Raw genomic sequence first — 121,896 nt, 5'->3', positions numbered from 1 at the left:
TTAGCTCTGGTTAGTACTTGGACGGGGGAAGTGCAGGGTTGTGACACAAGAGGCAGGCAATGGCAAACCACTTCCATTTGTCTCTTGCCTTGAAAATCCTACGGGGTGGCCTGACATCCCGTTTGACTCACTGGCACTTCCCACCAAGGCTGGGACAGCCTGTCCTTCCTCTAGGACCGTGGTGGCGAACCTTTGGCACTCCAGATGTTATGGACTACAATTCCCATCAGCCCCTGCCAGCATGGTCAATTGGCCATGCTGGCAGGGGTTGATAAGAATTGTAGTCCATAACATCTGGAGTGCCAAAGGCTCGCCACCACTGCTCTAGGATGCATGTCTCGATCAGGGCTCAGGAACGTGTCTGCTGTCCGCACGCCCAGTGCCTCCAATGGACAGTCCAGAGATCTTATAAGAACATGCTGTCCAGTTGCAACTGACCCATAACAATGTCAGGACTACGGGTGTTTGAAATAAGAGATCAACGGAGGGGGTTTGCCATGGTAGCCTTCTGCGTAGCAACCCCAAACATTTTTGGTGCTCTTGGTGGCTGACCCTGCTTAGCTCTCAAGCTCTGATGAGCTCGGGCGAAGCTAGGCTGCTGGACAGAGGCGAAGTGCTCATGGGAACATGTGGGGTCACATGTCCCCAGGCGCATGCCAGCTGGTCATGTGGGGGGGCAGAGAATCTCACCCCACCCCCCTCGGCCCCACCCCACCAGGCTGCTCCTTCTGTTGGCAGAGCCTCTGCCGGCTGAAGGAGCAGCCTGGTGGGGCAGGGTCGAGGGGCACCCAGCAGCGGCCCAGCCAGGTAAGTGGGGAACTGGGGAGGGGGGCGGCATCCGGAGCAGACCTTATGCCTCCTCCCAGTTTATGACTGTTTCCCTACATATGTGCTTAAAATCAAACACAATGTCAGAAACAGCTCCAGTTACACACAGGTGCAAGGAACACATGGATATGCGTTTTCTGGAAAAGTTCACTGACCCCATCGAAAGCGTTCACCACTTTCACTTGACGGGTTCCACTTTGCTCAGGAAGGAGAGGTAGATTTTGAACAGAAGTGTGATCCTCTTTAAAGCACAGCTGAAATCCTGTGTTTTGTTAAAAAAAATATGTGCATTGAGACTCTAGCTTTTGGTCAAGGTGATAAAAACCCCCACAATCCTACCTTCAGTAGATTTTTATGGGTTGCAATGTTTTCATCGTCACCACACTTAAGTTTCCCTGATTTAGAAATAAATAATTTTTTAGCCATGCCATGTGCGCGCACCATTTCTTGGCAGTGTTTCCTGTGCTCCAATAGGCATCCTATTGATCTGCCATTTTAAAAAAAAGTTTAACCAATTTAAATGCCACCAAGACACACAGCAGTGATTTAAGGTTGTACATAATACAGACGACACTGAGATGGAAAAAAACACAATAGTAACAAGACCATGTGACTGTTTTCTACACATGTTAGATGCAGATGGCCTTAAAAAGTTCTAAGTACATTTTAAAAAAGATTACTTCCTGTGGCTGCTTCACACACAAATGCTTTTCTTTACTGGCAGGTAACCTTCCATGCCGTGCCAGAATTTGGGAAGAGTGGAGCAAAGCGTGTCTACTTTGCGGCAAGGGGGTGAGTTTTGAAGGTTAGGAGCCACCTGGTGTTGGATCTAGCAAATGCATCCCTGAAGAGGATCTTTCTGATCCTCCTCTTAACAGATGCAAGTATAAAAACCAGAAGGTCGGGCTCATTTCCATTTCATCCAGAGTCAAAGACTCTATGACTTTGAAAACCCTATTAATGATGACGTGATGGGTAACTGAGGTCCGGCTAAAGCACGCTTGTGGGATTCCTGCAGTATAGTCTGGCTGCAGAGATAACTGAACGCCCCTGCACTAACCACTGGCAAGAGACTTCCAAGACATCCTATTCAAAACACTGGGAGGTCTGGCTGGGGGGGGGGGATTTGCTCCCCTCGCCACTTTGTGCCATAATCATGACAAATGGTGTCTTCTTTCAAATCGAAAACAAAAAGGTATACAGCTGCACAAAGTCCACAGCCCAGTGGTAAGCTTTGTGTCATTTTCCTTATCGTGTTCTGCATTGCACATGTCACGTCAGGGGTGTGCTACAGAAGACCTGAAATTCTATATGGAGGAGCCAAAGGGTATGGGAAACCTTGGCCGAACAGCACGCACCTAAACACAGGCAGCCTAATAAAGTTATTTTGTACTGAATATTAATAAAATTGTATTTTTACAACACTTGAAAATAGTGGTCTGCTGCTCGCCAGTGAACCCTGTGCTTTTGCTCTCATTGACAAGAACAATGAAAACAAGTTTATTTCTCTGTGAGCAGTTGGGTAGAACTTGGGCTGATTCTGCATGGGCCAAAAACAGCGGTGTGAAAACGGTAGTATAAACCCTTTTACACGGTTTTAAACTCTTTTACACCATTTCCACACTGTTTTCACACTGCTGTTTTTGGCCCATGCGGAATCAGCCATAGCCTCCATGCTTCTTTTAAAAATATTCTAAAAATAAAAATATTTTTGAAGGAAAGCTGAAAATCCAGGGTGGGGATATGGAATATCCTTGAGGGACTAGGTGCTCCGTACATTTCAATTTTGGCTCGGAGCAAGTGTCTTTTGACAGCAAACAGGCAACTTGTGGTTATGACACTCACGTGCACAGCCAGGTGGTGCATACTTATGTTAAGAGATCCATGGACACCCAGCAGAGACTCCCCCTATTACATGGCTATTGTAAGAACGTCCCTGAGACTGCTTGAGGGGAAGGGAGACCATTGGTCCATCTAGCCTTGTACTGTGCACTGTGACTGGAAGCAGATCTCTAGGCTATGGATCCTTCCTACTAAAGTCCAAAAGGTCCCCCTCAAATGCTACTTATGGGGGACAGGAGATACCCCCAGGAACAGCATGAGGGTGGACTTGGATGCTTGCAATAGGAAGGGGAATCAACTACAATTGTGCCCCACTCTTCTATCTGCAGGAATTCTCACCTTGATCCTCGATGTTGCCTTATACCTGTGGTGGCGAACCTTTGGCACTCCAGATGTTATGGACTACAATTCTCATCAGCCCCTGCCAGCATGGCCAATTGACCATGCTGGCAGGGGCTGATGGGAATTGTAGTCCACAACATATGGAGTGCTAAAGGTTCGCCACCACTGCCTTTTACCAATTCAGACCACTGGTCCATCCAGCTCAGCTTTACTGACTGTGCTTGAGACCCTGGAGAGCTGCTGTTTGTCAGAGGAAGATTGTCCTCAGAACCAATTAGAGATCCTTCAACTGCAGATGCCAAGAACTGAACTCAGGACTCCTGGCATTTAAAGCCCACCAAGACACGTCCTGCCACCCACATGTTGCCTTCAGCCTCAAGACGTTGCCTGCGTGCACCACCAAATGGCTTCCCAAAGCATTAGGATGGGTACTGTGAGAAACGGGACTGGACCAGATTGGACTTGATGGACCTTTGGTCTGACCTAGCAGGTTGGTTCTTATTTTCCAATGGAGTCAACTGAATACAAACCCTTCTACCTACACGTACAACAATAACAGAATTCCTCAATACTGAAATGTACATTCCCTTAACACATTAAATGCTGCAATTAGCTTGATAAAAAAGAATCCCCCCTTTAAAAAGCAGAAGGGATACAGACTGATGTTCAAGAAATTCTTATTTAGAACTGGCTGTTGTGGGTTTTCCGGGCTGTGGGGCCATGGTCTGGTAGATCTTGTTCCTGTCGTTTCGCCTGCATCTGTGGCTGGCATCTTCAGAGGTGTATCACAGAGAGAAGTCTGTTACACTCTGTGTCCAGTGTATAATACTCCAGTGACATAGTGTGTAACAGACTTCTCTCTGTGATACACCTCTGAAGATGCCAGGCTGATTCTGCATGGGCCAAAGACAGCAGTGTGAAAACAGTGTGAAAACGGCATAAACCCTTTTACACCATTTTCACACCGTTTTCACACCACTATTTTTGGCCCATGCGGAATCCGCCCCAGCCACAGATGCAGGCGAAATGACAGGAACAAGATCTACCAGACCACGGCCACACAGCCAGTTGAACCCGGCCATGAAAGCCTTCGGGAATCTTATTTAGAAGTTCGTAAAAAAAAAAAAGAGGGAGTTCACTAAGATTAAAAATGTCTTGATTGCTCACAACAGCGGCAGGCAATTTTAAAGAAAGAAATTTTAGATGGTGATTAAAAAATAGACTGTTGTGCTGGGAGAAAAGTGTCACAAAGTTTCAACACAAGTGTAGCTCCTTGTGAGCAGGAGCTTCACCATTCATTTCAATGTCAAAGTCTGTCTGGGAGGCCGGAAAGAGATCAATACTCCCAAATGCTGAAACGAATGCACAGCTCTTGCTCAGTAGATCAACAATAATTTTTTTTTAAAATCACACTGCAGATTCTTGGTTTTGTTTCCCCAACTCTATCAGGCCAAAGAAGAAATTACGATAATCCTCTCCTATGTATCCCATACCACGTCCACAATTGTGCCAGCTAATCTTGTAGCCTGGTAGAGTCTCTTTGGAAAAGTCAAACACAGCAACCAGGTCAAAACCTGGTTCACATAGATAGCTAATTTTTTTTTAAAAAAAAAGGCTTTTGTGCAAAAAACGGTTTTGGTGGTTGCTAGGGTATGCTACAGCAACATTCATGAGCGTCTGCTCTTCAAAGCCCGTTTCCAAGGCCTCCCCCACCCCCAACTTCAATAGCTTGTTCTCAGTTTCTTTTCTTGTGATCCATTCAAATGGAAAGCTGTTAAATCTGCAGTTTGAACTGATAGGTGCTCGTTTTCCATTGGTCGACGTCTGCATTCAGCATCGTGCGCTCGGTGAAAGTGACGTGGCCTTCGCCATCAATGAGAATGACTGTATTTGTTCTGAAAACAAAAAAAAACCAGAAAAAAATAGCTGTGTTTTCATCTATTTAAACTTCGGGTTCGTTTTCTAAGCTTTATGTTCTTGGAGTAGAAGTTTTTAAAAACTTTCACCCTACGCTGCACACAGAAAAATAAATCAGGGGGAAAAATTCACAGCATTACGGTCAAGGACAAAGAAGATGCAATACCTATTCTGCAGAACTCAGACTTTTCTGACTTTACTTCACCGCTGAAATGATTGATTCAAGAACTACACAATACATCTGGGTCATGAATAATATTGAAAAGAGAGAAACAAGACTAAGGAGAGAGGTTTATAAAATTATGCACGGGATTGAAGAACATGGATAGCACAAATCGTTTCTTTCATAATCAAAGAACTCAGGCGCACGTGATGAAATTGATAGGCTATATTCAGAGCGCATAAAGGGAACCGACATCTCAATGCCAGTGCTGGAAGGCAACGCAATGAGAAGTCCTTGGCCTCTGTTTTCTGTTTGTTGGCCCTTCGAGACAACTTGTTTGGCTGATGCATGAAGAAGAAGAAGAAGAAGAGGAGGAGGAGGAGGAGGAGGAGTAGTTTGGATTTATATCCCCCCTTTCTCTCCTGTAGGAGACTCAAAGGGGCTTACAATCTCCTTGCCCTTCTCCCCTCACAACAAACACCCTGTGAGGTAGGTGGGGCTGAGAGAGCTCCGAGAAGCTGTGACTAGCCCAAGGTCACCCAGCTGGCGTGTGTGGGAGTGCACAAGCTGATTAATCTGAATTCCCCAGATAAGCCTCCACAGCTCAGGCGGCAGAGTGGAGAATCAAACCCGGTTCCTCCAGATTAGAATGCACCTGCTCTTAAACGCTGCACCACTGCTGCAGAATGCTGCAACACAGTGGTGTACCTGAAGCAAATGGCACCCAGGACAAGTTCTGAAATTGCGCCCTCCCCCCAAATTGCACCCCCGTGGAGGGGCAGAGTGAAAGGGTGCCCTAGCCTACCTCTCCAGCAGGCAGTAAACAGGGAACGGTGGGTAGCCCTGTTACAACTCTGTCTCAGTAAAAAATGAGTACAGCCAGTTGAGGTAAAGTGGTTGCAAAAATTGTGTGCTTCTGCATTAGAATATAGCCTTGAACGAATATGAGAATTATCATTCACTCTGGGTTGAGCAAAAAACAGAAGCAGTGTTTACTGTGCACAAAAACCTCCTAGAGCCTTTGTTTTACCTGGTTCCATAATTCGGGCAACGGACACAGATAGCCGCGTACTTGTCCAGCATGGGGAGGACGTAGTCTTTTCCTTGATCCTCAATGCCAGGGTCCGGCAACTGTCTGGATAGGACAGCAATTAAATTAAAGATGATTAAACAGGAGTCCAATGGGAGCTGAATACTGTGTTTATTCTAGCATGTGAACTCACTTCATTAGAGGCAAATCAAAGGGAGGACAGTTAAACAAACCCCTGTGGTACATTAAAGACTAAAACTTAGTGGCACTAGACTTTTGTTTAATTTTGCTGCAGAGAATAGAGGAGTCATGTTTTGGGTCCCTGCAATACTGGCTTTCCATACAACACACACAGGTGCATCTTTCTAGAGAACATTCCCAGAACAGATCTATCTTTCTAGAGAACATTTAAAGAGGTTGAAATAATAACCCAGGCACGTCACAGGGAGTTTCAGCATAGCATCACCCGACTCTCAGTTTGATTAGAATATTTATATCCCAGCCTGTCACGGAGTCCATACGGCAGGTAACCAATATTCTTGAAACCAAACACCAGAACTAACCCTGAATGAAAACAACAGGTCCAGCAGAAAGCACCACCAAAAGATAACAGCGGATCTACAGAAACGAATGGACCACAGAGTAAATGGAGCTTCCCAAAAGTTCTCAGAAGTGCCATTGACTGCCTCTGAAACACATGGATGGATGGATGGATGGATGGATGGATGGATGGATGGATGGATGGATGGATGGATGGATGGATGGATGGATGGATGGATGGATGGATGGATGGATGGAGGCGGTTCCTCAGTCATGGTGCCCTGGACAACCAAGAACCCATCCTGCTCACCATCCACCAGTTCTCTAATTAAGGCAACCTAGCAAGCTTTCATAACAGAGAGGGGATTTGAACCAGGGTCTACCAGATCCTCATCTTGACCATCGCATTATACTGGTTCTATTTTACCAGAAGATTTCACCCATGTCTTTCCTGGGAATGTAACTGGGGCCTCAAGAATCAGCCTTTGATGCAGCCCGCATACCACAAGGTACTTTGAATAATGTTTACACCAAGGCAGAGCATTTTGCATGTATAAATGCACAGGAATCATTAATAATCTAATTCCATGAAGGCTAAGTGGGATGGCAGAAATCGGTCCTTCGATTGAACTTCAAGGTGTTATGAGCTCTGTCAATCCACCTATTTCTCTCTTTGGCCACTGATATGTGTTCTTGCAAGTCTGAATTTCTGCTTTAGGCCAACAAACTGAAAATATTTTTTTTTTAAAAATCAATCCAAACAGTCTATTTCTTGAAGACAATGAGCTGAGTCGCATCTGAATCCTAGTTTACAGTCCACTCGCTCGGCGCTTTCCGCCTCCCGTCATATATTAAGAGTTGAAATCCAATTATCAACAAAAGACCCCAGTAAATCACAGAGATGCCACTTCTGCAAGATGATACATATCTAAGTAAAAAGATATGGAAGGGAGCTGAATATGGCTTTCATAGGACATCTTTTTTGTGCTGTTTTTTTTTTGTTTAAAAAATCTCTTTCTAATGAAAAGGAATGTATAAGGAAAGTTATCAAAACAAATGGTTATGATGCATCTCTGGCTTTATTAATACAGGAATGCAAAGAACAGGGTTTGTGCAGCCAGGGAATAAAATGGCTTCTGAGAATATAGAAACTGGCCAGCCCTGGGAAGGGCTTGTGCTCCTACACAACAAAGGCCCTTTCCTCATGGGTCAGTTAAACCAGAATAACACTGGTAAAAAACCCGGGGTGGCCGGGAGGGATACTTTGCACGGATCCCGTTGCTAATGTGGATCTGCTCCAGGTCCCCCCCCCCCCCGCAAAAAACCTGGGTTATTCAAGAATTGCAATTTTTGAGATTCTTTTGTTTGAATGCGCCTTGCAGCTAGTTTGATGGAGGAAAATGTCATGGTAGGAGGGAAGAATTTAAAAGGGGGCTGGGCTCCTTTATCCCGGCTGCAACCCAGTATATATTTGCTGTGCGGAATGGGCCAAAGACTGAGTCTGAATTACAGGGTATATTGGGGAATATGTTAGTGGATCTCTCCAACCTCTGGCTAATTTGCCCTCAAAAATCAGACGCGGGTAGAATAGGAGAAACTACACAAGGACAGGGCTGTGATGCTGGGGAAGTCCTGCCCCCACCTTTTAAACTCTTTTCTCCTACCATGACATTTTCCTCCATCAAACTAGCTGCACACCGGTAGGCTGCTTTTACTGCTGGTAAGATAGGGGAGGTAGGTACAATACAGCTACCTGTCATCAAAGCTAAAAACAGCCACAAGGAGGATACAACTGGGGAAACTACTCATTTTATGAGCGTATATGTGATAAATATCTCGCAAGCATTTTGACAGACTTTAAAGGGACAGATGAGGACAAAGTTAATTATCTTCTGGCGGATGTGTTCCCAATAGTCATGCTAAAAGCGGCCACTTTCCTCTTTTTATCAGTATTGAAAAAGAAGAAAACGGTCCCAATGACTCCGAACAAAGCCAAATTATAGCCCTTTGGTGTTCAAATACATCAGGCTATATCGATTGTATTGCTTTCCGTATTTCGTGTTGGATATTGTACCTTGTGCTTTTACATTCCCCATTGATACGCCGATACAGGCAACTGGTAATGAGATATGCTTATTGTATTACACAATATTTAGCAGAAACAAACGGGTGTCACAAAGGGCAAGCTTTAGCCATAATTCTTTTAAAATAGTTTCGGCTTTATTCTGGACAATTTTAATTTAGACGATTTTATTATTTGTATATAGTTTATTTGCAGGTATGCTATATATCCTTTGTCTTACATGTTGACTGTGACAGTCTATGGCTAATGCAATAAATATTACTGCTACTACAACTGAGGAAACAATGAAGGCAGGTGCAGCAGATGGAAGGTGTTAAAAGTCCCCCAGTGCCAGCAGTGCTCCAACACCGCAGCTGCCAATGTGGCATAGTGGTTAAGAGCAGGTGAACTCTAGTCTGGGGAACGGAGTGATTCTCCCCTCCTCCACATGAGCGGCTGACTCTTATCTGGTGAATTAGATTTGTTCCTCCTCTCCTATATTCCTGCTGGGTGACCTTGGGCTTGCCACAGGTCTTTGAAACTCTCTCAACCCCACCAGCCTCACAAGCTGTCTCTTGTGAAGAGAGGAAGGGAAAGGAGTTTGTAAGCCCCTTTGAGTCTCCTTACACGAGAGTCAGGTGGGGTATAGACTGAAACTCTTCTTCTGCTGCTTTATAAAGATCCATGATATATTGGGGGAGCCAATCAGAGTCCTCACTGGCTCAACCCAAACTTTGCATCCAACTGTGGTATGTGCTAACCCTTGTTTAGAGTCCAAACCGTGGTGTGAACTTTCAAGCCTCCCACTGACAAGCCGTGTTTTGAAGCTTGCATGTCAGCTTTGCTTTCTGTCCTCCTGGCAGGGGATGATGGGAACTGTAGTCCATAACATCTGGAGGGTCACGAGTTTGACACCTGTGGTTTAAACTATAAATATTCACAATTTCTTTTTAGAAATTAAAAGAAAATATTTTTTTAAAAAACTGATTATCTGGTACGAAGAAAGGGCCAAAAGATTTTGCGTGATTTCCAGATCATGGGGGTGCTGCGCCCCTAACCCCAGCGATTTCAAAGGGATAACTGTATTTTAAATACACAAAGAGATCTCAGTAGCATCCTAATAAGTCTAGACTGAAAGAACTGAAGCATCCCTCCCCCCCCACCCTCCCCAATACCTTGGTCTCTTTGGCTGACATTACGCTCTCAAACATCACAGACTCCTAATAAAATGCAAGTTTTGAAAACAACTGACAGATTGCCAAAAAGACTAGACACTCAAGAAAGATATGAGAGTGGTTTTTTTACGGGTCTTGGTTGTTCATCATTTTAATGAGTTCTTGCACCAGGTCTTCCTTGGCGAGGTCTTGACTGCGCTTGACAACATCTGCGAAGAGCTGTTTTCCAAACTGAAGCTTCTTCCATGGAGTATCCAGCAGAGAGTTGCTCAAGCCATAAACCCCTGGAAGAGGGGGAAAACATAAATTTTAAGAGCTGTTTATAACCAACACTTGGCTGAAGAGACTGCAGACCCACGGGGAAGGACAATGTTAGGGTTGCCAGGTGGAGGGCAAAATTCAAGAATGTCGCAATGACTCAGGGGGCAGAGTATGAGCTGGCTGAACCTGGTGAATAGTTGCTGTATGATATTTGGGTTTGTCCTGACCTGGATGGCCCTAGGCTAGCCCGATCTCATCAAATCTTGGGAACTAAGCAGGGTTGGCCTTGGTTAGTATTTGGAGGAGGAGGAGGAGGAGGAGGAGGAGGAGGAGGAGGAGGAGGAGGAGGAAGAAGAAGCAGAAGACGACGAAGAAGAAGAAGAAGAAGAAGAAGAAGAAGAAGAAGAAAAAGAAGAAGAAAAAGAAGAAGAAGAAGAAAAAGAAGAAGAAGAAGAAGAGGAGGAGGAGGAGGAGGAGGAGGAGGAGGAGGAGTTTGGATTTATATCCCCCTTTCTCTCCTGCAGGAGACTCAAAGGGGCTGACCATCTCCCTGCCCTTCCCCCCTCACAACAAACACCCTGTGAGGTGGGTGGGGCTGAGATAGCTCAGAAGAGCTGTGACTAGCTTAAGGTCACCCAGCTGGCGTGTGTGGGAGTGGATGGGGAGTGGATGGGGATTGCCATAGATGGCACTGGTAGTTTCTGCTTTCTTTCCTTAACTCTATTTCCACTAGTATTGTTACTCGCAGAGACAGGCAATGGCAAACCACCTCTGTTTGTTTCTTACCTGTTTATCACTTGACTACAGGGTCATCATAAGTCACTTGACTACACATGACGCTACATTTGGGTTGGCTCTGGACAATTTGGGCCGGGGGAGGGGGGGGACCAGAAGCAATTGTTATCTGGGGATCAAGAGTGGCTTCTAGCATTTCTGTTCTTTTCAGTCTGCCTTACAGATCATTGTAGGGCACCCCACTTAAACAAACAAACGAACAAACAAACAAACAAACAAACAATTAAACACGAAAAACGTGTATTCACTAACTCTGCTCCATTTGCTTTCAGTGAATTATAACCAATTCAGATAAGGAACAAGATGGTTTAGGAAAGTACACAAGCTAGCTTTTAACAGAAATCGCATTATTGGCAGAAGTGCAGCTCTTTTGAGTATACATGACATATTACAAGGGGGAAAAAAACCCTAGAGTAATAAACACACACACCAGAATAATACACACACACACACCAGCCCAAACAAGAAGTAGTGTCATCCTATGAAGAGTTACATCCTTCTAAGCCCATTTATTTTCACTGACTATAAAACAGGACAACTCTTTTTGGATGGGGCTGCCAGTTTCTGATTTCTTTTCTTAGCTCTATTTCAGTATAGTTACTTGCCCTGCTTCGTTGGGAAAACAGTGGCTTAAAAAGTCAAGTCAGTATGCAATAAACAAAATAAACATTTTTCTTTGACCCAGACTTTTGGAAAGATAGTAGTAGGATCCACACCGGGTCCTGAGGGCTCCCACCAATGTGTTTGTTGGCACCAATCCATTTCTACTGCCAAACACCTCTTTCCCAAAGCAAAGAACCAGCTAGCTAGCTTCCCTGCAACTTACAGGAGTAGGAGGTGTTTCAGAAAATCCCAGGAGACATCATTGCTTGGTCTGCAAGAGGATGTCCTTATGATTGCCGGACCTCAGCTCCTGTCTGGGTTTGTTGTGGGGCGTCGGGGGAGAATAGACCTTTCATCTACACATTTTGTGAATTTCCACATTTTCCTGTTCTCTTGTCTAAAGCATTTTAACGTTGCCTGTCCACCCAATCAGGGTTCACAAGGTGGTGAACATAAGAACATAAAAACACTGACACAATGAAAAATACGGTTTAAATTAAGAACCGATAGACAAACAAACAAGCTGCCTCTTAAGGAAGCTACGCTGAGAATGTTAAAGAAGCCTATCGCCATTGGCCTCACCTTTGCATCTGTAAAATGGAACCCCATGGGATACAGCACATTGGTGTGAAAGAGGGTAAAACACCACTCTACCCATGCAAGAAAAGGGTACGATGACTGAACTAGTGAAAACTGGCAAAGCGCCCAACTGATTAATTGCAACATCTGACTACATCGTTAATTGTAAAGCAAGAAGTCATCTTAGAATCATAGAATCATAGAGTTGGAAGAGACCCCAAGGGCCATCAAGTCCAACCCACTGCCATGCAGGAAACACACAATCAAAGCACTCCTGACAGATGGCCATCCAGCCTCTCTTTAAAAACCTCCAAAGAAGGACACTCCACCACACTCTGAGGTAGTGCATTCCACTGTCAAACAGCCCTTACTATCAATAAGGTTTTCCTGGGGTTTAGGTGGAATCTCTTTTTCTTCACCTTGACTTTACTCTTCTCTCGCTGATTTCAGCAGAAGCTCTCCCTTACTGTTTATTTTGCATGACAAAAGCAAGGAAATGCACAGTGCTAGCATACGGGTATGTGTTATCACCTGCAATTGGAGGGTGGGGTGGGATAGAGACGAGGAGGGGAGAAAAAGAGGAGGGGGCTAGAGCAGGGGTGTCAAACTAATTTGTTATGAAGACCGGATATGACATAAATGTGACTTAGTCCCAGAATGGCACTGGGGGTGTGTGTGCCTGGACTGGTGAGCCCACAGTGGGGTGGGGAGGCTATCCCGAGAAGGTTTTTTAGGCCCACAAGCCAGTTGAGGCAGCCTCCCCCCCCCACTGCCCATCTGGTCCCTGGGCCACATGTTTGACACCCCTGGGCTACATCTTTCAACAGCAACCCAGTGATTGCTCCAAGATACAATTCCACCCTAATCTGCAGGCATCTCTTGGTGCAGACCACATGCTCGAGATTACTTTACAGACCAATAACCATCTGTTTGCATTAGAAAATCAGGCGTTCGGCTATTAAATTTCCCCGAGAATCATCCACAGACATGTTTGTTTTTACCAATTAGTTAAAAGACGATTTTCTTTTCGAAAAAAACTGTCAAAGGATAAATATTTAAAAGGGGTTAGAAGACAGCTGCTGCTTTGCAATGAGAAAAGGAGAAGAAAAGGCAACCCCTCTGTAGACCACCGCCTCTCGTACTGCTGACGATCCAACAAATGGACTCCTCAACCATTTTCCCCTTCCAAGTACCTCAACTTTGCTATGGGACCTTATGTAAGTCAAGAAAAACCGCAGATCAAAAACTTCCCGAGAGTAGCTACTGTGTTTCCCCTAAAATAAGACAGTGTCTTATATTAATTTTTTGCTACCAAAGATGCGCTATGTCTTATTTTCAGGGGATGTCTTATTTTTCTGTGTTCTGTTCGTCGGGCATGCTTCCAAACAAAAACTTTGCGACATCTTACTTTCGGGGGATGCCTTATATTTCGCACTTCAGCAAAACCTCTACTACGTCTTATTTTCAGGGGATGTCTTATATTCGGGGAAACAGGGTAGTAGCCTGCTCACGGGGAGAAAAGACAATGCACAAATGACTTTCACAGAGAAACTGAAAATGTATAAACTGACTCCAGCGGCTCCTTCCTGTGATATTGTACCTGCATGGCTGCATGGAGAAGCCCCAAGGGGATTTTTCACATAACACCATCGAGTTGGAAGATCATGCATGCATCCTCTTTCCCTGTGATATGCAAGACTGGACCAGTACTCAGTCTAGACCAGGGGTAGGGAACCTGCGGCTCTCCAGATGTTCAGGAACTACAATTCCCATCAGCCCCTACCAGCATGGCCAATTGGCCAATTGGCCATGCTGACAGAGGCTGATGGGAATTGTAGTTCCTGAACATCTGGAGAGCCGCAGGTTCCCTACCCCTGGTCTAGACCCATCTCTGAGCACTTGCATTGAATGGAGCAAGAAGCCAGCTTAGGGTCAATTTACTCTCCTGTTGCCTCCGAATACCAATGTATGAAATGGGCTTATATGTGTTCAGACCCCTGGTCCATCTGGAAATACTTAGGTCATTAAGCTGTGCAATTCACTGCCTGTGGACAACGGCAAAAAGAATGAATGGCTTTACAAGGGCATGGGACACATTCATGGAGAAGACGCCTATCAGTGGCTACTATCCAAAAGGAAGCTCTGTATTCAGAGGTAATGAACCTTTGGGGCCCCTTCCGCACATGCAGAATAATGCACTTTCAATCCACTTTCACAAGTGTTTGCAAGTGGAGTTTGCTATTCCACACAGTAAAATCCAGCTGCAAAGTGCATTGAAAGTGAATTGAAAATGCATTTTTCTGCAGGTGAGGAAGGGGCCTTAGTGCCACTTGCAAAAGGCAACATCAGGAGAAGGCCCTGGTCTCTACTGCCTCTCCCCTCGAACTGTTGGCCACTGTGTGAGACAGGATGCTGGACTAGATGGGCCAACAGTCTGATCAAGCAGGACCCTTCTTATGTCCTTCTCTGATGTGCTGCTACTGGCAACAGCCCTCCAAGGTCTCAAGATTATTCCTGCTACCTGAGATCCTTTCACCGAAGATGTCAGGGACTGAACCCAAGACCATTTTTGCATGCAAAGTAGACACTCTCCGGTCAAGCAACTGCCCTTGCTCAAGATCTTTTCAACCATCTCCACCGGATGATTCCAAAGGAACAAAGTTAGAGAGATTGTTCTGTTGTTCCTTTGGGAGTCTCCCAAAGGACCAAGGGTGATAAGAATAATATGCAGGCAAGGGGGACAGCCTTATTTGTATTTAAGAAGAATCTACACCCTGGCCTCTTGTGAGGGGCAGGCAGCAGGATATATGGCCTTACCCTTTGCTACATCTCACAGAAGTGCTAGAAAAGCAGGGGTTGGATGGGAAACCAACCAAGAAATAACCTATAGAGGGAAGGCAATGGAAGAAAACCATCTCTGCTTCTCTACTTCCAGTGAAAGTCTCCCTGCCGGTAGAAGTTGCTGTAGGTTGGCTGCAACCATGGATGGCATTTACTGAGGCCTGGGCCTTTTGCTTCAGAAAGCTTTGAGGTGTCTACAACAATGGAACACATGAAAACCCAAATTCAAATCAAGATATTAAGCAGCAGTAAGAGGCATCATACACACACACACGCACATATACACACAAGCACACAACCAGCCACAGAATTCTCAACCTACTTAGAAAGACCTTTACTGAAAGATAGTGGGTTTCAGTGACATCGGCCATTGATACATGAGTGGTCTGCTTCACTTTGAGCAAACAGTTCCTTTGGGTTTAATTTTGTGTTATGAACACATTCCCCTTGGTGCTCACCACACTGTCAGATCAGAGAATCACTGTGGTTTCCAACACCTCTTTAAGTGTGACTTTTTCACTCCCTTTCAGAGGCGAAGCTTAAGAGATCCACCATGCATTCTCTAGGTGTCTCTCCTAGGTTTCCTTGCTGCCTTTCCCCGCCCAGACCATAGTCATTCCTCCTACTCTTTAGGCTACCATTTCAGGAGGATCTGAACAGCTCTTTTTTTTTTATGGAACGGTGAAGGAATATGACTGGAGCTGTGAACCCACAAGGCTGGTCTAGTGAAGTAATGGTAGACCAGAAGTGGCAACAACAACAACTGAAGGTAGCAGACAACCTCCCCAAATGGAGGTTGCATGGAAACAACAAGGAAATGGGTGAAATGGTGGCTTGATTTGGCTAGGGACATGTTACGAGAGGGTTACCTGGGTAAACAAAAAAAATGGGAGAACCTCACTGCAAAGCAAAGACATAGAATCAAATGAGGGATAGGTAAGCTTAAATGGACATCACATTCTGCCCTACTGTGGAACTTCACGTCTATCATCAAATCAAAGCTGGGCTTCTGAAAACAACACAGAGGCAGGCATATACATAGTGGCCTTTATCTTTGAACCCTATCCATCACACTTGTTCATTCTCATCCTGTTTGGACCCAGTAACTGTATTAGGTACAGCGTTCAGCACCTGACAAGCTGGGTTTCCCTACCAATAACACCTCGCTAGGCAGAAACGTGTCTGCTCATTTCCTACAGCACAACAGGGGAACCGACACGGTGCTTCGGTGTCACAAGAAGCTTTTAAAACGGCTAGCACTAAACAGCAGCACGATGCCCAGACAATTCATGTCACTGCAGAGTCATCACACTGGTCAAGACCTAGTTCTATAACACAGCGAGCAAAGAAGAAGAAGAAGAGTTTAGATTTATATCCCCCCTTTCTCTCCTGTAAGGAGACTCAAAGGGGCTTACAATCTTCTTTCCCTTTCCCCCACAACAAACACCCCGTGAGGTGTGGGACTGAGAGAGCTCTGAAGAACTGGGACTAGACCAAAGGTCACCCAGCTGGCATGTGTTGGAGTGCACAAGCTAATCTGGTTCACCAGATAAACCCCCACAGCTCAAGTGGCAGATCAGGGAATTAAACCCAGTTCTCCCAGATTAGAGTGCACCTGCTCTTAACCACTACACCATGCTGGCTCTCCAGAGAGATGCAACTGGACCGACTGCATTCCTTCAGGAGACCTTAAAGACTGCAGCATAACTGTGTGTGTTAAAAGCGTGCTGCTAAATGGTACAATCAATTGCACCCCATCCTTCTTTCACAGGCGCGGATAAAGGCACATTTGCTCAAACAGGCTTTCAGTAATGGCAAGGGCTTAACTTGCACTGGCTGATGGCAGGACTCTCTCCCAGCAGTGCCCTACATCCTGGCCGTAATCCAAATCCAAACAAGCAGGAGCTGAAAATATAATGATCTCCTACCAAGATCCCTCCAAGAGCAGCTACTCCTCTTCCTGCAAGAGCCTCAGATTTTGCAGAGAATCCACACCGGGCTGGATGCAGAGAGATCAGGGTCAGCTTGCTGGATCCTCTGCATGGTGGATTCTTTTGTGATCATTCTGAGGCCAAGGGGTGGTTAGCTGCTGCACGCCTTTCAGGGAAGTCACCGGAATTAAAGGCGTATTGCTGAAACAAAGCCACTCTGGACAGAGCTACACAGTTTCTCCGTTTTTTAATTAAGGGTATTCTGAAAGATTTGTATGAGAAAAGGACAGACAGGGCTCCTGTCCCGTCAGGAGTCTGGGATTTGTTGTTTAAAAAACCCTATGAAAGTGATGGCAAACCTTTTCGGTGACCGAAAGGCCCAAAATTGCAACCTAAAACCCACTTATTTATTGCAAGTGCCATTTACGCATGACAATTCTAACCTGAACAACCCCCCCCTGAGGGGCATAGCTGGCCTGTCAGCCTCCAGCAGAGTCCAACATGTGCCACTCTGCATCTCTCTAGCATCTCTGCTGCCTCTGCCCCCCCGCTCCACCCCCCGGGCAGCAGCCACCTGGAGCACAGGCATCAGGCCCGCCAGCCATCACCCCCTCACATTGATGTCCACAGAGAGGGCTCTGAGTGCCACCTCTGGCACCTGTGCCATAGGTTCACCACCATTGCCGAGGGAGGTCCTCTCATCAAGACCTAGAGTTAGAAGGAGTCCTCTATAAGCCATCTAGTTCTAACTCCCCACCTCTAACAGCTTTTCTGAAAATCAATGCCTACGCTGCTTCTGTCTAGAAAATACATGATGTGGTAATCATGGGTACAAACTCTCATGCTTCAGATGTTCTCATGGACAACAATTCCCACATCAGCCCCTGCTGGTACTGCAAGCACGGGCACCCTCTAGCCTGTAGATCACCTGAGGAGGGACCTGCATGGAGGCTACTTTCTGAGAACAGGAACCCCAGAAAGCTCTCCCTGCAAGGCACATGGGGATCACAGCAGTGTTTGCCAAGAACTCTTACATGAAACTGGTGGTGCCTTTTAATGACCCCCAAATGACAGCCTAATGCTGCTGAGCTGTGACAATACAGCATAGCCTGGATACCTCTGGAAACATTTGCTTCCTAATTGCGCTGTACTAAAAACAGGGCTGCTGATATTTCACACTTTAAAAAAGAGTGGCCCTGTGCTAGAAGAGCGGGGAAACTCGCCAAGATGGTGGAGTCTGCTGGGTCCTTTCCTGGCTTTAAGAATCACCCACAGTCTTTCATGCTGAGAGGCGGGTCTCCAGCATTTCCCCTAGAACTCTACTTTTGACTTGATGCCATGGGATATCTTAAAAGTATTTGCTGCAGCTTGCATATTCGCATAGAAGAATCAGAATCAACTGTGGCGACAATTAATTTTGAAAGTGCCTAGCTGCTGATATGGTGCCCCCTCACTGCTCTTTGCCTTGGTGCTGTTACATCAGGGTCCCCTCATATTGAGGGGCCCGCCGCCCCCTCTTGGGAGTAGGCTTCTGCCTGGGGTTTTCTGGATGCCTCTTGTTTATTTATTAACCACAACCGGCTGTTTTTATGTATGAGTTTTAGGTTGTTTTATTGATGATTATGGGATGGAGCTTATATGTATTTGTATTTTGGGCATGACGACTGCTCACATGCTTGATGTTTGAATTAGAAGTTGTTCATCACTGAGCCCCTTGCTGGGGATCGGAAGCGTATAAATGAACGACAGAATTACCAAAACAATGAGTGAATACATGAATGAATGAATCAATGAACCAATGAACAACAGCTAAGCTTCCCATCCTCGACTCATCTACCTTTACTATCAAGATTAATATTTCATTTATGAAGAAGCATAAGAGAGTTGATTTATATCCCCTTTCTCCTCCTCCTCCCTCTATGTTCCGCAGCAGCCTGTCCCCTTTCCCTTCCCACCTCACAACAGACATCCTGTGAGGTAGGTGGGGCTGAGAGAGCTCAGAAGAACTGTGACTAGCTAGCCCAAGGTCACCCAGCTGGCATGTGTTGGAGTGTACAGGCTAATCTGAATTCCCCAGATAAGCCACCACAGCTCAGGTAGCAGAGCGGGGAATCAAATCCAGTTCCTCCAGATTACAGTACACTTGCTCTTAACCACTACTGCTCAGTTATTATTAATTCTGTGCTTGTACATGGGCATCTCTCTATATATATGTGTCACTCACTCCGTTATCTGTTAAATCTGAGTAACATCCAGTGGACTTGGGAGGCTGAATAATCTACTCTAACACAGTGTGTGCACAGAAAAAAAGCTACAAAAATTATCAATAAGTAGCAACCGGTACTAAATTCTTCAAACATCTGGTTCATGTCCAAGTTAACGAGCCTGGTCCATTCAGGAGAAGATAAAAAAGGCTCTTTGGGCCTAACTGCTAAACAGTCTGAAAAAGCAACATATGTGGCAAAACAAATGAAGGTGACCTGGGCCAAATCCACCACGAGCTACTGGTTTTCTCACCACAGTTTTATCGCACGCCTGTGGATCAATATGGCCTGATAGCTCACGTGGGTGCTGCAGACAAGTAGGTCATTAGAACAAGAGTCTCAGAGTGCAACACATGATACTGCCCAGTACCGTAGCCTCGGTTCTCCCATGCAGGGGAATGAGGTGGCAGAGATCCAAGAAGGAAGGATGTCCTGCAACACTCCAGGCTGCAAGTGGAAATTCACATTTAGGAGCCTAGGCTGGCTTACAAGCTCCTTCCTCTCCCCACAACAGACACCTTGTGAGGCAGGTGCAGCTGAGGCCGCTCAAGACGTGGTCTGTTTATGGCTTCCGGGAACGGTAAAACGCCGTTCCCAGGGAGCCATTCGCATAGGCGGCGCTGCTGCTAAGCAGCAGCGTTGACCTAGCGTCGCTCCCTCTCCCCCAGGGCGGCGTCAAGCCGCCCTGAAAAACAACCCTTTAAAGGGTTGTTTTTCTCAACAGCGCAGGTTCCTCGCTGCGCTAACAGCGCAATCAGCCGGGAACACGCTTGTTTCCCTTCCATTCGGACATTGTTGGAATGAGCCTGACGCTGGGTTCCGACCCCTGGAGGTCGGAGGGCAGCGTGGGCGGGGCTTCGACGGCCAGCAGGCCGACGACGGGGACAAGGTGAGTGGGACAGGGAGGGGGGAAGAGGCGGCTCCATGCGGAGCTGCCTGCCATCTGCCAGCCTCTCCAGAGGCCGTCCGCATGCTTGCATGCGAACGGCCTCCGCCTCCACGCCGGTAGAATTCTTGCCGGCGTGGAGGCGCCTGGGGGGCCGTGCAGAAACGGCCTGAGAGAGTTCTGAAGAACTGTGACTGGCCCAAGGTCACCCAGCAGGAATGTAGGAGTGCGGAAACACATCTGGTTCCCCAGATAAGCCTCAGCCACTCAGGTGGAGGAGTGGGGAATCAAACCCAGTTCTCCAGATTAGAATCCACCTGCTCTTAGCCACTACGCCACACTGGTACTAACTATAATAACATTTGTGAATGGACAAACGATAAAGAAGCTTGCCAGGACATTCAGTCTGCTCAAAATTCAAATATTTTGAGATGGTATTCCCACTTTAAGCCGGTTCAAAAATTCTCATTATATTTTATTTAAGCTTAAGGAGACATCTCTAAGAAGAGAACGTACAAGCACCCAATTCCACACAATGCCCTGGGCTTACATTCAGGGCAGATTAAGTAAAATCTTTCCTGATCTTCATTTCTGCCCGTGTGATTTTAACCAGGTAGAAGACCTGGCCCATTATTTTTTCTATCATCCACTATATGACAGTATTTGATCTAGATGGAGCCAAGTTATTCCGGGGGTTTTGGAGTCAGATGAGGACTGCATCTGTTTTCTGTTGGCGGATGTAAACCCAGTGATTACACACAGGGTTGCCTCTTTTATGTGTTTATCAATGAAATTAGGAGAAAGGTTTGTGCTTGCCAATGCTTAAAAATAGATCTGTCAGTGCAGTTTTGTCTATGGAATTGATTATTGTATATTTTTATTTTACAAATATCTCTTTTATTGATACGGTTTTATGACATGTTATTAAGGCCGGTGGTTATAACACTTAATAAATATTTACTTTTACATCTGAATCTGCAGTCTGAAGTGAGGTAGTTCAATTTATTGTCGAAGGCTTTCACGGCCGGACTCAGCTGGTTGTGGTGGGCTTTCTGGACTGTGTGGCCATGGTCTGGTAGATCTTGTTCTGGCATCTTCAGAGGTGTATCACAGAGAGAGGTGTGTTACACACTGCGTCCAGTGAGAAAGGTTCACCTGCAACACAATGCAGTCAACCACACCTTTGCATAGTAAGTTCCACCCAAACGCTTACTGATTGGTTCCCCACCCTGGGAAATGGACAACATGTACCCCACTAAACATTCCCTTCTCACTAGACACAGTGTGTAACACACACCTCTATGTGATACACCTCTGAAGGTGCCAGCCCCAGATGCAGGCGAAACGTTAGGAACAAGATCTACCAGACCACAGCCACACAGCCCAGAAAGCCTACAACAACCAGTTGAGGTAGTTCAGTCTACCACCTCCTTTCCCCTTTCATGTGTGAACTGGGTCCTTCTGACTCCTGATAGCTCTCCAGGTCTCAGGCAAAGGCCCAGCCCAACCCAAACCATTTCAGTTGGAAATTCAGGTCCTTCTGCGTGGAAAGCTTATGCTCTGCTACTGAGCTCTGGCTTCACCCCTACCAAATTTTAACGAAGCCCACTAAATGTGTGGCCAAATATGTGCTAATCAATAGACCGCTGCACAAAACGCCTTTTAACAGGCCTCTCCAGGTGTTTTCTCTCTCAAGGCAAAGCACACAACGCACGCACACACACAAACAAAGACACCTTATCGCTTTAAAAACAAACCGGAATACCCACAGTTTTTCTGATATAACCCACCGGGATTTAGGAAGACGGGATCTGGGCTTCCTTTGTTTCCGTAATAGTAAATTACATCTCCCTTGATGGTGCTAAAAGATAAAAATAGAAAGAGAGTTTCTCCTTGCAACGCGGCAACTCAGATCTTTGATTAAGTTCTAATTTCATGCAACCTTCAACACAGCAAGACATTTTTTGCAGTTCAGAGATCAGCCAATTACTTAGCTTCCTTCACTGAAAAAAAAATCAGATTAAAACACTCACGCTAAAGTCGCTGCTTAAACGGCTGCTTTGAAAAAGGGGACACAGAGAGAAGCCATATGGAAAAGCATTCTTATCGGTCCAATGTCAACTACAAAATATATTAGATAATGTAGCTTGTTAGCAATGCACATGCTTGAAACAGACTTGTAATTATCCAGGATATGTTGGATTCCCACCCACTGCCCATTGATTTATTCCTCCAGTCGTTCCCGATGTTGGATGAGCACCAGCAAGAGCTACAAAGGGCATCTGATACACAGCAGTCAGCGTAGCGCTCTTTGTTGACCCCTCTCCATCCCGCTGGCACTGCAGAGTCAAGGATGCTGCATTAACGGTTTCACATGCGTCCCTTTTGGCATCAAGCCCCATGGTATATGTTATGGCGCAATTACAGAAAGCACGCTGCACTAATAGCTGCCTCAAAAATTAACAGATTTATCATTACGTGTGATAACACTGAAATTCAACAGCACCTAAACCCGCTGTCACCATAAAGGAAAGTTACCGCGCACTATATTGTGAAAGCAATACTCATACAATAAGTCCTATATCACGTCTAAATGACATAACATATATAGTTACGTATAAATAAGCGTGCACAACCAGAGGCGAAGCTACCAGGGGATTGGGGGGGGGGGCGCTTTGCACCAGGCGCACACCTGGGGAGGCGGAAAATCGCCTCCACACACCCCTGCGGCGCCCCCCCCTTATTCTAGTGAAACAGTGCAGGCTGGAGAAGTGGCCTGTTTCCTTCAGGCTGAAAATGGCCTTGTGAGAACTACACTTCCCAGGAGACCTTGCAAGCCCCAGGGTCTCATGGGAAGTATAGTTTCCACCAGGCCGTTTTCAGCCTCAAGGGAACAGGCTGCTTTTCCAGGTTGAACTAAAGTAAGGAGGGACAGGGCGCCATGGAGTGGGGGGTGGAAAACATAGAGTGCGCACCAGGCACACTCTGGCCCAGCTACGTCTCTGTGCACAACAGTTTATGAAAGTCCCAACTTGTTGAGGAACTAGATAACTCCAATGTACTGGAAATCCCAGGCAACTGAAGCACGAGAGGACTTCAATATACTGTGATCAATATCTTCTCAAAACCGAATAAGCCACATGGGATCAGGATACCATCTGATGGTCATTAAAACCCATGATTATGTATTGGCTAATTGAATATGTGTACTGAGGAGATGGTTCACTGATGAAGAGAGTGTTCAAAAATGCTTGCTAATGCGTGAGGTCTTTTGAAGTATTTCTATTTCCTCCAGCCATCTGATGTGTGGTCCAGTGGACAATCTCAACTCAAGACGTTGTTCTCGTTCTGGACACGGCACCAATAGGGAGCATGGTCAGCAAGGAAGGAGGCCAAGTAATAAGATCTCTACATAGACAAGGACTACAAAAAGTAGCACATTTGTATAATGAAAGAGGAGATTTAATAACGTTTCCACATCTTATGGAGAAAGAAGGTACAGAGAACTGGTTAGTACTAAGAGGAATTTGGGAAAAGATAAAAGTCTCCAGGATAGAAGGAGATTGTATAATGAAAAATTGTATAAAAACATATGATGAAAGGAAAGGAAAAATGTTAGGAGTTTTATATAAATACATGATAGAAGATCAAGAATTCTTATAGGTAAGTAAGCAGTAATGGAAAAATGGCAACAAGATGGAGTAAAAGAAGACATAGATTCTATAAAACAAATAATAGACAATATAAATAAGATAAAAAATAGAGAAATATGCAGAGTTGGAGAAGACACTAATATTAAAATGGTATATGGGAACACCTAAACTTGGCATATATGATAAATGAACTCAGACCGAAATGTTGGCATTGTGGGGATAAAAATGCAATTTACACCCACATGTGGTTAGAATGTCCAGAGGTAAAACACCTGTGGGAAAATGTTACAATGTATATGGGAAAATATGTGAATGTAGAAATAAAGATAAATATAGATCTATTATTTATAGGCATACTGGATTATACAACAATAGAACAAAGAAAGAGAATGCTATTTAAACTTATGATCAGAACGGCCCATGCAGTAATAGCATTAGGGTGGAAGGACAAAAGAATCTGGACAATACAGAAATGGTTGGAATATATATGGAAACAAATTGAATAATACAATACAATACAAATACAATTAGAAATTTTTGACATAATGTCAAGAAACCAAATATGGCAAGAAAAGCAAAAAGATATGAAGTGGATCTGGATTGAATTCAAAGACTGGTTAAACGAAATTGGAATCTCAGAAGAAAACTGGAAAAGAAGATTAGAAACAATGGACCTGCTGCTGCACATTTAAAGAAGAAAAGAAGAAGGGGGGAGGGGGGGAAAGGGGGTAAAAGGATATGGAGGATGAAACATAAAGATGTATAATAGAAATCTGTAACAATCCAAAATATCAATAAACTTTAAAAAAAAATATGTTGTTCTCGAGCCAGGGTATCCACCCCAAGTCTGGATGGTTTTTTTCAAAGAAGGTTGTTTACCACCAGAGGAGCAAAATTTTGCTGATCTTGACAGTGTTAATACAGTCCACCATCGTCTTGAGTTCACCCATAATTTATTGGGGACTATCGCTTTAAGCACGGTACGAGGTGGCTTAACTTTCCGTTTCTGAGCAAAACTCTCAAGTTGTAATAGGGGCAGCTACGCCATCACTTCCAGCATGAATGGAAGGAAGCTGATTGCATGGGAAGATCCACCCGTGTAGTTCTTTCCCAAGTCATATCGCTGGTCGCAGAGTCAAGGCAACCAGCTCAGCTTCTTGACGACATAACCAGAAGCAGGATGGGGGGCTGGCGCCATTGCTGCTAAGACATAGCTCCAGTTCTTAAGGAAGGAACCACTTGAAGACCAAAGAAGCTGGTACGTTTATGTCATTCGGTTCTCTGTCCAGGCACGGGGCATTTCAAATAAATCCAGCAGCACGTCAACACAAGCGCAATGGGAAGAAAACTGGATGTGGCATCAATTCTGCGGACAGGCCTTTTTGAGGCAGGAAGGAGGGGGGGGAATGCAAACTGCCATTCGATGGTTCACTCTCAACATCCTTCAATTCCTTTCTGCCAACAAGGAAAAGCAATTCCTCAAACTGCTCTCTGTATATCGGGCTGGATGCTTGCATGAGCTCATATCAAGCAATATTTCATTCAAGTGGTTCACTTATTATTTACTGTGGGGAGGGGGAGGCATTTTTGTGGCTACCGACAAACAAAGTACATCTGCGGCCCAGATTTTAATTATACACAAATCTTCAAAGTATGGCACAGACGTCTTGCCTTGTCGATAGGGTTCTTGCCCCCACCCCACTCGTCTTCGGGAGAAACGGCAACTTGCAACAGAATTTAATGCTGCTCCCGAACGCTAATGGCATGAAGCTTTTTACATAGTAGACGAACAACCATTTCCAATGTTTCAGTTTTGTCGGGAGAATGGAGGAGACGCACCAATAGCTTGACGCAAACAAAAGCGAGCCAGATAAAATCTCATTAAGCGAAATGTAATGCATTCGGAGTTAAGCTGGCGGTGCATAAATTGGCATCTGGTACGTCAGCCTTAACAAGCAAAATTGTTCTTTATTTGGCTATTTATAATCTCTTCTATACATAGTAGCTAGGATGCAAGCTGGGATTTATGCTCTTCCCTTTCCAAGGCATTCTGACTCTCCTAAAAAAACAAAAACGGTGCCCGCCTGGAAAATTATGCACAGCACAAACACCAGGGAGAGAGATTCTAACCCAAACAGAACCCAAGCTCCGAGGCCCCTTCCGCACATGCAAAATAATGCACTTTCAATCCACTTTCACAACTGTTTGCAAGTGGATTGTGCTGTTCTGCACAGTAAAATCCAGCTGCAAAGTGCACTGAAAGTGGACTGAAAGTGGACTGAATTATTCTGCATGCGCGGAAGAGGCCTGAGATTATTCAGTTATTTAAAACATTGGTAAGCCTTCCTTTCTCCCAGAAGCTGGGACCCAAGGCAGTAACAAGGACAAAAAACATCAGCGCAGGTTTTTTAAAAAGCAATAAAACAAAGGTAAGAAAGATTGCAACAGTCAAAGCGCAACTAATGCCACTCTCTTGATTGACCAAAGCTCCAAAAGAATCTAAACACTGTCTAAGCTTTTAGATCTTATCCAACATTAAAAACTCCCCAAAGCCCCCGAGCTCAGTTTTGTGGCCACTTCAAAATGCCATCAGAATAGAGGTCCTCCCCTTTCTCTATAAACCCTTCATATAAAACTAGAAGTAAAGCCCACTGTCGAGTAAGAAATACACCAGGCCTAGATAGGGCTGGGAATGAGGGCAGTTAGGGGCTGGGAGGGCTTGCTGAGGGTAGGGAGGGCAACGGGGCTTTTGAAGGCCCAGAGAAGTGGCAGCAAGGCGCCACTGCGCCGGGGAAGGGATAGAATGTCTGAGGACGAACCCTCCACCAATAAGGGAGAAGGAGAGTCCTGCTCCCTTATTGGTGGAGGGTTCGTCATTGGACATTCCATCCCTTAGTGCTTTACTATTGGTAAGATGGGCAAATACTGAAAAAGCCTGGAATGGGCAGCAGCCTTTCACACCTCAACAGGTGTTCACATGAAGATGCCTTGTACCAAAGCAGACCACTGGGCCATCAAGGTTCGTATTGCTCACTCAGACTGACAGTGGCTCTCCAGGGTCTGGGGCAGCATTCTTTCTCATCACCTACAGCCTGATCCCTTTTTAACTGGAGATTTCCAGTACTGAACCTGGGACCACTGAACCTCCAAGGACTTTAAATGCGAGCAGCAACACTCTGAGATCGATACAAAAACAGGAAGATGATCACTTCAGTCATTGTAAAATAAGAGTAAGATGCTCCCTACGGTGACCCCTGATAATACAAGTGCTGCCACATTCTGTACCTGATGTATTTCCCAAACAGTCTTAAGGGCAGCCCTAAGTAAAGCACACTGCAGTAGTTGAGCATCGAGGTTATTAAAGCAAGATCAGATCAGCAGTCTCTAAATAAGAGGAAACTTTTGGGCTAAAGGCAATGGAAAAATGCATTATGAGCCCCCATAATTACTTGCTTTCCTCATTATAGACCAGGATCTAATAAACCCCCTTAGCTCTCCTGTGTCAGCATACTGTTTTTTAGACACTTTTTTAGGCAGAAGCATCCACAGACTTATATAGAAAAAGGTGGGTGATATCCACATACTGGCAACATCTAACTCCAATGCTTCAGATGACCTCATGAAGAGGCCTTACACAGATCTTAAATAGCATAGGGGAGAGCACCAAATAAAGAAGACCACACTGCTGAATCCTCATTCCCTGTAACAACCTTCAAACCACTTCAAAGCTACACCTCCAGTTCCCACACTGCATTCCAAACATCCCAACTGCAGTGAGTGATCAACGGGGTCAAAGACACAGAGAGGCCAAGGGGAACTAGTAGTGAGGCATACCCTTTGTCCTCCTGTAAACAGAGACTGCACGCCAGAGTGACCGAGGTCATCTCTGCCGCAAAACTTGGCTGGAAGCCAGTGTGAAAAAGATCAAAGGCACATGCATGGCCCAGGTATTGATGGAGCCACTCAGCCATGATCCAGTCAAGGAAATTACCCAAGAATGGAGGACTTTAGACAGGCCTATCATTAGCCAAGACTTGACTATCCGGGGGAGATTTTTTTTAGCAAGTGGGTTAATTGCTGACTCCTTCAAAGTTTAGAGAAAACTCCTCAACCAAGGAGGTACTTCACAATTTTCAGAAGCGAAACGTGCACCACTTCCTTGCAGGATTTCAATAACTGCAAGGGCAGAAGTCCAAACAACAGGTCATGGCTTTCACAGCACCCAGAACCATCAACATCAATCAGACACAATTCATATAATTAAGACCAGATGGTGCTCTAGACACTCCTATAGTGCAACCCTTTGATAAACTGGCATGGCAAACAGTGCAGATATGGAGTAATTTGGGGCGAGGGGGTGGGGAAGAGCAAGCAAAATCAACACAGCTAGGAGCCAAACATCTTTACTTCTGTGACTCTGCTTTAGGGGGGGTCACTGATAGTTGAATCACACTAAACAATTGAGTGGGATGTGAATTAGAAGATAGGATTGTAGTTTAGAGGTATATTTTCTTTGCAGCCATCACCAGCCTTTCCAAATGAGGCCTTTAGCAAAATTCGTGAGATTCAGCCTATGATTTTTGCAATGACACTCCAGATATCTTCCCAATTTATTTAGTTTCCCACAGTTCCAGGGACAACAGCTGGGTCCTCTTAGAAGGGGACATACGCACACTGGGAGGGATGACCCGGTCAACAGCTTGCCAGACCTAATTTTCCTGGCCCCTACTACAGTTTCAAAACCTAAAATTCCGGGGGACAGACCATTCTAACCATCCTCCCTAGTAGTCACCCTCAACTAGGCCTTAAAAGGGATGATGGTCTGATGCCAAATCTCCAGCCCCTCTAGCAGTCAACCAGAAACCTGCTCACTCCCAAAAAATTTAATCTAGTGTGAGTCCAAAACAACATAGGACACACCCACCGAAGCCATAAAGTTCGGAGCCTGGCGGCGGCAGCAGCGGCAGCAGCAGCAGCAGCAGCAGCAGCAGCAACAGCTGCAGGAGGAGGAGGAGGAGGAGGAGGAGGAGGAGGAGTTTGGATTTATACCCCAACTTTCTCTCCTGTAAGGAGACTCAAGGTGGCTTACAAGCTCCTTTCCTTTCCTCTCCCCACAACAGACACCTTGTGAGGTAGGCGGGGATGAGAGTTCCAAAGCACTGTGACTAGCCCAAGATTACCCAGCAGGAAGGTAGGAATGCAGAAACACTTCTGGTTCACCAGATAAGTCTCTGTCACTCAGGTGGAGGAGTGGGGAATCAAACCCGGTTCTCCAGATTAGAATCCACCTGCTTCTAACCATGTGGCCTCCAACAGGATTGTCATCCTTAAAGTCTGCACCACCAGGCTGGAGACCGCCTCTGATAACTTGGGTCTGTTCAGATGCGAACTACGGCTTGCTGTGAACTGGGATGACAAGGGAAGGGCTGGAGCGTACAAGGAGAGAAGACACAGCAGCAAATGCAAGCCTGAGGCTCAGTTGCAGCAACCAGCCTGTGATCTGACACAGCCCTCTTGCAATTATTTCCCTGACACATTGCGCTCTACAACCTGGGTGACTGAGCAAAGAGATTCTGCAGGCTGCTTTTACATTTCTGTTGCCTGCTAACAACTTTGTGTCTCTGACCCCCATCACATTTTCTTGAAAGAAAATTTTCGCTGCTCTTGCTCTTTCCCTCACCCAGAAACTTTACATTCGTTTCCTCGGTTTTTACTTCTAGTCTATACAGCAATAAAAAAAAAAAGTACAGCAAGCTCTTTGAATGAGGAACAATTGTTCAGCCTGTTTTCAAAAGAGAATACCACTGGGAGGAGCAGTGCTGGTAAAGGGGGAAATAACATTGGAAAAACCCAGAACCTATACAATGCATTTGCTTCTTATCCTATGATGCAACTTGGAAGACTGTGCAAAAACAGGACAGAAAGTTTCCAAAGGCAGTTGACAGAATCCATGCAAATGTTTTAAAGGCTTCGCAGTAGCACAGACTCTCTTCACACCACTATTTTAAAATCTGCCTTTATGGGTTCTAATAGCCATGAACTTAGATGGTTTTTAAAGATAACGTTTTTATTAGACCAATGGAAGTAAGTATGATGATTTAAATATGTTAATTTGCACATGAGCTGGAGCAGAAGCGCAGGATGGTTTAGAAGGAGCAGGAGTTTGGATTTATACCCCACCTTTCTCTCCAGTAAGGAGACTCAAGATGGCTTACAAGCTCCTTTCCCTTCCTCTCCCCACAATAGATACTTTGTGAGGTAGGCGGAGCTGAGAGAGTTCTGGAGAACTGTGGTTAGTTCAAGGTCACCCAGCAGGAACGTAGGAGTGCAGAAACACATCTGGTTCACCAGATAAGCCTCCACCACTCAAGTGGAGGAGTGTTGAATCAAACCCGGTTCTCCACATTAGAATCCACCTGCTCTTAACCACTATACTACACTGGCTCTCAGAAGCTGCCATCAATTCATTCAAGCTATATAGTGCTACAAAGAAGGGATCTAACCACTGATTGTTATGTTATGCCAAGGTTTGGAATGGCATCTATGGTAGTTTCTCTTCTTGAAATATGGGATACAAAATCACTCTGACAAACACCGCTTTCTTTTGCTTTACAGTGGTGGTAGAACATGATGTGTATAACAAAACAAGGAATGTGGGCGATTTGGGTTTGAAACAGGGTCCAGAGCTGTGAAAATCCTTCTTTGGCTTTACCCAGTCTTTCTGTACCACAGAAATGCCCCAGCATCAGGACCTATGGTGGGATTCAAACCCAAACCCCCTACCAGTTTGAACTGGTACCTTTCAACCTGCTCTGAGAGCACCTGACTGGGATCTCGCATGTGACACAAGGAGCCAATCAAAAGCCTGAGGCCCTAAAAAGCATGGGCTCATATGTTTCCTGCTAAATCTTGACAACATGGCAGCAAGGTAAGAGCTAGACTGAACTTGGCTCTCCCACTTCCTTCATTTGCTTATACCAGCCTGGCTTCCTGGAACTTCACTTTCCAAATGGCGCCTCTTTCCTCTGGGCTTTTCTCTGGAATCCTGACCTTCACCTTGATTTTAAACCTTCCTCTGACCCTCTCCACTCCAGACTGCTCACACAGAACTGCAACTCTTGGTTTGTCCTTGGATGAAAGGAGAAGGAAAAGGGATATAAATTGGGTCCCATGTTGCAGGTGGATGCAGAGTCTGAAAAGGCTACAGACCATCAACAGTCCACACCACGTCGCCAACTTCTGCACCAAAGCCAGCAGCCGGACTAACATAGCAGGGGAGCAACAAACAGGTCTTTTTAAAAAGGAAACGGAGCAGCACACAGCAGCTACGTACTTGCCCACTGACATGCCACAAGCTGTGTCAACATCAAGGCCCGTTGCATCTTTAATGCAAAGCCAGTGTGCAGCACATATAAGTCAACTGGGCACAAGATGTAAACAAGAGCTTAAGAAGAGGAGTCCTGCTGGATCAGACTGAGGAGAGGCCAACCAGTTCCTCTAGAGGTCTAAAAACCAGGCATTGAAGCCAAGGCCTTCCCCTGATGCCGGCTGGTGCTGATATTCAGAAATTTGGAGGTTCCTTTTAATCACCATGGTTAGTAGCTACCAATAGACCTACCCTCCATGAGTTACGAGGCAGATATATTTAAAAAACAAGGGGGTGGGGGGCAGGTTTTCAAAGAAGAATTAGATTTATATCCTCCCTTTCTCTCCTGTAAGGATTCTCAGAGGGGCTTACAAACTCCTTTCCCTTCCCCCCTCACAACAAACACCCTGTGAGGTAGGTGGGGCTGACAGAGCTCCAAAGAACTGTGACTAGCCCAAGGTCACCCAGCTGGCATGTGTTGGAGTGCACAAGCTAATCTGGCTCACCAGAGAAGCCTCCACAGATCAAGTGGCAGAGTGGGGAATCAAGCCTGGTTCTCCAGATTAGAGTGCACTTGCTCCTAACCACTATACCATGCTAGCTCTCATAGAATAGCGTATGTAGCTATACATTTTTGATTGGGTGATTTCCCTCTGGCTTCCTGCCACAGGGAATCTTTTCCCATGTTGTTTTGTCTGCCATGAAAGCCCTGTTCACTGCAAAGGATTCTGGAGCACACTGTAGGGTTCACTCAGTTTCCCCGAAAGGATCAGCTGGGATTAACTTGTTCAAAATATGTGCATCCTAGAACGACCTGACAGATCCCTGTGGCTGCTTACTGCAATGGAAGTGTGCCAATAAACGACAAGTTCGGAATGAAGCTTGCCAACACCACTGCAGGTTTCAGGTTAATTCAGACATCGCCCCAGTCTGTGCTTAAGGAGATTTCCTTACGATTTGATGCAGTGTCCAGATAGACAAAACATGACATGTGGTCAAACAACCCAGAGTTTAAATCATGATGTCTCGTAGCAGGCTCACAAACAAATGACTTTTGCTTAATGTGGTATGATAGGATGCATTAATGGATGAATTACACTTGCAACTATCCCTCTGGAGGCCCCTGAACCGTAGAAATGGGAACACGGGAGAAGCCAAAAAATAAAAAAAAATGGACAGGCAGTTCTGTACCATGGTTTGCTGGTTTGTTTTCAAGTTCATACCGTGGTTAAGTGCCACATGAAGGAGCCCTGTGCTCATGTCTCTAATGCCTACAGTTACTTAGCAACTTCACTTTTAGCATGGACCAAAGTTTGTGGTTATATCCAGACCAGCAAGCTGATTTGTGCTCCCCTTCCAAGCCAGAGTTGAAAACTTGGTTGGGAAAAGAAGCGCAAGACTGGTTCAGATAGACTGGTTCGGGTAGAATGGTGAGAAGGAGGAAGTGCAAAAGCATGGGGCTTGTTCGTGTCATGCCAAATCCTACTGTGGCATTAGGCCTGAACCATGCCTAGCTAGCACAAACTAGAGTTGGCATAAGAAGAAGAGCTTGGATTTATACCCCACTTTTCTCTCCTACAAGGAGTCTCAAGACAGCTTACAAACTCCTGTCCCCACAACAGACACCTTGTGAGGTAAGTGGAGCAGAGAGTTGGAAAAGAACTGTGATGGGCCCAAGGACACCCAGCAGGCTTCATCTGTAGATGCAGGGAAACAAATCCAGTTCACCAGATGAGAGTCCACTGATCAAGTGCAGGAGCAGGGAATCAAACACAGTTCTCCAGAGTACAGTTCACTGCTTTTAATTACTCACCATGCCGACTCTCTGACATGAGCCAGAGAAGGCACCCCAAGAAGCTGAGGACACCTAAAGTTGTTGGGCACGTAGTCTGAGAACTGCTGCCTTAGGACCTAACTGAACAGGTGATATCTCATGGCTATTTTTCCAAAAACTCACTTCCTTCCACGGAGGCCGGCCTTGCCACTCGGATGACTCAACCCATCGGAGTTTGCACCTGCTGCTTCTGGCTTTTTTCCTCCACTGTCAGCAATTAGGCGGGCGCTACCTCTGTGAGCACATAAAAGAATTTGAAAAGATGGTTGCCAACTGCATCGAGGACAGAAAACATGTTTATCTGAATTGCCATTTGCAGGGGGAAAGCAAGGCGACTGACACGCCTGTCTCAATAACATTTTTGGAAGTTGTACTGCCATCCTTCCTCTTGGCTGGAACCAGGCTGGGTTTCTTTGCTCGCTATATTTCACCCTGGGTTCAGATGCCCGAGTTGGGATTCAGAGATCTGAATCAGTCCCCAAAGGACTCCTAAAACTATGCTCTGCAGTCAGAAGGCAACCAGATAGGAGGCTGGCCCTGCTTTCCCTTGAGCTGAGCACACCCAGTGAAATTTTGAAACCAAGGATGGAGCACCAGTACCTTTACTCATTTTTTTTAAAAGCACATCAGTGATAACGAGGAGGAACCAGTAGAAAATGCCACATTCCCACGTTTCCACACCAGGAGGGTTCCTCAGCCTAAAACCATGAACTCTTGCCTGTGAAATTCTTCTCCATTTCTGCACCTCAACAGAAACATAACCTTTACCTGTTGAATTTATCTTTGCCCTGCCACTAAGGCACAGCAGTCCTGAGAGCATCTGAACTGGTAAAGCAAACAGGCCAGCTCCACATGTGAAAGGACCTTTTGGAACGAACTCATTCTAATATCGCGTATTTCCCTTCCCAATTATTTGACGGAGCTTCTAATTTAAACTGCTGTAGTTTTAAAGTTTTAGTCTTGAATTACTGTATGGGATATTTTTTCTTGCTATTATTAGCTGCCTCAAGCAGTTCTTGTGAAGCAGAACAGTAGCATATACATTAACTACAAATAAAAGAATCAGACAAATATCCAGAAGCACGGATGTTTTTCTACAGTATGCAAGACTGCACACAGCTACATGAAAATGAATGTATCTTACAGGTTGGCATTTTACAATCGAGTTCAAGGTATCCCTGCTGGAAAATAGAATCACTAGCTTTGGCGCTGTGTGAAACCATGCTGGCTTAAGAAATTCAAGCAAAGGTGTGTTGGGTTGTTAAATACCCTGCAGTTCCTTTCCCGTGGAATAGATCCCAAGGATGCTTGAATAGCACCATCTCTCTGTTTACAAGCAGCTTTACCAACAACATCGCATGTGGAATGTGCCCGCAATCAGTCAAAGCTTGTCATTTTAAGCAACAGGCAAGGCGACAAACAAGACAAACCAACAGCTGTATCAGAAATGAAGGATTTGTCATCTCTCAAAATTATTTTGCAGCCTTGCCAGGAAAAGGCACGCTTCTGATTTATCTGATTTATCACTTTATTTCCAATCAAGGGAGCTCCGTCAGATTTAATACATTCTGCAAAGAAACAAGGAGATTTATTATGCAACTCCTATTAGTCAGGTTATTGTGTTCCCTCCCAGGTATTTGTCTCCCCAAACTAAGACGTTACAACAGTTCCTTACAAAGCAATAAAAGCTGGAAGTTAAAGAAGAAGCAAAATGCGGCAAGCAAGAATGCATGCCTCACGCCTGTCCCTGAGGCGAGCCAATTGATTGTTCTGCTCAATGCAAAGGCAGAGTCACTCGTACTATTCCACAATTCCTTGGGGAGAATAGGTTTGCACCGTCTCTATTTCCTGCTTTCAGCAAGGTATTTTGGGGGGATTTTTAAAAAAGGCAAATCTCTTAATGCAGATCATGGAAAGAACCGTACATAGTTTGAAGCAGCCAAGCCACAACGGGCCTTCCTATAACTCACTGGGTGTTTGCAGCAGCAGAGGAGCACATGGGTCCACGACGCTTACCGCATTCAGGACTAGAAAAATGAAATTTTAGTTCATTCTGAAGACCTGCAAAAGGGCACCTCTTTTTGATGCTGTCAGGATATTCAGAAAAAGGAATAGCCAAGGGTCCCAAAGCAATTGAGCCACAAATTACTGAAATAATAGGTTGCCCAAGACCAAGGGCATATCTGCCAGAGGGACACAGGGGGAAGTTAATTGACCCCCTGGGTGCCATCTGTTAGATCACGCGGAGGCCACAAAATCGCCCCCACCTCTCCCACACAGAGACGCTGCCATCTGGGCTGGGAGCCTACCGCAGGCCTGCTGGGCGCCCTTTGACCCAGGCCCACCAGGCTGCCCGGGACTGCCACTGCCCTCCTGGGCCAGCTAGAGGAGTAGCCTGGCAGGGCTGGGTCTGGCGGGGCTGGGCTGAGGGGCGCCTGGTGGGCCCGCAGCAGGCTCCCAGCCCTGCTGCAGCCGGTGGAGGAGGGCACGGCGAGCCTGGGCAGCCTGGTGGGGGCAGGAGCCTGCCACGGGCCCACCAGGCACCCCTCGGCTTGGCCCTGCCAGGTTGCCCAGGACCACTGCCACCCTCCTCCACCAACTGAGGTAAGTGGGGCGCGAGGGTGGGGGCAGCACCTGAAGGAGGTGTTGCCCCAGGTGCCATTTTCTCCCGGTATACCTCTGCCTGAGACCATGGGGTGCGTGTGTGTGTGTGTGTGTGTGTTTCCACAGGATCATTTGAAATAAAAAAAGAAAACCGCAGTCCTGCAGCAAGACATGTAAAACATCCGCAATCATGTGGAAAGACACATAGAACACCCCAAGCGTGGAGTAAATCCTAAGATAAACACATGTCCTTAAAGACACATTTGGACAAGGAAATGCAGCTCTGGGAATAAGGTCCTCCAGTGCTGCTGCCGTCTCTCCCTCTAGCCATTTTCCAGAGAAGTCAGAAAGGCAAGGTCTCCCCATCTGCTTGGCAGCTATTCTATTCCCACCTGAGAAGGTTGAGCAGGCTGCAGGTGGCTGACTGAGCTCGGCCAGCTTCCAGAAAAAGGCAGAAGGCCCTGACCTCCGCGACTGCTTAACAGCCAGCTGGCCCACCAGAGACCATTAAAGCAGAGAAGAGTTAAAACTGATGTTAATGAATTCTTCTTTTCTCCTCAGCCGCTCGGAAAGCATTTCTGAGAAGTGACTAGCAGATGTGTTAAAAAACAAAACAGAACCCACCCTATAAAGTGAAACCGTGTAGGGTTTTAATGGGGAGGGGAAGAGGGTTAACGCCCAAAGTCTGACCCAGAGCCAGCTGCAACGGCATTGCTGTAGAAGACCACCTCATGCCGGCTGAGGAGACGCCAGTAACACCCTTTACCGTCAGCCTTTTCGTGTGAAAATACTAAAAGCTACTTGGGGGCCCTGCTGAGAAAGTCATGCAGTAATAAGATTCCTAGAAGTTCTACAAAAATTTTTTTGATGTGGACGACATCTGAAGGGCATGACTGCTAATTCAGGACATCTGTATCTTATTTTCTCTACATTCCGCACGTTCCCCAAAGTGCATTTTCCATTGAACACATACCTCAAACTATAAAGCTGCTTTGGGGCCTCTGACAGGCCTGTGGTTTCCGACCAGGGAACCTTTCATGGTTCAAAGTACTGTGTGTGGGAGGGGGGACTGCTCAGGAGAGACAGAGAAACGTTCCTCAAAATGGCGTGGGTAGGATCGCTTCCTTCCAAAAATACTGCTGCCTTCTTCAAAAATAATTAACACACACACACCCAAATCAATTCACGGGTTGGCTCATCACAATTTCTGCATTTTAATGTCCAGGGCAGTGATTCTCAACCAGGGTTCTGTGGTACCCTGGGGTACCATGAGCACGTCCCAGGGGTACCATGACAATGCTACCGCCTGCCGCCCCCCCCCCACTGGAATCAAATGGATTTTGAAGGGGGGGGGGGTTGGAAGCTTCATGGGCTCCCTTTAAACAACACTGAAAAACAGCATTGTTTTATTTGCCTAAATTCGGTGTGGATTGGGGGGGGGGTAGATTTAAACGGAGCTCTCCCTTTAAATCCACCCAATCCATGTCAAATTTAGGCAAACAAACAACGCGGCTGTCAATGCTGCTTTCCCTCCCCTCCCCCTGCTTGCCACTCCCCCCCCCACCTACAGGCCAAAAACGGGAAAAAACCTAAAAAATGCAAAAAAAAAATCAAATGAACCTCAGGGGTACCCTGAGATATGAAGAGTGAGGTCAAGGGTACCACGATGTCGAAAAGGTTGGGAAACACTGGTCCAGGGAGTACCTTGCTCAGAAATGGGGAATGGGCAGCGGGAATATTGCCACAACAAGGGAATGGACATTCACAATAGAGGAAACTCGCAAGAGCTAGTGCTGGGTCTTGCAAACTAAGGGATTCCTCTATGCCACTAACCACAGGTTTGCGGGGAGAAAGGAGGCAGGTGGAGAATGGCGGCTGAGAGCTGGATATTCTAGTCATTGAAATTTTAACTTTAAAGAAAAGCAGTATTTAGAAGAAGAGAAGAACAGTTTGGATTTATACCTCACCTTTCTCTCCTGTAAGGAGACTCAAGGTGGCCTACAAGCTCCTTTCCCTTCCTCACCCCCCAACAGACACCTTGTGAGGCAGGAAGGGTTGAGAGAGTCACCCAGCAGGAAGGTCACCCAGCAGGAATGTAGGAGTGTGGAAACACATCTGGTTCCCCAGATAAGCCTCTGCCACTCAGGTGGAGGAGTGGGGAATCAAACCCGGTTCTCCAGATTAGAATCCACCTGCTCTTAACCACTACACCACGCTGGCTCTTAGTAGCTCTGTATACAAAGATGAAGAAAAACACTGCTAGCATTTCGCCCAACGTTCAGTAAGTAACCCCCCCCCCCCCCCACACACACACACACTCAAGCAAATGACTGTAAAAATACTGGGAAGGCATAAACCCCGGAACCTATGCATCAAGGCTGAAATGTGGTTTGAGCAGACTTTCATCAATGGTGCAAGACGGGCTCAGCTATGTGAACTGTACCAAGAAAGTGCTGCCCACTTCTGAACAGAGCCTTCCAATCCCTCAGCCCCACCACACTGCACTCCAGCATAGCTTTTATCATCATTGCGGAGAGACCAAGGGCAAATTAGCAAATCACAAGATGCCCTCCGGCAGTTATGATTCCACAGGGGTTTGAAGATCATCACTCTAGCAGGAGACACACGGAAATGTTCTAAATGAAAGCTTCTGCTTGACCTACCACGGCCTGCAGGAGAATTCTAATGGCCCGGCGTTCCTCTGCAGAGAAAGAAATTCTACCTTCAGCTTTGAACTCTTGCATCTGATGGGCCCACTGCCAAGGATCAGCTACTTTGTGCCCCACAGATGGAGAAGGGAAAGCATAAGGCAGAGCTGCTGGAGAGGTGGACTCCACAGCCATTCAAAGAACTGACAGAAAGCCCGGAAGGTGTGGCTGCAGGAGAGAGAGGGGATCTTGGCTTATGTTCACTGGTCTTGTTTGTTAAAGAGCATCTCAAGGACTGCTGTATTGTAGAGCAGTAGAGCATCTGAAAATGAGAAAGCAGGTGGTGTCCAAGCATACCTATCATAGAATCCTAGACTTGGAAGAGACTCCAAGGGCCATCAAGTCCAGCCCCCTGCTATGCAAGAACACATAATCAAAGCACTCCTGACAGATGCCCATCCAGCCTCTCTTTAAAAACCTCCAAAGGAGACTCCACCACACTCCGAGGTAGTGCATTCTACAGTTGAACGCCCCTTAATGTCAGGAAGTTTTTCCTGATGTTCAGGTGGAATCTCTTTTCCTTCACCTTGAACTCATCACTCCTGGTTCTAGTCTCCAGAGCAGCAGAAAACAAGCTTGGTCCCTCACCAACATGACATCCCTTCAAATATCTAAACAGACGGTCATTGCATCACTCACTGCAACGAAGTTCAAAGTTTGCATTAACATTTTGGGAAGACACAGGGGCACCACCAATTCACGTTTCTACTTGTGTGTGCCAACAGACATGGAGTTGAGAAGAAATGATGAGACGTGTTTCAGTGTGCCCTGTCCAGTGTGCGTTTTTGGTTCCATTAAAACGCCTCTTTTTTCAGTTCAGCATATCTGAACACAACCCCCCTAGTGAGGTGTAGTGGACTTTAATCCGGAGAACAGGGTTTGATTTCCCACTCCTCCACATGGATGGTGGACTCTTATCTGGTGAACTGGATTTGCTTCCCTACACTCCCACACATGAAGCCTGCTGGATGACCTTGGGCTAATCTCAGTTCTGTGGAACTCTCTCAGCCCCACCTACCTCAAGGGGTCTGTTGCGGGGAGAGGAAGGAAAAGGAGTTTCTAAGCCTCCTTAAGTCTCCTTACAGGAGAGAAAGGTGGGGTATAAATCCAAACTCTTATTTTTAATACCACTGCGAAAAGAAACAACACACACCACACCAGAAACCTCAGTGATTCCTGAGTGTGCTTATTTTCAAGATGGGAGTTTGTTGTTGTTCCTCTCCTGATTTAAGAGACTGGCCTGCATCAGCGGTGTCTTGTAGCATTTCTTGGATCTTTTATTATTAATACAACACACGTCAGCACAACCAGAACTGACGTTATTTGTGGGAATTTTGATTATCTCCCAATTTGTGGGATTTCTCTTTGGGGGCATACCTGCTTTTTATTTGACTGCTTGTGCTGTTTCAACATAAAACACTGTGATGATCAACCACTCGGTGTTGACACAGCTGCTGACCACAGTGATTCTGCCTACTGGAAGTCACTCAGCTTCAGTACCTGTTGGATCTGCACATATCTATGCAGGGTTGGATTCAGCCATCTCTTTCACCCATTCTCACTAAAGACCCCTCTTTACTACATCTTCTGTCCCGCATGTGTTCCTTACAGGAGAGAAAGGTGGGATATAAATCCAAACTCTTCTTCTTCTTCTGTCCTGCCCCCAAACAAACATTTTAATTAATGAGGGTATATATGAAGAAAACTGGCTTTAGGCCTTTGTTGGGTGGGTGATGTTCATTTTGCACAAGGAATACAAAACCATCCCAGTTATCTCTCCTGCAAAAGAGGCCCTAAATGACAAAGAGACAGAGGAGATGTTACTGCTATTTCAAACAAAATAACCTCCCCTCCCAATTCCAAATGCACTTTGTCTCGAACTTTCTGAATGTTCTCGGAACAGAAGTTGCAAGAACTTCTGACACACTTCATCAAATTGTTGGAAATGGAGGCAGGTGATAAATGCCCAAGGGCACTTTCCAGATACTGTCAAAATGCCTACAGTATATGAAATATACAGTATATAAAGCATACAGTACATTAAGTACTGTACAGCACCAGTTTCTACAAATATGCACAGAGTCACAAAGAAGTGGGAAGCGCAGACTTGACTCTGAGGGTTAAGGTAAGCCAGGTGGTTTCTGATAGATCTGCCCACCGCTTTCTGAGGAGCTTCTGATCTCTGTAATAACAATAAAGGAGAAGGGGCAAAAATACTTGGCAGGCCTCCACATCCTGCAATGGACATCAGGTGTAAATTAGGAACGGGTTTGATGAAATTCAGCATTCTGCTGGAAACCTACCTAGACAATCAAGCAACACCTTTGAGACCAACAAGATTTTCGGCGTGCAGCTGTCCCTTCCACATCATGAGGACTAGGGGCAAAAAACCTGCCACCATCTGGAAAACCGTGTAAACTTGAGACGCAAAGATCACTGCTAGATATCATGGGAGAGATTGCTGTAAACATGCTTCAAATTAAAGTTCTTTAATTTTAAGGGGGGAAATGGTGTAGCTGTTTGTTTATTTTATTCAACAGTTATGCCATTGAAATCCCCATTTATAGTACTTTCTCATAGAATAGAATCATAAAGTTGGAAGAGACCACAAGGGCCATCAAGTCCAACTCCCTGTCCTGCAGGAATAGACACAAATGTCCGGGGGGGGGGGGGATTATATTTAGTGATTGAGACTTTGCGGAGTTCTTCCAGAGCTACACAGATATTTATCTTATCCCCAAACAGCCCCCATCAACAAAATATGATCAACTGAGTCAGTACTATAGGTACACTGATGAGTCCTTAAAGGGTACATCATGTTCCATGTGCAATAGCTGGCCACTGTTACATGCATCTGAACAATGAGTAATTTAGCTGACTCTATGATTTCTCAAAAATCAAGAACTTTATTCAATTTTTGAGCCAGCAGATGCCCCAGAGACACTAATTGATTGATGTTTCATTCTGGAGAGTTTCTCTCCAATCCAGACTGCAATCTTATTCCTGGGTTCATTAGTATTCTACCCAGAACTGCAGAGCTCATAAGCATCCTCTGGTCCCGCCCTCTCCCCATGCCACATTCTGAGTTAACTAGCTAACTATTTGGTTAACTCAAAAGGCCTGTGAAGTTCTGAAGAACCTTATGAAATGGCACACAGAGTGCTTGACTTCAGATCCCCCGCTCCCCTGGATCACTGACGGCTCCCCCTCAAATTCTTTTGATGTGTTATCTTGCCTTTGCAGGTAGCAACCTTCTTGACTTTATCATCATTATAGCAGATGCTGTTTTCATTGCTTTCTTTTTCAAGCTCTCTCCGTTTGCCTGACCCAGTGGCCAAAGTGAGCAGAATTCAGCCATTAGGCGTCTAATAACTCTGACATGGTGCTGTGCTTTCTTCCTGCCTGGTTTCTCCGTATTTCCTTTAACGATCCTTTCTCTCTTACCCGCTTCTATGTAGTATACACCTTGGCTTGACCATGGCCACTGAAAAGTTGCCTCCTTTCTCATTAGCAGCTTCCTACCTTAATTTCCGGCCCACTACGCTCCAGCAAACCTAACATTTCTCAGTTAATTCCCGACTGCAGCTTTCCTGCAACTACTCTGCCACTCACCATTTCCCACTTAAAAAATTTTTTTGGTACTTTTAATTTTTTTATAACATAATTTTTTATTATATTTGTAACAAAAAACAAATTCATCATCTTTATACATTTTTACATTTGCTACTTATTCTCCATTCCTACTTTCTCAGCATCTTCCAGATTTCACAAAACTGATCCTGCCACTGAAAACTTTTAATTCTAACTATATTGACAACTTGCTTTTCCTTCACAGAAGATATACGGCAGGAATTTTGACAGTTTTGTTCCCTGAGCAGCTGGAATGTTTGTGAACATTCTGTGCCATTATATCAGATTGTTAGAAGCTTCATTACGGCAAGCAAAACAATACATCGTAGGGCATGATTTCTTTCCCAGTGATGGATTACAGAAGAACATGAGATGACTTCTGTACTGTCTCTACAGGTAGCCACCAAACTCTCCCGCACAAAAGTTCTTTCTATCGAAGCTGAGCCTCGCCAACTGCAGCAGAGAAGAAGGCGAGTTGCAATTACAGCCCTTTCAAAGCCTACCTCGGTGCCTGCGCTCGCCACGATATCAAGCAGCTCTGGCACTGAGAAATATTTCAAGTAAAGACCCAGCTTGCAAAGCAAAGAAAGGAAGATGTGCTTGTCGAGCTCTGTGCGATGACCCAGCAAGACAAGAGACAGCTTCTGACTGACGGCTGCAGACAGTCAAAATTGAACTGGGTCATGGCAGCCATTTCATGGGGAGAAGAAACCCGTTGGCTTCTCGACTGCACAGCTGGATTGCCAACAAGTGGCAAGCGATTCAACTTCACATCTGAAAGCATCTGTGGGTGCACTCTGCATGCATCAGAACGATGGGAATTCGCAGTGGGCTCTCACAGTTCTGCGAGGCTTTTCTGCTGCAGAGCCCTTGGAGTGAACCGCTGGCACTGAACTCTCATCCCTGAAAAATTAACTTCTGTGAAATGCATCAGAGAAACTGGTCCAAACCTACTGTCAAGTATTTGAAGGGGGTGGGGTCATATAGAGGATGGTGCGGAGTTGTTTTCTGTTGCTTAGAAGATCAGATCCGAGCCGAGGAGTTGAAATCAAATCAAAAAGAGTTTTTGGCTAAACTGGGGGTGGCCAGCCTATGGTGCTCCAGATGTTCATGGACTACAATTCCCACCAGGTCCTGCCAGCATAGCCAACTGGTCATGCTGGCAGGGACTTATGGGAATTGTAGTCCATGAACATCTGAAACACCATAGGCTGGTCGCCCCTGGGCTAAACATTAGGAAGAACTTCCTGACAGAGCGGTTCCTCAGTAGAACCTTCCTCGGGGCTCTCCTCCTTTGGAGGCTCTGAAGCAGATGCTTCTATGAACAGAGGCAGATCATGAGAGGTAAGGCAAGAAGAGATAAGTCAGTGCTTGGTGTTCTCGTGGCCCTTTCTTATATGCCCAAGGAAGTGCCACTTTGGGACCAAGAAGGACATTTCCTCCAGGTCAGATTGGCCCAGGGATCCTGGAGGTTTTTTGCCTTCCTCTGGGCATAAAGTAGGGCAGTGGTGGCGAACCTATGGCACAGGTGCCAGAGGTGGCACTCAGAACCCTCTCTGTGGGCACACGCAGAGTGCCCCCCCCCACACATCTAGGCTGGCCTGGGCCACTGGGCTTGATTATTAGCATTAAACCAAAGACCTAGCTTTGAGTAACCCTGTTAAGCGCTGTTAAACCCCACTGATTTTCATACAAAGGACTAAAGCGCGATCCTTTCCCTGGGAGTAAGCTCATTGCTGGCAATGGGGCTTGCTTCTGGGTAAACCCTCCTAGGGTCATGATTCACTCATTGGAAGAGTTGCACGGTTGCTTCAAAGCATAGCCGCCGACTACCACCAAGCTTACTCCTGAGAAACGCACACCTCGGAGCCAACCATTTTTTCTAAACTAAAACCTCAGTATTCAGGTTGAATTGTCATGTTGGCACTTTGCGATAAATAAGTGGGGTTTGAGTGGCAATTTGGGCACTCGGTCTCAAAAAGGTTCGCCATTACTGAAGTAGGGGGTCACTGGTAAAGTGAAAGGGTAGTTATGAATTTCCTGCATTGGGTCAGGGAACATTGCCAACATGTGGGTGGGAAAATCTGAATATTTCCCCACCCGGACAGAAGCCATCCAGGCTTTACTGCGATCGTTCCCAAAACTTTGAACCAAAGCAGGTTAGAGAAAAGTCACAGATAGTTGGGGAAACCCTGTTTGATGCATAAATGCGCCACAAAAATGCAAGGAAGCCTCTCAATGGGAATGAACTCCAGGCACACAACCCTTGTGGAAACAGACCAGTGGTTCTCAACCTTCCTAATCCTGCGACCCTTTAATACAGTTCCTCATGTTGTGGTGACCCCCAACCCTAACATTTATCCATTTTACAGATGGAGAACACTGATGCAGAGAGTCTTAGGCGACCCCTGTGAAAGGGTCGTTCGACCCCCAAAGGGGTCCCGACCCACAGGTTGAGAACGACTGAAATAGACCCTTAGCCGTTCTGCTAATTCTATAGTCCAACATGGCTTTCCGTAGGCATCCCTGTTCTTGTTCTCAGCCTTCAAAAAAAATCAAAATAGAGCTTCTCCCTTCCCATAGATACGGACAGCTTGCGAGCATATACAGACACCTACACAGATTTGAAACAAACGAAGAAAAACACATGGAGATACCCAGGTGCAAAAACTGCAGCAAGCTGTTTGAGTAACCAGCACCTGCTCAACAATCCACTGAGTGACACATGAATGATTAACCCTTTATTTGCTCTAGATGGCAAATGTTCCATTTATACCATCAAAAGAATGAACATGTTCCCCACCAGCCACTCACCCTACCAGGCGCAGAGTAAATCCCTTAAGAGCTCTTGGTTGCTGCTTTTGGTGAATTTGCCAAACCACCCAAGGTCAGAGGGTTCATCTTCTTCCTTGAAGTGCTTGAAAATTGGGATACTGCTAGTAGTAGGGAAACAAAAAGGAAGCACACCTGGATCCGACAGCCCCTTCCTAAGGCATAGGTGTGGTGTGGGGCTGCGCTGGTGGATTTGCCCTCCCCAGGGCATTTGCGTGGATGGAGAGGTAGATCTGCAGGCAGATGGCTGCAGAGGCTCTCCACTGTGGTTGAACTTGGCACAAAGTGCTGCCCTGGCATCCCTCTACCCCTGCTGTCACCACTGGCGTGGCAGGAATGTTCTGGGGGAGGGGCCAGGGGTGGGGGCAATGTTTGTCAGCTTCCACCCTGCTGTTGTCCCAATTACTCCAGAGCACAGGGCTGAGGACTTACACTACTATCTCGGTGGTGCACGTCCATCAAGCCCAGTGGGGGCTTTCTGGAAGTTCCCTTGGGAACAGCAAGATGGCTCAGCTGCAGAGTCACACCCGGGTTCCCAGCTTGTGAATGAGACTGCCCATCATGGCTAGCTCTACAAAAAGGTAACGTGAGATTCTGGAGGACTGCAGCCTCCACTTCACCCAGGAGCAAGAGCAGTTAATGTTTCCTCCTGCCTCATTCTTCTGACATATTCAAAGGCAGCGTTGCAGGAGCACAGGACTTCCCAAGTGTTTGGGGAGCTCTGCTGGGCATGGGTGGTTTTCTGCGCTGCTTACAGGCAATGATTAGGGAAGGAAACTTTTTTCCTGCCATGGCTCCTGGCCGGGGCAAAACAAGAGCAGCGGCTATCAGGATACTGCCATTGACTACAAAAGATGGAAGTTTCTATCGCCCTGCTTTATTCGAGGAAAAAATATCCAGAATTGCAGACTATTACAGCTTCCTAATTTTCTCAAAAAAAGAAAAGAAAAAAAGACACAAAGAAAAAGATCTTGTGCACCTGAAACGAAGACAAAATTGGGCTCTACCTTCAGATCCAAAAGAAGCAACTAGGCGAACCTCAAAGGCCTCTGCTCTGACAAGCGCCTACCTATGAACATGCCATGCTATTAATTATACACACTCCGCTGCTCTCTGCGTTTCTCCCCATTTGCCGCTCAACTGCAAAGACTTACTTCAAGTCAGCTGCTATTAAATTAAACCCATTGTAAAGGTGTCCTTCGGAGGCAACTTTCTTCAAGTAAGAGTAGCTGTCCAGCTCTGTAGTCAAGAAGTTTGTCACAAGGGCACCTGTGAGGGGAAAAAAATGGGGCGAGGGAGGATTTATAGTCCGCTAGAATGATTTCCTAGGAAGGAAACTGACATTTCACCTCTCTGGGCTAGCTCACCCATAAAGAAAGAATGAGCAAATTTCAAGTCTTGCTGTTGCAAAGCCCTTTCGACAGAAGCTCAATCAACTCCGCAGGGTTAATTTGCTGCCTTTTTAAAAGGGTCACAGAATTACAAAATGTTTTATGCCCCCCTCCCAAGACATAACTTAAGAGCTGATGTTGCCCAGAGTCCCTACGAACAAGCTTATTTATTAAAATAGTCAATAAATTGACCAACATCTAGCTCTTCAACTTCAAACCAATGCAGCTACCCTTCTGAGACTGGTTTATAGATGGGTTTTTTGCTGGTTGTTGTGAGAAGAGACTGGACACAGTGTGTAACAGACTTCCCTCTGTGATACACCTCTGAAGATGCCAGCCACAGATGCAGGTGAAATGTTAGGAACAAGATCTACCAGACAACGCCACACCTGGCCCGGAAAACTCCACCACCAAAGGAAACCAGGATTCAGGAATCTGCTCAATAGAAAGCCTTCGAGAAGGGTTTTTTATGCTGTTCACATCCAATGGCTTGTTTTATATTGTTATATTATTTTAACTGTAAGCTGCCTTGAACACGGCTTTGGAAAGCCAGCACAGAATTATATTCTAAAATCACGAATAAAATAGAAAGGTGTTTTCTTTTCATCCCATTCAGGTTTTTTACATACCTCTCCCTTTTGCATTCTTGTCTATCTTTGGCTGCATGTAATTTGTCAGGGCTGCCATCTTGCCTTTCTTGCTGATTCCAAGCCAGGTCCCACCTTCTTTCCCTTCCTCCATATCCAAGCCTGCCAAAACAACAATGAAAATAAATGTCACATGTCAACTCCCCTCTTTCCAGGGGCATCGGAACATTTCAACTCAATTTACAAGCTTGAAAACTGAGAGTCAAGGAATGGTAAAAAGAGTCATGAAATGATTTTGGGTCTTCTATGATATATGCGATAAGATTGCCCACGCTGATCCTGTAGTGCATTTTAGCCAGTTTCTGACTGTTGTAATCCACACTTCTGTTTTTAATAATTGTTGCCCAGATTCTGCACAAAGGCCACATAGTTGACACATTTGGGTACCCTTATAAATTAGTCTTTAAAAACTGCCCTGGACTTGTTCTAAGTCTCTGTGATATGTTTGCACCCAGACTGGGATGCCGTAGATTAGATGAACAGAGTAGTTGACTTTGGCATTAAACAGTCATAGCACCACGGGAATAAACTGGTTTCCTCGACAGAGGGGAAAAAATGCGTGAATGTTGCTGCTGTGCATTTGGAATGCATAATGGCATGTCGATGATGGATGGTCCATTTGGGGTTAGCTTGGATGTTGTGCCCCAGATATTTAAAGGACTTCACTTGTTCCGGAGGAGAGTTCCCCATCTTCCAAATAAATGTTTGTTTGGAAAACCTCATAACTTTTGATTTGCCAATGTTGACTAATAAGGAATTAGTCTGGCAGTACTCTTAGAAAGATTGGACATAGCGGATGAGGCCAATTCTTGTGCTAGAAAGTATTGCAGTGTCATCAGAGTATAGAGGTAGAGGGACAGGATGTTTCCCTAACATTGGTGGGTGTCAATTAACTTTTCCCAAAGATTGAGGCAGATTGCTTAGAAACAGGTTGAAAAGATGTGATGCGAATACATAACTTTGTTTCACCTCTATTTGGGATAGAGATTTTTGCTGTTAGGTTACCCTTTAAATTGGTTTTGATTTGACAATGTTTTCAAGTAAAGCTTTTCATTTAAAAAGAGTAGATGGGAGTCCAGATTCATTTGTTTTAGTTTCTTCCAAAGATGGTATCTTGATATTCTATCAAAAGCTCTTTTAAGATCCTAGAAAGCAGCAAATAGTTTCTTCCTGCCCCTATTTGAATATATTTCCTTGCTAAAAAGGCTAATGTTATGCAGTGGTTGGTAGTAGATCTCCCTTGTCTAAAGTCTGTTTGTTCAGGACCAAGTATATTAAGGGTGGTCATTCAATCAAGACATTTTGTCTCCAGATGATGGACATACATCTTGTCAATAAACTGATAGGAGGCTTATTGGGCGATAATTTTCAGGGAGACTGGGGTCCACTTTTTTGAATACTGGTGTTATGACTGAATTTAACCAAGAGTCAGGAAGAATTCGATGCTGATCAATTAGGGTGAATAAGGTAGCCAGAGGACGGGCCCACCAGTCTGGGTGGTTTCTGAAGATTTCAGATGGTGGCTACCAACAATGTATGACATTCTCATTGCAGAGGACTTTATTCAGAAATGAAGAAGAAGCCATTTGTCACATAACTGCAGCACATAAAAAATCATAAGAAACTGCTTTATGACAAGTAAAAACATTGGCACATCTGGCTCAGAATTATTTACTCTCTGTCTGGAAGCAGCTTAGAGGATCTTTCTGGAACAACCAGTTAAGGATTTTGGACCGTAGATATTTAAAAAGTCCTTTCTCTCTCTGAGACCCCGGACAGATGCTCCTGACCAAAAGGGCCCATGCTGAGCTATCTCAAACATTTCTCTGACTTGGCATCAGGCAACTTCCTATGCTCACGGCTCTGTTTGTTGCCAGCAAACGTCACCAGTCCAAGCCCCAAGAGGTCAGCATTAAGGCATAAGAGACGGAAGACCGTTTGATTGCATTTGCTCCTGTCTACTTTCATTTGAGACATGAAGGCATTATTATGTAGGCTTACATACATAATAATGAAACTGAACTACTAAAAGCCCTTGAGAATATTTTTAATTCAATACTCTCCTGCTTCATGCAACCATCCGGAGAGAAGAAGAGAAAGATCACGCACCAAATCAAAACTGGGATTAAGCATCCTTTCGATTTTTTTCAGGCTGACACTCAGATAAAACTCAATTTTTTGGCACAGAATATATAGCAAGTTCCTTCATACATCTGTATGAAAGGAGAAACAGTTCTGCTGAGGATCTGGCAAGAATATGAAGCAAGAGCCAGAATTTCAGAATGCAAAAGGAACTGCAGTGCAGAGTGTGATTTATCCTTGCAATTCTCCCTGCCAACGACAAAAAACATCAAGCATAAGAGAAGAGTCTTTGCAAAACTCTCCATCTTCCCAGGTCTCATTTTTATTTATGCACACAGTGAGGGTTGTAAAGTTACGCAGTTGAAAGATAAATCTTTAAATGGAGAAGCAAGTGGACAACAAGCTGGGTAACTTTTATAAGTCACCAGGCAGCAGGATAAGAAGAAAACATGCAAAACGGAATCAACAAGACTTTTGACTGATAGGAAGGTGCCCACTTTCAGTAGGGAAGCAGATTTGTCAAAAACATTATTTTTAATGTTAGTGCCTGCTTGACTTTAAAGGAAGCTGCCTTCTAGAAGAAGAGAAGGAAGTACCTGCCTGCTCACAGAGGCACTGGTCTGTTACACATTAAATGCTTACCTTGGAGTTCTTCATGGGTTCTTCAGCAAGCAGTGGGCTTGCAGAGGGGTCTCCTTGCATTTTTCTGTTTATATGCAGGGAGGCACTCCCTCCTGGGTGCACAGTTTTTCTGTAGAGAACCCTCCAGGCCTGGTTCTCTTAACTTCACCCATCAAGTGATTCGTAAAGGCACAGATCTTGAAGATATTTATTCTTATAGGCAAGGATCTCACTACACCCAGTAGTCAAAACTGCTAGCTCAGCCTTCAAACTGCACTTTTATCCATATTACTGTTCCAAAAATAATCCCCCACCACCAATTCCCTGGACCACATGCTGCCAAAGAAGGGGATGTTGTGCTAGAGCCCTGCTAGAGCCAATATTCTCTCCTCCCAAGCATACACCCACACTTCCTGCTGCTGCTGTTTCCACTGGAGGACAGAGAGGCTTATTATTTCCAAGCACTCTCTGGTCTTATTATGTTGAAATACCAATCTATCAACATGAAATGCAGAGGTTGGCGCTTTTTGACTAAGCCTGTGTGACTGAACGTCTTTAACTTGAAGCAGCCAGTAATGTGGGAGGGGTATGGGGGAAGATGTGGGTGGCAATGTGAGGGCTTAATTGCCCAGTAGGCATTGGCCAGGGACAACAGTGTCCCTTTGGAGGCCACTCCCAGACTAGAGTCTTCTCATGGATCAACCAAGAGTAAGCTCTGCACTACTGGTCAGTCTTTTATTACTAAAATAAACAACAAGCTTCAAAAACTTTTTTTCATCCCAAAGCTAGTTTACTGTTCAGCAGCACTCGTATTATTAAAGGTGGAAGCTGGGCAACTTTTTAAAAAAGAGTGTTGTGGGCACCTCCGCTGGCACGACTTTAGCCAAGGGGATCTTGCTGGTGGGCTCGGCCAGCTCAGGCGAGTAGTCACTGGCCTCAGAAGGGTGAGAAGAGGTAGAAGCAGATCCCTCCTCTGTCCTGGTTGGAACATTCTCTGTTTATTAAGAAATCCAGCAACTTTCTCCCTGGCTTCAGACTATGGCTCCTTTGAAAGGGGTTGCCCTTCTCTTCATTGGTCCCCTGGGTTGCCTGAGACAGGAGCAAGCAAGCCCTGGGCTCCTGAGATTGGGTCTCTTCCTGTTGGTCTTTGCTTTATCTCCCTTCCTATCCTTCCTCCAAGCATCAGGTGCTGACTGAACAAAGTTCTCTTCCATGGCTTCTTGAGAGAAGTCCTCTCCTCTGGCTTCCCAGGTCTGTCACCTTCCTCCACCCCCAGCCAACCTCCAGTGTGTTGTAGTGTTTAAGAGCAGGCGGATTCTAATCTAGAGAACTTGGTCTCCCAGTTACCTAAAGTCAGGCCAATGTATCTCCCAGGATTATTCTTTATGAGATCGTTATAGTCTGCCTCTCTGCAGTGGTGTAGCGGCTAAGAGCAGGTGCACTCTAATCTGGAGAACTGAGTTTGATTCCTCACTCCTCCATCTGAGTGGCAGAGGCTTATCCGGTGAATCAGATGTGTTTCCGCACTCCTACATTCCTGCTGGGTGCCCTTGGGCTAGTCACAGTTATTTGGAGTTCTCTTAGCCCCACCCATCTCACAAGGTGACTGTTGTAGGGAGAGGAAGGAAAAGGAGCTTGAGTCTCCTTACAGGAGAGAAAGGCGGGATATAAATCCAAACTCTTCTTCTTCTCCACCACCCAGCCCTGTAACATCCTGATGAACTCTGATCCGGTGAACTCTGTTTGGCTCTCCTGGGGCAAGTGAGGCCAGAAGCTTCAGGGCTGCTCCTGGTCCCGGACAGGCATCTTTCTACTATGTAGTAGTAGTAGTAGAAGTAGTAGTAGTAGTGGTGGTGGTGGTGGTGGTGGTGGTGGTGGTGGAGGAGGAGGAGGAGGAGGAGGAGGAGTTTGGATTTATATCCCCCCCTTTCTCTCCTGCAGGAGACTCAAAGGGGCTTACAATCTCCTTGCCCTTCCCCACTCATAACAAACACCCTGTGAAGTAGGTGGGGCTGAGAGAGCTCCCAGAAGCTGTGACTAGCCCAAGGTCACCCAGCTGGCTTGTGTGGGAGTGCACAGGCTAATCTGAATTCCCCAGATAAGCCTCCACAGCTCAGGCGGCAGAGCTGGGAATCAAACCCGGATCCTCCAGATTAGATACACGAGCTCTTAACCTCCTACGCCACTGCTGCTCCTGTACCAACCGAGACCAACTGAGATCACTGGCCCATCATTCCTTCAAGCCAGTAAACCTTCAAGGACTCAGGCACAGAAACATCCTTCTATATACCAGCTGCCATTTCACTGGAGAAAGAAGCTGTGGCCTTCAGCATTCACAACATGTTTATGGCCCTCCCCATAGGAAGACTTATACAATACAGTCCTCCATAAAGTTAAACTTCTTTCACTGAAGTCAATGTGCTTCGAAGGGTATAACTTTCCATCCAGCTCTTTATCTCCACCTGGCAGGAACTCTCTGGGGTCTCCTGCAAAGAAAGGCCTTTCCCAACAGCCATTTCTTAAATATTTGAGCAGTAGATCATGGCATCCCATTTATGAGAGATGAGGCTCTACTCCTAAAGTATTTCACTAGAGTCCACACTCCTTGATTTCAGATGTCAGAATTACTCGCTGCTATATAAAACAGCAAACACACTTCACACAACCACAATAAAGATAACATTTCAGAAAACGGCACCTACAGTTAACATATGACTTTTTCTTCAACAGATGGTAGGTACATATTCTGATAGCTGCGCTCAGAATTGATGGGGAGGAATAAAAGAGGAAAACAGATTCAAGGGAAGAATTACATACCACTAAGGATCTCATTGCTGCTGTCCCAGAAGTCTGCCGATTTTGATGGTCTTAGATAAAATTCATCTCTATTTGCTGCTAGGATAAGCCTGCAGAAAAACCACAGGGAAATATGATTGCTTTAGATTATGAAGGCGCAAAATGTTTTTGACCTAATAGAACTTCTGTATTTAAAAGGTCCATGCAATAATTTAGAAAATCATGTTTCCATCTCTATTTGTTGTATGTTCAAAAAAATAGAAAGGAAATATTAATGGGAGTGTTATTCACTACCCAAAGCAAAAACTCAAAAGAACAGAGGTGCGGTGGGAAGAAAACATATTTTATTCCACTGTACTGCCATTATGTATTTTGCATTCTCTGCCCAGTCAGCCAGAGAACAGGCACAGGTATACAAAAGGCAGCTGAGACAAGCCAGTGATACTCAGTGTAATAGCTAGAGATTTTGAAACTGGGAGCTGTCCAGCACTAGAACATGCTGAACTGGACAGCTATTAAGCCAGCAATGGTGAAGACTCAGCTGAAGAGCCACTAGCCCCATGCCTCCCTGCAGGGGAACCACCAAACCCACCACAACTCAAGATTTAGCATCTTCCTTTTGTGAAGATTCCTGTCCACTTAAGTTCAGACTTGACCCTGGACTTCTTTGGATCCTGGAGGAACATGGGGCAGAGGGTTCTGGTGGCGGGAGGGACCACAGAGAGCGGCCCTGATCTAGTTGAATTCTTGGCTCTTGGGTAGGAGCTGGTTTCAATACAGAAGCTAGGGGGCTTCTCTTGAATGTCTTGGGATGCAAGAAGTCTAAGATGTAACCAGGAGCAGAGGGGGCTCCTCTTCACCAGTAGAATCTCCATGTTCCACATCAGTTTCCTCCTCTGGGAACAGGCTGGGAAGACCCTGACATGCTTTCCGTAGAGACCTTCTAGAGTAGTTTAAATACATTTTTATTGCAGAAGGCCTTTGAGTATGATGAATGATGGTACACAAATGCAATTTTATATAGAATTTGAATGTTATTATGTACTTTGAACATTTATGTACTTCATGATTTTAATTTTTTTGCTCCCAGCTACCTTGGAAAAGAGAGAAAGGCAGACTATAAAGGTCCCAGAAAGAATAATCCTAGAAGAAACATTGGCCTGATTTTAGGTAACTGGGAGACTTGCCAACGGATTAAGAGCAACAGTCCTTTTAGGTCAGTGGTGGCGAACCTATGGCACGGGTGCCAGAGGTGGCACTCAGAGCCCTCTCTGTGGGCACGCGCATAGTCGCCCCCACCTCCCCCCCCCACAAATCTAAGCTGGCCTGGGCCACTGGGCTCAATTATTAGCATTAAACCTAAGACCTAGTTTTGGGGAAGCAAAATGGCCAAGTAACCCTGTCATAAAAGTGCTGTTAAATTTCCGGCCCCACTGGGAATTTTCATCGCGAAGAACTAAGCAGCACGATTCCTTTTACCTGGGAGTAAGCTCAGTTGCTGGCAATGGGGCTTGCTTCTGAATAAACCCTCCTAGGGTCATGATTCACCCTTTGGAAGAGCTGCACAGTTGCTTCAAATCAAAGCCACCCACTACCACCAAGCTTACTCCCAAGTAACGCACGTCTTGGAGCCAACTGTTTTTTCTAAACTAAAATCTCAGTATTCAGGTTAAATTGCCGTGTTGGCACTTTGCGATAAATAATTGGGTTCTGAGTTGCAATTTGGGCACTCGGTCTCGAAAAGGTTCGCCATCACTGTTTTAGGTATTGTATAGAGCGCCAGTGTGGTTTAGTGGTTAAGGTGTTAGACTAGGAAGTGGTGGTGAACCTTTGGCACTCCAGATGTTATGGACTACAATTCCCATCAGCCCCTGCCAGCATGGCCAATTGACCATGCCGGCAAGGCTGATGGGAATTGTAGTCCATAACATCTGGAGTGCCAAAAGTTCGCCACCACGGGACTAGGACCTGGAAAAACCAGGTTCAAATCCCCACTTGCACCATGGGCTTGATGGCCCTTGGGGTCTCTTCCAACTCTATGATTCTAGATGAAACTATTTCTGCAGAAACTGGAAATCTAAGAAATAGGGAAATCCTCAGAAGCTTCCCTGTGCTTAACTTTAAACAGCGGGAAGGCACTGGGGGAAGATGATCCCTTAAATATTACACGCTCAAGCTGTGACACTTTACATGAATTGAGTTGGGAAGCCTACCGGCTACCAGTAGAACTAGTCCAATATCAGAATTATATCCCTTCCTGCACTGAATACTAGAAATCGATGTGCACAACATGAAACTTCGGAGGGACAGCAGTGGGTTCCATTTATACGATTCCAGTTTAAAATGCTCAACACGGAATATATTTTCCTCCTGGAAGAAGAGTTAAGTTTGTTCAATTTACTAAAGCATTGGATGGTCTTTATACTACTTTTTCTGAGGTTCAGCAATCAAGTATAGATCAAAAAGTAATGGAAGAAGTTCATTGAGAAACAGTGATTCTTACATTTAAGGGTGACCTCTGTAGCAGTCTGCTTTTTTATGCCAATTGGTTTTAATATATTTGGTCATTATGAAGTAATTTTGATGATCTAGAAGTGCCCATAAAGCTGACATTAATTCATGGCAAAAGAGGACTTTGGCTACACATTTCGAATCAATGATCTAAACCAATTTTACATTCAGCAGAGTATCTTTAATCTCAATTACAGCTTGGTTTGCCAATACTGACCACCCACACCCACAGAGTAATTCCCTTTTCTCTTCCACCCCCATGCAGCTCGGAAATATTTTCAAACACAAACATGGGTGTGGGGTGGGGGCTCTGCTGGGATTTCATTTTGATTTTCATTGCGGGGGCAGGATCTTCCCAAGAAGGCCTGCAGCAAAAGTGAAGAACTTTAATATCACCATTTCTTACAATTCCAGCACAGTACTCTAGGCAAGATATAGACGACAATAGACAAGATACTACTTGGAATAAGGGATCTGCCTCCTGGCCCAAAGTAACGGGAAACACGGTGGTTAACAGCAGGTGGATTCTAATCCGGAAAACTGGGTTTGATTCCCCACCTGTTCTTCGAAACTCTCTCAGCCCCACCTGCCTCACAAGGTGTCTGTTGTGGGGAGAGGAAGGGAAAGGAGCTGCAAGCCACCTTGCGTCCTCAATGACACTGGAGCTGTGATCCAGCTATGCTCTGACGTAAGGTGCATGCTGCTATTGCAGGCGCAAAAGCCACCAGACGCTTCTCAGCTAGCCATGCCAACCAGAACTCAGACCATGGCGTCTATTTTAAAAATTGCCAGGAGCGCAGAACGTTCAGAGCTCTCAAATCTGTCTCATAACACACACACACATACACCCCGTAACACAACTTGTCATGTTTGTTAGATTATTTTTCTTCCTACTCTGTCCAAATGCATCAATGGACGAATGCATTATCCCAAAACACCTTCTGTGTGTCAACTCTACTTAATCCAGGGAAGCGGGAACACGGGGACCAACAAATAAGTACAGAAAGGCGGGTTAATGTCGTGACGTCGCCTTCATTGGAGGAACTAGCCTGGACGTTTGCCAAATATTTAACAATTCTAAAAAGAGTGCAGAAATACGCCTCTAACACTCCGACCCTTGGATTCTGAACTGAACCCACTTAACCTCAAATGCATTGCAATGTAAAGGCTATCTCCTGGATAGCCACTTTAGTTTCCGCATGCTTGTGTCCCTTGGCTTATGCAAACAGAAAAAAATCCGCAACACTTGCATGCTTCTGAACGGTTTGGACAGCGCACATCTGTGGCTGCACACCACAATTCTACTGAGGGGAGCCTGGGTTCACGCAAGGTACCACATGCTTTCATGTGCCATTTGCTCCCATTAGTGCTACATCTGATGCATATTTTCTACATAAACGTACCCAGCTGCCGTACACACAGATCAAGGATCTCTCTAGGTCAGTGCTTTCCGCTCTGACTGGCAGCGGCTCTCCAGGGTTTCTGTCAGAGAGGCACCACTGCCAACATCTGCAGTCCTTGCTCTGGAACTGCCAAGGTCTAAACCAAGGACTTTCTGCATGTAGGTCTGCCACCATGGAGAGGTTGGGTCTTGCTGACCTTCCAGGGCTGAATTATGGTATGACAAGGTCTTAAATTATGCCCATTTAAAAAGAAGAAAAAGTGTTTGGATTTAAATCCCGCCTGCCTCTAGGGCCGTGGTGGCGAACCTTTGGCACTCCAGATGTTATGGATTGGCACTCCAATTGGCCATGCTGGAAGGGGTTGATGGGAATTGTAGTCCATAACATCTGGAGTGCCAAAGGTTCGCCAACACTGCTCTAGGGGCATGACAGGTGCCCCTCCTAGTTCACTGTTACACAGATGAACTGGGGACCTCATCAGTGGTCTGAATGGCTTTGGAGCCTGCGAGGCAGGAGGGGGGAGTTCTGGCTTCCTTCCTCTGCTCTTTGCACCCGTGGAAATGGCAAGGTGGTGATGTTTGCTCCTATTTCTGTCTCCATGTGTAGCCGACAGATAATCCAATGTGGGATTTCCCTGAATGAGCTCACACAGGGTGGAAAATTGAGGAGATTTGTTCATACAGGTGTAGCAACCCCAAATAAACATGGATTCCAAGCTCAGGCCAGGCCAGTAAGAAGGAGACTGCAAGCAAGAATTATCAGGTTTGTTAGCCCAGTAAGTATATCAGCTCCTCATTTAATGTAGCAAATTGGAAGGCGGGTACCGTGTAAACCCCTTAGGAAAGCCCAGAAATTCAGGCCAGTTAAATGCAGGATTTAAGTGCTGAGAGTCTGCCAGCTGCAATACAATTTAAAGAGAAAACCTCTTTAAACCTGGCATTCCATTTCTCTACCCCGCCCCTTTTAACACACACTATTAACTGAAAATACCTTAATTCTAATTCCATAAAATGGCCATATCAGAAACCAGCAGCAGCAAGAGCCCTCTCTAGACAAATTATACAGAACCCTAAAAATAGCTCCATAACCTCAGCGGTGTTAAGATTTCTGTAACTTCTTAATGTGGGGGCAAAGAGATGGAAACATGAGAAGTCATTCCGTCAAAGCAATTTCCTGTGATATAATTCAATGCCGTAAAAAGATGATGAGATTATGACTTTGAAATCTAAAACCCGTATTTACAAAAAATAGCAATTTGTATTACAAAAATAGGATGTATAAATGTTTATACAGACTCGTTTCAGCAAGGCCATTTATACACAATATGAAAACGTATATGCAATAGAATCACATCCACTATGTTCTCCTATACCTGACTCCTAAGCACAAGATATACTGCCAGGTATAACATGCCTGTAATAAAGGAGGGCCCACAGAGCCAAAAACACAGTGATGTAGATATTATAGATAGAATTTCTTGATATTATTTCAAAGCATCTGCGTAGGTCATCACCCCAAAACTGTTATGGGGGGCGGAATATAGGGAATTCTGACATAAGTAGAAGGATAATGATCCCCTTATAATTTGAATAGTCAAGGCAGATTATCACAACCAAAATCAATGCCATTTGAACCGCAGAACACATGGAGCCAAAAGATTCAGAGAACACCTTGATTTACTTCTCAAAAATAGCGGTTCCTTTTAAGTAACCATCTAACCAGAATTCTTCTCCCATATATATACACACACACACATAAACACACCTGTGCATGTGTATGGTATTCTGGATTCTCTCACTTTAGTGCACATTAGTATATGGAAACCAGAGTTAAGTAAAGAAAGGGGGCAAACTTGGCTGCCAGAAGATCCTGCTAAATTGTGTGAGAAGAGGAGTTTGGATTTATACTCTGCCTTCTTCTCCTGTAAGAAGTCTCAGAATGGCTTACAAACTCCTTTTCTTCCTTTCCTCACAACAGACACCTTGTGAGGTAGGTGGGGATGAGAGTTCTGAGAGAACTGTGACTGGCCAAAGGTCACCCAGCAGCCTTCACATGGTAGGAGTAGGGAAACTAATCCAGTTCACCAGATAAAGAGTCTGATCGCGTGGAGGAGTGAGGAATCACAGAATCATAGTGTTGGAAGAGATCCCATCAGGTCCAACCCCCTGCAATGCAGGAACACACAAGCAAAGCACTCCTGACAGATGGCCATCCAGCCTCTCTTTAAAAACCTCCAAAGGTGACTCCACCACACTGCGAGGCAGTGAATTCCACTGTCAAACACCCCTTACTGTCTGGAAGTTTTTCCTGATGTTTAGGTGGAATCTCTTTTCCTTCATCAAACTCAATTCTTCAGATTAGAGTCCACTTGCTCTTAACCACTACAAGGTGGTTTAAGGTGAGCATATAGGTGAGCATGGAAGAAAGAAAGCCTGCCTCCTCCTCCTCCAACCAGACCTGCTAGGGGGAGCCACTGCAGTAAATGTGCACCTCTTTTATCTCGACAATGAAGGGATTATTTCCTTTTCCAAGAGCAAGCCGAGAATTCAGAGGAGCTAGCAGAACATGGCAACAGATTGCTAGAACCTTCTTGTGTCACTGCGATCTAATCACTGCCAATTTACTAAAAAACAAAACAAAATAGCCTTCTGGTGGCAGAGGGGATTTGTGGCTTTCAGAGGCTGAGGCAAAGAATGTCTGCAGAAAACTGCCATGCAAATGCCACTGCAAAATCTTTATCCTTACAACAACAACAAGACCTCCAGAGGGAACTGTTACCATGTGGAAGCAGCCTTAGGGGGATATCTGATGTGCACCCAACTTGCACAAATTGGGGGGGGGGGGGGCTGACAGAACAGGGCAAAAGCTTTATAATCTGATGTTGAGTGAGCCCATGTATCTCTTATGAACAGTCTGAAACCATTTTGAATAATTTCAGGACATTGCCCCAAGTCAGCTAATAGAATAATTTTGAGGACCCCTGTAGCTTAAAAAAGCTAGAAGAGAGTGAATTGGCTACAGAACAGAGGAAGTCATGATTTGTGTAGGTTTCACACAGCAGAGCATCTACTCTGGGGATGCACTGTCAGTTTCCTTCCTTTGCCTGCTAGCACCATCGTATTGACCTCCGACTTGAAAGGATATTTATAGTGCTTCGCAAAAACAGACAGTGGTTTTGCTGTGACTTCTCTCTGGCATTTTACCAACTGTTTCTATAGCGATCAGCATCAGAGTGTGAAGCTTCTTGCGGATTCTATTTGCTGAGGGTTTTCTCTCTCCATATCCTATTTTGTGAGTTTGAAAGAACCTACAGATCTCAAAGCAATGAGAATAGAGAACAGGTTCTACTAAAACAGGGATGTCCAGCTCTGGCGCTTCAGATGTTCATGGACTACAATTCCCATCCATCTCTGGAGCTCAACCCACCCATACAGAAAGTACATTAAACATCTGAGAAGGCCTATAACCCTCCCTCTTGACAGGCACAGGTAAAAGATTACAGAGACAGCTACAGTGTGCCAAATACTACTCTGCTGTGTATTAGGCAGCAGCACGAGGAGGAGGAGGAGGAGGAGGAGGAGGAGGAGGAGGAGGAGGAGGAGGAGAAGAAGAAGAAGAAGAAGAGGAGGAGGAGGAAGAGGAGGAAGAGGAGGCTCTCTTCATGTTTGTGTTCTCTTTACCACACTGGCTTTTTGTTGAGGAGGCAACCAGAATCTCAATTTAAGGTTATGAAGAGCACCGCAAAGCCAGCACACTGAGCAACCTTTCCTACATCAGAGCCAGCAAACATTCAGATAAGAAACTGTAACCTGAACTGAAATTACCTGTATGCATTTTTGGAAACAGGTCGTGGGTCAAACTTAAAGAAAAGGATGCACATGAGGAAGCAGTGCTTCTTGCAGAGCCGGTCAGTGAAAGGTCATACTGCAGCAACCTGAAAATGAAACACACACAATAGAGCCAGTTTGACTTGGAAATTTACACAGATGCATCTCCCAGCCTCAAATGGAACTCAGAGTTCCTGCTGGTTTCGTTAACAACACTCCATATTGAAATCAACAGGGCTCTGGAGAAATATTTTTTGTCTCCATGACTCATGGAGATGCATGCTTCTGAAGGCAGGCAATTGGCAATGCCGAAGATGCACAATGTTTAATCAGGAATTGAAAGCCCATAATCTTGTCGAAGGGTGGGGGGGACAGGGTTTTGATACACTCAGAAGAAGAGAAAACAACAAGTTTGCTTAAAGGCCATTCCCTGCCCACCCATGTTGCAGTCTGCTTGTTGCCCACCTGTCCAAGAAGTCCATCTCTATGGTGAAGGGGCCCTGGAAGCTAAGATAACGCAACTATAGATTGTCAAGTCAGATCGGCATCAAGCCATGGTATGCCAAACCAATGAAATCTAGATTTGAAGATTACGTTTTGTTGGCTGGTTTCAAGCAGGGGCGTACTGCTCAGGGGGACATGTGGGGGTCAAATGTCCCCGGACTGTGGCCACTTAGTCACTTAGTGGAAAATCACCCCACACCCCTCCTCCTTTCCCCAGGGTCCATACACTGACTTCAAGACCTGGTGCAAACCCCCCCGCCCCACTGTTTGATTGTGGTGGGGGAGGGTGACCACCCATATGGGGTGGGCTGGGGGTAGAAAACTCAGATTTTGCACCGGGTTACATGAACAAACTTAACTCTTCTTCCAGGAGGAGCCCACAGAGTATTTCTGCTGACAGCAAAGCACACCTTCCCCACCACAACCCAAAATGATGTTCCTGGAGGGAAAACAGCAGCATTTGAAGGGGTAAGTTGGGAGGAAAAGGAGTTACTGGCAAAAATCCTTCCATTAGTAGAAACCACTGATGGGATCTAGCCAGTGGTGGGATTCAGCCAGTTTGCACCACTTTGGCAGAACCAGTTGTTAAACTTTTTGAATCCCACCACTGGATCTAGCCGCCTTTGGTTTGTTAATAAAGACATAATACCAAACGATGGTTATTCTTTCTGAACAACTGCTTGATGCCTAAACTGAACCAAAAACTCACTTCTTTGCATTGACGCCACTGTGCAAAAGGGTATTCTATGTTTGCTCAAACAAACCTTGAATTTATAATGCCTGTAGAACAAGAGAAAGAAACAGCTAACTTGCATGGTGAGATGAGGCAGATACCACTTGGATAAAAATGTCACAAGAACTTTCAGATCAGACCACGGGTCCTACTAGTCCAGCACTGTGTCTTACACAGTGGCCAACTAATATTCTGGGGGGCTAACAAGGCACAAAGCCATACCAGATGTTGTCCCGTACCGGGGTTGCCAAAGTCCAGTTGGGGCCAAGGGATCTCCCAGAATTCTAGCTGATGGACAGAGATCATTTCACCTGGAAAAAAATTGATGCTTTGGAGGTTGGCCTCTGTGATATTATACCCCGGTGATGTTTCTGTTTTCCCCAAACCCTGCCCCTTCAGGCTTCACCCCCAAATCTCCAGGAATTTAATAACGCAGAGCAAGCAACCTTCCTGCTAGAACTATCATTCAGCCAATGTGGTGTAGTGGTTAAGAGCAGGAGGACTCTAATCTGGAGAACCGGGTTTGATTCCCCAATCTGCCACTTGAGCTGTGGAGGCTTATCTGGTGAACTAGATTAGCTTGTGCACTCCAACACATGCCAGCTGGGTGACCTTGGGCAAGTCACAGTTCTTTGGAGCTCTCTCAACCCCACCTACCTCACAGGGTGTTTGTTGTGGGGGGGGGAGGGAAAGGAGTTTGTAAGCCCCTTTGAGACTCCTTACAGGAGAAAAAAGGGGGCATATAAATCCCACTCTTCTTCATCGAGACGTATTGCCTCTGAATTGAGAGTCTCCCTTTTAGTTATCATATCTACTGACACACCTGTCTTCAATGACATCTTTTCTTTTAAGCTCTGGGAGGGAGAAATGGACACGTGAATTATGGGAAGGGAGGTAAAGAGAGAATACTGATAGCAGAGTGCATTTTTAGTACAACAGGGACATTGCATTCATTTCCTTAAAACCAATCCAACACCTGCAGCACGCTTAAAGATTTCAGCCACGTCTGGGCAGTATGACGAATGCGCTTTATAGATCAGAACCTCACAAGCTTTGGCAAATATTTCCTACGCTGCCCCACTGGGAGCCCGCCTGGTAATAAAACTGCATCATGGTCTTACTTTTTCTTCCAGCAGAAACAATGATTAGAAGATTGCTAACTGAGCAGTTCCCATATGCTTCACAGCTTGCATGTATCGAGAGTTTTCAAAATGCAGAGATGGTGGTTTGGGAAGGGGGGAAAAATCAATGCCTGAACTCCATAACAACTCTGAATAATTGACTTAACTTTGCCCCGGTGAGTGATGACCCAAAGAGTTTTCATTGAAAACAAATTAAATTATTTTTATGGGCCCAAGAACATAGTTAGGGATAAGGCGATATCTTCCCATTTCCAAGCGACAGTTCTGCCTTCTAATTCAAGATCTGCGTTTCAGTGGCAACTCGCCAATCCTCTCGCATTTTCAATCCGACAGAAGGAAGCCATTTTACGTAGCTTCTCACACTATTTTATTTTCACTCTGAAAAGCAGAGTTAGAAGGGCTGTGTTCATACGATGCTAAAATTAATAGCCCGCTTAGAGTCGCTTGCCAAGCCAAGTCACAGTGCGACGAGACAACGAAGATCATCTACTTGGGGCAACTTGTTCAAAGTGCTGGCATCTTGCTAAGGACTTTAGCCGCAGCAAATAAAATAACCACTGGAGAATGGACTCCTACTTTGGGTTTGCAAAACTTTTTAAAAAGTCATCTGCTGCCCAATATGCAAAAAAAAGCCATTTCTCGGAAACCAATATTTGTCCACATACCAAGATCTAAGACTAAGGAAAATAATTTCATCTTCTGAAGCACTTTCCCCATTCAAATATGATGAACTACTGACCTGATTTGTGTGCCTACAGGCTTTCAATAATCAACTGTTGGCCTAGCCAGCCAGAAATGTCACTGTTAACATGGAATCAATATGTAAAATTCAGCACTCTAGACTTTCCCCAACCAAACCCCGTTTATTAATAGCATCTAGGCAAAGTTCTTTCTCTCATTCATCCTCCTTCTTCTGCCCAGCTTCTCAATCTTGGTTTAGCAACATGCCTTTCTCGCTCCATCTTCCTGAACTGTTCTGATATTGCTAGTACGCTTCACCAGTTCTACGGCTCTCTGCTGGGCTTTAAGTAATGTGATTAGCCAGTGACTTTTCACACTGGCTAACACAGTCCGATAAAAAAGGTGTGGAATGAAGAAATAAAACTAAACCCTGCAAACATGAGCTAGCCAGATCTTTAGATTAAGGTTTCAGAATGGGACCAGAATCAGCTTCTTCCGGAGACTTCTGCTCATGAAATTTTTACAGTGGTGGCGAGACTTCTGCATGAGAGCTCTCATGTTGTCCTTCACGGAATTACTACCAGAAGTTCACTACAGTTGACTATAGAGGATCAGTCAGCCTTGACTTGAATGGTGGTCTGAAAGCTATTGGAATTAAAGAGCCAAGCTATATCAAAATTCACAGCAACAGATTCAGTAAAGGAAAGTCCATCTGCATAACTGAAATTGACACTCAATGCTGCCAATAAATGAAATGTTGATTAATAATCTATACAGTTTCTGCAGCATATATATATATATATACACACACACACACACACACACACACACGCACACGCACACACGACTCCATGTCATGAAAACGTGCATGACTCACTGGACACTGGGTGTATCTCTCCTCGACCACATCACCAACGACATGGTCCAAAAACAATTTGGCATCGCACCCATCGAGGCAAAAATGAGAGAGAGGCACCTGCGCTGGTTCAGCCATGTCCGATGAACAGCCCCGGACACTGTTGCCAGCATTACCTATCACATTGAGGTAATAACATAATCACATTGAGGTAGTCAGTAGCCATGCGGACAGCCAAAGCAATAATGGCAAGACACCATCAATGCGGATCTGAAAGTTACAGGCCTGAAACCAGACATCACGCTCAATCAAGAGAAGTGGCGTTTAAAAATCCGAGCAGCGGACCCTGCATTAGTGGGACAGCACGAGAAGGAGGAGGAGGAGGGGTTCCATACTCTACCAATTCAGCTCTACAGCCATTGGCTGAGAGACCTAATCTAGAAGTCACATGATTACTCACACCTTCTGCATGAAATAGATAACGAACATCACTTTTGCTGGTATGAGAACAGGCCTCATACCTAACAAAGGTCATGAGTGAGGCCATGCACTGCCTGGCACATTTCTTCCATTGAGACCTGATGATCAAAGCTACATTAGTGGCTGCATTCCAGCTGGAACTGGGATGCTGCTCATAGGCATGGGAGATGCAAGGGCCAATGGTGTAGCTGATAGCTGATCTGGACATCTTCTTCCCCTTATTAGGGAAGCATTTACCTTATTAACCTACACAAAAGGTCCACTGCCTGCTTTGTACCCAATACAGTTAAACGTGACATCAGCAAGTTGCCAGGTTTCCTCCTACCGGCTCTTCTCCACAGGTGTCATATTTCCATACAGGTGTCAGCTCACGTGTTTGCATTTTACTTGACCGTTCAGTAAATTGTTTCACCCAGAAAATATGGAAATTTAAAAGGCATAATGAGCTACCTTCTAGCATAACCGTGATAAAACCAAGAAGAACTGATTGGCAGCAAAGGATCAAGCAGAGCAGTTTTATTTAAAATCTAGTTCAACAATTATTTTGCAGGTTTGAAATCTGACTCTTTTGGCATTGTTTCCATGTGTGAACAGCCATTTGATAGCTATTGCCCTCTACTGTCAAGGCCCAGGATCTTCTGTACATTTTTTTTCAAATGTTTAATTTTTTGCTGGGCTCAGGCACTAATTAGTGTGAAATCAAGCAACTCTGGTGCCTTTGCAAATTAACACGTTTCCATGGAAAAACAAAGTTCAATGAAGTACACTGTTCGTTCCAGATGGAAGCAAGCACAGGTAAGGATTTGCCTTTCATGCAGGCATCTCTGTAGTTTGCCTTGAGAAAAGTCCTCCTTCATGCTGCTGAGCTGGGTGAGGCAATATCTGAAGTGTATGCAAATGATTAACGGAATCTTGTCTTTGCTTTTCTCGTCTAAAATTTACGGGCTACTTCTCAGCAACCGCTCCTGAGGCAGTTGATAAAATCAACACCGTTACCACAGGTAAGATCGCAAAATGTAAACAGGTAACAACAGATTGGTCAGGAACATCTCAACAACTGTTAAAATGTGCAGTCCAGAGGCCAGAATGAGAGGCCAGAAGTCCTCTGAAACATCAATCTTTTTACAAACTTCCAAATAAATGGAGCTTCTCTGGGCAAACAATTAAGTATCCAGGATAGTGTTAAGCAAAAGAAGCCTTAAAACTCAACTACTGAGCATGCCTTAGAACCATGGTTCTCAACCAGTGGTGGGATTCAGCTGGTTCGCGCCACTTTGGCAGAACCGGTTGTTAAAATGGTGCTTGTAAACAACCAGTTGTTATATTATTTGAATCCCACCACTGGAACCGGTTGTTAAATTATATGAATACCACCACTGTTCTCAACTACTCTTATCTCGTGTTCTACCAGGGGCTCTATTAAAGGAACTTGGTCCTGTTGGAAGAGAAGGACTTTGCGCTGTTTCCTGCCTCAACCACAGAGGGGTTTTTACTAGTAAGCCAGATGCTAGATAGGGACCTAGGGATTGATACCTTTACTCTATCATGCTGGCGCTATCCCTTTGATGTTAGACTAATACTCTCAGGGACTTCCTTCCTTCCTTCCGGCTTGCTCACTCTCTCTTCTCTCTTCTTGCTCTCAAACCATCTACAGCACAATGAGCGTAGAGGATGGATGCTCAGTCTCCAACAGGTCCCACCATAATAAAAAACAAAAAACCTAATAAAGCCTAACTACTACTCCTCCTCCTTATATGCTCTTAGATGTTCTGTTGTTTTTTGTTATTTAAGGTAAGTTTGAAGGACATTAAAAATTTCAGAGGCAGCCCCCAAACACTTGTTGGTGGGCAGGGTGTACAGGGGATTAGGAGAAATGTTATTTGCCTAAGATTTATTACTAGCATACCAAAAAGTTGCAGATGGATAATTTGTGGCAGGTATGGTCAGCGGGAGACTGTACCACATTTACAAGTGGGAATGGGGCAAGTGATTTCTTAGTAGTTGCTACGAAAACCCTGCATCCCACCTACAGTAGACATACTACATTGTGTGTTCCTGTGATCTGTGTGTTCCTGCATTGCAGTGGGTTGGACTTGATGGCCCTTGGAGTCTCTTCCAACTGTATGATTCTATACCATCATTTGAGAACCACAGAGGGGTATTTGCAACAGGTTGCCTTACAGTACAGCTTGGAATGTAAATGAGGAGGTATTGTTCAAGTAATCCAGGTCCAGACTATTGATAACCATATCAAATTGTACCTAAAAACTGACGGCCAGACAGTACAGCTCTTCTGGGATCTCTGCAATGAAATCCCACTAGCTTTACCATTACTGACCCTTCACAACTACAAAAGTCACTTGACCATCAAGATGTTCCAATGCACTGCTGCCCTTCCAAACTAGGTTATTCTGCTTCCAGATGCTTCACGTCTGAACAATTCTGTTCCAAAACCCACTCAAAGAACCGAGCAGAGTTTTTAGCTTGTGGGCTGGAAGTGCTGCTTCTGGAAGACAAGAATTTTTGAGAAGCCTCTACTGCATGCAACTGTTATGACTGCTCAATAAGAATGTCAGCAGGACCTAAAATTCACTTTGGCCAGCTGCTAGCTCTGTGGATCTCGTTTTCCTTCTGATGCTTCTTGCAGATGACTAATTAAATTGGCACACGGTCCTGGATGATAACTTTGGCGGAATAATCTACAGCAGCAGAAAGGCATCTACAAGATGCTCTGTTTACGCAAGGCAGTGACACTCTTCCTTTGGCTTCCAGCAGGATTGTTCAGTAGGCACACAGGATGAATTGACAACCCGCAAGGCAAATTCATCAAAAGAGGCAGCCACTTCAGTAGGGCCACAAAGACACTTCTGTTCAAGTGTACAGGTCTTGTTAGATCAGGTCTTCACAGTTTGAATTAACATTTCTAATTCACCTGACGAAAAAACCCACTCTCCTTGAACTGGCTCTTTCACCTCAAACAGCACTTACTCAAAGAGATCTGCCGTTGATATATTACATTTTTATCTCACCTCTGTTCCAAGGAACTCAGAGCGGCATCTCTCGTTTTTCCTTCTTCATTTTGACCTCAAGAACAACCCTGTTTGGCAGCCGAGGCTTAGACCAATTTCATCTATTTCAAGGGCTTAGCAAGGGTTTGCATAATTTTTTTAACTTACAAATTTGTCCATTTTATTCTGTAAGCTACCCGAGTAACACAAGGTAAAAATGTTTACAAATAAATGAAACAAAAGCAAAATAATGGCACAGGGATCCTGGCATTCTGCGAAGGAGTCAAGCACAGGTCTTGCTTTATCGTTCCCAGGTTAAGAATCACAATGGCGGCATGCTTATCCACGAGAAGCGGGCCATAAAATGCCTGTCCCGAGTTTCTTTGCTCCCACCCACCAATGTGCTCATCTTAGCCAGAATCAAAACACATCTTATGGCAGCAAAGGAAGGCTCCTGCCCTCTCTGGCTTCAGCCTGGTCTGCAAGTCAGAGTGACGAAACAAACATAGCAGGATTTCCCGAGGCCTGGCAGAACCCCCCTTCCCCAACCAAGAGCGGCGGATGTAACCAGTTTAAAAGGACAGATGTCAGATAATTTCTGTAAGCTGCAAGAGCACTTTGCCGGGTAACTTGCCAGCAAATTAATTAGATTACTCAATCAAAAGAAACTGTTGACAGTTAATGGCTTGCAACCACTCACGAGGGGCCCTCCGTGCGAGATTCCCGTCTCTGTTCACCGATTAAAACACACTACCAAGTGGCGAAGTTTACTTCAGCAAGTGCAAGTTAATTTGGCTGCCGCATTAAAGCTGACCCAGCTGTTTGTGGCAAGCTGCTGCCTGCCTGAGAGCATCAAGAAAAGCCAGCGGCACAAATGATGGCTCTCAAGAGTTTTGAGCCGGAATGAAGCCCCGGGCTTGTCTGCTCCTTCCTAAATTTTTGCTGAACCCTGTCTTAAGTGTCTTGCAGCTTTGCTACTGATGCATTGGGGCTTCCCTGTGTCCAAAATGAACCACTGGGCAGGATACCTTCCCCGCCCTGCAACAGACACCTTGTGAGGTCGGTGGGGCTAAGAAAGTTTGGAGAGAACTGTCACTTGTCCAAGGTCACCCAGCAGTAATGTAGGAGCAGGGAAACAAATCTGGTTCACCAGATAAGAGTCTGCGGCTCAGGTGGAGGAGCAGGGAATGAAACCCAGTTCTCCAGATTAGAATCCACCTGCTCTTAACCACTACGCCACGCTGGCTCTCCAAGAGACTGCCATCGGTGGGGGTGGGAGAGAGAATGCAAGTGTGGATCCTGCAAATCCAGTTCAATAGCAGAAGCGCTTTCCTCTAGTGGAGGGAGTTTTCCTCTGAAGAAAAGCATCTTCACATCTGGAACAGATTGGGAGGCTGCAGCCCATGGAAGAAAGCAGCCAGGTGACAAAGCCCACACCATGGCTGCATTCAGACATCATGATGGGCACAGACTTAACAAAGGCATCCGAGACCAGGATCAAACCAGACTACAGTATCCAGGGAGACAGAGTTGAAGGCACCTGGATAAATCAGAGTTTGACTCTTTCCCACAAACCAGAATGCTAAACCAGAATGCTTGACTGAAGGCTTCAAAAACTAGGAAGACTTTGGTCACGCTGTATGTATGACGAGGAAAAAGAGGGAATGGGCAATTATGGCAACAGGTTCACACGTGTCACAAACAGACTCTTGTCTGTAACACGGCCAATTATTAGAACAGGCTAATCTGAATTATAAGCAAGAGTGCAGATGAGAACAGAGTGCTCCAGACACAGTTCCCATTAACTTGAGATCTGACTACTGCAATAATTATTATTTATGAAAGCCCTAAAATTGCTAGCTATTGCACAAACATGATTCTAATCCTAAACAAGCGTAGCCTGCAAACTTAATTACTGTTAAAATTCCCCTACACATTACTTAGTAGAAAAACAGGAGGAGGAAAATAAAGAGAACGTAACTGAAACTTCTAGCAGTCTTTTCACTTACATCTGTGACAAGACATCTTAAAACTCATTTTATACTTTTGCAGTTTCAAGATCAGAACTTTTGCTCCAGTAGTACTGTAGCTGCTAATGGTGTATTGCAGGAAAAAAAGGATTTAAATTTGTCAGGGGTCCAGGGGACTAGTCCAATACAGTTTTTTTAATAGAGGAACAGCTAACAAGGATGGATTCTCCTTAAGAAATCCAAAAATGTTCTAACTACATCTCTTTTGTGCTTACCCTTGTGGATTCAGATATCACCAGTCATTTGTGAAGCAGAAGTAGCAACCCAGCCTGTTGGACGCCAAAGACCACAGCCACGAGGTGCAGAGAGACAGCCCGGCTCCAAGAAAAAGGAACTCGCTGTCTGGGTGCCAGAAGAAACCAATATTTTTGTTGATGAAGAAACACCAGCAAAACAAGTTGGCTTCTGAGAGGGAATCGCAATATAACTAGGCCAAAGGTCTAAGCTGCCTTTTGGGCTATTATTTTTTAAATAACTGATGCAATTTTTTAACGTGATAATGCCCAGATTTCTTCACAGCAATTGGAAAAGACAGACCAAGAGAGATTTTGACACTAACTGACCAGTTGACCCATTGTTTAAGATTTTTAAGCAAGGCACGTTATTGCAAACATAGAAAGGGAAAACTTCAGCAATTTTTTTTCTAATGCTCAAAATACTATTTGTACATAAGCGTAACATATCAATCATGACACACAGCAGGTTAGTATTAGGGTGTTGTGGGGTTTCCGGGCTGTATGGCCGTGTTCCAGTAGCATTTTCTCCTGACATTTCGTCTGAAACTGTGGCTGGCATCTCTGAAGATGCCAGCCACAGATGCAGGCGAAACTTCAGGAGAAAATGCTACTGGAACATGGCTATATAGCCAGGAAACCCCACAACACCCCAGTGACTCTGGCCGTAAAAGCCTTCAACAATACAGGTTAGTACAGGGGTCTGCAACCTGTGGCTCTCCAGATGTTCATGGACTACAATTCCCACCAGCCCCAATTGGCCATGCTGGCAGGGGCTGATGGGAATTGTAGTCTGTAGGGGGTGAGCCAGCGAACCCAGCAGAGCTTCAGACAGAGCACAGGAATGCCTGCGCCATCTGTTGCCTTCTGGGCGCACACGCTCACCTGTCACAAGACCCCCATGACTCAAGGGTCACAAGATGTCCTGGAGAAAGGGACAAATGGTACATACCCCCACGTATGGATTAGGCCCAGACAGGAACGTTTCCTCCCGCACGTACGCAGCCCCTATGAGTCATGTATTGTGCAACATCCTCCCGCTCTCCCGCCTTCCCCAAACCCTTAATAAAAGATGCCAGGGACCCCAGCTCGGCAAATTAGCCAGATCCATCGATCACGCTATATCGCCACTGGCTTCTCTTCACCGGATGATATCGCTGCGTCTCGCCTATTCCTTGCGTCGACCGTAATGACTTCAGTAGTCCATGGACATCTAGAGAGCCACAGGTTGCAGACCCCTGGGCTAGTATTGTTATCCCACCCCAAGCCTCCATCCTCATGAGGCTAAAGAACAGGAGCTCACCTAAAGACACACAGTATCCAAAATCAGAACATCCAAACTGGTGGCTTCCCGGCTCAGATTCTCTTAACGGTTACAGTATGCTAACTCCCAGTGGGCGCATCTTGGGAAACATGAATCAGCCAACTGCTTCGTCTTGCATAACCATGCTTCTATGGAACAGATGGTTCTGAATAACTCAAGCAAGAGAACCAAGTCACAGATTCTGGGGGAAAAGCAAAACTTTTTCCATGGCATCTTGACAAGTGGACCCAGAGGAAGAATTCTCTCTGGAGCTCAACTACAAAGCAGGCAGTGAGCAGATAACATTCTCCGAGTCATCTCAGAACAAACATACGATGCAGATAATTAACGCGACGCCTCAGCGCAATCATCCACACAACTCCTCTGGCTCCCCCTCTCCAAGTTGTCCCCTTGACACAGACCTCCCCCAGCAAAAGCCAGAAGATCCAGCATTGTTTCTCATCCTCTGCACGAAACAGAGATGAACCGGCTAGAGCTGGTATTTGAGCCTTTGTAAGCAAGCTTTGCTTTTAAGGTCAATGTTTGCAACTACACATTTTTATTTCTCGGATTTCCACTGAAAGATAAGCATGTCATTGGAATGAACAACATGCGGACACATGAAACTCCAGCACGGCGTGGACTCCAATCTGAAGTTGAATTCCCCACTCCTCCATCTGAGCAGTGCACTCTTCTCTGGTGAGTGGGACTTCTTTCCCTGTTCCTACACATGAAGCCTGCTGGGTGACCATGGGGTTAGTCACAGTTCTCACAAGACTCTCTCAGCCCCCCACCCCACCCCACAGGGTGTCTGTTGTGGGGAGAGGAAGGAGTTTGTAAACCACCTTCAGCCGTTGCTTCGTTGTGCTTCCCTTTGGTGTCAGTCAGGTTGCCATCTGCGATGGAAACTTTACCATTCCAAATAATTCCTGTTTTTCTCATAGTATACATTGTTTAATAAGGTACATGCTTGAAACAGATCAACAGCGAAGGTCAGATATCTTTCAACTCTCTTTCTTTGCCTTTAAAGTTGCCAAAAAAGGACTGTCCGATATCCAACACCTTGGGTCTTCTTACCGGAGAGAAAAGCGGGGAACAGATCCTAACTCTTCTGAGAGCCAGTGTGGTGAGCTGGTTAAGAGCAGGTAAATTGTAATCTGGAGAACCGGGTTTGATTGCCCATGCCTCCACCTGAGTGTCAGAGGCTTATCTGGTGAACCAGATGTGTTTCCGCACTCCTACATTCCTGCTGGGTGACCTTGGGATAGTCACAGGTCTTCGGAACTCTCAGCCCCACCTACCTCACCAGGTGTCTGTTGTGTAAAGAGGAAGGGAAAGGAGTATGTAAGCTTTGAGTCTCCTTACAGGGAAAGGAAAGGAGTTTGTAAGCCTTGTAAGGTGGGGTATAAATCCAAACTCTTCTTCTTCCGATTCACTCGTACAACTGTCAAGGTCAGTTAGATTGGCTGTGATTTTCTAAGATCTCAGGCAGAGGACTCTCACTTTACCTACTACCCTAACACATTTTCAGCTGGAGATGCTGGGGTTTGAATTTTGGGTCTTCAGCAGGTCTTGCAGATGCCCTGCCATTAAGCGACGGCCCCTCCCTGACCTGCGGCACATTACTACCTTGCTTACAGCAATATCTCTTTCAGTTTACCAGCAGTGCTGCCAACCCATAACCACTTTGATTCGAGAGAAGAGGCTGTAGCTCTTCTTGCAGCCAGCACTGTTTCAAGGCAGAACTGGTGAGGCAATTCAATTCCTGATGATAGCTTGAGCAAGGTTTTACTATTTGTAATCTTCATCCTCACAACGACCCTGTGAAGCGGGTTAAAACAAATGAGATGGCTGACCAATGGTGGAGCAAGGATTTAGACCTGAGCCTTTCTGGTTTAAGTCCCAGCAATTCAAGGCACTATGCCACACCAGTTGCCGCTTTAAACCCACGCACATGGAGCGTCGTTTTCAAACTGTGGCTCACAGCCAATCCATTCCTGTAATGTGCCATCACTGGGGGAGACACTCAGTTAAAAAATGGCACTTACTAGACCTAAGAGGCTTCCCCCAGCAGACAGCATAAACTGATAATGCTCCCCAGCATCCTCTGCAAAGCGCAGGGGTACTGGAATCAACCCATCAACAGGGAAAAGAATAACACGTGCCTTACTTTACCAAGCATTATTGGAATTCTGTGTGGAACCATGTTTCGCTTCATCTAACACCAGCCACCACACATTTCATTGCTTGTCCTCGTTAAGAATTCATGCTGCTTTATGCAGGCATACATTTTTCATAAGAGCAACACTGGAACTCTCTCGCAGGTGTACGAGGAAAAAAAATCTAGCATCTTTCGCACGCCCAGAAATGCAACACTGCAGCTGAGACACTAATCCCGAAAAGCAAACATTCTGATAATTGCTCTCTTCGGAACATGTGCTTTTAATGACAACGCTTCATTTCTCAAGGTGTCCCATTAGGTGCTGCCTAATCAAATTGCTCTTTGGGGAAAAAAAAGACACGGAAGGAGAATCTACATCAAAAAAGACACTCTTCAAGGCTTTCATCCTATAGAAAACAACTATTTACGACACTTGTTTAACCAGCAGCACCATTCAGGGAGGGGAGCATGTATCCATCCTCCAGGAGTATGTCAAAACATGCAATTATTTCTCTATTTCTGACCAGCTCACTGGTTTGTACACATCAAGTAACTATTCCCATAATGAACTGTTTTGACATATTAAGTATGCGTGCCAAAGGCCTAGATCGCTCTGTACGAAGAAGTGTGGCCTTTATCAACATTGCTATAATTTTATAAAAGAGAATCTAACAGCAGCAATTAATAAACTACTTTCTTGCTATTTGATTTCTATTACCCAGTCTCTACAGAAATACCATGGTGGAACACCAGATGTTAAGCAAAACATTCAAAAAACAGAACCTCTGCTAAGAGACAAGAAAAGAAGACATTCACTGCTCCTTCTCAGATAGCCCACAAAAATTACCATTTTCTGTCTCATGGAAACATTCATCACTCAGTTTTCTTTCGGGAGGAGAGACTCTACAAACTACATTGAGCACCTGAGCCCCACTTGAAAGCACATATTGTCATTGCACTCTGCCCTTCCTTACTGTTTCGCATTACTGTCTATTTGTCCTGTGGGTTTCCCAGCCCCATCCCATCATCATCATCGGGTTATTAGGGCAGAAAGAAGAAGAAGAGTTTGGATGTATATCCCACCTTTCTTTCCTGTAAGGAGACTCAAGGTGGCTTAAAAGCTCCTTTCCCTTCCTCTCCACAAAAGAGACATCTTGGGCGGTAGGTGGGGCTGAGAGAGTTCTGAAGAACTGTGACCAGCCCAAGGTCATCCAGGTGTGCTGAAACAGATCTGGTTCACCAGATTAGAACAACCACATTTGAAATACACATATACGGACTGCATATGGTAACAGTCTGCTGAGCTAAGTGTGAGGTCTTTCCCTCAGATATCCTTATGGTTAAGGGGTAGATGGGCCAAGTGGGCAGAGCTTGCCTTGGGAGAACAGTCTGCTGATGAAAACCTAATCTTTGAAGGTTGCAACTTTTACAAAGTGTACAGTTGCTTTGAAGCTGAACAAAAGTTAAGAAGCGGTGAATTAAGAAGCGATGATTAAGATTAAGAAGTGATGAATCAAACCCGGTTCTCCAGATTAGAATCCACCTGCTCTTAACCACTACAGATTAGAATTCGCGGCTCTTAACCACTACTCAAGAGAGCAGCAGATCTGTTCCTTGTAACATCTAGTTCTACCTACATAATGCAGCCTCGGTGGAGCTGCAGGAGAAGCACATCACATTTTTTTTCGGTCAGCCCCTCCCACTCCCTCCCCCAGCTTTGTAGGAATGTAAGAACTAGTCAAGCAGTTTGAGCATTAGAACACCTGGATTCTTTCATGATTGAGCCTTGTGAGTCCAGCACCACCTCAGAGGTAACACCCTCTCTATGCCTAAGTGCTTAGTGTGCAAAAGTTCATATAATGGAAGGGAAGAGGCCAATAAAAACTTGTATTGGCCATCAAAGATATCTGTCATTTATTGACCAGGGAAATCAGACAGCCATTACCTTTATTTTTTCTACCCACCCAATCAGGCCGCCAACAATTAAAACAGCATAATAAAAGTACATCATAAACCCATTACCACCTAATCTTGCATTTGAGTAAATCCTGTAAAAAAGCACAGCCAAAGACATCTAGAAAACACATGAAGGATACATATAGAAAACACACAAAACACAAATAAGCCATGAAAGTCAGACCAAATAAAAAGGTCTTTTCCGCAAGCAAAATACAGTGATAGGAGGGGACAGGCGAACAGGATTTCCAGGGTTTTGGCACCACAGCTGAGAAAGTCTTGTCATATAGTAGTGATGGCGAACCTTTTCGAGACCGAGTGCCCAAATTGCAACCCAAAACCCACTTATTTATTGCAAAGTGCCAGCATGGCAATTTCACCTGAATACTGAGGTTTTAGTTTAGAAAAAATGGTCGGCTCCAAGGCATGCATTTCTCGGGAATAAGCTTAACGGTAGTCGGTGGCTTTGCTTTGAAACAACTGTGCAACTCTTCCAACAAGTGAATCACGACCCTAGGAGGGTTTACTCGGAAGCAAGCCCCATTGCCAGCAACTGAACTTACACCCAGGTAAAGGATCGTGCTTAAGTTATTTGAATGAAAATCAGTGGGGTTTAACAGAGCTTAACAGGGTTACCTACACTGCTTTTCCAAAACTAGGTCTTAGGTTTAATGCTAATAATCGAGCCCAGCGGCCCAGGCCAGCCTAGATGTGTGGGGAGGGAGTACTCTGTTTGCGCGTGCCCACAGAGAGGGCTCTGAGTGCCACCTCTGGCACCCGAGCCATAGGTTCACAACCACAGTCATATAGGCACGTGGATGTAAAATGCCACCAAGTCACAGTTGACTAACAGCCACCCCCAGCAAGGGACTTTCAAAACAAGTGACAAGCACAGGTAGTTTGCAGTTCTGCAGAGTCTTCCCTGGTGGTCTCCCTATGTCGACCTCGCTTCGCTTCCAAGGTCGGACTGTACCATGTTGCCTTCCCTCATATGGGTGTAGCTAGACCTTAAGGAATACCTTCCAGTACTGGCAAAGATCACACATTTCAAACGTAATACATGCCGGTGGCCAGGTGTTTGTGGCGAAGACATAGGCAGGTGCATCATCCTGTATATATGGGCACTCCCCTCCTAAGTTTCCAGACAACTGGCTGGCTTCTTTTATTGTCCCCTCCACGTATGAAAACAAACGATTTCAAAGCAACCATGCATAAGCTTTCAGGAGAGACCACCCTGATTATTACTTCTTTTACCGACTATAATTTGGTTTGGGAATGGCATCATTTAACTCACCTCCGAAAGCCAACTACGATTCTTTAAAGATTACGACAAACCTCTAAAGCCATTATTAATGATGCTCCCTCCGCAACAGGGGCTATGAAAGACCAGAAGAGAATGAGATATAAATCAAAAAGTGATGGGCACATTAAGGCTGACATTTCCAATATTTTGCTTGTCTCACACGGCTGCCTCGCGTTATCGCCCTTTGTTCCATATTTTATTTATTCTATGTGATTAACTTTATATGGATCTGTTAAAAACATGACAGCTTAACATTGTTAGAATAATTGAAATCTATTCAGCGCCTTGATTTGTCAGTGTGTTGTTCGACAACAAACAAAAATACACACTCGCTTAGCCGCTCGTAAACGGAGAGAGAGGGCTGGGATGCTGATGTGAGAAAAGCAAGAACGAGGCAACTTTTGATTTTTTAAAAATAATTCTCAATACAGTTTTTTAAAAAAAGAATGGATGCACACCACTGAAGGTTGACTTAAGCGATCAAAGCTGTGCAATGAAGCAGAACTAGTACTTAGAAGGCATTGTGGACCTGCTATAAAAGATGTTTGAAACACGAACAAGTCTTTTTGTTTCATGTACAAGATGAGAACACCCACCGGCAAGGATTAAAAACTGTGTCCAGGGACAACTCAGTGGCAGAGATCTTCTTTAGCTCAGACCCTTGATGTTTCCCTTGGACAAAAGCACATTCGTGCATCTGCTGAAGTAGCCTCAACAATACGCTGTTAGCACAAAGAATATCTTATCAACCTGGGGATTAATACAGTCACATGAACCAATTGTTTAATTTAGTGGAACTGTAAGTCTTGGCCGGTGGCTACTCACTTTGGAGACAGAGCCAGGGCCCAGGTACTGTATACGTATATAAGTGAGGAAAAGCCCCCCTCCAACAAGGGGGAGAGAGTTTACATTACTTACTTACCTGGAAGCCAGGAGCCATAACTCACACAGAACGATACCTGTTGGGCATCTGCAACTGCAGCATATCATGACTGTGCCCTGGACTGTTATATGGCTTCTCCGTGGACACCAGAATGTTTGATTGTGGGGTGCTGTAGAAGTAGCAGCTGGAAGAAATCTTTGCTAGGAACAGGATGTTTGAGGAATGCGCTATTTGGCAAGGTTGCTTGCTGCCTGTCTAACCACCGTAGCATCCCAAGAATTGATTATACCAGCCCCTCCCCCATGCCGACACAAATATTGTACAACACCAGATTAGCAAAGCATAAAATGGCACACCTGTATGAGATGTTGCTGGAAGGAGAAATACTCCTGGGTTGCTTAACAGAAGCGTATCTGGAAGGGGTGCATCTGTCCCAACTAACGACCCCTGGTTATGCTGTCCTCCCACAACCCCATAATAACCAGCCTGGTTAGAGATCTGATCCACTACTTACTTAAAGCCAAAACAGTGGGAAGAGACCCCAAGGGCCATCAAGTTCAACCCCCTGCAATGCGGGAACACGTAATCAAAGCACTCCTGATAGATGGCCAAGTAAATGTGCTGCAACACCCTGCATCAGAGGGGGTCACAAGAATGCTACTTTTATGGCCCAATTCAGGGGGGGGGGGATCTACTCGTGGAGGCAGTGCAGGCCTGCACCGGTGGATTTGTATTCCCTCGGGCAGTTACCCCAGTGGAGGGGCAAACACGCTAGCAGGAGGATGCTGTGGCCCTCTGGCATACTCAGATACAGTGCTGGGTGCCACATCAGAGATCCTGTGCCACAGCTGACCCTGTTGGCACAGCAGGGGCATGCCAAAGGCATGCCTGGGGGTAGAGCCAATGTTAGTTGGCTTTCACTCCAGGTTTGTGAGCTACACTGTGGCCCGAGGCATATCCATTAAACTCCATGGGGGTTGGTGCTGGTTCTTCTGCCTCCCCACGTCGCTGGAAAACACTCTGGAATCGGCAGGGCGGCATTTAAAGCCCCAAATTAAATCCCTAGGGCAGGGGTAGGGAACCTGCGGCTCTCCAGATGTTCAGGAACTACAATTCCCATCAGCCCCTACCAGCATGGCCAATTGGCCATGCTGACAGAGGCTGATGGGAATTGCAGTTCCTGAACATCTGGAGAGCAGCAGATTCCCCACCCCTGCCCTAGGGCTTTAAACTGGGTTGCTTGATGTTATAACCGAGAGTCTTGCTCATTTTCAGTTCGGCACAGGAGAGAACGAACATCACTGTGTTCTTACAACAGTTGTGTACGCCTTTTGTGTTACCCCTTAGAACAGAGTTGGCATACTAAGTACAAATTCCTAGGATGCTTTTGGTATGGTAAGATGCAAACTGAATCAATCTGCACGGCATGAAGAGCCATCTGATTGCTTCGTCACATCCCCAAACTGCAGACGTTTACCGTGTCATTGCGAAGCTTTAGAAAGCAGCTGAATGGAGCAATCACCTATTAAGTCTTTATCTGTTTTTGCCACAGACAGACAAACCTAAAACACTAGATTTCAGGGGGGAAGGGGTAGTTTCCTGATAAGGGTCTGCTTTCAACTCCAAGATGCCACAGGTGATTTTTTAAAAAGCCATATATGACCGCTGGGAAAAAAACAGACGTTCTCCTCTCTTTACCATTCCCTCCACCTTTTCATCTTTTAAAAAAGTAACTAAAAATGTCACAGGTGAGACACATTTCAGCATGCTGTATGACCCAAATGACAATCTTTCAAAGATTTACGTTCATTACTTCTGCTTCCCCAAAGGCTGAATGGCAACATGGGTCGAGCCAACCCACTGTTATTTGCACTGAGAAACTCCTAAGGCTGTGGTGGCGAACCTTTGGAACTCCAGGTGTTATGGACTACAATTCCCATCAGCCCCTTCCAGTATGGCCAATTGGCCATGCTGGCAGGGGCTGATCGGAATTGTAGTCCATAACATCTGGAGTGCCAAAGGTTCGCCACCACTGTAAGGTCTACCACGTAGCTCATGGTGGGCAACGTTTGCTTATGTTAGCTTGTGAGGCTCCAATGTATGCTGATACCTACTTACACACATATCCTGGCTTCCTTTTCCAACATATGCACAGCCAACCAATCAACGTTGATTCCCGAACTGTTCCCTGGCACCATGAAGTGTAATTCAAGCTCCAGAATCTCACACGCAAATTAAACAGCTCTTTGCCCACAGCTTTGAATTCAGTATTAATTTACAAATTCCCCTTTACATTCCTATCATGTGAAAAATATTCCTTTTGCACATTAATTGCTCTCTTACAACAATTGGCTAGAAACCTGTAGCTTGCAAAGAGATGAAAGGGATGTGAAGGATCCACACTAGATTTACGACATGCTTTCAACTGAACCACACAGTGACTTGACGTGACAGTCCCACACTGATGTTCACAAAGGAAAAGGTTTAAGAACATGTTTACTGATGAAGAGTATTAATGTAATCGGCTATATACAGAGCATTTTGGATCTGTTCTGGGGAAATGAGTCCCTTTACCGGGAGTTTCACCTGTGCACGGACAGTAAGGTCTACCTTACTTGTAGTATTTTGCGAGGCTTTAACCACCTGGCCCAAGTCAGTGTGTTCTTATGGAGCATCTGCTGCTACGTTTGACATTCAGAATGGGAGACATCTGTAGAGCTAGAAAGCCTTTACAATAAAGCAGGGGTCCCCAGCATGGTGTAGTGTGGTGCAGTGGTGTAGAGCCAGTGTTATGTAGTGGTTAAGAGCAGGTGGATTCTAATCTGGAGAACCGGGTTTGATTCTGCACTCTGGTGATTCTGCTTATCTGGTGAACCAGATGTGTTTCCGCACACCTGCATTCCTGCTAGGTGACTTTGGGCTAGTCCAGGGGTAGGGAACCTGCGGCTCTCCAGATGTTCAGGAACTACAATTCTCATCAGCCTCTGTCAGCATGGCCAATTGGCCATGCTGGTAGGGGCTGATGGGAATTGTAGTTCCTGAACACCTGGAGAGCCGCAGGTTCCCTACCCCTGGGCTAGTCACAGTTCTCTTGGAACTCTCTCAGCCCCACCTAGCTCCCCAAGTGTCTGCTGTGGAGAGAGGAAGGGAAAGGAGCTTGTAAGCCACCTTGAGTCTCCTTACAGGAGATAAAAGTGGGGTATAAATCCACTCCTCCTCGGTGCCCACCAAGTGTTTTTAGAAAGTGGATGGGTCAGGTAGGGCTCTTGCCAACTTTCTCTGTTAGCCGTGCGGCCACACAGTCACCCTATGGATGCCATGTAGATCGGGCAGTTGCCCAGGTGGTTCAGTTCCACTCAGTGGTGAGGAACTTCCACACAGAGGTCGGGAGTGATTAGAGGGACTATTGGCTTTTGCCCATTAGAGCTTCTGATTATTCACTGGAGGTCTAACTAGCCACATGCACTAAGATAACACTGCTTCAGCCACAGTTTTGGCCTTATCTTCTCATCGCTCTTTCCTGGTGCATTTTTAACATTACTCCTCTCCCCCCGCCTCGCATTTGGGTTTCCTCTCTGTGGTTGCGTCCCACCTCTGTGGTTGCGCCAGTCTGCCATTCTTCCCACCCCTCTGTGTCAAGATTCCAAAGGTGCCCCCAGGCTGGAAAAGGATGGAGACTCCGAAGCCACATATTAAATTGTGCAACTCTGCCTGCCGCAAACCGTGATAAACAAAGCCTGAAAAGACCAAACCGGCACTCAATCCATCCGGTCAATGCAATGAGAACCAGATTTTAATTCAATTTGTTACCTTGCCCTTTCCCAGCCAAAGGTCAGGCTCAGGGCAGTTTACACACATATTTAAACAGCAACAAACAAGATCGCCTTCAACTCTAATCAACAATCATCAAACAGTAAAGTCACAGGAAGCGTTAAGAACATTATCTCAAATTCTACATGCCATAGGGTGGGGAGGGGGGTTAAATAAAACCAGAACAGTGGGCCGTGGAAGATATGGGGCAAGCAAAGAGATGCAGCAGCAGGCTGCATTTGCTTAGATATGCACAACTTTGGGCTTAGTGGTGTAGGAATACATTAGACAAACAGAACCCGTTAAACAAACATCAAAGTGCAGAACACAAGACAGGCAGCACAAATGATTCCCACAAATGGATCTCACACTATTGTCGAAGGCTTTCACGGCCGGAATCACTTGGGTGCTGTGTGGTTTCTGGGCTGTATGGCTGTGTTCTAGCAGCATTCTCTCCTGTCGTTTCACCTGCATCTGTGGCAGATCCTCTGAAGATGCCAGCCACAGATGCAGGCGAAACGTCAGGAGAGAATGCTGCTAGAACACGGCCATACAGCCCGGAAACCACACAGCACCCAAGGATCTCACACTCTTCTTCTACGAAGCAAGGGCCTTCGAATCCAACCCAAGATTTCTAAAAATCATAACCCACAACTGAGGCCTGTATCTATTTATGTATTTTGAAATGCATATGCTTCCTTTTCAGAGAAGGCACACAACGGAAACAAAACAAGAACGACATGTGCAGCGGAAATGTGGTGGCAGAACGGGCCGCATCACTTCAGGCAACAGTTGGAACAGTCACATTTTGAATGCTTCCCCCATGTACACATTTTTTTTTCTGACTTAGCCCTTTGCATGCTGAAATTGTGTTTTTTTAAAAAAAACGAATAGGAAGCATGAATGTATCAGAAGGTCAAAAAAATATTAACACCCCCCACCCACCCACCCCAGCAACCTGAAATGGTACACTCCATTCTATCGCCTCACCTCTCTGCTTTCTCATTTGGCACCATGAGCTGCATAACAAACAAAGGCTCTTTCTGCACATGCAGAATAATGCACTTTCAATCCACTCTCAATGCACTTTGAAGCTGGATTTTACTGGGCGGAATGGCGAAACCCACTTTCAAACCATTGCGAAAGTGGATTGAATGTGCATTATTGTGAAGGGGCCTAAGATGAGCCTTACCAGAGGAATCACAGCCATTTTGAACACTTCTCAAAATAAGGTAAAGGGGTACGTGAGTGAAAGTTAGAGAAGGGGAAGGGAAGGGATTTGGGCCAGTCACCCCTTCAACATAAGCTACTTTACAGGGTTTCTTCTGTGAAGATAAAATAGAGAAGGGAATAATAACGTTGTAAGATGCCCATCGAGGAGAAAGCAAGGTACAAATAATAAAAAATTAGACAGATGCGTACAGTAATCAGTTTTTAAGAAGTGGATTCTATCTAACTGGATAGGGTTGCAGGCGGCTTCTTGAAGGACAAGCTAGAGGTCTACTGTTTCAAAGAGTTCCGATTCGGCTATGCCCCATTACCACGGCGTTTTCTCACTACGGCACTGAACAGTCCAGAAGTTTTAACAATGTCCCCAGTGTCTGCCAACAGCAACAAAAACAACAAAAAAACCTAATCCAAGTACTGAGAACTACCCACATCTTTCAGTTTTCTCACAAGAATCAATATTACACAATGGAACAAAATGTTTAAGGACGGATAACATTATGCAATAACTGCGACAGATGGACAGATGGACAGTGAAGCAATATGAAGTTTCAAAACGATGTTGTTGTTTTTTAATGTCACAATGCAAGAACCAACTCACTGGTTTCATGCCAGTGGATAGTTATAATCCAACAAGATGAGTGAGAGGCTGCTTGCTTTTCAGTTCCCGTGGCTAACTCAGTGCCTTGGGTGGCGAGAAATTCCAAATGGGTAGGAGTCAATAAACACCTTGGGTGCAAAGGGCACCTTGGGTGCAAAGGGCACCTTGGGTGCAAAGGGCACCTTGCACCTTGGGTGCAAAGGGCACCTTCCATCATCAGAAAGGCAATTCACGAAAGTTGTAAAGGTAAAACTTAATCCACTCCTAAAGCTATTGGCTAACATTATTGGTTGCTAGTTTCATTTTCCACTACAGAGAATAAGGAGATCCTTTAAGCAGCCCTACAAAAGCTTAACTGCTCACTTGTGACATGCTGGTGTTCCTTTTGTTCTAAAACTCTGAAAATAATTCACGCTTCTCATAATAAGTGCTCGGCAAGGGCACAAATGCTCACTTTGTGATGTGGACACACAACAGAGAAATATGGATACTGCTAAAATCCTCGCTTTGAAGTATCTTCAGAAGAGGTTGCATAAAGGTAAGAAACAGCTGAACAAGGGTTAGAAAATAATCTTGAATACCATCGGAGAAATATGTCGCCATAGCTTTAGGAAGGTCCTTGAGAATGCCCAGCTAAGGCCCACTAAAATAAATGGAATTTAGCCCTGATCCTAGACATTTCCTCCTTCATTCCAACAGAGATTAAAAGATGTTCCAAGTGAGCTTGCATCTTTGTAAAGATAGGCAAGGTATTTCGCCAGGAACATGCACTAAATGGATCTATGTAAGCCTTGCAGGAGACACATACCCAGTAAGAAAAAGAAAACTACAGATCCAACCATTTCTCCTTGCTGGAGTTGTGGATAAATATTTCCCCTCAAATGGGGTTCTGTAGTGAAACATCTGAAGTTCTCAAGCAGATAAAATTCATATGCCGAGAGAGGCATGAACGTGGAGGCTCAAGTAATTTGGAAGTCCAACTCCACTGAGTTATAACTTATGAATACAGCAGCCTTAATAACAAACCCATCCTGTTACTAATCTATCTCTGTATTAAACCATCTGTATGTAGAAATCATGATTAGTCTTCCATCTTCAGTCTTGGGAATCAGGCAAGCCCAAGACTGAACCAGGTAAATGATGTTTAGAGCCAAGCAGTTTTAGATTATGCAAGTCAGCAACTAGATTTTACCGATATTTTTAAACGCCAACTAAAAAAAGTTTCCCATTTCTGCATGTGTCTCTCGGGCTTACAAAGCAAATCTCCAGAGTCGCCTTACAATGGCCTTGTCAGATTTTCCTCTGAAAAGAACTTTTAGAAATCACTATTTTATACACATCTATTTTCAGGAGTCTAATTGCATTAGGCTCAGCCACTGCCAAAAGTACAAATAACCTTGATTTTTGGAGCCAGGGTCACACAACCAATTTCTGCTGACTATAGGTTAGAGTAAGCTCTGAGGTGTTCCTAGGCCTTCCTGCTAGGAAAAAAAATAATTCTATCACAGCAGGGAAAAAGTGATTAGGGGGGATTGGCATTTCGTCAGACTCCATCCAAAATTCAGATTTGTTCCACGCAGTGAAAGAAACCACGAACGCATGCATACCTTTTCAGGAAGTGATTTTTTTAGAACTGATGTTTAAGAGGAAAACTCTGGATAAGCATAACCAAGAATACAAACAACATAGGCTGGGTTTAAACGACACAGCATGCCAAGTCTGCATGCTCCTCTTGCTCTTTCAACCTTCTTTTCTGGTTTGTTCAAACTCCTAACACAACACAGCACCGAAATGCAGACCATCTACAAACCAGTATTCTAAACTGGGATTAAACTGAAGTTTAAAACCCTGGTTTGCGGGAACAGTCAGCTTGGTACAAAGGTACAGACTAGCATCTGGGAAACCGAGGTTCAAATCTCCACTCTACCATAGAAGCTTGTTGGGTGACCTTGGGCCAGACATATACACTCAACTTTGACCCTGGCAAGTATTTGGATGGGAGCCATACCTGTTATGGCTCAGCCGGGTCTAGGTGGGGATCCCTGGGAGGAAGACTCAGATGCAGTGGAGTGGACAGTTGTGGTTCCAGATCCCCAGGCATCGCCTGTAAATGCAGAGCCTGACCAGTCATTAGTCCATGCAGGACCAGGTCTAGAGGCTCAGGAAGAGCATGCAGGTGAGGATCCACAGCCAGGTCCAAGCTCTGAGATTCCCCAGCCAGGATCTAGCTCTGAGACTCTTCAGCTTCTTCAGAATGAGCCAGAAGGGACCCTGCCAGCCCCGTCATCTCCCTGTCTCCAGAGCCCCAGGAGCAACGCAGGAGGAGACTGCGTGCTAGGTTACAGCAGAGGAAACACAATAGCAGGTTAGAAGCCACGGGTGAGCTGACTTAGATGCTAAGTCCTTACAGGAGCCAGACTAAAGTAACCTAGCTGCAAGAGGTTATTGCAATAGGGAATGGGAAACATGCTGTGTTTCAGTCTGTAGGTTCCTAACCTTGTGTATTCATTAAATCACTGCAACCGCAGAATCACTGTGTCCGGACTGCCTGTTGGTTCTTGAGAACCAGTCTACGACAATACCATGGTGGTGATGTGAAGGCAATGGCAAAACATCTCTGAAGTAAACTCAAATTTGCCAAGACATCTGCGTTTGGGCACTCGGGCAAATTGGGAGCTTAATCCTGAAAGAGGAATTCTGAATCAAGCTTCATGTGCAAACAGGAGGTGGGAGGAGCTACAGGGCCAGATAAGCAAAGGAAAGCCCAATCGTCTCTTTCTGTGATGTCTGAACGCAGCTCTTGGCGTCCTCAAATTACCTCTGTCTGTCCTTATTTTAATTGCCTCCCATCTTGTCACTAAGAAGTTCAGCGATTTTTGCTTCAGGTGCAAAAGATGTTTAAGGCCATCTCTAGCGTTTCACTTGTGACGAACATCTTTTGACAATGCATTAGCTTTCTACAGAGAACCTAAAGATGACTACAAAAGATGACTACAAATAATCTAACATCTCATATTTACTGAAGGTTACATATAACGATCAAGCTCAAAACTGATTTCCAAAAGGCAATCAAGGTCAGATAAACGATTTGCAGAGAACTAGATACAGATTTATAGCAGGGCACTTTCACACATACCAAATAATGAACTTTTAATTCACTTTGCGGCTGGATTTCACTGTGTTACGCAGCAAAATCCACTTGCAAACAATCATTAAAGTGCATTGACAGTGGATTGCAAGTGCATTACTCAGTACATGAGAAAGCACCCACAGTCATATTAACTGCTAACATTTACTTAAGTACACAGATGTCTTTTAAGTAAATAACCCATGTCCAATTGCCCTTAAATATCGGAATAATAATTTTAGGGCTATCAAACTATATAGTCCAAGATGCACTGCTGCACTTCTGAAGATTCCAAACGTCATATAACATCATTACTGAAGTCAAAATATAGGACTGGCTGCCATATCAATCACGCTTGTTCTTAATTAAATCCATCTGATTTGCCTTCTACAGCTTACAAAAATAGACCGCTGCACATTTGACTGACCAATTCTCGAAATGCAAAGTGTTCTATGAGAGAAAGAACTTGAACTGTCTTTTGCAGGCTTGTAATGAAAGAACCATTTCTCTTCTCTAAATAACAGCAATTACTAGTTGTTAGATAAGGAAGAATCAGAGAGAAGATTCCAAACACTGACCATTTTGACATTCTGTGAAACACTTTGCCTGAAGTGCTGAATGATTTTGCTATGGTGTGAAGCTTCCGCATGTTGGGAATATTACATAATCTCTGTGGAACAAAAGAATTTAAAAACGTTGAGCTCTAACATAAAGCTGTTTTAAAGTGTGTGTGGTCTTCTTCATTTCTGTTTTGCATGCAGTCCTACAGCACAAATATGGTAAGTTTATTGTTTCCTAAAGTCCTGCTTACCTTTGAACAAAAGTAGCACAAAGTCTCCAAGCCACTTAGTAAATCTGGCGCAACAACACTGGAACAAATGATTTAGAAGACAGGCAGGTGATATGACTAAGAGATTTTAAGACTGTAACATCAACTTGAGCATTCTTTCCCAGTGAAGGCTTTTCTGGAAACAGATGCTATATGAAAGATCAGGGTCCCAACCTCCTGGTGTGGAATCATAAGTTGGATGAGACCACAAGGGCCATCAAGTCCAACCCCCTGCCAGGCAGGAACACACAATCAAAGCACTCTCAACATATGTTCATCCAGCCTCTCTTTAAAAACCTCTAAAGCAGGAGACTCCACCACTCTCTGAGACAGTGAATTCCACTGCTGAACAGCCCTGATGGTCAGAAAGTTCTTCCCAATGTTTAGGTGGAATCTCTTTTCCTGCACCTTGAATCCATTATTCCGTGTCCTAGTCTCTCAGGCAGCATAAAACAAGCTTGCTCCCTTTTGACAAGGCATCCCTTCAAATATTTAAACATAACTATCATGTCCCCCCTTAAACACCACTTCTCCAGACTAAACATCCCCAGCTCCCTAAGTCTCTCTTCGTAGGGCATGGATTCCAGACCTTCTACCATTTTGGTTGTCCACCTTAATATAGTATAGTCCATTTTCATACACCAGAGAACCATAGCTCAATGGTAGATGACATGTTTGAATAAAGATAATCCTAGGATCAAAGGATTTCTCAGGCACTGGAGAAGACTTCTCTTTGACTATAGAGCAGCTGTAAGTAGCAGGACCCCTCCTTTCACTAAGGGGTGCAATAACGACACAGAACCAAAGGCTGGCATACCAGCAAGACACTTGCTCCACACAAACTGTGAGATCCTGGATCAAATCCCCACACTGCAATGGAAGCTTGCTGGGAAACTTTGAGCCAGTCATTATTTCAGCCTGACCCTACCTCACAGGGTGATTGTTCGAAGGGTAAAATGCAGTAGGAAAGAACAGTGAGGTAAGAAGGCTATGCTAGAAATAGTCTCCCTCCGCAATACACCAGGTCAAAGTCCGGTCTGGGAAACTCAGGTTTGAATCCCCACTCTACCAAGGAAATTTGCTGGGTATACTATCCTTGGTCCACTCACACACTCTCAGCCTTGACCCTGGCAAGAATTTGGATGGGAGATCACCAAGGAATGCCATGATGTGATGCAGAGGTAGGCAATGGCAAACCACCTCTGCTAGGGTGCTGTGTGGTTTCTGGGCTGTATGGCCATATTCTAGCAGCATTCTCTCCTGACGTTTCGCCTGCATCTGTGGCTGGCATCTTCAGAGGATCTGAAGATCCTCTGCTAGTATCTTGCCTTGGAAACCCTACAGGGTCTTTATACACTAGTTGTGATTTGACAGCAAAACACATAGGATAAAAATGTACAGATAAGATATAGCAATATGATTATTAAAAATCCTTGTACATAGGAACGTAACATGTCAGGCAGAAGACTAGAATACAGAGTCTCTTCATCTTCTGGGGAAGGAGGACACTCCCAGCCCCAACTGTATGATGTGAACCAGAAAAATCAGTTATCATCAAAACCCATCAGGAAAAAAGAAAACTCTAACCCATGTTTATCCCTGCCGTGCTAGATTTCTACGTGCAGGGATTTTCCCAACACTGAGAAGCAACCAATCCCGCACCGTCGTCTGAAAAGCCGGGAAGAAACCCCGTCCTAACCTCTCTGGTCTTCCAGCAACTCACCCAACAAGCCAACCCGGAACACCGGCCCCAGCGCCGCTTCAGGAAACTCACCACCACCTCGCAACAAGACGCTCTCCGATTCGTCCTTCCTGGCTAGCCACGCCCTCGTATACTAAGACCGCGAACGCTGCTAAGTCCCGCCTCTTTCCCTTTTGCCCACTGGGTGGTTGGTTCGTGTCCTTATCGCTCCGCCCTCTCCAAGAGGAGAGCGGCTCTTCTTTTTGGTATGCCTCCTCCTACTGCCAGTAGGAAATGTTCAGACTAGCTGTTCCGTCTCCCGCGCTCTCCTCCCGCCTCGGTCAGCGCTCAGCTCTCTATGAGCAGTTTCAAATTTTTCCTTCATTTGATGTCTTCTCCTGTAAAAAAAAATTATGATACAAATACAGTTTTCAGTTCCTTAAAGCCTTCAATTGTCCTAGAGACTATTGTGAAATGCTAAACATTACTATGTAATGTTTTTATTTATTTTTATTTTATTTATAATTCAATGTATAGGCTGTCCTACCCATAAATAAGCTTAGAGTGTCTTACATCAATAAATTTAAAATTACACAATCAGAAACACAATATATTGTGCTATGATGCCTCAGTGATCAATATCTAACTAAGGGGAATGGATTAAAAGGGAAGAGAAGGGGAAGGGAGGGAAAAGATTTACTATGGCCCCTTCGGCACATGCAGAATTGTGCACTTTCAATCCACTTTCACAATTGTTTGCAAGTGGATTTTGCTATTCTTCACAGTAAAATCCAGCAGCAAAGTGCATTGAAAGTAGATTGAAAGTGCATTATTCTGCATGTGTGGAAGGGGCCTATGATTAGCATTACATAGGAATCTCCAGTACTGTTGATGTGATTGCTACATTCCGCCTTTTCTTCTTGGCCTGTGTATTCCACTTTGGGGTCGCAGAAACACTGGATCAACTATTGCATCTTGCATTTTGAATTGGATTGTTCCAGGCTTGGTTTCTGGTTCCAGCATGCCAAGTGCAACCAGTAGAGGTGACAACCTCCAGGTGGCACCTTTGGATCTTCTATTAGAATTGACCTCCAGACAATCCAAGATCAGTTCCCCCTTGAGAAAACAACTGCTTTAGAGGGTGGGCTCTGTTGCATTATAAATCACAGGTGTGAAACTCGCGGCCCTCCAGATGTTCATGAACTACAATTCCCATCAGCCCTTGCCAGAATAGCCAATGCTCATGTAGGGAGGGGCTGATGGGAAGTATAGTTCACAAACATCTGGAGGGCTGCGAGTTTGACGCCCCTTATATCCTGCTGAGATCCCTCCCCCAAACCCCATCCCCAAGGCCCACCCCCAACATCTCCAGGTTTTCCCAACCCAGAGTTGACAACTTTAGCAACCACACATTAACTACACTTTGTGCCTAGTGATATCAGCAAATACCTGGGTTGCCACTGCCAACTCTGTGTTGGGCAATTCCTGGCACTTTGGGGGTGTAGCCTGGGGAGGATTGGGGGAGGGGAAAGAACTTAGCTGTATGTCACCACAAGTGTCCATCCTCTAAGTTTATTTCCTCTGTTTCTATTGAGCATCTGTATCCAAACAGTACCATGCAGAGTAAACTCCGCAGGACTTTTCTGGGGATTATTGATGAACTCCTCTTATGCTTATAAATATAGGCTTAGGTCATTCATTTCAGACTTTCTGTTTAGAGTTCTTGGCAGAGCTTCATCAGAACCAAATTTTGTTAGAAATATTAAAAGTGAGATATAAATGAATGTAATACTTAGACTGTTTATTATTTATGTATTTAAAACATTATTTCCACTTCGGGATAAAATGGCTTTTGGAAGGTAGACAGTAAAGCATTATATCTTTCCCAAGTCTTTCCTCCCCTTCAGCCATTCCCTCCCTGGCTCCACACAGGTATTTTGGAACCTGGAGCTGGTAGTTTTAGCCATCCCACTGGCCCTGATGGCTGCTGGGTATTTTTCTGTGGGGAGATTGAGGAGGGGGCATGGTGTTGTCTTGACCATCCCCATCCCCCAAACAATTATTTATTTCCTGTTCTTCCCCAACTCCAATGAAGATTCAAAGCAGCTTGCCACATTGTCCTCCTCTCATCCAATTTGCCCTCATAACAACAACCCTATGAGGTAGGTTAGGCTAAGAGAGAGTGAGTGGCCCAGGGTTACACAGCAAGCTTCTGTGGCAGAGTTGGGATTTGAGCCTGGTTCTCCCAAATCCTACAATTAAATACCTAAAAAGTCAAGAAATTGTTTAAGGGGCCACTAAATATAAAACTGCTAAGTAACAAAAGCACACATGTGTTTATTACAAATTAAAATAATGTATACTTGTAAAAGGCCCATAATAGCCTGCCTTACACACACAATATCACAATTACAATACACAGAAGGGTCCTATGGGACATTTCCTTGACCCTTAAAAACAGATGCGTTTTGGCCAACTGGCCTTCCTCAGCGGTCAAAAGTATAGTGTTTAGCTACCAGGCTACAAATTGAAATTATATCATCTTTTTATGACTGAGACCAATTCTTGAAGAAATGTTTAAATAGGCACCCAGATCTTCTACACAAAGTCAAGTCCTCTTAAAGAATACAATATAATGTGCCATTCATGCCCAATTGTGTTATGGCAAAATCCAGTAATGCCTTAGGCATAGGGAATTCTTCTAGTGTGGAGCAAATGAATTAGGTCTCCCAAATCCTACTCCATCACTCTAACCATTATACCTTGCGGGCTGAGAATGACTAGCTCCAGATTAACCAAAGAGCATCACAACTACTTGAGAATTTGAGTCTGCCAAAGGGTTTCAGTCTCCCTGCTTGTAGTCTGATCCTCCAAACACTATACCATATTGCATGCACAGAATAACTTACCGTATTGCCAAGGAAAAGAGATTCCACCTAAGCATCAGGAAAAACTTACTGACAGTAAGGGCTGTTTGACAGAGGAATACACTACTTCAGAGTGTGGTGGAGTCTCCTTCTTATTCTTTGGAGGTTTTTAAAGAGAGGCTGGATGGCCATCTGTCAGGAGTCCTTTGATTGTGTATTCCTGCATTGCAGGGGGTTGGGCTTGATGGCCCTTGGGATCTCTTCCCACTCTATGATTCCATGATTCAAGCCACACTCCAGGTATTTGATACTAAGAAAACAGGCATCCAGGTAACCTTGAAATCTATTACATATCCCCCCCCACCAGAGGTGGGATGCAGCCGGTTCGCACCGGTTCGATAGAACCGGTTGTTACATTGTCTTCAGTTCGGCGAACCGGTTGTTAAAGATTAACTTCAACTCCTTTGATCAATCTTCCTCAGTTCTGCAAACTGCCGGTTAATGATTAACTTCAACTTCAACTGACCCAGCAAGTCTGTTAATGATTAATCCCCCTCCCCTCCATGGCAGATGCGCCCACCCTGCTTTGTTAAACGTTCTACCCTTGTGGCATGGGGATGGGGAGTGCAGAATTTGGCCAGTGTTTGGTTTCTGTGGGCAAATCTTGCTTCCTGCAGGGCAGGCGAAGATGGGCCCGGCGGCTCGGCTCGGTCTGGCCGGGCAAGTGAGCGGGGGGGGGGCAAGGCAAGCAGGTAAGCGGGCAGGCAAGTGAGCGGGCGGGCAAGGCAAGCAGGTAAGCGGGCGGGCAAGTGAGCGGGCAGGCAAGGCAAGCAGGTAAGCGGGCAGGCAAGTGAGCGGGCGGGCAAGGCAAGCAGGTAAGCGGGCTGGCAAGTGAGCGGGCGGGCAAGGCAAGCAGGTAAGCGGGCTGGCAAGTGAGCGGGCGGGCAAGGCAAGCAGGTAAGCGGACGGGCAAGTGAGCGGGCGGGCAAGGCAAGCAGGTGAGTGGGCGGGCAAGTGAGCGGGCAGGCAAGGCAAGCAGGTAAGCGGGCGGGCAAGTGAGGGGGCGGGCAAGGCAAGCAGGTAAGCTGGTGGGCAAGTGAGCTGGCTGGCAAGGCAAGCAGTTAAGCTGGCGGACAAGTGAGCGGGCTGGCAAGGGAAGGAGGTAAGCTGGCGGGCAAGTGAGCGGGCAGGCAAGGCAAGCAGGTGCTGGGCGGGCAAGTGAGCGGGCGGGCAAGGCAAGCAGGTAAGCGGGCGGGCAAGTGAGCGGGGGGCAAGGCAAGCAGGTGAGCGGGCGGGCAAGTGAGCGGGGGGCAAGGCAAGCAGGTAAGCGAGCGGGCAAGTGAGCGGGGGGGCAAGGTAAGCAGGAAAGCGGGAGGGCAAGTGAGCGGGGGGGAAAGGCAAGCAGGTAAGCGGGAGGGCAAGTGAGCGGGCGGGCAAGGCAAGCAGGTAAGCGGGCGGGCAAGTGAGCGGCGAAAGCAAGCGAGGAGAGGGGCGCGGGGCAAGCAAGCGGGCGGGCCAGGGGGGGCAAGCGGGCTGGGGCAAGTGGGGGCGGGCGAGCAGCCAAATGGCTCTTTGAGTAAAAAGGTTCCCGACTTTAGCCTAGCCGGCTGCGGGCGAGAGATACCCTGCTGCCTGCACGGCGGGCAAAGATGCACCTCGGCGGCTCGGCCTGGCTGGCCACCGGAGAGCACCTCGCCGCACAAGCAGCGGGCTGGCAGGACGTAAAGACCGCGGCGCATTCGGCCGGCCGCTGGTGAGGGATGCGCCCGCCCTGATTCCTGCAGGGCGGGCAAAGATGGGCTGTAGTGGATCGGCCTGGCTGACCGCTGCCCGCTAAGCAGCGGGGCGGGCAGGAGGTAAAGCTCACGGCACGGCCTGGCCGGCCGCTGGCGAGATGCGCCCGCCCTGCTTCCTGCAGGGCGGTGAAGATGGGGACGGCGTGACTCGGTTACCTGGCGCCGGCCGCCGGGAGAGCACCCGCCCCGCAAGCACCAGGATGGGCAGGAGGTAAAGCCCACGGCACGTCCTGGCCGCCTTGGCCGAGAGGTCGCCCCTGCTTCCTGCAGGGCGGGCGAAGATGGGGACGGCGGCTCGACCTGGCCGGCCGCCGGGATAGCACCCACCCCGCAAGCAATGGGGCGGGCAGGAGGTAAAGCTTCCACGGCACGACCTGGCCGGCCGCTGGCAAGATACCGCCCTGATTCCTGCAGGGCTGGCGAAGATGGGGCGGTGGATCGGCCTGGCTGGCCGGCTTCCTGCAGGGCGGGCGAAGATTGGTCCGGCGACTCGTCCCTGGCCGGCTTGCCGGAGCGCCCGCCCCGCAACCAGTGGGGCGAGCAGGAGGTAAAGCCCACGGCACAGCCCTAGCCTGCCGCGGGCGAGAGAATCACCCGCTCTGCTTCCTGCAGGGCGGCTTAGATGGGCCTGGCGGCTCCAGCTCATGGAGCCGAGAATAGTGGCGGAAGAGTCGTTAGCCATAGACTCGCGAGCCACGGGTTCCCCTACCCCTGCCTTAGTAGGATGCAGGAACACCACGAAATAATTCAGCCTGTTCCTCCTGGCTATTAAAGTAAGTAACTCCTTTTTGTTAAACGTTCTACCCTTGTGGCATGGGGATGGGGAGGGCAGAATTTGGCCAGTGTTTGGTTTCTGTGGGCAAATCTTTCTATCCTGGTGGCATGGGGATGGGGAGGGCAGAATTTGGCCTGTGTTTGCTTTCTGTGGGCAAATCTTTCTACCCTGGTGGCATGGGGATGGGGAGTGCAGAATTTGGCCAGTGCTTGGTTTCTGTGGGCAAATCTTTCTACCCTGGTGGCATGGGAATGGAAAGTGCAGAATTTGGCCAGTGCTTGGTTTCTGTGGGCAAATCTTTCTACCCTGGTGGCATGGGGATGGGGAGAGGAGTTTTTGCTCAGTGCTTGGCTCCGTTTTGCAAAACTGTCTACCCAGGTGGCATTGGGGTGGAGTGGGGAGATTTTGCCCAGTGCCCCTGCTGCAGACCCTGCTCTGGAAATCCCTTCCCCCAGAACGCCCAGACCATGCCCTCGCCATGTTGTGCCCCACCCTGCTCCGTTTGGCACTACGCGACTGTTTGAATCCCACCACCATCGGAACCTGTTGTTAAAATTTTTGAATCCCACCACTGCCCCCCACCCTTTCTTTTTAATAAAGTAATCAATGGCTGTTGATCCCCTGCTCAGCTGACAAATTCAGCTAGTGAGATGGAACCAGTCAGTTGCATTTGTTCAAATACCATGGAGATTGTGTGGAAGTAAATTTCCAAAACCCTGCTGGAACTCTGCTTTGCATAACAGTGTCTCACTGTGGTTCTGACTACGGAGCGATTTTATTCTTCCCAAATTTAGAGTTATTCTGTTACTATAGTTAGAAGAATGGTGTGATTTGGCTGGCCTCTGTTTTGTGCACGTGAGCATGAAGCAAAACACCCAAAATAAAAACCCTGGTAGAATTTCAGTGTGGAATGAGTTTCCAAAGTGTCACAAACTCTGAAACTGCAGGATCTATTAATGCGCACGGTGCTCCAATTGATTGCTTAATATATGTGCAGCACTTGAAAGTCAGCCAGGAGCTGGAGTGCTCATCAACTCTTGGGAATGACTCTGCACCCTGCCATGTTGAGACCAGTGGATAATTTTGACGTTAAGCAGAAGAGATTTACATTGCGAAGCAGAGCATTAGAAAATGCTTTAGAATGGTTGATTAGAGTACAGTGAAACATGTCATAAGCTATCACTCAAGAGCCCAACAAAATAGGTTGTTTACTGCAGGTGGATTTGGATTAAAGGTGGCATGGTATTATTCTGAAACTGTTTAAGGTAGTCTTGGAATACAGAGATTTGTTCTGTAATGGCAGCTTCTATGACTTTTCACCGTCTCCTATTGCCCCAGTTGTCTGGAACACGTTGCAGGGGAATAGCCAACCCTCCAATTTGTCCTGATTTTTGCCTTTAGCCGGGAATGCGGTGTTAAAACATTTTAACTTTGTGATTCTACAATTGTAATTCATCTGACTTTCACTCCAGACTCCCTCAAAATGAAATATCTCAATGTGGGGAGCCTTATCTCTGATGCTGCACAAACATGCAAACACATGCATATGAACATGGGTGCATGGCAGAGAGCACAACTGCCATTTCACGTGCAGGCAGAGAAGCAAGGGGGAAAGATGTCCCATTCCCTTACAAAATATAAGAGCCAGCTGAAGATGCATCCCAAAGAAGAATTCCCCAAAACTACCAAAAGGGCATAGGTTGTTGTGTTGTGCACATGGGTTTTATTTTTGGAAATTTTTCTTCTGGAATTCTTCAACATGGCTACTTACAAACTTGGGAAATTAATCTGATTGAGGTTCTGTGGGACTTATTCTCACAAAAGGGTCCATTGCCTTGCACTGTAACTTGGATGTATAACACTGCACATTTATGCTATAATCTTATGTCTAGGTACTACAAAGTACACTCTGCTGAACAGAATGCTACTTACCTCTGATTGCACATTATGTATTCTAATTCACAGCCATTCTTTATGGAGACAATAATGTAAATGATAAGAAAGCCATATGGGATAAGCAATTAGGAAAGAGCAATGAACAGTTTGCCTCTGGTGCCTTTTCAAACTGCAATTGTTCCCCCCTCCCCCAAATGTTCCTTTAAAACTGTGTTGTCAAGCTAGATCCTGCAAGCAATGTATTATTTTTAGGATCCATGATATACATAATGAAATATCATGAAACAATAAGCAGCAGCATTGCATATTTTTTCCCTTAATCTTAGCACTTCCAGAGGAATAAGGAAGGGAAATTATACATTACAAAAAATAAACAACACATTCTTGTTTGCAGTAGGTGAATTTGGTGTAAAGGTGACATAGAGGAATTCAGAGGATAGTTTATTACAGTCTTGGAATACAAAAGGATTAGCTTTACAGCCGCCTCCTCAACACAGTTCATTAAAGATCAACAGATTCGTTGGGGCAGAAGCTTTCATGGACGTGAGGCTGCTTTGTCAAACGCATTATGTTGCTCTTTGTTGGCAGATATACGTAGAAGGATATAGAGGAAAAATACAGTGAGAATGGGGAGTCCAAAATGTCAAGAAATACAAGAAGCCTGGAATGGCTGTGACATTTCTATGTACAGCTCAAATGTGTGCAAGATAAGCCATTGATTGAACAGTCAGTGTGGTGTTGCGGTTAAAGTGTTGAAACAAGATCTGGGATTTCAGTTTCCCATTCTAACATGGAAGCTATCCCGGGGCCAGTTAATCTCTTAGGCTAGCCTACCTTGCCTGAGTTGCTGTGAAGATAAAAAAAAGGAGAAGGCGAAACTGATGTTGTAAACCATTTCGGATCCTCATTGGAAGGAAAAGCTGGATTTAAAAAGTGTTGTTGGCAGGCAAGTCCATAGCAGGACGGGGCAGGGGGGTGTTTTTAGGCAGTGTCCTTCCTGTCACCTCTATTAGTGTCACAGACATTTCAAACCAAGATGGATGCTGGGATGTGCCCCTTCAGTCACTTCTCTGTGTCAAATCTTAATTCTGGACTTTGATATTGACAGAGAGGCTTTGCATAACCAAGGTTCCTGCTCACAATCAATATACATAGCAGCTGGTTCCCCTTTCCTGCAGTGTTTATAATATTTATTACCGGTATTTTGTTCTTCAATAAAATTGTTGAAACTTCTTCAAATTCTCATTTCCTATGGATTTCTAAGGAGAAAAACCCTGGTATAGATTGGTAGAGATTTCAGCCCGAATCTCTCACGTTGCTAGGTTTGTTCCTGTTAATTCCCCTGAACTAAAAAGGGAACAAACGCCAGACCAATTTGGGTAACAGCGGGTCTTTTGGCACCTAGGAAAATCTTGTGGTTGCTGAGGATACTGAGGATAACCCTTCATGCATCTAACAAGTACTGAGGATAATCCTTCATGCCCTATGGTGGTGAACCTTTGGCACTCCAGATGTTATGGACTACAATTCCCATCAGCCCCTGCCAGCATGGCCAATTGGGGCTGATGGGAATTGTAGTCCATAACATCTGGAGTGCCAAAGGTAACCCATGAGAACTTAAGGTCACATTAGACATGGTCGGAGAGCCAGCATGGTGTAATGGTTAAGAACAGCGGACTCTGAACTGGAGGACCAGGTTTAATTTCCACCCCTCCTCATGAATCCTGCTGGATGAACTTGGGCCAGTCACAGTTCTCTCAGAACTCTTTCAGCCCACACAGAGGTAGACAATGGCAAACCACCTCTGAACATCTCTTGTGTTGAAAACGCTATGGGATAATCAGTTGTGACTTGATGGCACATTCATTGAAACACAGACATGGCAGCAGGAATTCATATATATTAATTCCTTAATGCAAGAATAGTATCATGTGGTTGTGGTGGGTTTTCTGGGCTGTGTGGCCGTGGTCTGGTAGATCTTGTTCCTAATGTTTTGCCTGCATCTGTGTCTGGTTTATCTTCAGAGGTGTATCACAGAGAAAAGTCTCTTTCACACTGTGTCATGGTTGTATCATGACATAGTATCATGGTTGGAGCATTGAACTAGGACTGGGGGAACTGGTGAATATCCACTTGCCCAAGGAGCTCTCTGACCACCTTTGTTTCAGTCATCCTTTCTCATCTCTAGCCTATTTTACAGGGCTGTTGTGAGGGATAAAAGAACAAAGAGAGAATCATGTATTGGTTGCTTTTCACTTCCTTCTTCAGACATGAACAACTGAACATGTGACTCTTGACTTCTTGCCCTTCACTCTGACCCCTTCTGCACATGCAGAATAATGCACTTTCAATCCACTTTTGCAATTGTTTGCAAGTAGATTTTACTATTCCGCACAGCTGCAAAGTGCATTAAAAATGGATTGAAAGTGCATTATTCTGCATGTGCAGAACGGGCCTCTGATTTGACTCTCATGCCAGAATAAATTTGTTGTGTTTAAAATACCACAACATTCTCCTGCTTCTACTGCGACAACCTTGGATTCGTATCTGCGATAGCAAGGTACCTGTCATTTGATCCACTTGCTTTCAGGAGTTCATTTGTGATCTGGAAAAAACATCTCTAGTGGTTAGTTATGAATATGGCCACATGCACAAAGTCACTGGAGGCCTTAAGCTACCACTGAGAGGCACTTGAAAACCATGTTGTCTTCTATACATCAGTACTTTAGTGTCAGAATCAGGTGGTCTTGATTTCCCTATCTAAGTCATAGCCATGACAGGTAGAAGTATCTATTTAAAGAAAAAGGTGGGACTAACAGATGTTCCAGGTTGGGTGGTGCATCCACTGGCCACACCTTGTCTAGTCTAGGCCCTTTCCGCACATGAAGAATAATGCACTTTCAATCCTCTTTCAATGCATTTTGCAGCTGTGCGGAATAGCAAAATCCACTTGCAAACAATTGTGAAAGTGGACTGAAAGTGCATTATCCTGCATGTGTGGAAGAAGAAGAAGAAGAGTTTGGATTTATATCCCCCCTTTCTCTCCTGCAGGAGACTCAAAGGGGTTTACAATCTCCTTGCCCTTCCCCCCTCACAACAAACACCCTGTGGGGTAGGTGGGGCTGAGAGAGCTCCGAGAAGCTGTGACTAGCCCAAGGTCACCCAGCTGGCGTGTGTGGGAGTGTACAGGCTAATCTGCTGGCGTGTGTGGGAGTGTACAGGAAGGGGCCTAACCATTCAAATAATGTGGACCACCGAGGGAAGGAGTTATCTGTGCACAAAATACCTCACCTCTACGCTGTTCTCAACTGCCACAAATCTTCCTGGCATTATTTTAGTAACTACCAAATTACTAGGACTGACAGCTCTGGGACAGGGAACGCCTGAAGATTTTGGGAGCAAAGCCTGAGGAAGGTGGGGTTTTGGGAACGGAGGGCCTTCAATGAAGCATAATGCCATGAAGCCCATCTTCCAAAGCAGCCGTTTTCTCCGATCTCTGTTGCCTGAAGATCAGTTGTGATAGCAGGAGATCTCCATTTACCCCTAGCGTTTGCCAACCCTATGAATTCCTCTTTGCTTAGCCAACCTTTTAAAGGTCAACACGACAGGTATATTTCTATATGATCCTGTTAGCAGAGTAACGAGCAGAATGTAGCTTTGTGCGCCACTTTATGATAGGAACAGTTATGTAGCTAAAGACCAGCCTTTTTACCTCAAAAATCATTAAACATAAGAGAGCTTTGCTTAAACTGAGAATCAGACTACATGCATAAACAAAGTATCACTTATATACTGATACATTCACAGTTCATCATTTGGTTACAATTTCAAACATAGTCTACAATATTAAACATTTCAGTCAGAGGCTTTTGGTTGACAGAACACATAACATTTTTCCTCAGCAAGAGTCAGAAAGCAACCGTTTTCCAACTGTCACTTTTAGAATGTTCGTTAAGATCTCCCAGAATTCTGTGCTGCATGCAAGCAAGACTATAAAATCCAACCCCTTTTCTGTTATAAGGGCAACTTCTGAGGAATGAAACATTTCTTGAGATATTCTCTCCCCCTTGCCAATATATATGTGACATTCTCAGCTGCCTTGGTCTTCTGAACTCTCCCATCCCCTTCTGGGGTCGGCAGCCTTGAATTTGCCTCAGTGAGGGTTGGACAGCTGAAGACAATTCCGTCTACATCTGCAGCCCTACGCTTCCACCTGGCTTGTCTCTTTCAGTGGGTGCCTCCCAGTGTTGGGATCCAAACATTTTAGTAACAGGTTCCCTCGCCAGCACCCCCTCAGCAAAGGGGGCAGAGGCGTACCTAGGCAAACCTGAGCCCTGGGCAAAACCTGAGTTGGATGCCCCCCCATGGGCAGCCACCCCACCACAACCCCCCCCCCATTTTTTTGCACCAGGTCATTTCTAAATCATCACATTATAGAAAATGCCCCAACTCACAAATCTGAACACAGCAATGGTGAAACACAAAGGTTATTTGATAGAGACTGGTGAGATAAAAGGTACGAAAGGCTGAGAATCAATGAATTGCAGTCTGAAAGGGATTAACCCAGTTCAGGGAGTTACATTATTAGTCGCAATTGCTATATGGAACCTTCACGTTTAAAGGCAGTATGCCTCTCAGGGAGGCAAGGGCGTGGAGATGGAAAAGCAGACCCAATTAGTAACCCCTCTCGGCACACACAAATAATTAGTAACCCACTCTCAGGAACTGGTGAGAACCTGCTGGATCCCACCTCTGGTGCCTCCTCTTTGGCAGGAGTCTGAGGACATCCTTTTATGCCTTTCACCTTTGTCTTCCCTAATTGCTGTCCCTCCCTTCTAGCTCTATTCCCTCACCTGCTTGTATTGCCTCTAATTCCTCTGGCTTTCAGCCTAGCCCTGCCTGTGAAGCTGATACAGCTGCCCTCTGCAGATAAGCCTTGGAGAGCCTGCTTCCTGATTTCTCCTGGGCAGACAGGGGGAGTAGATGCTGCAGCCCCACACTCCCCCCCCCTCTCTGCTCCTCTGCGGGCCAAGGCCAGCAGCCTGGGTTTGGGCTGGGGCTTAACATGCAGAGGGCCTCAAGTTCAATCCCCAGCATTACCAGCTAAAAGACTCAGGTAGTTTGTTAACACTCTGGGGAGCAGCTGCCAGTAAAAGTAAATAATACTTCCAGGATGGACTCATATAGTCAGTATAGGGCAGTTTCATGTGCCCCTGAAACTTCTCACTGTTCGAAAGAAGTGGGCATGCGTGCAAATAAGCCACAGAAGCAATTTGGTCTGTCACGTCTGTGAGACCTTTTCTATGAAGTCAGGAGCAATTCCAGCGGCAGAAACCAGGACATTATAATGCAGAATTGGTCTCTTCTTAACACCAATTTGCCCATCTGTAAAATAATTAACCCAAATTGATCTCAGTGGGCTTTTGTCGATAGAAGTGAGACTTGAGAATGTCTGATGTGTGGAGGTGGTTAGTGTGACTTTATTAAGGCCCCAGCGTGTGTGTCTGTGCATGCTTATCTATGTGTGCATTTGGCTCTCTAAGGCTAATTGGACTGAACATTCAAATTCCCTACTTATTTATCATAGTTGCAAGTTTTGGTCTTTGTAAATTAGGTTTGCCAACTCCACGTTAAGAAACTCCTGGAGTTTCAACAGTGGCGTCTGAAGAGGGCAGGGTCAGAGGAAGTGAGAGACTTCAGGGCAGTTATAAAGCCAGAAAGTCCAGTTTCCAAAGAAGCCATTTTAGGTTGGCAATGTTAAGCAAATCCTGAAGGCATTGATAATGAGTTTAAAATCCACAAGGGTCTTCTTTGCTAGGTAAATACAGGTGCTTCAGAGCTATATTTGAAACACTATCATCCAGAGCTGATGGGATAGCTTCAATGTAAGTCTGGGCTGTATTAGCCCATGGCTGGGTCCCTCGGCTTTCAGGTACTTCAGGCCCCCTCTGATATGTCAATCTTTCATCTCACTATAGCTGACAGCCTGGCCCTGCACGGTAGGTTCTAGTCTACAGTACCCCATCTCCATTTTAAGAATTTTGCTCACTCACCTGCAATCAAGGCAGCGTGATGTCACAACAGCGTGATGTCACTAGTGCACTGTTGACTCACTGTCTCCCTCTTTTCCCACCCCACTGACTCGAAACAAACCTCAGTGCAAAACCAAGCACTTGTAATGGAAAAATCCCATCTTCCAGATGGAAAAATTGCCCAAAATAATCTTACAGAAACTTCTGGAAGAGCATGACAATGTAAATGGATTAATGGAATTTATTTATCATAAAAAGTAATCATTGCATGAATATACAGTCTCATGCCACATAATTAAAAAACTAGTCATTATTTTGTAAATAATAACATTTGGACTATAATGTACCTTAAATAGAAAACTATTTAAACTATCTTTAGGTAGATTTTTCCTCAAAAAGCATTCTATTTTTTAAAATCCTGTTAAATTTGTAAAAAATCTGATTTAGATTAAAAATTCCAGGTTTATTATTTTTTAAAGCATAGATCTTTATCCTCCTTGATTCCTCAGCAGAGATCTACCCTTCTAAGCCATCAATGGGTTTAGTAAGCTATAACTGTTTGCACAGTGTTCCTGAACAAAGTATGTTATACCAGGTGAGCACTCATCCCTTATGGATATAGAACAGATTTTTTTTCTAAGTTAAGTTTAGCATTTAAAAATCCTGAGCTGGCAGAACATAGAAAAGAGCACAACATATTTACGCTGCCTCTCACCAATTAGTGTGTGATAGGCATTCCTAACACTTGTAAAACTATGTCTGCCACAAAGTAATGGAAGCATTAGCAATTTGTGAGTCTCACATTTTCCTAGTGGCTAAATAGTGTGGTATGAGCAGTGAGATAATGTGATTCCCCAACTTACAGTCACAGAAATATTTCTTACAGAGATGCGGCAAGATTATCTGTCATAATTTCAGTAATAGAAGAAGAGTTTGGAGTTATAACTACGGAGTCTCAAGGAGGCTTATAAACTCCTTTTCCTTTTCTTTCCCCTCAACAACAGACACCTCCCTACAGCAGACACCTTGTGATGTAGGTGGGGCTGAGAGAGTTCTGAATGAACTGTGACTAGCCCAAGGTCACCCAGCAGGCTTCATGAGGAGGAGCAGGAAAACAAATCCAGTTCCTCAGGTAAGAGTCCGCCGCTCATGGGAAGGAGTGGGGAATCAAACCTGGTTCTCCAGATTAGAGCCCATCTGTTCTTAACCACTACACCAGGGGTAGGGAACCTTTAACACTCAAAGAGCCATTTGGACCCGGTTTCCACGGGAAAAGAAAACACTTGGAGCCGCAAATAATTTTTGACATTTAAAATAAAGATAACACTGTATATATTGGGGTTTTTTACCTTTTACTTCGCTCATTCTGAGAAGCGCATGGATGCGTCCGCCCTGCTGCCTGCAGGGCGGGCAAGGATGGGGCCTGCAGCTTAGCCTCGCCGGCCGCCTGGGAAAGCACCCGCCCCGCTCAAACGGGGTGGGCAAGAGGGGACGCCCGTGGTGCGGCCCAGCCGGCCGCGGGCATTTGGTGTGCCTGCCCTGCTGCCTGCAGGGCAGGCAAGGATGAAGCCGGAGGCTCGGCCTCGCCAGCCGCCGGGAAAGCACCCGGCCCGCTCCAATGGGGCAGGCGAGAGGGGAAGCCCGCGGCGCAGCCCAGCCGGCTGTGGGCAGTTGGTATGCCTGCCCTGCTGCCTGCAGGGCGGGCAAGGATGGGGCCAGCAGCTCGGCTCGTGGAGCCGCAGTGCAAGGGCAGAAGAGCCGCATGCGGCTCTCGAGCCGCAGGTTCCCTACCCCTGCACTACACCATTAATTTCTAGGGTGGGAAAGAGCTTCAAAAACATTGGACAGGCATGGGCAAATTGCACTCTGAAGTCTTGGTTTCTTACCTGTACAATGGGAAGAAGACTCTTATAGGATGGCTATTGTTAAGTAGAGAAGAAGGATGGATGTTAGCAGTAATAAAGCAGTTTACGCTCCCAGCTGAACTTCTGATCTATTTCAGACCATTGCAGAATTCTCACCTGAATGCCAACAAATATGTCAGTTTCAACATGTCAGTTTCAGTCAACATCACATGCAAAGACCAAGGGACTTCACTGCAGCTATTGAGATGATCCTTGGTACCTCTCTAGAAAAAAGTTTGAGATAAATTATTGTTTCCTGACTGGATTGATATGGGAGCCTACTTTTTGTTTAGGGTTGCCAGCCTCCAGGTGGGGCCTGGAGGTCTCCTAGAGGTCTCTCAGAATTATAACTGATTAGTTCCCTTGGCAAAATAGCCCAGTGAAGACCTTCTTCTCCCCAAACCCCACCATCTCCAGGCTGTACCTCCAGCTCCCAGGAATTTTCCAACCCAGAGCTGGCATTACTGGTCCTACACATAACAAACTCCAGGCAGTCAGAAATCTAGCTCCGTAGAAAGGGATTGTTTTGTTTGCTATGAAGTTTTCTTGTTTGCAGGGCAGTTTTTTTTTAAAGCACATAGGAGCATTCTAAAATGTGATCTTCCACCTACTGCCTGAAGTAATGTAGTCCATTCTGTCACCTCATGAAGGAGCCTCTATTTATTTACTTCCATTAAACCTTTCATTTCTTTCCAAGGGTGACCCAAAGTGGCCTACGTGACTCTCTTTGCCTTTATTTTACCCTCACAACAACCCTGTGAGGTAGGTTAGGCTGACTTTCCATTCCAGAGCGGGTAACCAAACCTGCGGCTCCAGACCCACACTCTAACCACTGCACATGTGAACAAGCCCCAACAACAGCCTAAATGGATCACAGGAACAGTCCATTTTGCCCAGCATCTTCTCCAGTATCCCTCAACAAGCTAGCAGATGTATCAGGAAAGCCCATGTATAGAGCAGATTGTTCCCATAAAACCGCACCAATCATTTGCATGACTCATATGGATATGGCATGCACATCTGCCTTCTACGTCCCTGTGTAGGTTTTTTTTTCTATGCCATCTTGTTGTAATTGATTTTTAATGTTTATAATGTTTATATTTTTATATTATTTATATTGATGTATTGTTTTTATATGTTTTCACAGTGTTTAACTGCAAGACTTAAATCGGAACAAACATGCAAAAGGTTAAAATATCTATCCGCCTGGCCTGGTGGGCGGGGAGGAGGGGTTGATAGGCAGCCGCATCATCCAATAGCGAAAGTGTACCAGCCGTCAGCGCGCACAACGGACAGGCTGCACCAATCAGGCGCTGGATTCTGACTGAAACATAAGGGGTGGGTTGCGGGAAAAGAAAGCCAGCGGCTGGAGGTGCAGAAGTCAGGCTAATGCAGGCTGGCCGGTGGGAAGTTGAGAGCAGAGGCGAGAGAGGAAGCCCTTTGCTACAGTGGCTTCTGTTTCCTGACAGAGCGAGCTGTGGGGTCCAAAATACCTGAAACTTTTAGCCCTTCCACATATGCAGAATAATGCACTTTCAATCCACTTTCACAATTGTTTGCAAGCAGATTTTGCTATTCCGCATAGCCGCAAAGTGCATTGAAAGTGAATTGAAAGTGCATTATTCTGCATGTGGGGAAGGGACCTTAAGAAGCATTTTCGATTTTTGTTTCTGTCGGCCGGTGCAGGTAAAGTTGCCTGAAGTGCAAGTCGTTTATTAGGGGATGGAGGAAGTATTACCCTCGCCTCCAAAACCAGATTTACAGTATCACTGTGTAAACAGGACTCTGGTGGCGCTTTCAAGACTCGCAACCTTTTATTCCAGCATAAACTTTCATAGGACGAGAGGCCCCTTCTGGTCCCCAGAAGATGCTTTGTTTAGCTGCAGTAAAACGGTTCCCAATATTTTAAGTTGCAGCGGAGGCTCCCGTGTCGTTTTGCTGCAAGAGACCCAAGAGTTAAGTCCGGAGGAGATCTAAGATCAGCTCTGGAAAAGCGTGCCCAGGGCTGGACGGAGATGACTACATTTTGCAAAGAGGGTGCCCTGGAAACAACTTGGGCTTGTCGAAAAAGAAAGGTCTCGGAGAGGCAGATTTACAGAGGAAATAACAAAGGAGGGGCTCTGGAGGGGGGGGGCAGACCGAGATTTACTTCCGAGTAAACCCTACGGAGCTGGAGGGAGCCGGCTTTCAATTAAGAGTGCGCAACACAGCAGCCCTTTATTGTTTAAAAAAGGGATGATGATGATGATGATTATTATTATTATTAATGTCACGGCTGCCGTTTTTTTAGCTGGTGGTTGGCTTTTCATTACCTTTCCAGCCTCCCCCAGATTATTATTAATTAGTTTTGTTTATTATTGTTGATGTCACAGCTGCCAGTTCTTTAGCTGGTTGTTGAGAAATCGACAACAGCCACAACAATGATTATTACTTAGTTGCGTTTAACATCACAGCTGCCAGCTCTTTGGCTGGTTGCTATTATAATTACACCATCGCCTCTGCCCCCTTTTGCAGGGGAGGAGGAACTGGGGGTGGGAGCAGGCGATTCCTGCGTGCCCCTTCTGTCCCTTGGGTGGGCGAGTGCGATTCCGGAGCGCCCCGTTTGGAGGCAGAAGAATCGGAGGGGAGGGGGAGGCGCGATGCAAGGAGGTTCACTCTGACCCGGCTGCGCAGGAGGAGAGAGGCGGAGGGTGGGGGGCGTCTGTCTGTGTTATAATACCCCCCTCCCCCCCCCCGCTCTGCAAAGCCGGCGAGCATCAGCCAGCCAGAGAGACCCGCCGGGGCTGCCTTCCTTCCCCGCTCGGGCTGGCGGTGCAATTGCTGAGTGTTGGATTTGCGGAGTCCCCTCCCCCTTCTCTCCCCCCCCCCCTCCGCCTCCCGGTGCTCGTGTGAAACCAGCAACGCGAGGGGAGGGAAGCTGGAGGCAGAGCGAGGGAGCCGGAGGACGAGACGATGGTGAGCGGGTCTTAGGGGGATGGGACGGGATGGGATGGGGCGGGTGCCTGCTTTGTATCTCTCGCTCGCTCGGCTCCGTGGCGCTCCCAAAATAAGCCCTGGCTCCTGCATGCGGATCTGGCCGGCTTTGTTCGGACGGGGCCAGCCGGGAAGAAGCCGGGGCCCGGCGGACGCAGGGGAGGGACGGGGCTCATTGTTCCGAGGTGGGGGTGTGAGCCCGGATTGCTATGGGGATGGCGGAGAAATTCCGCACAAGCCGCCGCGCATGCATGGATGCAAAGGCGCCCAAAGCCGGCATTGTCTGGGGGAGTGAGTGTGTTTGTGAATGGGGGAGGGGGGGGTAGGGATCCCTGCAACGCCAGGGGGGGGTCTTGGCTCCTTGTCATAGAGGGATATCGCAGCCTCGGTTGTTCTGGAAGGGTGGCATGCTCCGGAGAGGAAGGACACCCCCTCTTTTTCTCCCTCTGGCTTCCAAGGCCATGCATTGTCCAGGGCATTTCCCATGCTTGGTGGCAATCCAGCTTCCCCCCAAAAACTTCTCTACATGATTCTTTCCCTGCTTTGAGACTGGTCCCCAAAACAGATCAAGAGTCAGTGTCAGTTTCATCCTTGCTGCCATAGGTTGGGGTGTGTCCCCCCCTTCTTTAATTAACTGCATTTCTGAAAAATGCTTGGGATGAATCTCTAAATGCGGATAGCATCTTCCAGTACTATTTCACCAAATCCTGTCTGTTCCCTCCCCTATTCGGGCTCCTTTCTCAGCTTTTCACTGCTTAAGGTTTCCGACTCTCCTTTGATAAGCCAAAGCTCTAAGCTCCGCTAGAGAAATATGGATTTTCTTCTACAGAGCGCAGATAACCTTTATTTTGGTACAGTTAAAGAGTGCTGCTCCCAAATATTGACATTGGTTGATAGTATCATCCTCAGGATGAAATGGTGCAGTTTTCTCTAAAGCAGACTGCCAGTTGAAGTTTCTGAAGAGCTTGAAAATGATACCTCTAACTTGGGAAATTGTAGGGAAAAATAATTTAGCCGCACGCTGGCGAGAACTTGATATTTATTTTCACACAGCGTTGAGCGGGGGCGGGGATCAATAACCAGCAAACATAGCTCTTATGTTACTTACAATGTTCTGAGCAAGGTATAAGTTGAAACTAATATCGCATCCAAGCATTAGCCAATTTTATTTCAGCTGTCTAGTTCAGCCATGGCGAACCTTTTGGGCTCAGTGGGTCAAAAATTCGGAAAATGCCTAACTTGACTCTCCTGGCCTGTCACACACCCCCTTGATCAAAAGAGAAACAATTTCCACACGTGTTTATTTTTTAAAATACAGTCCAATCATGCGTGGTGCCATGTATTGTATAAAGAAACGTCAAATAATTGCAAAAATGATTCAGAACTCAAACAGGAAGAATAGTTGGTGTCGGGTACTGGTGAATGCTGGCGTGTGACTGAAAATGTTATGGAGGGTTACCTTTGACACACGTATCATAGGGTTGCCATGTCTGGTCTAATTCTATAAGAAATCAAAATGCATATTGGCCTGTGATTCAGGAACATTGGGGCGGGGGGGCGGGGAGAGAAATGACTGCTACTGTATGTCTATTTTTATTCAGCATTTCTGTAAATATATATAAAAATGTATACAGCGTACCTCATTTGGTGTGTTGATTGTATTCTTGTTCCTTGAATGAACCAGTTCAATAAAACTTCGAACTGCTTAGGATATTAATGGGTATTCCAAACCCTCTGTCTCAATGCTGGTGAATTCGTCCTAGATTGTTCCCCTTAGAGAGTTCCTGTTTTGGTCTTTCTTATCAAGTCATTTCTATTGATATAAATAAGGGCAGTCTGTGCTTTTGACTACAGAGTTGGTGTGATATTACTGAAAAAGTAACTGATGCTGTTGGCTTTCATTTGTGTGTTCAGAAGTTCCAACTTCAATTGGTTTTACGTTGGATGGACTGTAGGATGACTTTATTATAAATTAGGATACAGCAGTGCTGATAGTTGGTGATGGCTTGTGGGCTGAGCAGAAAATTCTTCTTTTGCTCTTCGAATTCTGCCATGACTATGCTTCAGACTCTTGACAGTTTTGAGCTATCAGGTGTATGCAAACATAAATATGACCAGTATTGAGGTCTTGATCTCCTGCTTGTTATTTGCTGTGATGTAAGAAGCCAAGAGCTCTAACAATGTCTCTGGAAGGCATATAGTAGCTTTGGAAAAGTAAAACCTATCAATAAACTCATTAGAACTGTTGTAGCATCAAATCTATAACCTGCTGCTCTTAATATTTTATTGTCTGGGTATAAATCGTTGACATGAATGTTGTAAATAAATGCCTTTATGGCTTAGAGCGAAACGTTCTTGGTTCTCTTCTTCCCTGAACAGTCTCTTAGAGTGATAACATTTGTAATTCCGTGCTGAGACTGTTCAAAATTCTTGGCTTTCTTCTGTCCAAGGTGTTCCAAGACTATATAAGAGTAGAAATCTGGGCCTTTTTAGTTTAGATGGCAAAAATTTTATGTGGGGTTGGGAGATATGATAGAAGTTTGTGAGATTATGCCTGGAGCAGAGAAAGTGGATAAAGCAGACTTTTTTTCTCCATCTCCCTAAATACTGCAACTTGATGGTACCCAAGGAAATTGAAGGGCAATAGATTCAGGATGGACCCCAAAGGAAGCAATTCTTTAATCCTCAAGTCATTCAACTGGGGAATACACTACCTGTGGATGGTGACTGATGGCATAAGTGGTTTTTAAAGGGGATTGGACAGATGCATGGAGGAGAGGCCTATTAGTCGCTATAAGCCATGTTGACTAAAAGGAACCTTCATATCTAGAGATTGTGAACCTCTGAGTACTGGTGCGAGAAGGCAGCATCTGAAGAAGGCCTTCTTGGCCTCTGTGCCCTGTTGTTGGCCCTCCAGAGGAACTTGTTGACCACTGAGTGAGATACTAGGTGGGGCCACTGGTCTATTCTTATGTCTTCTTCTTATGCCCTTATTCCCCGGGCCTTGACTGTCTATGGGGAAGTGTTTATTAGAGTATGTGCCTTTTTGCTAGGTGCAGTTTGATTGGTCTCCCACTCCTATTTCTAGCCTGTTAGGCTTCTGTGCTTGACATTTATGAACATTGGTCAGTACCTGGAAATCAATCATTAAAACCATAATTATTTTAATACTGAATACCATCAACAAAGGCTTTCAGTTTTCAAAATGCTTCTTACATACATTATCTTCTTGCAAATCTTCATAATAGCCCTGAAAGGTCATTCAGGAGTATTATTATCCTCCATAGCAGCAGCCAGTAGACCTCCTCACAAGTTGTAGTGAACATATGTACAATCCAGGTACATTATACACTTGATTTTTCTTTATATGCATATTGAGCAATTCTTGTGTTACAGTTAATGCCCACACAGTTGAGCATGTAATTTAAACCCCTCATTTATCCAGGTACTGGTTCCTGATTTCAGTTGCAGTGAGCATGGAGTGGCTGTTTCTAGCAAACAGATATATGAATGTACTTATAGGATTTATGTGTGTTCACTGTAATATGTAAACAATGCTAGGAAGAAACCAACTAAAAAAAAGGGTGGGGGGACAAAACCATACACTAGTTAGTTAATATCCTACTTAAATAATCGAGACCTGTCTTCCAAAAGCTTTCAAAGGTGGTATAGAGAGGGTGAGATCATCCCATAGTTCATGATGGGGGCAACCACTGAAAAGATCCTGTTCTTCATGGATGTTTCCTCCCCTCTGAAGGCATGGTAGAAAAGAGCCTGAAATAACAATTCTAGCATCTAGGCAGGAGTTTGAAGCGGGGGGTGGGGACTGGCTGTGTAATGCTTTATAGTTTACAATTCTGGAGCTGAGGATCATAGAATCATAGAGTTCTCTAATCTTGCCTATACATTTTTTTGATCTATACTGGTTTATGTAATTCATGTAACCTTTTATGTGCTCCTTGAATATGGAAATAATTCAGCAGTTGAACTGAATTCTAGTGAGGTTGTTTTGCAAAGTGAATGGATTTAGAATGATATTTAGTTTATTGGCAGCTTTGGTTTGATCACTTGTATGTCTGTTGTGTGATTAATCTTTGCAATGATGAAAACTAGATTGTTTTTCTTAAACAAAAGTTTGATCTACTAATAATTGAACAAGAATCTGTGAACTGCATAGAAGTTCCAACAGGAGAGCTTCATGTTGACTGCCCTTACTGTATGGTGACTACAGTTGCCCGAACATATAAATTTTTCTCAAGGTACACCAAGAGCAACTGCAGGAAAAGATCCTGTTCTTCATGGATGTTTCCTCCCCTCTGAAGGCATGGTAGAAAAGAGCCTGAAATAACAATTCTAGCATCTAGGCAGGAGTTTGAAGCGGGGGGTGGGGACTGGCTGTGTAATGCTTTATAGTTTACAATTCTGGAGCTGAGGATCATAGAATCATAGAGTTCTCTAATCTTGCCTATACATTTTTTTGATCTATACTGGTTTATGTAATTCATGTAACCTTTTATGTGCTCCTTGAATATGGAAATAATTCAGCAGTTGAACTGAATTCTAGTGAGGTTGTTTTGCAAAGTGAATGGATTTAGAATGATATTTAGTTTATTGGCAGCTTTGGTTTGATCACTTGTATGTCTGTTGTGTGATTAATCTTTGCAATGATGAAAACTAGATTGTTTTTCTTAAACAAAAGTTTGATCTACTAATAATTGAACAAGAATCTGTGAACTGCATAGAAGTTCCAACAGGAGAGCTTCATGTTGACTGCCCTTACTGTATGGTGACTACAGTTGCCCGAACATATAAATTTTTCTCATAAAAGCATTATTCCAAGAGCAACTGCAGAAAAATATGCTGGTGTGTCTCTGAGGTAGTAGCTTTACGATTTGCAGATCTTGCAAAGTAGGCAATATAATCTCTCACTAGTTCAGTGCTTCCATAATGGCTTGAGCTGGCTAAATATTAAAAAGGTCATTGCAAAATTCTGTCCACAACTTTTAAACTTAAAGGTTTCACTGTGTGTTTGCACAAGTCTGGCTTAACCAAAGCTCCAGAAGCCAGTGGCTGCTTTTGATTACTCTCCAGTTCATTGTGATGCCTGAATTCAGTTGCCCAGCCAATTGGATGCTAAACCAGGATTGAAAACCACAGTTTGTACCTGGTTTGTTAACTGCTGTTGCTTTTAACTCTGGTTTGCCATGATGTCTGACTGCAGAAATCACAGTTGGTTTTGGTGTGTTTCTCCTTTCAGTCTCCTGCCTACAGAGCAACAGTAAAATCTAGCACTGTAGATACAGTTAACTTTCCACGTTGGTTTATTAGAACAGATTTTCCTCTCTGTTAAGAGCAGCAGACTGTAATCTGAAGAACTTAGTTTGATTCCCCACTCCTTCACATGAAGCCTGCTGGGTGACCTTGTGCTAGTCACAGTTCTCTCAGAACTCTCTAAGCCCTACCTGCCCCACAAGGTATTTGTTGTGGGGGAGGAGGGAAATGAAGGTGATTTGGGACTTTGGGACTCCTTACAGTAGAGGAAAGTGGGATATGAAAACCAACTCTTCTTCATCTTTCTGTATCCTCTCTGTGTGCTCCTCATGACTCATCAAATACAACTATGTTGCTTCAGCCTCTCCTGGGAGAGTATTTAAAAAGAAGCAGGACAAAAGATCTCATTTAATCACCTGCTTTTATTCAGTTTGCCAACATGTTCAATAGAAAATCATTCTGCACACAATATTGTTACAGTTAAAAGCAATACACTGACTGATGTGCTTTCCCAAAAGAGAGGGAACTGGCCGTGATCACGTGATTCTTCCCAAGCTTTTATTTTCTTTCCGAGAGAAAATTGGGTTAAGGAATTTGGTGAAATGCCTTAAAACATGAGGTGTGTGTGTGGAGTGGTAGTAGTAATTCCCCCCTCCTCCCCGTTCAGAGTGAAAAACTTTAGGGAGTGCAGTGATGCGGCTAGATGGAAAGCAGAAAGGAACAATGTGTGAACATCCTTAGCTAAGAATGAGAAGGATGGTTATCTTACCTTAGGCTTTTCTGCAGCCTGTGAAGTTTGCCAATACTCTGCGAGCGTTGGAAGGAATCCAGGGATTGTGTTGGGAGATGAAAAAGAGGGCAAAAGGCAGAATTTCTAGGATCTGCGAGCAAACTGTGGTCTGTTAGAGACCGCTGGTAGATTAATTAGGGTTTGTTGTGATCCCTGAATGCAGCTACTTTTATGTCAGAAAAACTATTCATGGAAAAATATAAGGTTTGTTAAAGGGGAAGAGCAAGTAGAATAAGAGTCATAACACTTAGTGCTGAAATAGGTCTTGTCGTTTCTAGATAAGAAGCAATGTCAGATGCAGTTGTCTTGGGCGAAAACTGTGAAATTGTGATTTCTAGGCACGCACAGAACAGTTAGCCCCAATCTATCTAGCTGTGAAGGGGCAGCCATCCATTTATGGTCAGGAAATCAAGGTTAATAAAATATGATGTCGCTGACACTATACGTGAATATTGTGTAGATCATTTACCTGGATTAAATTGGATGCAAAGTAACCTGTAGGGTAAAGCCATTGCTGTGGTTTCATTAACTGATGACTTCCCAGTATAGGGAGGGATGCGCTTTCTGCTGCAAATTTGTGCTGCAAAGGGTATTGTGGTAACTATGATTTTATTTCCCCAGCCTTTTGTTGAGTTGGCTTCTTGCCTCCAACGCCCTTGATAATTTTTTTCCTGATTTTGTTGTTGTTGTATTGTGTGGTGTAGTGGGTAGGATTGGAGAACTCTAATCTGGTGAAAGTTTTATTTATGTTGCACATATAGACAATATATACAGAAAGAGAAAAAGGAAAAGTCCAAATCTGGTCTCCCCTCCCCCTTACAGTAATAATTGTAAAAGAGAAAGAAAACACACACAATTTTACACTAAGCAAATTATGAAAACAATATTAGAAGAAGAGGAGAAGAGTTTGGATTTATACCCCCTTTCTCTATTGAAAGGAGCCTCCGAGGGGCTTACAAACTCCTTTTCTTCCTCTCTCCACAACAGACACTTTGTGACGTAGGTAGGGCTGAGAGAGTTCTGAGAGAACTGTGAGTAGCCCAAGGTCATCCAGCAGGAATGTAGGAGTGGGGTAACAAATTTGGTTCACCAGATAAGTCTGCCTCTCAGGTGGAGGAGCGGGGAATCAAACCTGATCAGGGGTGCATGGGGTCCAAATGGCGCCCGGAGACCAAAAACCTTCCGGGCGCCCCCCTGCGGAGCCCCACTTACTCACGAGTAAGCACCACGAGTAAGCACCGCAGTAAGCACCCTAACCCCTCACTCACTCACCCTTTCCTTTTCCCGCAGGCTCTGAGACTCGGCTTCAGGGAAGCTGCCGCTCGGGCAGCCTGTCTCTATGACTTTCTTAAAAGGGCAAGGCTCCTAAGGCGGGCGCCGACATGTCGGCGGCGGCGATGGTGGTGGTGGTGGGTGAGTGGTCAGGGCCTGCTGGGCGCCCCCAGAGGCATGCGCCCGGCGTCATGGGTGGCCCCATGTCTCCATAGGCGGTGCGCCACTGAACCTGATCCACCTGCATTTAACCACTACACCATTCTGTTTCTGTTCTCGTTAAATAATGACATGAAAGAAATGAAGAGAGTAAGATGCCAGCTACACAGCACATGCTTAGCATTGAGGAATTCTTGATAATCTTTGACCCCTGAACTGGCTGGTGCGCCAATCCTAATCAGAACATTAGAATTGTCTTTCAGGATCAACTTTAAATGACCATCTAATATTTTATCTTCACTGATGTCTCAAGGAGGTTTGCAAGCAGGGTTGATATCTGGATATGTTGTCCATGAAGGTGGACTTTCCAGAGTGAACCATCATGAGAAAAGTTATCAATAGATAGATCCTCCGTGGATTCTTTCCAGTCATTTTTTTAGCTTTAGCAAATCGGAACTGGTTTTCTCAGGCCTCTCTGAAAAACCCAGGAATGTGCTGAGGGAGGGGAGAAAGGCAGAAGTTGGCATCTTTGCTGAGGATTAGCGGGAGGAAGACATCCATCCACCTCTTAGCTCTCGAAGGTCAAGACTGAGAAAATATATGTTGCCTTGTAAATGTCTGTGAAAGACTGCATCAAAAACTAGATTCCCATTAATTGTGAAAACGATTTGAAGCATTTAAAATCTAGTTGACGGATGTACAGACAGATGAAAAAGCCCTCTGATCGACTCCACGGCAAGTCACCTAATTGGAAGCATCTTAGCCTCTAGGATAAAGAACATTCATCATAAGCTCCATATACAGCCTCTGCAGAGCTGCCAGTTAGGAAAGTCTAAACACTTTTAAAAAATAGATGAAGGATAATCCTTTCTTTAAAAAAAAAATAGCCTCAGGTTTAGTTTGGCAAAACGCTTTAAAGGTTCTGGAGATTCATTTTGAAGCGCACTGAGGTTTCAGGATGCATAAAATCACACTCTGCTTCTCACGAAAACAGCACAATAAAAGCAGTTCTTTGTATGGTGCAGCGTGGGGGAGAGATACCCTTTCTTACTGCTGCTATAATGATGCCTTTTGCTTAATTTGTCGACATTTCTAGGCTGTTAAACAAGTGAGCAATAGCCCCAGCGCCTCTGTAGCCGGAGAATTTTTAATAGTTCTGCTCCTCAGTTGTTATGGCAGCATAATTTCTCCATGCAGCACTTGAAAGTGTATTGGTGTAATTTCTTCGTAGACCTTTTCTCATTATAGTAAACAATCTCTGTTTGATTGGGGTTATGTACTGATAAAGGGTCCCCCCCCCTCCACTTTCTTGGCCTTCCTTTGACTTGTATTTTATTTTTCTGTTTTGATTGCTGAGGTTGGGCCCCCAGAATTAATCTCATCCTAGACAGCTCGAAGACAGCTCATCTGGTTTATAATTAGATTATCATGATGGCGGGCCTATTTAAACACGGTGTGATTAAGCAGAGGTGTCTTTTGCTTCCGGATAAATGGCAACTTGTCACACAGGTGAGTGCTCATTTAGATGCTCAGAAAGGAACCATGCTCTTAAAATTCAGAGTGTTCACCTTTTTGGGGAAGGAGTCAGCGAGGCAGTTTCATTCCTCCCAGACTTCCTGAAAATATGGCACCTAAGAGTATTTATTTGTTTTTACATATGTAAGCCCAGCTTCTTATACAGCCTTTCTTGGGGCAATAGTTACCTTTTAAAAACTCTACACTTACTCTGATAAGATGTTTTGCAAAAGGCACTGTGCCTTCACAGCATTCAATGCCCTGCCTACTCGCAGCACAGGGCCTTAACCTCTATGCCAAACTGGCTGGTCATGTGGTGAAGAAGACCTCTGCCTAAAGCCCTGAAAAGCTGCTGCCATTCTGAATTGCCATCTAAATATCGACTTTGATGCACTGTGGGTCTTGTTCAGTATAAAGCAGCTTTGTGTGTCAGCATGTTTGTTGCTGTTTACCAAAAATGATACAAACTTAAAAAAACTTTCAAAAATCTGCTACCTGTTAAATTAGGGACATCTTTTCTTTGTGCATCGAAAGCTTTCAAATGAATTTAATCTCACTGATTCTTGCTGTAGCCTTTAAATTTCAGATCTCTTAAATCCTTACTGGTTTGATTCAGGATTTTTCTGAACATCCCATTTTATTTCCTGCTCCTTCTTTCTAACTCCAGCACAACTGTTGGTTGCGCAAGAAGATTCTTGAATGCAGTTAGGTACAAAGGCTATTGCTTTATGCAGTAGCCTGTTGATTGTGAAGCTATCATTTAGAACAGGGGTAGGGAACCTGCGGCTCTCCAGATGTTCAGGAACTACAATTCCCATCAGCCTCTGTCAGCATGGCCAATTGGCCATGCTGGTAGGGGCTGATGGGAATTGTAGTTCCTGAACATCTGGAGAGCCGCAGGTTCCCTACCCCTGATTTAGAAGGATAGAAAATGACATCTCTAACCCCCTTGTACTATCAGTGAAATAATGTAAGATCAAAGAAATGCTACTTCGAAAGTTCCATTCTTCCCCAAGCTGGTTAGAATGATGGAACAGTGCTCAGCGGTCGGCCCTGCAAATCCATTGTGAATCAATATGGGTCACCTGCCAGGTTCCATTTAAACCATTAATTTTCTGGTTGGTAATAGAAAAAGCTTCCACTCAACTCAAAATAGTGCCTTTCTCCTAAAGTTTGATGCTTCCCCTCTGGATGTCCTCTAGGGAGGGAGGGCCAGAGACCTCCCACAACTTTAGAACTAGAATTGAACATCAGCCTCTCAAAAACTAGCCTAAAGCGAACTCATCAGCATGTTTGCAAGAGGTTCTTGTTTTGGTAAATCTCCCTGAAAACATAATTTTTTTGAGAACCCTTTCTTATTGGCCAGTTTTTACAGTGGAGGAGTATTCCCCCAAGGCTCCATCTCATGACATTCCAGCAATGCAGAACACAGAAACCTCATGGTAGGAAGCCTGGTCATATGTGTAGAGTCACACTGGCATCAAAGGCTGGTTTGCGTAGAGAAATTAGCATGGTTCTTCCCACATGATTCTCTTCCTTCAAACATATGCTGTTGCCACATTCCATTCGTTAATGGAACAGTGGGATGAAGTCCTATAGTGTTCCCATAATAGTCCCTGAACGCCCTTCTTATGCAATCATGGCACATGGATTGCTATTAAAAACGGGTAACCATGACTGATCATGAAGTTTATAACATGGAGGTGGCAGAAATATTGGTATAGTATGGTATACAAGACAGTTGGACTGCGAAGAACTGAGTTGTGATGTGTAGTTGTTGTGATGCTCATTAGATGACCTTGGACCAGTTTTGGGGGGATGTTAGCCTCCAAGTGGGACCCGAGGATCCTCTGGATTTACATGTTACCTCTAGACTACAGAGGTCAGTTTCCCTGGAGAAAATGGATGCTTTGGTGTGTGGCTTTGTACCCCACTGAGATCCTTCCCAGGCTCCATCCCCAAATCCCCAGGAGTTTCCCAACTGGCAGTCCTACCCCACCCATCCCCTGCATCTGGCAGTCCTACCCCACCCATCCCCTGCCAGAGTCCAGGGGGGACCCTGGCAACCCTAGTCATTCTCTTTCATTCTGACTTACATAGCAGAATTGCTGTGAAGATAAAATGGAAGGGCAGTGGAGTACCTTATGATCTGTGGGAAAAGGATGGAACACAAGTAAGAAATAATAATAGTGTTGTGAGAGCTCCAGGCAGTGTGTATTATGGGTGGCATTTAAAAGGTCAAAACAGATGTTTTATGCGCATACACTGTGTCAAGCAAGAAAATACTGTGAAAGTTTCAAAGGTCATCAAGATGGTGGGGAGAAGATCTTGCACATGGCTGGTTGCCTTCTCATATACACGTATTCATATACATGTATTCTTATGCATTTCTTTACATTGTATGTGGCTGGTTCGTTCATTACACGCAGAGCAGGGATATGGATCGATGCGCTTACCTGATGGTAAGGAACATAACACTAGCCCTGCTGGATCAGACCAGTGGTCCATCTAGCCCAGCCTCTTATAGAGTGGCAAACCAGATGTGATGGAGGACTGACAAGGTATAGAACAGGGCGTGCAATAGGTATATTGAACGTTTTCAGAATTTTTTAATGGGCTGAACACGACCCACCTTTGATTTATTGAAGGCTTTCACGGCTGGAATCACTAGAGTATGGTGGGTTTTCTGGGTTGTATGGCCATGCTCCAGTAGTATTTTCTCCTGACGTTTTGCCTGCATTTGTGGCTGGCACCTTTCATTTGTTTGCAGTTGAATAATCTGTTCTGTGTCAAGTTTTGCCAGTATGTCAGCAACATGCACTGAAATACGTATTGAAAAATAATTTTACGGTAGTTAAGGGTTGTAAATTTAAGAGCTTTCCACTGTGTTTCAGATGTAAATGTCTCCCTCAGGCTGGATAAGTACAATATTTGACTTTATTTTGTCAATGGAATGTCAGGTGGAATATTGAAGATGAATCTTATCCTAAACTGGCAGCATTCTGCTTCCTGCCATGTCATACTGGCATAACTTGTTCGCTTGCATTTTGAGCCCATCTTCTTTAATTCAGTGTGACAACATGAAAAGTGAGTTATTGACAGCAGCTAAAGCTGAGACCATTACAGCAATAATCAATAACACGCCTGCCGCAATAATGACCAGTACCAGGAATACATTTTTTTGATATTGATTCAAAAATTATGCCTTCCCTCCTCCCTCCACAGTTTTACATTTGATTTATACAACAAAATGTTTGACTTTGCAAAGAATGCCGCTCATCTTAAATATTAAGGGAAATGGTGAGAGATCAAGATATAAATGATGCATTCTGATTTAGAGCCATGGTCATGCTGGTATGGAAGTTCTCAATATAGTAAGTGGATTGTGCGTTGTTCTTCAAAGGACAAGATGTGAGGTGGGAAGAGAACTTTCAGACTGGTAGTGATAGTAAAACTCACCAGTTTGCATCGTTTCCTAAATAACCCAGCTTAGCCCAAACTTGTCAAACCATGGGAACTAAACAGGGACAACCATGATCAGTAATTGGATTAGGGGCCACTAAGTAAGACCAGAAGTGTAGCAAGGGGGGAAAGCGCCTGGTGCACCAGTGCATCCTCTGCCCCACCCCGGAATGCCCCTGCCCCGCCCCAGAATGTCCCGCCCCGCCCTGTTTGCCCCACCCCTGCCTCAGAATGCCCCACCCCTGTCCCGGAATGCCCCGTCCCTGCCCCGGAACGCCACGCCACGTCACACCACGCCCATGCCACGCCCCCATAGGGGTGCGCACCCCCGCCCCTTGGAGTAAGACAATAGTTGCTACATAGAAAGAAGCAATGGCACATGTGTAGACCATCTCTCCTCAATTTTGTCTTGAACACCCCATGGTTGGTTGTGACTTGATGGCATGTTCTCTTCATCCAGGCTGCTGAATCCTGAGTCTTGATAGATTGGCCCCATTCTTGTATTTTGCCATTCCTGATAATATCTACAGTTCATGAAACATTTCCTTGCTTCATTAGCTTTGCTTGAAAACTCCCTCATGCCTGTTTGTTTTTCCTGAAAGGGCAAGCTGTACTGAGCATGGAATTGATTAGGATCTTTTCCTTCCCTGCACGTTCTAATCTACCTGTTCAAGGAAGTCCAGCCATGCTCCCTAGCTGAGTCTGTAGTCGGTCATGCTTTGTAGCCTAGAATTACCCTTAGCATTACTCCAGTCAGAAGAGCAATGCCCAAGTGGTGAGTGTTTGAAAGACCAAATAGAGTTTTGGTTTGTATGACCACCAGAGATTGAAGCCTTTTGCGGGTGCCTTTTTTGTGAGCCAGGTGTGAAAAATGTGCGATTTGTGGAATGAAATAGCAGCCTAGTGTTAATTTAAAGACAAACATAATTGTCCCACATAACTTTTTGTGAGACATCAGCTCACTTAGATGCCTTGGTGCAGTTTGTGTCATTTTTGTCTCTTTTTAAATTTATTTTTGGGATGATTGGAAATAAAAACCAATGTTGATGTTCTCTTCGGACAAGAAAGCAGACTTGGAAAGAGATCCTTGTGTCCATCTATGCGAGAATCTACAAAGGATTCTTGAGCCAGTGGCTGTTCTGGTGAAGATATTGTTATCTTTTAGATGCTGAAAAGCGCTCCCAATGACATCGTTGCAAGCAAGAATTCAGGTTTGGAGCTCTGCAAGTCTTTGAACTTGATTTGAAGACATCTCCTTCCCCCCAATCTTTGACCTCTAATCTTTTGCTCTCTTTTTTCCTTATTCTTTTGAGCCCATTCTCCATTCCTTTTTTTTTGTCTTTAAGGAAAAGAAAAAAAGACTGTAAGACCAGGGTTCAGGCAGGGTATAAATCCAAACTGTTCTTCTTCCTCTGGAAAATGAAGCCTAGACAACCCCCAGTGCTTGTATTTCATTCTGGCTTGTACATCGGATATTTGGCTTCTTCTTTCATATCTTTTAAATTTTGCTGAAGTTGTTAAAATATTCAAATTATTTACTTAAATTTGAATTGGAGACTTTCCCTATTTAAACTTTCGCACAAAACTCTCACCACTTCTTTTCATACATGGCAGGATAATTATGGCATTTTAGTACTCCCTCATAACTTTTCAATTCATAGCAGACAGGCTAGTGCAGAATCAATAAAGGCAGCAGGAAACAAGTGGATGAGAACCTTTAGCAATATATCGTTGAGGGGTTAGGTCCGGAAGCAGGCTTGGGCAATGACTGCTAATATGAGATATTCTTGCTGTGGCTACAAGAATGTTGGGAGTGTTGGCTCAGTGAAAAAACCCTCTGCTTTGCATGCAGAAGGTTTTCGGTTCAATACTCAGCATCTCCTGTTACAAAATGAGACAGTAGGTGATGTGAAAGACTTCCACCTGTTACCATGGAAGAAGAAGAGTTTGTATTTACACCCCACCTTTCCCTCCTGTAAGGAGACTCAAGGTGACTTCCAAGCTCCTTTCCCTCTCCCCACAAAAGACACCTGGTGAGGTAGGTGGGGCTGAGAGAGTTTCAAAGAACTGTGACTACCCCAAGGTCACCCAGCGAGGAATGTAGGAGTGCGGAAACACATCTGATTCACCAGATAAGCCTCAGCCACCCAGGTGGAGGAGTGGGGAATCAAACCTGGCTCTCCAGATTTGAATCCACCTGCTCTTAATCACTACACCATGCCGGCTCACTTCTTGTCTGAGTAGACAACACTGGCCTTGATTGACCAATGGTCTAATTTGATATAAGGTCTGCTTTGGTTGAATTATCAGATGTGATAATTGAGAGCACACCCCTATTTGCATCATAAATGTTGGAGGATATCCAGCATAATCTATCCCTGGGAAGGGGAGGGGGGTTACAATAAGAGTCTACAAGGCCAGAACCAGTGGTGGGATCCAAAAATTTTAATAACAGGTTCCGATGGTGGTGGGATTCAAACAGTGGCGCCGCCACACACACGCACCTCCAGTCCCTATTGGGCAGGGATGTTGCTTTAGTAACCCCTTCTCAGCACTCAGAAAAAATTAGTAACCACTTCTAGAGAAGTGGTGAGAACTGGTTGGATCCCACCTCTGGCTAGAACTGAACCAACTTGACTGCACCCTAGAGAGGAAGTTCTCTTGTGCCACAT

The 121,896-nt window shown here is 45.3% G+C and overlaps 2 protein-coding genes across 15 annotated transcripts in view; one reads left to right on the top strand and one right to left on the bottom strand.

Annotated features, from left to right (window-relative positions):
- Positions 1 to 4,038: 4,038 nt before the first annotated feature.
- On the bottom strand, positions 4,039 to 88,651 carry TANGO2 (transport and golgi organization 2 homolog). 7 transcript variants are annotated; one of them, XM_048515113.1, is made up of 10 exons: positions 88,606 to 88,651; positions 59,962 to 60,071; positions 52,245 to 52,333; positions 46,707 to 46,826; positions 45,841 to 45,955; positions 33,036 to 33,146; positions 21,850 to 21,920; positions 10,030 to 10,183; positions 6,123 to 6,227; positions 4,039 to 4,907 (listed from the first exon to the last, which is right to left on the bottom strand). In XM_048515113.1, the coding sequence occupies exons 2-10, from the start codon at positions 60,015 to 60,017 to the stop codon at positions 4,787 to 4,789; spliced, it is 942 nt and encodes a 313-aa protein (XP_048371070.1). In that variant the 5' UTR covers positions 60,018 to 60,071; positions 88,606 to 88,651; the 3' UTR covers positions 4,039 to 4,786. The 7 variants fall into 7 exon arrangements, with proteins under 7 accessions (XP_048371070.1, XP_048371068.1, XP_048371069.1 ...); XM_048515111.1 differs by having other exon boundaries at positions 88,555 to 88,619; XM_048515112.1 differs by lacking the exon at positions 88,606 to 88,651 and adding an exon at positions 88,531 to 88,596.
- Positions 88,652 to 106,368: 17,717 nt separating this feature from the next.
- Positions 106,369 to 121,896, top strand: part of ARVCF (ARVCF delta catenin family member) — a 482,167-nt gene continuing 466,639 nt past the window's right edge. For all 8 annotated transcript variants that reach the window (XM_048514629.1, XM_048514620.1, XM_048514626.1 and 5 more), the window contains exon 1: positions 106,369 to 106,737. The gene's annotated coding sequence lies outside the window, so the exon portion shown is untranslated. The remainder of the gene's footprint in view (positions 106,738 to 121,896) is intronic.

Source organism: Sphaerodactylus townsendi, linkage group LG13 (assembly GCF_021028975.2).
Source record: "Sphaerodactylus townsendi isolate TG3544 linkage group LG13, MPM_Stown_v2.3, whole genome shotgun sequence".
Taxonomy (NCBI): Eukaryota; Metazoa; Chordata; class Lepidosauria; order Squamata; family Sphaerodactylidae; genus Sphaerodactylus; species Sphaerodactylus townsendi.
Note: the sequence above shows the minus strand (reverse complement) of the source record. Positions and strands in the feature narration are given on the sequence as shown.

Excerpts from the sequence above, each read along its gene's own strand:
- TANGO2 (XM_048515113.1), bottom strand. The coding sequence starts at position 60,017 with ATGTGCATCCTTTTCTTTAAGTTTGACCCACGACCTGTTTCCAAAAAT. Across the intron at positions 45,956-46,706 it reads CAAGAATGCAAAAGGGAGAG|GTGCCCTTGTGACAAACTTC; the intron begins GTATGTAAAAAA and ends TTCCCCTCACAG. Across the intron at positions 6,228-10,029 it reads ATGATGAACAACCAAGACCC|ACAGTTGCCGGACCCTGGCA; the intron begins GTAAAAAAACCA and ends TGTCCTATCCAG.